The sequence below is a fragment of the Sylvia atricapilla genome, chromosome 28, assembly GCF_009819655.1.
Source record: "Sylvia atricapilla isolate bSylAtr1 chromosome 28, bSylAtr1.pri, whole genome shotgun sequence".
Classification (NCBI taxonomy): Eukaryota; Metazoa; Chordata; class Aves; order Passeriformes; family Sylviidae; genus Sylvia; species Sylvia atricapilla.
This window is the reverse complement of record NC_089167.1, coordinates 1,894,544-2,016,439: the sequence shown is the minus strand read 5'-3', so window position 1 is coordinate 2,016,439 and position 121,896 is coordinate 1,894,544. Positions and strand designations below refer to the sequence as shown.

Genomic DNA, 121,896 nt, shown 5'->3' with positions numbered 1-121,896 from the left:
GGCTTTAGAGCCTATTTTGAACACAGTGGGAACACTGATCACCAAGAAAATCCTTGTTTGAGACCTTTGGAAAAGGCTGTTCCTTCTGTGTATGGTTATAGTGTTATCCAATATTATAATATATGTATACTGCATTATAATCAATTGCTGCAATGATAATGTAAAGCATATATGAAGCTTTAGCTCTCTTTGTTCCACTTGCAAGTGTTTCACTGCTTGGAAATCTGTTTTGGGTGGTTATTTCCCATTTTTTCCAGTTGGAAATGGTACCAGCTTAGCCACAGCCGTTGCATTTCCAGTGTAGCAGCTCCCTGTTACTGTCTCAGGTTGGCATTTTTATTGCAGAATAAAGCAGGACACTCTGTTTATCAATGGATTCAAGACATTTTTCCCTCTCCTTCCCCTGGGGTCACCAGGTCAGGGGCTGTGTGCCTGTAAACCACCCAGGGCAGGTTTGCAGAGCCTACCTGTGCAGAGAGGTGCCCTGTGTTCAAAACAGGCTCTAAAACCATCCCCCAAACCACGAGCTGAAGCTGCTTAATGCAGCTTAAATGGTTAAGATGCTTCTGTGCTATGAACTGGGGGAGATTGCAGCCAGTGAAGGTGATGGACAGAGCCACCAGCAGGAGCAGCACCTTGTGAGCTCACCTGGGTTTCATCCAGCAAACCTTCCTCCTCTGCTGGAGCCTCTCCCTCCTTCCTTTCAACTCGTGGAGCTCAGACACCCACAGTGAATTTCTGCCCAGGGAGAGGGGAAAAGGGTTTCTGAGCAATGAATATTCCCAGTTCTGATCCAAAGGTGGGTTCTGGGTGCTCAGGGCTGGCTGCAGTGCCCAAAAGCCTTCCCTGAGGCCACCACCCTGAATGTCACTGTCACAGGGGTGTCCCAGCAGTTCAGTCTGTTATACTGAACTGTTTTCATTGCAGTAAAAGGAGGGGCAGTTTCACTGAGTGGGAAATGCTGGAAGAATTCCCAGGGAAGAGCAGAGAGCAATTCTGGAGGGGCTGAAAGGAAAGGTGAAGCCAGGCTTCAGCCCTGATGCTGTTGCAAAAAAAAAAAAAAAAAAAATTGTTTTTCATGAGCCTGGGCTCCTGAAGTGTGAGTTACAACTTGCCAGTTAAAGAAATGAGACAAAACAGAGACTTCTAACTCTTACCAAGGCTAATTAAGAGATAATTACCCAATGCCAAAGTGACACCTGTATTATTGATGGGTTTGACCCAATAATGACCATTGGAGAGCCACAATGCAGACAATCCTTCCCGCAATTAGAGAAACCACCCAGATCTGTGAAGAAAAGAACTCAGACAACGCCCTGAATCCTCCACCTTGGCCCACACACATCATTATTCACCAAAATCCCAAACCTGAGTTTTCACCCTGGGAGATGACACAATTCTCTTCAAACTACACACCCACAGCCCCCGTGCCATCACAAAATTCCAGGAGCCCCTTCCAAGGCCTCAAGTCAACCGTGGTGCCTGCCCAAGGGTCAGCATCCCCCAGCTCAAAAAACCTGGAATTTCCATCCTCCAGTGTTCCAACACTGATGTTGAATTTTACAGTTCATTTTTTTTATTTTCTGCTTTCTATTTTTGTGCCCTGTCTCAGAGGAGCGCAGGGAGCTGCAGCACACCAAGTCAAGCTGGTGAACCCCTCACAGGCCGAGCTTTGTGACCCTTGCTATTAATTTTGGACATCATTATTTATTAGCAGAGCACTCGGAAGGTGTGTGAAGTGAGGTGGGTCACGGCTCTGGCACGTCTGCAGTGGGGAAATCTTATGTGGGGAGCAGTCAGGACAGCCCAGTGACAGCACACACACTGATATTCTCTCATCCCTCTTTGCTTTTTTGAGAGCTCCCTGCTTTGGAAGAGCAGATTTTAAACTGATATTCTCTCATCCCTCTTTGCTTTTTGACAGCTCCCTGCTTTGGAAGAGCAGATTTCAAGCCCTATATTCCAATAGTAAAGGTTTTCTGCTGCATTCTGGGTCCTTTTGAGACAAGGCTGGCAAAACTTTGGATGATTTCCAATCCCCAGATCAATGGCTGTTTCCTGCCCAGCTCCACATGAATGTCCGTGGTGGTGAGCCAGGAGCTGTCACGTCCAGAGAGAGGAGTTTGGAGGAGATGTTAATATTTAATGCTGCCTTTTCGTGGTTAGCTGGGTGAGTTCTCTTAATGACACCGTCTGGAAGAAGAATTTCTCAGTCAGCAGCTGTAATTCAGCTGTGCTGGGGCTTCCAAATGTCACGGGACAGTTACGGATCTCAAAGGAATCAACGATTTTGGAAATTCTGGCTTAAATACTGAACACTTTGGAGAGATTCCTGTTGATTCTGTCCATGATCATCTGGGAATAGCTGAGGAAAATCTGATTTTAGGGCAGGCTGGTGCCTTTCATGGGCTGGATTGGTGAGGAGAGATGTTGATAGCAATGAGGGTCTCCACTCCCCCTGGAAGTCACTGGGAATTGTGGCCTTTGGAAAATCCTCTGATAATTGACTCAATATTTGTATTATTGGCTGTGGGCAGGATGTTTGCACGGACTAAAACCCACTGGCAACAAAATCTCCGTGGCAGAAATTTTCTAGGGCTGCTTTATGTCAGCTGAGGGAAAAAAACCAAAGAGGAAAAGTGAGGCATAGGATAAACAGAAATAAAAAGGACCAGAGAGGGGGGGAAAAAATGATCTTTGTCTCAGCATTTGAATGGACTGTATTCATTTATCAAAAGACTTTCTGCTGGTCTTTAATGTTCCTGAAATAATGTGTCTGGTCGTTGAGTGCTCACCGCCAAGAAAATCTGTCAGCCACTCCAGCAATTATCATATCCCAGAGGGAAGCTGGTTAATGATTTCTCTGTGGACAACTTGCTCTTTCAGTTTTTGTGCCCTGCCAGAACGGTTTCCAACCCAATGAAGCATTTTAGGATTCGGTTGGGTTCTAAAGACTCAAGGAACATTCTGGAGATGGCAGTTCTTCAGTGCCACCTCTTGATCCTGAGCTTTGGAAAATTCAAATGCCAGGGTGGGATGTGGGGAGCAGCAATGGGTGAGGCAACACCCAGAAAGGGGAAAGTGCCTTTCCCAGCTTTTAACCAGGCAGGAAAATAAAGATTATTTTAAGTTTTTAAGGGCTGAAAAATCCTGTGAGCAGTGCTGGTTGCAGAGTTCAGCACAGCCCAAGCAGATCCTTGCTCTGAGCACCTCTAAAATGTTGTTTTATGTTCAAGCTTTGTTCAGCTTCTCTTTGAGAGTCAGAGTGGTTTGGGTTGGGATGGATCATCCCTTGCAGAGATCCAGGTTGGAACTCTCCAAACCATCCCTTAAATTGGCACCTTGTGCCAGGCTTTTCTTTGCTCATTTTCGCTGGAGAATTGACTCAGTGGAGTTCTGCTTCTGCAAATACCCGAATTTCACCGGGGTTCTGCCTTGCAGGATGAATCTTGCACCCACCAGAAATATTAATTATTAATTATTTGCAATAGGAAGGAGCCCCAGATTTGGAAGTAGTTGCTGTCGTTTAGTTTAATAATGGCAATTTAATGGTGGAATACACTGATGTAATTTCTGTCTGGATTTTTAATTGTTAAATAATGAAGACAATTCTGGATTTGCAGCAATTGTCTCACCTAAGGATGGAAGGCAAATAAAGCCACAAAGAGCTTCTATTGCCTTGTTTCTAATTCAAAATCAAGTTGGATTGTTCAGCCTTGGAAGGAACTGTCAGAATGAAGTGGAATAAAGCACCTTTAGACATTTAATTCATTAACAGTGGAATCAGAGAATCCCAGAAGAGTTTGGGTGGGAAAGGGCCTTAAATCCCATCCAATCCCACCCCCTGCCATGGGCAGGGACACCTTTCCCTGTCTCAGGCTGCTCCAACCTGACTTTGGACACTTCCAGGGATCCAGGGGCAGGCGCAGCTCCTCTGGAATTCCCTCCACTCCCTCCCCACCCTCAAAGAAAGGAATTCTTTTCCTGACATCCAATCTAAAACTGATCTCAGTCAGTTTTAATCCATTCCACCTCGTCCTGTCTCTGCAGGCTCTTGCAGAAGCTGGGATTTCTTGGCCAGATGGAACAGGAAATCAGAAATCACCATTGCTGTGACACGAGGATCAATCCTGAGTTTTTCCAGCCAGGTTCCAGCGCTCTGTGCACCAGGGGAGTCTCAGTTTGACAGTAAAGAGACCAAATTTTCCCTTTCTTTGACGAGGAGCCAGCCCACTCTTTGTGCTCACATTTCCTTTCTATCAGTGTCAAGTTATTTTTTCCAAGAGAAAACGGTGCACTCCCGGCTCTCCATTCCATCCTCCTCCTTTTCTCTGCCAAGGCCAATCCCCAGACAGGGATTTTCCTCTCTCATGAGGCACCGAGTGCTGAAGGCAGGGAGTTCTTACGGCACTCAGCACTTTTGTGCAGGAGCACAAAAAGGATCTTAAATGAGGCCAATTCTGCCACTCTCCTCCGCAGTTTCTCCATTAATCACTTTTCTGGGGTTTTATTCCTGCTGCAAGTCACTCGCTCGGAGGCGTCCAGAGTTTTGGGATGTTCAGAAAATCTGAAGATGTTTTTCTACTTAGTTTCCCCCTTTTGTTCCTTTTATCAATTAACATTATCCACATGCCGTATTATAAATTTAACCCCTTTTCATGTTGCTAAATGGTTTATCTGCAAATAAGAATTCAGCTTCTGCTCTGCACACCCCTATAACTGATAGAGCAAGAACTAATTAATGCTCGTTACTGGGGCAGAATTTAAAGCTGCTGCATGGAGACTGAAGCTGCCAGTGTGATTCCAACTGCCCTGATTAATTTCTGAGGTTGTGTTCAGGTTTCTCCGGAGTTTCCCCACCTTTGTAGGGCCAAGTACGAGCAGTTTTCTGAGGGATTTTCATATTGATGCCGGGTTTATGAAATTCAGGTGAGGGCCAGTGTCACTCTCAAAGTAATTTCTGTGGTTCTCAGTGAAAATAGAGACCCTATGGGATTAACAAGTACAGAGATTATCATCTTCCAGGGATTTTGCAGTAAAGTTTTGTTATTTCCATGCTTAGAGCATGGGCATATCCAGTTGCTGGTTTAATTATACTGTGTTATGTAGCTGTGAACTCAAACTGAAATAGAAATTCCATCATCTCATATTCTCTTTATGATAACAAAGTCCATGGAAATCTCAAATACCTTGACTGGGAATTCTGGGATTTTAAACAAGGTTTGTGTGTCAGGCATTAGAGAGGTTTAATGGGACAAATTTCTGTGTCTGGTCCCAAACTCAGAGTGATTTTGGGATTCTGAGTTCTCACTGCATTGGTTGGTGTGTCTTTACTCCTGCTAAGACTCTTCCTGGAGGAAGAAATGTTTGAGGCATAAAGCTGTGGGATCATGTGGGCACATTTAATTGTTTCAGTTCAAGTGTAACAGAATAAATAGGATTTGCTACAGTGGAGAGTTTTGCAAGATTTGATACTTGGGTTTCATAGGTGGAAGTAAAAAATTTTTAAAATTGCCTCCTTATTTTTTATTTTCAGGGTCCATAAAACCAGAATTAATAGACAGACACTGTGAAATGCCCCCAAAAAGCAGAATGCAGCCAAAGGAGGATGTCTTTTAAGCAGTTCAGCCGTTTTTTGGAATTTCCTCTGGGTGATGGAAATCACCTTTGGTTTGATACAAGAGACCAGCCAGAGTCTCAGCAGACACAGGTGATGTCTTGGACAGACTTGCCATGAGCCCAGCTGGAAATACAAACCCCAAAATAACTGAAATATTGCTGAGTGTGTCCTCGAGTGCCCGTGGAAAGGGGAAGCACTTGGGGACGGATGTTCAGTGTGAGGCTGTTTGTATTTGGTGAGGTCATTGCTAAAGATCCGTGCAGCAGGAAAACTCAGCCTTTGGGAGTGACCTTTATCAGCCCTGAGACGTTTGGAGGTTTAATCCTGCAGGACTTTGGAGTTTAGTCTTGTCTGCAGGATTTCATTCCTGTCTGGATTCCATTTCCTGGCAGATCCTTCCCAGCCCTCCACGGAGTCGTCTGTGGCCATCTGAGCATTTCCAGAGCTGTGCCAAGGGCTGAATGAGCTGGATTCCAGGCTCAAATCCACTGCCTTCAGCTCAGCAAACTGCAGAACGTGTCAACACAACCACTCCAAGGCTTTTTTCCCCTTCCTGCGCTCGCCGCAGCTCCGGTGCTGCCCGATCAGCAGCGCTGTGGCAATTAATATTTATAATCCCTGAATAAAACAGCACTTGTGTGTACCTGAGAGACCATCTGGGGCTCCAGGCCCCGGCCACGCACCTGAGATCAGCACGGCTGTGGCCCTGCTGGGGGTGAGCCCAGGAGGGGAAGGAGCTGGGGCTGTTTCCCTGGAGAGCCCCTGGCTCTGGATCCCTCCTTCCTTCATTAGTTACCAGAGCACATCATCCTCATCCTTCAGGGCCAAGCTGCAGGCTTATTATGGTTTTTTTTCCTTTTAGTCTGGAGTCTTTTATCACTGCTCTGTGCATTTATTACCAGGCTTTTCTTGGTTGTGACCTTGGCTTTGATGGTTTTCCACCTTTTGGATACAAATGTCTTAATTTGGGCGTGGTTTGCAGGGAGAGATGGCTCTAGGATTATTATTCTTTAAATGCACCTTGATTTATTTCTTTCAGTGGGTTTTTTTTTTGGTTATTCTTTTTTTATTTTTTTTTTCTTAATCCTGCAAAGGTGCTCAGTAGCCATTTGGACACAGATGCCTCCCAATTAACAATTAATGTATGCATGTGCAAAGATGCCTGTCAATGAATAATGCATGGCCGTAAGTAGCCTGGCCATTGGGTTTGGCCAGCAAAAAAAATATTACATATGGATCATCCCGAGGGCCCCAAACCACACATAAAAAACGTATTATCAGGTGGAGACAGCCCCGTCCGAGCTATTGTGTGCTGCTCTTACCTTTGTGACAGGCTGGCTCCGTCCCCAGGGTGTCCCCAGGATCGGGTGGGCCCTGCCCGAAGCAGCCCCTCGGGAATGACCCCAGCCCTTGGAGCGGCTCGTTGAGCTCCAAAGCCCGGGGAATAAGTCGCAGAGATGCGGGACAGGCGGAGCAGGAGGTGGGATGGAGGCCAGCAGCGAGGGACAGCGGGGCCGGGCCGAGCCGGGCGCGGTGGTGCTGAAGGGACAGCGCCGGGCCCCGCGTCCGCCTGACCCCTGCCCGCTCCCGTGTGCCCACCGTCCTTCCTCTTCATCTTCCTCTCTTCCCCATCTTCCCCATCTCCTCTGTGCCGCACCTCTCCTCGCCCTCTATCCCCGCTCTGCTCCCCAGCCTCGCTCTGCGCCCATCTGTTCTCCATCCCCCATTCCCCCTTAGCCCCCATCTCCTCTCTGCCCCCACCTCTGCTCGCCCCATCTCCCCTTTGACCATCTCCCCTTTGACCATCTCCCCCTCAGCCCCCATCTTCTCTCTACCCCATCTCTCCTTTCCTCCCCATCGCCCCTCTGCTCCCATCTGACCCTGTGCTCGGTGTCCCCTCTGCCCAGTGTCCCCTGTGCCCGGTGTCCCCTCTGCCCGGTGTCCCCTCTGCTCCCATCTGACCCTCTGCCCAGTGTCTCCTCTGCCCAGTGTCCCCTGTGCCCGGTGTCCCCTGTACCCCGTGTCCCCTCTGCCTGGTGTCCCCTCTGCCCGGTGTCCCCTGTGCCCCGTGTCCCCTCTGCCCAGTGTCCCCTGTGCCCGGTGTCCCCTGTGCCCGGTGTCCCCTGTGCCCGGTGTGCCCTGTGCCCGGTGTCCCCTCTGCCCCGTGTCCCCTCTGCTCCCATCTGACCCTTTGCCCCGTGTCCCCTGTGCCCGGTGTCCCCTCTGCCCCGTGTCCCCTGTGCCCGGTGTGCCCCGTGTCCCCTGTGCCCGGTGTCCCCTCTGCCCCGTGTCCCCTGTGCCCGGTGTCCCCTGTGCCCCGTGTCCCCTGTGCCCGGTGTGCCCAGTGTCCCCTGTGCCCGGTGTCCCCTGTGCCCGGTGTCCTCTGTGCCCGGTGTCCCCTGTGCCCGGTGTCCCCTGTGCCGGGTGTCCCCTGTGCCCGGTGTCCCCTGTGCCCGGTGTCCCCTCTGCCCGGTGTCCCCTGTGCCCGGTGTCCCCTGTGCCCCGTGTCCCCTGTGCTCGGTGTCCCCTGTGCCCCGTGTCCCCTGTGCCCAGTGTCCCCTGTGCCCGGTGTCCCTTGTGCCCCGTGTCCCCTGTGCCCGGTGTCCCCTCTGCCCCGTGTCCCCTCTGCCCGGTGTCCCCTCTGCCCGGTGTCCCCTGTGCCCGGTGTCCCCTGTGCCCGGTGTGCCCGGTGTCCTCTGTGCCCGGTGTCCCCTGTGCCCTGTGTCCCCTCTGCCCCGTGTCCTCTGTGCCCGGTGTCCCCTGTGCCCGGTGTCCCCTGTGCCCGGTGTGCCCGGTGTCCTCTGTGCCCGGTGTCCCCTGTGCCCTGTGTCCCCTCTGCCCCGTGTCCTCTGTGCCCGGTGTCCCCTGTGCCCGGTGTCCCCTGTGCCCGGTGTGCCCGGTGTCCCCTGTGCCCGGTGTCCCCTGTGCCCCGTGTCCCCTGTGCCCGGTGTCCTCTGTGCCCGGTGTCCCCTGTGCCCTGTGTCCCCTCTGCCCGGTGTCCCCTGTGCCCGGTGTCCCCTGTGCCCGGTGTCCCCTGTGCCCTGTGTCCCCTCTGCCCCGTGTCCTCTGTGCCCGGTGTCCCCTGTGCCCGGTGTCCCCTGTGCCCGGTGTCCCCTGTGCCCGGTGTGCCCGGTGTCCCCTGTGCCCGGTGTCCCCCAGCCCCTCTCGGCGCCGTGGCAGGCTCGCTGTCGCTGTCACCAGGGGCAGGAGCTCACGGGGCCGCTGTGTCTCTCCTGTTCAGAGCTGCCCTGGCCGCAGATCTCCCGCAGCAGGGCCCGGGGTCTCCTGCCACTGCCGAGGCTTCAGTCCCTCGCAAGGTCACTCATTTCGGCTCCCGGAGGTAAGTGCCGCTCGCCAGCTCGTTTTCCTCTGTCCCCCCGTTCCCACCCCGTGTCCCATCTGTCTGTGTGTCCCCTCCTGTCCCCGGTGCCATCCATCCATCAGCCCCTTTGTGCCCCTGAGGAGGGGCTGCAGCAGGCACAGCCGAGCCCCGGGAGTGACCCGCGGCCGCTCCCGCCCTGCGGAGAGAGGAACAATGGTCCTCCCGGGGCTCTCCGGCATCGCCGGGCTGCGGGAACCGGCTGCGGGAGAGGCAGGGAGCCTGTGTGCCCCGGCCGAGGGGACAGCGGCCCGGGAGGAGGTGAGCGGTGCCCGGGCTGCTGGAACAGCGAGATGTACGGCGGGGGAAGGGGAGGAGGAGAGGGTGGGTGTGATGGGGGCTGCTGCTCCAACCTGCTCCAGTCCATTTGCCAGTTCATCACTCGCATCACTTCCGGAGCACTCCTCAGTTTCTGCTGCAGAGTGAGCTTTTTTTTTTTTTTTTTTTTTTTTTTTTTCCTCATCTCTCCTTCTCTCCCTCCCTTCCCCATCTGGATGCCGGGAACTTGAAGCCTCCTCCCTTTTTTCGCAGCGGGATCTGCCCCATCCTTTGCCTCAACTTTGCGCTGCATCAGAGAGGCAGCGAGCCACAGGCTCGTGGTGCCGATGGGGGCAGGGGACCTGCCGGCCACAGCCCTTTGCAGCTGATGTTGCCGTGTCTTTAGGACCCAGATCCGTCCCTTTCCTATCGCTTCCCCCTTTTTTTTTCCCTCTCCTGTCGGTGTGTGTGAGTGTGTGTGCGCTGCGTGTGCAGCATCCTCCCGCTCACCGCTGTTGTTCTCCCCCCGGAGCAGGGAGCCCACCCCAGCCCCAGCCATGGCCGAGAAGAAGCAGAACGGCAGACAAGGCGAGGAGGAAGAAGTGCCAGCCTTCTTTAAAAACCTAGGCTCGGGCAGTCCCAAGCCCCGGCAGAAATTCTGTGGCATGTTCTGCCCTGTGGAAGGCTCCCTGGAGAACAAGACCATCGACTTCGACTCGCTGTCGGTGGGCCGCGGGTGTAACAAAGTGGTGGCCAAGCAGAAGGACGTTGCCCACCTGGGTCCCGATGCTCCGTCCGTCTATCCCAAGCAGAGCGGACAGGGAAGGGAACCATCTGTTGAATTCGGCAGAAAGGTGGAGATCAGGAGTGCCACGGGGAAGGAGGCGCTGCAGAACCTCAATGACAAGGTGGGTGCATATAGAGAGAGAGAGATCTATGGATAGATCTATTTATATAGAGTGCGGGTGAACAGGAGCACGCTGCAGAGAGGATGGATGCTCTCTCTCCACCTGCAGCCGCCGGTTTTTATGTCCCTGCATGCGTGTGGCATCCCCGGGCAGCAGCATCTCTCTGTCACGCTGTCCCTGTGCTCCCTGCACGGCTGAGAGAGGGGGGTACAAGAAAAAAAGAAGACCCCTTTCAGCCTGCACCCACAAACGCCCCGCCCTGCCCTCCTGTCTGGGGAGAAACAGCGACTTTTTAATTTTTTTTTTTAAATTTTTTTTTTTTTCATGTTGTTGTTTGTTCAGCGATTCCCCCAGCAGGGAGGTAGGGAAATGCCCCACCCAGGCAGGGAATGCAGCTCACGGAACACAAACGCGATTGTGAGCGAAAGGAGCATCAATTGAGCCTCCACCTACCGGGCTCAAATCCCTGCGGGCTTCTCCCGGGGGACACTCGTGGTCCTGCTCCGGGGGAGGACAGGAGTGACCCCGGGAGCTGCATCTCAGTGTCCGTGTTCAGCCAGAGCTGCTGGCTGCAGTGGGGATTTGATTTTTTTTTTTTGACTCGGGAAGATCTGGGACTTTCACAGCAATGTGGCATGCTCGTAGCAACCCAGAACTCCTCCCGGGATTTTTAAAGACTGCCGCAGAATCCTTCTCGTTTTCTGGATTTGTCAGGGTGTGATTAAAGCGCATCCTCTTCCAGAGGCAACCCCCAGTGAACCCATAGATCTGCCCGTGCCCAGCTGCTCTCCTCCACAGACGGATTTAAAGCAGCTTTACTCAGCCGTGAGGCAGGAAATTCTCAGTGCACACCTCTGACAATGCTGGCAGAGGCTGGAAGAGCAGGAATGAATGAAGGAATGAATGAATGAAGCACCCAGCAGCAGCCTGCTGAACTCCTGGTGTGGTGCAGGAGTTTGAGCAGTGGGTGTAGAGCAGCTCTTTTCTTCTGGAAGCTGTTCCTAGGAGGTGCCTTCTGCTTTTTAATCCTGAGATGGGCTGTGTGTGCTGGGCAGAAATCCTCCTGGAATTCAGAATTAGGCTCGTTCACCACTTCCTCCTGATTCCAGAAAGGTGAAATAGAACTGGAGGTAATATAGGAATACAAAAGAATAAAATGTATTAGTTATAAAATATAAACTCGAGGCTCACCCTGCTCAGGCCAGCCCCTGCTGCAGTGACCTGAGGGCTCTATCCATCCCTCATTCCACATGTGAACCACTTCTTTTGCAAAGAGCTCACAGAATTTCAGGTTTCCCACACGCCAGCCCCACTGAGCAGGAGGAGGATGTGCTGCTCCACGTTGCTCCAAACCTGGTTTCTCAAACCCAAACAAAAAAAAATTGGCCCCTACAGATGCCTGAGGTTTGCTCTGATCAGGCTGGTGTGTCTACTAATGGAGTAACTTCCCATGATTAATTAGTCTTGTTGGATGATTCAAGGTGCATTTCAAGAATAAAGGGTTTTTTCATCTTGGGGAGTCAAAGGTTCTCCAAGTCATGACATTTCAAGAGCTAATTTTGGACAACTTGATGTCCTGTGGGACATAAGTATAGGCAGGGTATACATTAACTCTGAAAAGATCAATTCTTTTCTGATTAAATGGTACCAGCATAATAAAAATGTAAGTGCAACATTGTGCAAAATCAGAATCCGCTGAGAACAGTAACAATATTTTTTAAAGTGTGTTTTTTGGGGTTCTATTTTAATGATTGTTGCCTAAATGTTAAGGGAGGGGATGGAATAAGGGGTACAAAACATTGGAGTTGTTTCTCATTAGCCTTCCCTGACGCTGATGCCAGTGGATGGTGTTGTGAGGGGTGGTGAGCATTGGGATAAGTGAAGTCTCTTGGGATAAATGTCATGCTATGGATTGGGAATTTATTGCAGGAATGTCTGAGCTTTGGTTTTCCAGCTGGCTGCACCCACGGCTCGAATCAATGGTTAAACCCTCAGCAAGTAAAATTGGCTTTATGGGTTTAAAACTCAGTCATCCTTTCTCTCACTTACAGAAAGATCTTGTCTTAATCCCCTCTGAAATAGTTAACAAAGCAACGTGGACAAGCCATTTTTTAATATTTTTTTTTTCTCTGAGGTCTCAACTGTCAAGAGGATAAAAAAGGGGATGTGATTAGTCCACTTTAAATTGCGATATATTGTTCTGTGGGGCAAGAGAAGGGCAATCAAACCTCTCTGTGTCTGTCCTGCCTGGGACATTCTGACATCTATCACGGGTCACCCCTGGGCTCTGCTGCATCATAATTCAGAGTTAACATCAGCTCTGGAGACACCAGGAGGGCTCAGCCTCAGCTCCAGCAGTGTTTTCGTGGCTCTGTCTCTGGTGGCCAATTCAACAGGTCTGCAGCTCAAGCTCTGCTGCTTCCAGCTGCCAGGCCCTGGAGAAGTGACTGTGCTGCTGTTTCCCAGCTGGACTTTCTCCTCTGCCCTCTTTGGGCTGTTCCTGGAGCTGCTGGTGGCCCGAGGCTCGACCCCAACGTTGGGATGTGCCAAGAGCTTCATCCTGAGCTCTGGGATTCCTTCAATGAGGCCCCAGGGCCTTGGGCTGGCTCTCAGGAGCTGCTGGGCACCTGCAAGATCCTTTTCTGCAGTGGGAACGATTTACCCACGGGATAATCCAGGTTGGAAAAGCTCTGCAAGACCATCAGGTCTGAGCTGTGCCCGGTCCCCACCTTGTCACAAGTGTCACATCCAGGAGTCCCTTGGACACCTCTAGGATGGGGATCCAAACCTCCCTGGGCAGTTCCCATTCCTGAGCACCTTTTCCATGGGGAAATTCCTGCTGCTGTCCCCCCTGAGGCTCCCCTGGCCCAGCCTGAGGCCGTTCCCTCTGCCCCTGTCCCTGTGCCCTGGGAGCAGATCCCAAATCCCGCGGCTGTCCCCTCCTGGCAGGGACTTGTGCAGAGCCACAGGGTCCCCCCTGAGCTCCTTTTCTCCAGCTGAGCCCCTTCCCAGCTCCCTCAGCCCCTCCTGGGGCTCCAGACCCTTCCCCAGCTCCGTTGCCCACCAGCTCTGCTTTGTAGTCAGTGCAGATGGTTCCTGGTCCCAGATCAGGAACTGCTGGAAGGGTATTCCAGGCAATATTCCCCTTTTCCAGGCAATATTTCCCTTTTCCAGGCAATATTTCCCTTTTCCAGGCAATATTTCCCTTTTCCAGGCAATATTCCCCTTTCCCTTTCATGACCAGCCTTGAAAGAGGGATATTCATCTGAGGTTTGAAAAACTTTGGCCATCGCTTTCTTGAGCTGGGTCGTTTCTCCTCGAGTATTTCTCGGATTTCCCACCTCTGTCATTGCTGTTCCTTCTGTCTTTGTCACCTGATGACATTTTTGGGACAGTGACAGTGTTTTAGGGGACATCTATAGAGAAAAGGAAGGTTGAATTGCAGGAGAGATCACAAGGATTTTGATCTGGTTTGCAGACAGCCTGAGGAGCTGCTCAGACCCTTCAACACCAGCACAAAACCTGGAATCCTGGATCTCTCCTTCATTTGCCATCTCGTTTTTACTCCAGTGCTTCGGGTGTTTCCCCTGTGCACCTTTACTTTATTCCTTTAGGCTTTATTCCTTTTTTTTTTGCCTCCCTTAAAGCAGCTCCTGGCCTTTGGGAAGCCCAGAGCAGTAAACTGCTGGCCTAACCCAACAAAGCCAATCATAAAAAATAACAGCAGGGAATAAACAGACAGTAGGGAAAACGCTTTTCTTTTAGAATTGATAGGAGGGGACTCTCGTGCCAAACACTGTCATGAGGCTTGTGACATGACTGGACTTCTTCCTAAAACCTCAAAGCTCTCAGGATCGTGGTTGTTCATTCCTGGAGAGAAATAATGAATAACAGGATGTTGTTGAGAGCTCAAATAATCACAGACTCTGGAACATTAATGGAACTGTTGTCTAAAAACAAAGGAGCTGTTCCAGACAGCTGGAAATGCAGTCTTGAGTTTAATTTGTTACAATGCCTGTAATTTTTCCAGCCTTGTTTCTACAATCATTTGCTTGCAAAATAATCGTAAGGGAGGATGGTTTGCACGTTCTTCCAGTGGGTCAGGATGGTTTGGGGGAAAAAAAAACAACAAACCCAACTAACTGTGAGGAGAAAAAATGCCAAAGTCTTCTTAACTTCTTCTCAAAGCCATCCTCCTGCACAGCTGCTGCTCCACACTCCCAGTGGGTGTCTCGTGGAGCGGTTTTACATGCAGAATTTACTCACGCCACACTTCCATGCAGGAATGAGCCAGGGATTTTGATTCAGGGCCAACGTATTCTTTGGGTTAAAGATTGGATGGGGAAAATCGAAATGCTTGGAGCCAGATGCTCACTTTGGAGCTGAGGGAGGTTTTATCTCCAGGGGTAAATGCAATTATTGGCACATGGAGGTGGCGGTTTGGTCATTTAACAGCCCCCAGCTGGTTTTAGCAGGTGCTGAGGGGTCATTTAGGGTTTGTCTGAGGTTTTTTACCTGCAGGGCTGTGTCTGACTCCCTCCATCACCCACCTGTCCTGGGTTGTTGTTGTAAAGTTGGGAAATGACGTTGTCCACAAAATTCAGGTGGAGTTGGGGCCACGTGTCCTCTCAGCTTATAAACACCAAGCATTTGGGAGCAGAAAACCACCAAAAGCCAAACCTCTTGGCACTTGTGTGTGCTTATCAATGGCCTGCTCTGTGATCTCCTCCCAGGGAGCAGGAATGACTCTCAGGCTGGGAGAACAGAGGTCAAAATTCTGGTTTTTGATGTTTTTTTTTTTTTTCCCTGAGTCATGATCATCCTGCACCTCTGAGGAAGGCAAAGCCAGCTGGCACCGGCAGGGACAGGAGAGCCTGATGCTGTGCCCTGTAGGTTTGTGGGGAAGGAGAAGATTTTATAATGATAAAAAGCTGTACAATCATTGAAAACAGCCATTTGTAACCCCTACCCACAGTTTCCACGAGGCTGGAGGTGCCAGGGGATGAAAGGGAGGGACAGTGACAGCGAGCCCTGAATGCCCCATGCCTCTGTTCCAGAAATTCTGCATTTAGCTGGAGTGCAGGGCAGGGCAGGATGTGACTGTGAGTGCTTTGGAGAGAATAGCACCTTTTTTTTTTTTTTTTTTGTGAATTATCCAACCCCTGACAGAGCAAGGTTCTGTCTAGAACCCTGAAGAGAGCCTGGTTCATTCATGATGGGGAATTAACTCTGCTGGGATTGTGTAAGGACAATTCACATCACGGTGCTCAGGACATTTCCTCTAAGAAACAATAACAGCCGTCTTAAAATGCTATTTTTGAGCCTGCTGAAAGGTCCTCTGGATATAAAAAAAAGGAAAATCGATGAGAAGGTTAATTTTAATTTGCAGATCGAATGCACATTTTGATTGACCTGTTTGTGTGGGTAGAAAGTGAATCTTTCCCTCATAAAACCCGATAGTCTGTATGCAAAAAAACCAAAAAACCAAACCAAACCCCACCTAATCAAGTTGTTTCTCTGGGAAGTTGTATGATTTTTACCTTCTCATAGTAACATATTTGACCCTCCCCCATGGTCATTTCTACACCATGACTCCTAATTTTAATTTTCTTGCCGTTGTCAGCTCCCCTCAGTAATTTAATTTACAGCGATTTAAAAAGGACTGTTCTCCCAAAATGTTTTGGGAAGGACAGATGTGACTCCTCCCTACACTTCCCAGGGTGCAGGAGGTCCCTGGATAATGGAAAACTCCTTCCAAGCCACTGAGAGTCAGAGCTGATGCAACAATTGGCATTGGCAGGATGGTGACAGAAAATTAGAGCCTCATGGGTGAACTGCTGAAAGCTCTTTTGGCCCAGTTTAAGCCAAATCCATCTCTGATCCCTCTTCTCATTCGGTTTTAAAATGGATATTTCCATTTGCAGGTTTTTTAATTTCAATGGCAAAACGCCATCGTGGACACACCTTTAAGTGTTCAGTAGGAGTAGAGGCAATTTGGGTGTTGCAGAAATTCCGTGGGTTTTGTTGCCATTACACTAAAATTCCACAAAGGAAGAAACTCCTTTTAATTATTTCTTTTCCCAATCATCCAGTAACTCCACAGTGGGAATAATTTTTTTTTTTTCCAACTGCTTTCTGGTCGCTCACAGAATCCCTGAGTTAAGATTCAGAGCTGCTGTAAATTGATTGCCACGGATGCCTGTGCTGGTTTATTTCAGCATAGATTTATTTTGATTATTTTAGCATAGATTATCACTGCACAGAGATTCTCGTATTCCTGTGCCATTTTCCCTCTAGACCTTTGCAGGATATAAATTTAGGCATAGATATATTCCTTTAATGTGAATATATATGAATATCCTGGCCAAAATTCCCCCAAATACCCGAAGCCTGAGGATGGGTCAGGGACACTCTTGTCCTGCCCTTTATTAGCATTGATTAGGCAGTGCTCATTAATGTGATACCTGTAATTTCAGCCCGTTCAGCCCTCTGTGTGCATTAATGGAGCTGTGGAAGATAAAGTGCATCAGCATTATCCAGAAACCCCATCACTTCCCACAAGATCCTGGCACTGCTGCAGTGCCTGGATCCAGAATTTAAAGAGGAAGTTCAATTTTCTCCTTGTAACAAAGGACCCAACTCCTGCCCCTGATGTTTCATAAAGAGTTACTTTTCTTCATTAACTTGTTTTTAACTTGTGGGGGAATTTGTGCAGAAGCTAGAGATGTACCAGAGGAATTACTCAGAGAATCATGGAATGGTTTGGTTTGGAAAGAACCTTAAAACTCCTCCAGTTCCAACCCCCTGCCATGGGCAGAGACACCTTCCATGGGACCAGATTGCTCTGTCAGAACCAACCCAGAAATGCACCTCAATAATTTCAGGTTGTTCCTCAGTTGTTCTCATGCCAACACTGTCCATGAGCTCTTCTCCTCCTCCCTGATCATCTCCCCTCCTGTGAGATTATCCAAGAGGCAGTTTCCATTCCTCACTGCAAGGTGAAATAAGCCAGTTTGCAACTACAGTCATTTTAAAATTACATTCATTTGAAAATTACGTATTTTTTGATAAAAAATTATTATTGCTATTATTTTAGCAATCGTCTTATTGCTAAAAGCAAAGACTGTTGGGTGTGGTGTAATGGAGCTAAGGGACACACTCGGGAGCTCCATTCTGGTCCTAAATCATGGAAGTTTTACAAATTTGGTGCTGAGTAGATGTTGCATCTTCAACAACTGTGGTTTTGCAGCCCTTTAATCTCTGCATTTATTTCATTCTGTACTACTCAGGTTCTTGCAGCAAGGTGCTGAGAAAGACAAGCCCAGAGTGACCTGAAGGTTGGTTATTGGTTATTTCTGAGCCTAGGCACTGCTGGATCCAAGTTATGGAATATTTGATTAGGAGATACTCAGCATTCAAGAACTGCTGCTCTGGATTATGTGCAGTAGGAAACCTTTTTAAAATAAGAATTTAAAATGAAATGGTTGTGTTTGGACGGCTGAGATGGGCTCTGGGTGTGTTGCTGACCCACTGCCCAAGGCCTGGGTGCCAGCTCCCAACCTTGGGCAGTGTGGGATTCCTCCCTGGTACTTTCCTACCAGCCAAAAAAAAGGCATGGAACCACTCAGATATCAAACAGAGGAGGAAAACGAGCATCAAAGAGAAAAAAAAGGAAAAGGAACAGTAGCACTTTCTAAATTTAGAGACCTGATGTAGATTCTCGCTGCCGTGTTCTGAGCAAAAATATGCTTAGGTTTCAAAACTTCTTCACACACACATCAGAGGCTCAGGATAACTCACTCAGGGTTGTCTACTCTAATCATTAAATCCAAATAAACCCTACAGGCTGGCAAATTAATCGTTTTGCCACTGTCACAACGAGCCTCATTTTCATCTGTTGCTAATTGGATATTAACTGATTGACATGTCAGCTCAAGTGTTGTGTGATCCTCTACCAGTTTTTCTACCAGGAAAAACTCCTTCACTATTTTCCTTAGAGCTTCCTGTGAAGAAATGGACATAAAGGGTCCTGATAGGAGTCTGTTTGAACAGATGTTGTCTTTATAATGATTTATTGCTCTCCTAGACCAAAGGTTTCATCTCTTACTGGTTGTGCACGGTGAGTTTGGGTACGCAGAGATGACAATTTGGGGTGTGTGTGTGTGAGATGTCAAATTCATCACAAGGGAGGGAAGAAGGTAAGTCTTAAATCGTTAATTATCAGTAATAACCTTGAAGCAGAAGTGAGGTTTTGGCATTGAGTTCTCCAAAAAAAAAAGTGTGTTGTACCTTACCCCAGCGCAGCTGATGTCAGAGGAACCTGCCTGGATCCCTTCCCTGCACTGCCAACAACCAGGAGATATTTATGTCATTTAACACATTTCTTTCCTCGAAGTACCATCTTTAAGGAGTTCAGGGAACTGGGAAATTTGACTCCAAGGGTGACTGAGACATGGAGCACGGAGCATGGAGTAGTCAGGACTGGCCCCGAGAGGAGCCCCACGCCCGGGTGTGGAGCTCTGAGCCCACATTTCCCTGGCACTAAAGCTTCAGGTCAGTGACCACAGGTGGGGCTTGGATCCGGGCTGGATTTTCTGGAAAAAGACTAGGAAAAACAAAGGAGAGGGAGAGGTTTCAAATAGTCATTTCTCTCCCCCCTCAATTTGTTAATTGGGAGAGGCAAGGAAGGATGGGGTAGGACAAAGAAGATGGAAAGCAGCGAGTTCCTCACTGGGCATCCTCTGCTCTTCTCATGAGAGGGGAATGGGGGATCGGGAATGGGGATCGGGAATGGGGTATTGGGAATGGGGTAATGGGAATGGGGTACCGGGAATGGGGGATCGGGAATGGGGTAATGGGAATGGGGTATTGGGAATGGGGTAATGGGAATGGGGTACCAGGAATGGGGGATCGGGAATGGGGTACAGGGAATGGGGTAATGGGAATGGGGTATTGGGAATGGGGTATTGGGAATGGGGTAATGGGAATAGGGTAATGGGAATGGGGTACAGGGAATGGGGGTTCGGGAATGGGGTACCGAGAATAGGGTACCGGGAATGGGGTACCAGGAATGGGGTACCGGGAATGGGGGATCGGGAATGGGGGATCGGGAATGGGGTATTGGGAATGGAGGATCGGGAATGGGGGATCGGGAATGGGGTACAGGGAACGGGGGATTGGCAATGGGGTGTCCACAGCCCCGGGAATTGTGGGGTCGCTCCTTCTCCTACACGGGGGAATCCGCCCCGCCGGGGGATGCATGGGGATGTCCGCACACCCAGGGATGGAGGGATCATCACCGCTCCTCCCGGGGGATCTCACAGCCCCGGCGGGGATTAAAACGGGCTCATTTCGCAGAGCCCCGCGGCTGCCCCGCCCAGCGCCGCAGCTTCGCTAACCCGGAGCCCCCGGGAAGCGTGGCGGTGGGAGCAGGGGTGGGGCCAGGCGATGCCTGGCGTATCCCAACGCGTTCCGCTCCGTGTATCCCGACATAACCCGAGATATCCCGATAGATCCCGCCGCACCCCGACACCTCCCGCTCCGCGTCCCCGCTCCCGCGCGCGCCGCCGCCGGGACCGCGCCGCCCCTCCCACCGCTCATTTGCATACCGCCGCGTCCCCCGCTCTCCCATTGGGCGCAGCCCAGCGTTGATTTACATATCCGCGAGCGCTTAGCCAATGGCGCGGCACGCTGGGTGGGCGGGGCCTGGCGGCGGCTGGGGGGCGCATGCGCAGCTCTCGCCCCGTCGCCGTTCGAGGCTGGGCCGGGCTTGGCCGGGGCTGGGCCGGGGCTGGGCCGGGCTTTACCGGGGCTGGGCCGGGCTTGGCCGGGGCTGGGCCGGGCTTGGCCGGGGCTGGGCCGGGCTTTACCGGGGCTGGGCCGGGCTCCGGGCACAGGGAAGAAAGGGAGACGCTCGGGGCTGCCTGCTTCTCCCGTTGCTGCCATTGCGGAGAGCCCGGATCGCCTCCCGCGCCGCGCCGCGCCCCCCCCCGCTCCCCTTCCCTGGCATCGCAGTGATTTGGCCTCGGGAGATTTTTTTTTTTTTTTTTTTTGGTCTTTTTTTTTTTTTTTTTTTTTTTTTTTTTTTGCCTTCCCCATCTACGTCCTGGTGAAGGGGAGGTCGCGGAGCGGTTGCTGCGCGGGAGACAATAGCGGTGCAGCAGCCGCCGCGCTACTCTTTTTAAAAACAGGAAAAAAATATATCTATATCTAACATTACTGAATAAATCCATCGGGGGTTGAGATCTCCCAAGATGTCTTATCAAGGGAAGAAAAACATTCCGCGGATCACGGTGAGTGGAGCGGCGGGGAAGGGGGAGGGGATGGAGCCCTTTGTGTGCCGGAGCGATGCGGGGCTGGGGCAGGATAATGGGATCAGGGATAATGCGGCGCTTCCTGTGCTGCAGCGCCCGGGGGGGGTCTGCTGAGCCGGGCTGGGCTGTGCCGAGCCGGGCTGGGCTGTGCTGTGCCGGGCTGGGCTGTGCTGTGCCGGGCTGGGCTGTGCTGTGCCGGGCTGGGCTGTGCTGAGCCGGGCTGGGCTGTGCTGAGCCGGGCTGGGCTGTGCCGAGCCGGGCTGGGCTGTGCCGAGCCGGGCTGGGCTGTGCCGAGCCGGGCTGGGCTGTGCTGGGCTGTGCTGAGCCGGGCTGGGCTGTGCCGAGCCGGGCTGGGCTGTGCCGAGCCGGGCTGGGCTGTGCCGAGCCGGGCTGGGCTGTGCCGAGCCGGGCTGGGCTGTGCCGAGCCGGGCTGGGCTGTGCCGTGCCGGGCTGGGCTGTGCCGAGCCGGGCTGGGCTGTGCCGAGCCGGGCTGGGCTGTGCCGAGCCGGGCTGGGCTGTGCCGAGCCGGGCTGGGCTGGGCTGTGCCGGGCTGGGCTGGGCTGTGCTGAGCCCCCGGCCCGGGGGACGATTCGGCGGCATCGCCCCGGCGGAGCACCGCGACCCCCGAGCGGGGGCTGTGCCCGGGGAAGGGTCCCTGCCTTGGGGCTGTGCCCAGGGAGCGGTCCCTACCCTCGGTGCATCCCCGGAGGGGCTCTCTCAGCCCCGGTTCTGTGCCCGGTGAACGGTCCCAGCCCCGGTTCTGTGCCCAGGGAGCGGTCCCAGCCCCGGTTCTGTGCCCGGGAGAGGCTCGGTCCGTGTCCCGGTTCTGTGCCCAGGGAGCGGTCCCAGCCCGGTTCTGTGCCCGGGAGGGGCTCGGTCCCAGCCCGGTTCTGTGCCCGGTGAACGGTCCCAGCCCCGGTTCTGTGCCCAGGGAGCGGTCCGTGTCCCGGTTCTGTGCCCGGGAGAGGCTCTCCCAGCCCCGGGGCTCCATCCCCGCCCGCCCCAACCCCTCCGAAGGGCGGCTCCGGGAAAAGGAGCGGGGGGATCAACTCGAGCCCCCCAATCCCGGCTTGGGCAGACGCTGGGGATTTTCCAGGATCGGCCTTTTTTTTCGCCGGGAAGCTCCTGGCCAGGCGCAGGTTCGGGTGCGATCCCGGCGGCGCGGGGAAGGAGCTGTTATATAAACGCCTCCCTCGGTCTCCGTGCTGTGGCCGCCGATTTAGGGCAGGTATTGCACATCCAAGGGTACCAACTTTGGGTTACGTAACGTACCCTCGGCTAACGGGCTGCTGGAGGCGCTGGTTTTTTATTTTATTCGTGTTTTTTTGGACGCAGGAGTTGTTCATCCTTGGCTGCGGTTCCTCACCTTCCCCGCGGACACACCCTTCCTCATCCTCGGGGGCAGGAAAAGGAGCTCTGGGGCTTTGGCGTGTCAGGTTTGGGCAGGATCGCTGCCTTGGACAATTAGCAGGGCTTAAGGGAAGGCAGGGGATGTGTAAAAATGGTTCCTGATAAACAGAGCATCTTTTTTTATTATTTATTTTTTTATTTTTTATTTTTAATAATTATTTTTTTTTTCTCTCTGCAAAAAGGCAGTCAGTTTCCCTTTTTGAGAGAGCTCGGTGGTAAGGAGTTTAAAAAGCTGCCCGTGTTTTAAAGGGCGATGGAGGTTCCTGCTGAATCCCTGTCACAGGCCAGGAGCAGCATGACGCATTTTTCTCCTGCCTGAACGCTCTGATTTCTGTTCTGTGCACCCAATCCTCCTGCAAAGGGGTAGGGAAAAAAAGAAAAAAAAATCAGATTCTGCTCCTGTTTGCTGCTGTGCAAACCTGGGATTACCAGGCGAGGCTGAGGCTGGGAAAAGGAGGATAATGGATGTGTGGCTGCCCTGGTTTTGCTGCTGAATAGACACAGATTTGGTGGCAGGCCCTCGCAGGGATGCGAGCTGCGTGTGCTTTTGTCTCCAGGGCGGCTGAGATGAGTGGGAGGATTGGTCCTGAGCTCAGAGCCCTCTCCAGAGCCCCAGCAGCAGCCCTGCTTACTGCCAGAAGCATCATTAAAATGCTCCAGGCTGCGGTTTTGTGGCCACTTTACATAGATTTTTTTTTTTCTTTTCTCCTGCTTTAATTGATGTGTGTGAGGACTTGGGTTATTGGTGATATCCATGGCCAGGTTTTTCCATTTTTAATGGCATGAGGAGGCTGCACTGGAGGTGGGCATCAGCACTGCAGTCTTTCTGCAAATGGTGAAGATGCAGGACAGTTTGCTGGAGAGGCTGAAAGACAAGTGGGTTTTTCACACCCCACTCATTAATTCACTCAGGTTTATCGGCGTTTGCAGCAGCTCCTACATTGAAATTTTGGGGGTTTCTTTGTATTTGGAAATCCGTGGCGTTATCCAGGGGAAGTCTCCACTGCAGCAGGAGGAGGAAGGAGAAAAGGAAGGGAGATGGACTTAACCATCTCCTAGTTATTAAAGGTATAAATCAGGATGTAAGGGGATAAATCACTCTCTGGTGCAATCCATGGAGCCCTTTTGGTGTTAAAAGAGGCGTGTCAATTGAGAATTGGGTGCTCCAACTCCTCAGTTTTATTATGAGGGATTTGGGAAAATGTCTGATTGTTCCTTCTGTGTGACCTCAAAATCAGGGCTGTGACCATCGCTGTCGCTGTTTTATAGGTATTTTTCTATAAGTTCTTATATAGATTTTTCTATAAGTCCACGGCACCTCTGGGATAAAAATCCAGCTTTTGATTTCCCCAGCCTTTGGCTGTGCTGGGGTCACTTTCTTCTCTTCCAAAGGTGTTTTTTGTGAGGAGGAAAAAAAAAGACTCAGAGTAAGTACAAGCACAGATCTGAACGCCAAAGGTGTGGTTTAAAGCAGAGACTCACAACACGTATGTGCTTCGCTTTAAATATTCATCTGCTCTAAAAATGCATCTGTGATGTGGGGAATGGAGGAACCAGGGGGATGTAGCAGCCACTTTTAACCCTCCTCCCCATCAGGAGCTCTGCAGTGGGTTTCACTCTTGTTTATGACTACTGCAACAACAACAAAAAAAACCCAACCCCAAACCCACCATTTGTTTTTGATCTATAATCTTGCAGAAGCAAGCTGTAACCTGGGCTGGGAGAAAATCACAGTGCCTGATAGCTGCCTTTTTATAATTACCTTCCTGTTCCTGCCAAACTGTCTTCTAATTTGAGGAGATTTTAATAACCGCTCTGTGCATCCTTCCCTTAACCTTAATTTGCTGGATGCAGATTTTCCATCTGGTTCTGCAGCGGTGCTCTGGATCCACTGCATTGAAACATCCCCTGAACTGGACCAAAGGAGGTTGTTTGTGTTGTGTAACCCCTGGCAACAGACTTTTGGGCCATTTCCCTGACAGCAGTTGACTCAACGTCGAGCCAAGCAGTGACTCCACTGTGTGGGTGCACAGAGGAAATTTTTGCGTACGACCAAGGCAGGAAAAAAAAAAAAAAAATTAAAAATAAAGAGCTGTGGTTCCAACACACATCCCTGCAAGTGTTATTCAGCGCTGCTGCTGCAGGTGGTGGTGGCTTCAGGCTTCCAGAGCAGATAAGACCATTGGAACTCACCTCTTTTCTTCCTCATTTTGATTTTTTTTTTAATTTAATTTATTTTTTTTTTCTGCTCGTCAGCGATGAAAGGCCTTGCGGATGAAAAATAAAGCGTTTTTATCTTTCCAGTTGAAAGCGCAGCAGTTGACTGGTGTTTTGATGTGGCGCTGGTGAATAATGCAGAGGTTGTTGCCTTCCCTCCTCTTTCATCTGTGGAGTGACACTGCAGCCTGTCAGGTCTCTCCCTCTGAATAATTGTGTCTTCTGTTGTGCTTCTTTTGTTGTAGAGCGACCGTCTTTTGATCAAAGGTGGTAAAATAGTTAATGACGACCAGTCCTTCTATGCAGACATTTACATGGAGGATGGGTTGATAAAGTAAGTGAAGCCTCGTGTGTGGGGTTGGGGATGTACAGAAATGCTCTGCAGCTTGGTTGGAACGGCTTAATCTCGGAGAGCTCTATGAAATCACAGTGAAAAAATTAATATTTCCACGTCTGTCCCCGGTGTTTAACGAAGGGGCTTTAAAAAACCAGGGTGTTGAATGAATAAACGAGTGGGTCCAAACCCTGCTGGCTCCAAGGAGGTACTTATCTGTGCTTAATTTTAGCCATGTGAGCAGCCCCATGCTGAGATGACACATGTGTTTGAAGTTATCTGTGCTGTAAAGTTTCACTGAGTTATGACTTCAGATATTTTGAATCCGGAGTTCAGCCTCTTAACGCAGTTAATTCTCAATTTTTAGGCTTGGAGGCTGGACTTAGGTGACCTCTGGAAGTCTCTTGCAGTGCTGGCTTCTCTGGGGTTGTGATGCAAGGATCACTCCAACCCCCTCTCAAGTCAAAAAATAAAAAAAAAAAAGGCCCCATAGAGGGAGAAATTCAGGCGTTTTTCTGTGTTTTCAGGCCTCAGACATGTGTTCCTGGCACGTTAAATGTGTTACAGATTTCTTAGGAAAATGACTCTTAGGAAAAAATGGACAAGCCAGAGGTTACAAACAAGGAATTTTCCTGTTCTGGCTAAACAGCCAGCACATGTGCTTTTTTAATCAAGGTTAAAAGTTAAAGGAGCCAGCCAGAGACAGCTAATTAATTGCATCCACTGCTGCACTGCTAAAAATAGGTCTGTGAAGGGCTGGACTGGAGAGACCTCTGAGGGTCTCACCAGGAATTTGGTAACCAATTTCTGCTTGAATTTATGTTTGTGTAAAGGACTCTGTAACACTTAACACATGACAGGAAGGTGGAAAATATAGAAACCAAAATTCTTCCAGTGCTCCCAGACCGATGGTAACGTCCAAACTGCTGTTAAAGAGCTGGAATTGAGCGTTGAGCTGCTGCTTAAAAAAAAAAGCAGCCCCAGTATGTGGAGGGCACATCCCTTTCCAGAGGGATTCCTGCTTTTCCTCCCTTTTAATGTTACCCCAAAGTGCTGCAGGAATTGCACAGGTCACTCAGCATCGTGCCACTGCCTCCACAAGAGGAATAAACCCCCCTGAGCCCTGCGTGTGCTGATCTCCATGGAAAAAAAAAAAAAAAATAAAAAAAAAGGCAGCTGGGTTAAGTAGCACAGAGGTGTTTGCTTACAACCTGCTCACCTGGCTGGGCCTGACCTGCTCCTCCAAACCTCTTTTTTTTTCCCCCCTCCCAGGCAAATAGGGGAGAACCTGATTGTGCCAGGGGGAGTGAAGACCATCGAGGCCCACGGCAGGATGGTGATTCCTGGAGGCATCGACGTGCACACCCGCTTCCAGATGCCAGAGCAAGGCATGACATCTGCTGATGATTTCTTCCAAGGGACCAAGGCTGCGCTGGCTGGGGGCACCACCATGATCAGTAAGTGCTTGGTTTTGCCTCTTTCCAGCCAAGCTGGGTTTTTCTCTTTCCCAGAAAAGAGCAGGAGTCACCTGCTGGAGTCACCTGGTTTCTGTTCTGGGAAAAGCTTGTGGGAATTGGGGTGGAAAAGGAGGACTCCAGGATTTCTCCATCTCGCAGTTGTCACTCATTTAATTCGTCTTCTCTTGCTGGTGGTGTGGCTTCAGCAGGTTTTTGGGTCTGCTCCTGCTGGAACAGTGTCCCTGTGACCTCTGGCTCCAGAGGGAGGAGCAGATCCCCCACATTCCTTGGTCCCTTTTGTTTGTGGAGAGAAATCTGCTGTATTTCTCCCACCCAAAGGTGCCAGAGTTTGGTGTGTCTTTGAAAACTGGGCCACTTCCTTCAGGATCTGCTTTAATCTGCCACCAGGATTTTTGTTCAAGTAGCTCAGTTTGTGCTCATCTCCTCCTTTGGAGAAAGAAAGAGAGGGATTGTGAAGTGAAAATAGCTCAAAATAAAAAAGACAGACAGACAGACTGTTGTGCTGGCATCAGGATTAGACACTTTTGGTGCTGCCTTCTGCCTCTGAAATGCCTCAGGAGTGACTTCCAGGCTCTCTGTCCCTGCTTATGTTGGCCACAGGATCTTAAAACTCCACAGGCAAATCATAACCTTAGTAACCTTGTTTGAGCCAGGGCAAAAAAAAACCCCAAAAAACCAAACCCCTCTGTTGCAGAGCAGCTGATCAGGTGTAAAAATGTACCACAGTGTGCCAGGCTCTTGTGCTGCTTGTGGGAGTGAGGGATAAAGGTGTGAAGTGATCCAAAACCTGAGCAGCTCACAGGTTTTTATGTCCTCTCAGGTGCTGCCCTTCCACAGGAGGGGAGTTCAGGCACACAGGAACAAAAGCAGCTGCTTCAGAACAGGTTTTAGTGACTATTGTCCAGTCCAGGGGTATAAAGAGATCTGAGGCACAGCCAGGAACCAGCTGAAGTCTGCTCAGTTCAAACCAAGCTCTGCCAGGGCTGGAGCATCCTCATCTCCCACAGCTCTTGGTAGAAATAATCCTAAAATAACCCAGGAAATTATTTTTTATGAGGTGATCAGAGTGTGAGGTTTGTGTCTGAGGATAACCTCACCCACTCGGGGCGTGTGGCTGCTCCCTTTGTGCTCACTAACACCACCAAATTCTCCTTCAAATCTTTGCTGTCAATTCAAATCAGCAGCACCAAAATGCTTTTTTTTATTTTATTTATTTTATTTTCAGCCTCAGTTCATTGGCTTGTTGTCATTGGTTGTTCCTTTGTTAGGAGTACACCTGGTTCACACTCGAATTATCCTTTTGTTCTTCCTTGTTAAGTTGAATTAGATCAGAATAACATTCTCTGTCATCTGCATGTGACCTCTCAGCAGCACTGTTTCTGAAAGTAGAAATTGGTTTGGCAAATTTTTTTTTTTTTTTTGTTGTAGCCCTTTACTTTGGTTCCCTAATTTTAGAGGTAAAATTAGGGAAGCAAATTTTTTACTCCAAAAAAAAAAAAAAAAAAAAGGCAATAAATATTTACACACATAAAGGAATTCTGAAGCAGGAGAAATTCCTGAATACCTCATTAACAGTGAGAGAACACTTTCCTGAGCTAGGGAGGTGGGAGGAGAATACCCCATGTTACAATTTCTCAAAAAAAAACCAGCATAATTTGGATCATGACCTTGGGCAAAGCATTTAGAGGAGGCTGGTGATTAAACCTGAGTATCTCAGATAAAGACACCAAACCACAAAATCATCTCTGAACAACAATAACAACAACAACAACAACAAAAAAAACCCCAATTTCCTAAGACTGCAGCAAGGACTAAACAGAATAATGGAGAGACATTCCTGATGGGTGGGAATAATCAGCAACTGGAGCAGGAGGAATGATGCAGAGGAGACTTCAAAGCCTCTGCCCTGTGTCAGCTCAGCTGTTTTCTCTGAGCAAAAATACAACATTTGCAGAAGATTTTTTTTTCCACAGTGCAGCCCTGGTGAGCACTGTCTTGGTGGGTGGCCCTTGGGTTTTCCCAGAGCAGGTGGGAGTTGTGCTGGATGGCAACATTTTTATTTTTTTTTTTGCCCTCTTGTGATAAAAGGGGCAATATTTAGTGAGCTGGATTCACGCTATCACAAACTGCAGCCTGAAAATGACACTCTTTATCTCGGTGTGTGTTTTAAATGCTGGGCTTTTGCAAAGGGAATCTGCTCCTCCCTTGGGCTTGTATCCAGCTGTGCCTCTTCTAAAGTCTTTTTTTAGGAAAAAAAAAACCACCTCTTTTTTGGATGTGAGATTTGTGGGGGGAAAAAAACCCACCTATTTTCCTCATTAGTGCTTTAAGCAAACTTTGGATGATTTATTTACAAATACCTTTTACTCCATCTGTTTCTCTGCTTTATGCACAACCCTCACTGTGGGCACAGCACCAGTTCCATGCTTCAATTTGTTTCACATTTTTTGTGCAGGAGGGCACTTCAAGGCTGTTTACTTTACACTCATTTTTAGGGAAATATTTATTTTCCGTGCAGTTTTCAGCGACATTAAACCAAGAGCCTTGGAGAGGTTTCCACTGATGGTTGGTTTACAAAAATTACGGGTGAAATTCTGACTTTTTGCTGAGCTTTGGCATCGATCTGCAACGGCAGGAATTCACCTGGAGGATGTGCTTGGGTCAACCTCATTTTGAGCTCAGATCAAATTCACTGCTGCTCCTTGAATTCTCCTGGCAGAACACATCCAAGGGAAGCCCAGGAGTGTAACCTGTTGTTTCCAAGACTTGTCCTCATTGCTTATTCTCCTCTAAATTCATCCCTGGGAATCAGGGAAGGGGAATCAGATGGGTGCTGGTATCAGATTGGATAATTATAGTTTTTTTGTGGCACCAGGAGGGATTTATCCTGGTGGGAAGCAGATCTAACTCTAATCCAGGGCTTTAAGGGAAGCTCAGGAGTGTAACCTGTTGTTTCCAAGCCCTGTTCTCATTGCTTTTTCCTGTCTAAATTCATCCCTGGGAATCAGGGAGGGAGAATCTGATGGGTGCTGGTGTCAGATTAAATAATTGTAGGTTTTTTTGTGACACCAGAGGAGATTTATCGTGATGGGAAGCAGATCTAACTTAATCCAGGGCTTTAAGGGAAGCTCAGGAGTGTAACCTGTTGTTTCCAAGACTTGTCCTCATTGCTTATTCCCCTCCAAATTCATCCCTGGGATTCAAGGAGGGGGACTCTGATGGGTGCTGGTGTCAGATTGGATAATTATAGTTTTTTTGTGGCACCAGGAGAGATTTATCCTGTGGGGAGCAGATCTAACTTAATGCAGGGCTTTAAGGGAAGCCCAGGAGTGTAACCTGTTGTTTCCAAGCCCTGTCCTCATTGCTTATTCCCCTCTAAATTCATCCCTGGGAATCAGGGAAGGGGAATCTGATGGGTGCTGGTGTCAGATTGGATAATTCTGGTTTTTTTGTGGCACCAGGAGAGATTTATCCTGTGGGGAGCAGATCTAACTTAATGCAGGGCTTTAAGGGAAGCCCAGGAGTGTAACCTGTTGTTTCCAAGACTTGTCCTCATTGCTTATTCCTGTCTAAATTCATCCCTGGGATTCAAGGAGGGGGACTCTGATGGGTGCTGGTGTCAGATTGGATAATTATAGTTTTTTTGTGGCACCAGGAGAGATTTATCCTGATGGGAAGCAGATCTAACTCTAACCCAGGGCTTCCCAACCCATCAGGGACCAGGGGCTGGGGGTGAGGATCCAAATCTGCTCTTTTGTCTCTCAATCCTTGGCTCTCCTGAGGCTGCTGCACTCAGGAGTTAGGGCTGATTTCTTTTTCTGCTGGCTGCCCTGAGGCCATCTGAGCAGGAATTCCAGCTATGATCCTTCTGTCTCTGCAGTGCCAAAGGCAGGGCTCCAGCTGACTCTGCTAACGGAGGAACAAACAGAGTTGGTTTGGCCTGAAATGACGTATTGTGATATCTTTGTTTTTTTTCTGCAGTGACAATTTGCACAAAGTCCTTTTTTTCTCAGTCCCTCACCTTAAAACAATATTGGTGTGGGGATGTCAGCTGAACAGCCCTCCCTGTGGGCTTTTAGGATAACATTGCTCCGGGGAAGAAAAAAAAAAAACAAAACTCGCTTGGATTCTTGCCCTTTTGAAATGTCAGAATGCAGTGTTTGGGCATTGAGTTGAAAGGAGAATTCCAGAATGCTCCACAGGGGATTTTGAAGGAGAGAGGAGTGTTCAGATAGTCTCCAACCTGTTCTGGTTGCTTCCATAAACTCCCCTGTATTCCATGGAAAGAGAACAATCCTCCCAGAGGTTTGGAAAAAGGACTCTGTCTGAGGTTGCCCTTTACAAGAGGCTAAAAATGACATTTTTCACAGGCTCCCAAACCATCCTGAGCTGGAAGCATCCTCCAAACCCAACACCTGGCACTGCACAAGACACACCTATTTCTGAGCCCCTTTTTGGGGTTTAACACCCCAGGACATAACCCTGGAGCTGGCAGAGCAGGAAAAACCCCTGCTAGGGAATTCTTTTTCAGGCTGGCCTCTCAGAGCCTGCAGATGGCTGCTGATTCCCTGTGATGGGTGAAATCCCCATCAAAATCAGGGGGAAAAACTCCCCGTGGTTTGAGCAGGGGCAGCATTGGCTCTCTCTGCTCCCATCCCAGAAAGGATGAAGAAGTTCAGCTCTGTGTATTTTCTGAGCTCCCTGAGCCTGTTTAATGTCCCAGTGAGAGCTGCATCCACCCAGAGCAGCTCCCACACACATTTGGAGCCTCTCCTCTGCTATCTGCTGGCCTTGGGTGAAATCTCTTGCTGACATTGCCTCTCTCTTGACTCAGTCAACCCCTGTTATAATCACAGGGAGAAATTACAGTGAGAGAAATTACAGCTTTTTCTGGCCTGGTGGCTTGGAAGGCAGCAGCCTTTTGAACTCGAGCTGCAGTTATGCTGATGGCACTGGGGAGGGAAGGCTCTTGGGAAGTTCAGGAGATGAAGGGGAGCCTCAGATGGGCTCCCTAATTCCTAATCCTGCAATTAAAGAGCTCCCTGGGCAGCCTGGCAGGGGTTTGAGCTGCCCAGCAGCGCTCAGGGAGGTGACAGCAGCTCTCCCAGGTCAGCCTGAAGATCAGCACCTTGCTGGAAGGAGATGCTCCCAGTCAGGAATGACTCCTCACCTCTTGGGTTTTGATCTGAGTGGGACAAAGCGGGGTTTAGACAGGGGGAGGGTGTGGAGTGGTATTTAAACCCACCAGGTTAGAGCCTATTCTGCCTGACTGGGTGCATTTCTTTTCTGTTATCAGGGTTAGCCCTGTGCTGCTGAGAGGAGGAGGAGGAGGGAAGCAGGGACAGAAGGAGCTGACAGCAGTGGTCAGGCAGGGACTTGTGGCTGAGCTGGAATTACAAAACCAAAGTGTTCTGCCATCCAAGAGCAGCGACCACAGAGCTGCAGTGTCTGCCCAGGTCCTGGCTGTGTGTACACAGCCCTGCATTGTTCTCACTTTTGTTTCTCTTTGCACCCCGAGATGAAAGAGGAACTGTGCACTGGGGCCAGCCCTGCACACTGCCCTGCAGCTCCTTTCTCTTCCTGGCAGCACTTCTTCTGCCCCAAAGAGATGGTTGGTTCTCTAGAAACGCAGGGAAAAGGCCCACACGTTATTGGGGGATTTCTGGGAGTGGGAATCTTTGCTGTCTGTGACTGGAGTAATGGCACTGCCACACAGTGGTGCAGAGCCCCTCCTGCCCTGACCCTCCTCCCTGCAGCTCCCTTTGTTCTTTTTCCACTCCCAAACTCAACCTTGGTCCTTTTTCCACTCCCCAACCCACCCTTGGTCCCTTTTCCACCCCCCTAAACCCACCCTTGGTCCTTTTTCCACTCCCCAAACCCACCCTTGGTCCTTTTTCCACCCCCAAACCCACCCTTGGTCCTTTTTCTATCCCCTAAACCCACTCTTGGTCCTTTTTCCACTCCCCAAACCCACCCTTGGTCCTTTTTCCACCCCCAAACCCACCCTTGGTCCTTTTTCTACCCCCCAAACCCACCCTTGGTCCTTTTTAGACCCCCCCAAACCCACCCTTGGTCCTTTTTCCACCCCCCTAAACCCACCCTTGGTCCTTTTTCCACCCTCCAAACCCACCCTTGGTCCTTTTTCCACCCTCCAAACCCACCCTTGGTCCCTTTTAGACCCTCCAAACCCACTCTTGGTCCTTTTTCCACCCCTAAACCCAACTTTGGTCCTTTTTCCACCCCCAAACCCACCCTTGGTCCTTTTCCACCCCCCAAAACCCACCCTTGGTCCTTTTTCCAAACCCATCCTTGGTCCTTTTTCCACTCCCCAAACCCACCCTTGGTCCTTTTTCCACCCCCAAACCCACCCTTGGTCCTTTTTCCACTCCCAAACCCACCCTTGGTCCTTTTTCCACCCCCAAACCCACCCTTGGTCCTTTTTCTATCCCCTAAACCCACTCTTGGTCCTTTTTCCACTCCCCAAACCCACCCTTGGTCCTTTTTCCACCCCCAAACCCACCCTTGGTCCTTTTTCTACCCCCCAAACCCACCCTTGGTCCTTTTTAGACCCCCCCAAACCCACCCTTGGTCCTTTTTCCACCCCCCTAAACCCACCCTTGGTCCTTTTTCCACCCTCCAAACCCACCCTTGGTCCTTTTTCCACCCTCCAAACCCACCCTTGGTCCCTTTTAGACCCTCCAAACCCACTCTTGGTCCTTTTTCCACCCCTAAACCCAACTTTGGTCCTTTTTCCACCCCCAAACCCACCATTGGTCCCTTTTCCACCCCCCAAACCCACCCTTGGTCCTTTTTAGACCCTCCAAACCCACCCTTGGTCCTTTTTAGACCCTCCAAACCCACCCTTGGTCCTTTTTCCACCCCCAAACCCACCCTTGGTCCTTTTTCCACTCCCCAAACCCACCCTTGGTCCTGATTCCCCCTAAATCCCTTCGCTTCACCAGCTCCTGCTGCCGTGTTTGTTCCCTTTCCTTCAGGGCAGGTTTTAAACCCTTGCTGAGAGAGTGGGAGCTCTGGGAGCAGAGCTGCCCCTTCCCTGGGGTGAGCTCCTCTTCCCGAGCTTTTAAACCCCTCTAAGTCCATTAGGCTGAGCCTGCAGGGGGTTGTGCAGCCTCCCAGCATCCCGATTCTGCTGGATGGTGTCCCTCACTGTCCTGGGGACATCTGCCAAGTCCTGGATGTCCCCTGTGAGGGAGCAGAGGAGGAACCAGCTGTGCAGACCTCAGAGGGGTTTCTCTGTGTGTTCAGAGGGGTTTTTTTTCACCCTTTGGGTGGAGTTATTGTTTGTGCAGGGAGAACAGGCTGCTGTGAGGGGCACACAGGGGCTCAGGAGCTGGGTGGCTGTGCCCTGGGGTGATGCAGGAGGGGTTGGAGGTGGTGTGGTGAGGTGTTTGGTGCTGCCTCTCACATAGTCAGCCTTCGGTGCTGCAAGGTGAAATCACTGCCCTGGTGTTGGGCTGGAGTCCTGTGAAACCTCTGCAGTCCAGCCTGGCTTGGGTTTGAGTCAATCCATCAGGAGATTTTTTTTTTTTTTCCCTTTCCCTTCTTTTCCTTCCCCAGAACTGCTGGGGATCCTGCCCCTTGCTTCTGAGCCATCCTTCAGCCATCCCTGTGCCTCCTGAGCCATCCCTGTGCCTCTTCTGCCTCCTGTGCCATCCCTGTGCCTCTTCTGCCATCCCTGTGCCTCCTGAACCATTCCTGAGCCATATCCCTGTGCCATCCCTGTGCCATCCCTGTGCCATCCCTGTGCCATCCCTGTGCCATCCCTGTGCCATCCCTGTGCCTCCTGAACCATTCCTGTGCCTCTTCTGCCTCTTGTGCCATCCCTCTGCATCCTGATCCATCCCTCTGCCTCCTGAACCATTCCTGAGCCATCCCTGAGCCATCCCTGTGCCTCCTGAACCATTCCTGAGCCATCCCTGTGCCATCCCTGTGCCTCCTGAGCCATTCCTGTGCCATCCCTGTGCCTCCTGAGCCATCCCTGTGCCATCCCTGTGCCTCCTGAGCCATTCCTGTGCCATCCCTCTGCCTCCTGTGCCATCCCTCTGCCTCCTAAACCATTTCTGTGCCTTTTCTGCCATTCCTGTGCCTCCTCAGCCTCCTGAGCCATCCCTGTGCCTCCTGAGCCATCCCTGTGCCTCCTGAACCATTCCTGAGCCATCCCTGTGCCTCCTGAACCATTCCTGAGCCATCCCTGTGCCTCTTCTGCCATCCCTCTGCCTCCTGAACCATTTCTGTGCCTTTTCTGCCATTCCTGTGCCTCCTCAGCCTCCTGAGCCATCCCTGTGCCTCCTGAGCCATCCCTGTGCCTCCTGAACCATTCCTGAGCCATCCCTGTGCCTCTTCTGCCTCCTGAACCATTCCTGAGCCATCCCTGTGCCTCCTCTGCCATCCTCTCGTCTCCTCTCCCATCCCTCTGCCTCTCTCCCATCCTCTTGGCACCAGTGATTATTTTAAGGAGCAGTTGAGGTGTCCCTTTTCTCTCCCTTGTCCCGTTGTGCTGCAGCCTGTCCCTGTGCAGGAGGAGGGAACAATCCCACCCGTGCCTGAGCTCTGCTCAGAGCTGAGCCCCCGCTGGCAGCAGCTGGGACACTGCAGATGTCACTGCCCTGGGTTTTTTCCCTCCAAAGAGGGATTTCTTTGGGGAGAAACGATCCCCTGTTGTCTTGTGATGAAATCGCTCTCGATGCCTCTTGTTCCGTGTGGTGCTGGGGATCAGCAGTGCTGCTTTCCCACTGGCTGGGGAGGAGTTCTTGGCTTGGAAGAGCTGCTTTAAAGTGATTTTCTTTTTGGGTTGGGAGGAACTTTAAAGATCAGCTTGTTCCTCCTCCTGTCATGGGCAGGACACTTCCTACTGTCCCATGTTGTTCCACATCCTTAAACACTTCCAGGGATGGGGAAGCTGAGCCAGGGTCTCACCACCTTTATTATAAAAATTTCTTCATAATTCCTCGTTTAAACCTGTTCTCCTTCAGCCTAAGGCCACCCCCTTTGTCCTAGGACTACATGTCCTTGTGAAAAGTGCCCCAGAATCCCCAAATTCTGGCTTTCTGTGTCCAGTGCTCTCATCCCCAAATTCCAGGCCTTAGTGATGACACAGAAGGGAAGAGCCAGAGGATCTCTGATGTTCTGAGTCTCACCCAGCCTCTTACATCAATACAGAATGTCCACGAGGTTTTCCTGGGTGGAAAAGTTGGTTTCTCCAGCTCTGTGTTAGATGGAAAAAAAAAAATCCCTTAAAAACGAAAATGGAATTATTCACCTTGCTTCATGTAACATCAGCTGCCTGTGATGGCTTTTCAGGGTTTGGGTGTTAAACCTGGCTAGATAAAAATCTTAAAAACAAAATGAAATATTCACCTGGCTTCATATAAAAACCAAAATGAAATTATTTATCTGGCTTCATGTAACAACATTAGCTGCCTGTGGTGGCTTTTCAGGGCACGTGTGTTAAACCTGGCTAGATATAAAGATAAAAATCCTAAAAACTAAAATAAAATTGTTTATCTGGCTTCATGTAACATTAGCTGCCTGTGATGGCTTTTCAGGGTTTGTGTGTTAAACCTGGCTACATAAAGATAAAAATCTTAAAAACTAAAATGGAATTATTCACTTTGCTTCATATAACAACATTAGCTGCCAGTGATGGCTTTTCAGGGTTTGTGTGTTAAACCTGGCTAGATATGAAGATAAAAATCCTAAAAACTAAAATAAAATTATTTACCTTGCTTCAAATAACATCTTTAGCTGCTTGTGATGGCTTTTCAGAGTTTGTGTGTTAAACCTGGCTAGATAAAGATAAAAATCTTAAAAACTAAAATAAAATTATTTACCTTGCTTCATGTAACATCTTTAGCTGCCTGTGATGGCTTTTCAGGGTTTCTGTGTTAAACCTGGCTAGATATAAAGATAAAAATCTTAAAAACCAAAATAAAATTATTTACCTTGCTTCAAATAACATCTTTAGCTGCCTGTGATAGCTTTTCAGGGCACATGTGTTAAACCTGGCTAGATATAAAGATAAAAATCCTAAAAACCAAAATAAAATTATTTACCTGGTTTCATGTAACATCTTTAGCTGCCTGTGATGGCTTTTCAGGGTTTGTGTGTTAAACCTGGCTAGATATAAAGATAAAAATCTTAAAAACTAAAATGGAATTATTCACTTTGCTTCATATAACATCTTTAGCTGCCTGTGCTGGCTTTTCAGGTGTGTTAAACCTGGTCAGATAAAGTGCCTTAATCACCCTCAAGTCTTGACAAAGTTTTCCAAGAAGCAGCAGGAAGTGGTGCCTCTTTTCTTGGCCTCTTTTTCTGAGATTTTTTTTTTGTCTCCCCACCAGTGTCCAACCCTTTGGCTGCTTTTGCTTCCCTGTGAGCTTGTCTCAGCCCCAAGTGCCCTGCTCAGGCAGCACCTTTCAGCTCTGCAGGTTGGGAATCTGCTCCCTGTGCCGTGGCAGGGGGAGAAGAGGAGCCTCAAGAGACCAAAGCTGGAACCAGCTGCAGGATTCCCCACTGAGGATGAGTTTGGAGTGGGATTTGCTGCCTTTTTTTTTTTTCTCCTTTTTTCCTTCAGCCCCTCTGCCTTCAGAGTTCATAGATCCCATCTGTTTCTTAGAAACCAGGATTTATTTTTCTTTTTTTTTTTTTTTTTTTTTTTTTTTTTTTTTTAATCTTTCTGGTGAGAGGGAGAGATGTTTGAGGAATACAAATGAGCTCCTCCTGTCTGGCACACTTTTTAATCCCACTCAGGAGCTGCCAGTTGTGAGCAGTTTGGGGCTGTGCCTGCAGCTTTTCACAGCCCTCACTGCCATGGAAGCCCTGTGGGTTTGTTAGGAATGCAGGGATGGACATTTGGGAGTTTTATGGCTTTGGGAGGACTCTTTTCTTCCCTTTCAGTTGATGTTAGAACCCCCTGAGTGACAATGTCATTCCATTTCTCCATGCTGGGTGCTGTAATGGGAAGTGGCTTTGTTGCTGAGTTGGTTTTAATTGGTTTTAATTCCAATTAATGAAGCTCATCTAGAGCCTGGTATCATCAGTAAAAAAAGGATTATTTTTATGAATTGTTTTTTTTATGAGAGATTATTTTTTTATGAGAGATTATTTTTTTATGAGAGATTATTTTTTATGAGAGATTATTTTTTATGAGAGATTATTTTTTAATGAGGGATTATTTTTTACCTGAGAAGCTGATGTGGGCAGCACTGGAAACAAAGCAGATAATCCCTGTCCCTCCCACTTTGGCATCTGCAAATCCAGAGGAAAGTGCTTTTGGCTTCCTGTTTTAAGTAAAAAAAAAAGAACTTGAGAGATCTCACATACAAATATGAAGTGGGAAATGCTTTGGTGGGTTTTTAGAGCTCACCCAAAAGGGCTCTGAAGCTTTTGGAAGTTTCCCTTCCAGCCACTTGTCTGGGTGTGTTCCCAGCAGCAGCTCCATGTGTGCAGGGTGGGTATTTTTGGAATCTGGGGGACTCACAGTGGTGTTTGACATATGAATGAAATTCCCTGGCAGCAGGAGCTGGGGAAGTTGTTCCTGGAGAAGTCTCCCAAATTACTGCACAGCTCTGAGCTGGTGCAGGGAAAAGGGGGAAAAGCTCCCAAACTACAAACACTCAGTGGTTTGTGCCTCCAAATTGGGGTTTTTCATGGGCCTGGCAAAATTACAAACTCCCTGAACATCCAGGCAAGGCTGTGTCACAGGATTCTCTGTTCAAATAATCCAATATTGCCTCCAAAAATCTCATTTCAGAGCGGGTGATGAGCAGTTAATGATCCTTCCCAGCTTTTCTTTATTTCAGATGAGATTTCTCAGGAAATCAGCAGCAGTGTCCCAAGAGAAGAGTTTGGCTACTGATGGCAGAGAGGCTTTTTTTCCCCCTGGGAATGGAATAAGCTTTGGGAAGTCTTTGTAGCACAGCTGAGAAAAAAAAAAAAAAAAAAAAAAAAGTAGATGTGCTGTGTGTTTTTAGAAATAGGATTAGGCCACAGGAGCAGAGATCAGGACTCTGAAGCTGTCAGACCTTCTGCAATGCAAACATTCTGTGATAAAGGGGGAGCTGCATGGAACAGCCCCCTGAGCCATCCTGCCCAGCTCCAGGGGCAATGCTGGAATTCTGGAATTAGAAGGAGCCTTAAATCCCATCCAGCTCATGGGTGGGGACAACTCCCAGTGTCCCAGATTGCTCCAAACCCTGCCCAGCCCCAGGGCCTCCCCACCCTTATAAAAACACTATTTCCTTCTAACACCATGGTTCAGACAGGAAATCAAACTGAGGTGTAGAAGGTGTAGAATTTCCCCTAACAACTTATTCATGGAAAAAAAAAAAAAAAAAAAAACCCCAAAATTTCGATTTTGTGTGTAGGAGTTTCCCAAAGCAGTTTGCCCCAAGCTGGGGGGTTTCTCTTTGGGGTGGACAGCTCAGGAGGTGCCCAGCACTGCTGCTCTGTGCCCCAAACTTTGGATTTTTTTTCCCAGCAACAGTTTCCCCTAACGACTTATTAATGGAAAAAAAAAAACAAAAATTCGATTTTATGTGTAGGAGTTTCCCAAAGCAGTTTGCCCCAGGCTGGGGGGTCTCTCTTTGGGTGGACAGTTCAGGTGGTGCTCAGCACTGCTGCTTTGTGCCCCAAACTTTGGATTTTTTTTCCCAGCAACAGTTTCCCCTAATGACTTATTCATGGAAAATACCCCCCAAAATTTTGATTTTATGTGTAGGAGTTTCCCAAAGCAGTTTGCCCCAGGCTGAAGTCTCTGTTTGCCTACAGGAGTCTCTGTTTAACCTGGGGATAATCTAGTTAGGACCTCCTACAGGTTAATGACTTCATCAAGCACAAGAGCTAATTGGCAGCATCAGGGCACAGAGTGGAGAGGAGAGCAGCACATGGGCAGGTGTGGTCAGGAAATGACCCTGAGGGGTGGGTTTGCTGCTTGATCCTCGTCCTTTGGTGGCAGACAGGTTCTGCTGCCCCATCCCAGTGGGTTTTCTCCATGGATATTTGGGTCTGGTGCAGCCCTCGCTGCTCTGCCTGCGGTTTGTGAGAGCTGGCAGGGGTTTGAGTGGGAGCAGCAGCAGGATTCCTGGTGCTGGTTTGGTGGTGATGGGTGACAACTTCCTCCTCAGAACGTGATGTCACCTCGTCACAGCCACAGGAGAGGAAGTGTCTGGTCCTCATCCAGATGTTTCTTTGACAGATACAGGGTTTTTCTCTTCCCCATTTCTCTCACGAGCTGTATGGATAAAAAGTGCTTGTGTAGAATCAAAGTTTATTTTTTTTTTTTTTTTTGGAGGAGGAAAAACCCCAACTTTTCTAATCCCAAACACACAAAAGGCCTCTCAGAAGCACCAGAGATTTCCCCTGTGAAAACTGGCATCCTGCACTCTGCTCCTCTTTATCTCCAACACCCCTGAGACAACCCCGGGCCGTGGATTGAAAGTGAGAATCCCAAACTCGGTGATAAGGATGCAAATCCAGAGCTGTCCCAGCTTCCCTGGCAGTGGAAAAAGCCCGAGGGGCAGGACACATCTGCAGTGACCTGAGAGGGACAGAGCTCAGGACACGTGCTCCTTCATCCTCCTCTCTCTGACCAGCTCCTGCCCCTTGGGTGGGGTAATTCTTGTGTTTTCTCTTGGCTTGAGAGCCACAAATGGAAGTTTTGCTCCATCTCAGTCCCTCCAGGGTCACAGAGCAGTTCGTGTGCAAGCCTTTTGAAGTCCTGTGTGCTCTTTTCACGGCCTTCAAGTGTGGAGTAATGCCTGAAAGAAAGAATAAATCTTGGAACCACTTAAATCTCTCTTTTGAACTTGGTGCCTTTCCCTCTCTGCCGTGGTGACCTCCTGAGATACAAGAAGTGCACAATAAACCTGCACTGGGAAGAGATGGAGCCTTTTTTTGTTTTGCTCTGACCTTAACAGGCTGCCATCCCAGCTGCTGGGGAGAGTTATTAATCTTAATTATTGTTTGAATTCTTTATGTCTGTGCCCAGCCAGCCTCAAATAGTTCAGTGTATTTTGGATGTAATCAGCCAACCTGGACTGGGAAGAGATGGAACCTTTTTTTTTTTGATCTGACCTTAATATGTTGCCATTCCAGCTGCTGGGGAGGGTTATTAATTTTAATTATTGCTTGAATTCTTTATGTCTGTGTCCAGCCAGCCTCCAGCAGTTCAGTGCATTTTGGATGTAATCAGCCCAAAGGGCGAGTGCAAATCCCTCTATGACATCAGTGAGGGAATAAGGGAACGTTGCAGTCTGAAAATGTCATCAGTGGATGTGTCTGATTCTTCTGAGCCTGGGCCAGCTTTTCTGATTTCTGTGCCTCAGGCCTTGCAAAGTGCCTGTGCAGTGACACAAAGCAGCCTGTGGTGTCATTTGGGCTGCCTTTGCCATGGGTTTGTGCAGGAGAACAGCCCTTGGGTTGGGTTAGCACCATCGCTGCTGTCCTCTAACTCTGGAGAATAATCTCTTTATTCCTCTGTCTTTTCTTGTGGAGGGGGATGAGGGAACAAGAATGAAATTCTGTGGGGATAAATCCCCACAAACACACAGAGCTGAAATCTGCCTGCTGCAGGCAGGATGTGAAGAAAAGCCTTCCTTTGATTTCTCATCAGCTGAGGTGCTGCAGGAGCAGTTCCCTCCAAAGGTTTTGTCACTGTCCTTCCTTTTCCCAAATCAAACCCAGGGCCCTGAGTGGGGTTTAGGGGAAGAACTGGGATAGAATCAGGAAAAAAAATGAGGTGTGAGGCTCTTCTGGATCGCTTGATTTGGGATTTTTGAGCTCAGAGGAGGGCTGAGGTCTCTGGATGGGCTGAGAATCGAGGTTTTAATACTTAAATCAGAATTTTTGCTGCTGAAAACAGCTTTGTTACTGGATGAGGCAGCTCTTGGTAGCTCAATTCCTTGACACATAAAAGGCTCATGATGCATAAAGGTAGAAGGGCTTGTGATATTTCACCAGCTGAGAATCTGAAGCCTCTGGATGAAAAAAAGGTCTGTGATTATGGGATAATCTTCTGTGGGTCAGTCCAGGACCTGACTTTTATTCCTCTTGCTTTGACAGAATTATTCCCATTTCACACCAGTGCCAGGAGAATATTTCCTGCTGACAACTCCAGACTTGTAACAGGGACCTGTGCAATTAGCAGGGCTGAATTTAATTACAGCCTCTCCATAAAATGGCTTGTGCCAGAATGCACAGCTCCATAAATCCCCCAGATTTCAGCACACACAGTTGCTGTGGGGATTAAGTGGTATTAACAGATGTGTTTTTAGTGATCAAGCTGCTCTTCAGAGGTTTGTGTAGGGGAGATCTGCCTGCTGACAGTTCACTGAAATGTTCAGGATTTTCACCTTATAAACTCCTCTTCAACAATGGGCACGTTTAATGCTGGCAGGAGCAGGAAATAATGTGTAAAACTGCAATCTTTAATAGCAACTGGAGCCCTGAAGCCATGGGTTTTATTGCATATACAATTTGGGTAACATCTGACCCTGATTCGTGTTTATAGTGTCCTTTTCAAAGAGTTTTTCTCCTTCCTCTAGTGGCATTGACGAGCTGAAGCTCCAGAAAAATCTCATGCATGCTTTGGATGACACTTAATTAAAGCAGTTAAAAAAAAAAAATCAAAAAAATCCTTTCCAGGGGCAAGCTGGAAGCAAAGGCTATTAATAGAAGCTGCAGGAAGGGGGTGTTTGCAAGCCAAGGCCTGCTCAGCTGAGGCAGGATGCAAAAAAAGAAAAAATAAAAAATACGTGCCACAATGCCAGGAAGCCATAAAGCCATTAATCCCCACCCCTGAGCACATCCAGCCCCAAAGCAGAGGTTTGTTTTCAAGGCAAAGCATGCAGCTCTTCCTTCTGAAGCAAGAATTGCTCTGCAGCTTAGCAAGGGGTCAAAAATATAAAGGCATGACTCTTCATCTGCATGGTTTTTTTTAATTTTTTTTTTTTTAAAAAATTTGAGTGAGGTTCCAAGTGCCAGGAAGAGATCATGTGGGATATTTCTGGTCTCAGAGCATCCTGCAGGGTGATTCCTCATCAACCTCAGGATCCCTCAACCCCAGGAAAGCTCCTGAGGAGCAGAAAAACCCCCAAGTTTGGAAAAAAATAGCCAAAATGTGATGCAACATTTCCTAAAGCCACCATTTAAAGGCGAGTTTGGCACCGTTTTCAGTGGTTTTAAAGTCTGGGAGCAGCTGGATGAAGACAAGGAGATGTTTTAGCCCATTTCTGGAATCAGTTGTTGGACTTGATCTGGGGTTGGGTTGGATTTGTGTGAGTCCCTCCCAGCTCAGGGTGTCCTCTGAATTGTGTAAAAAAAAGCTGTAGGAATGATCTGAACTTCAAAAATCACTTGTGTGTGTGTGTGGGATTGTGCTGGGATCCTATTTTAGTACAGGTCTGATGTTAATATATGAGAAGAATGTGTTAATTATTGGTGATGCCACTGCTCTAGAAAAAATGCTGCTAGCACTTCTCACCTCTGGAGGTTTTTTCCATGCTCCAGAGTTAAAACAACTCTGCTTTATTTTCCCCATCCTTGGAGCATTCCATCCATTTCCCTGAATTTTTGCCTTCCCCTTTAATTTGACACCCAAATATCTCCCCACCAGCATCCCACCGTTTTGGCCTATGGAATACAGAATGTTCCAATATTTGGCCTGTGAAATACAGAATATTCCAGCATTTGGCCTATGAGATGCAGAATATTCCAGCAATTGGGCCTGTAAAATACAGAATATTCCAGCAATTGGGCCATGAAATACAGAATATTCCAGTGTTTAACCCATGAAATACAGAATATTCCAGCATTTAACCCATGAAATACAGACTATTCCAGAGTTTAACCCGTGAAATACAGAATATTCCAACACTGGGCCTGTGAAATAGAGAATATTCTAGCATTTGGCCCATCAGATACAGAATATTCCAGCATTTAGCCATAAAATACGGAATATTCCAGCGTTTAACCCATCAAATAGAGACTATTCCAGCATTTGGCCCATGAAATACAGAATATTCCAGCATTTAACCCATGAAATAGAGAATATTCCAGCGTTTAACCCATGAGATACAGAATATTCCAGCATTTAAACCATCAAATACAGAATATTCCAGCATTTAGCCAATGAGATACAGAATATTCCAGCGTTTAACCCATGATATACAGTATATTCCAGCATTTTGCCATCAAATACAGAATATTCCAGCATTTGGCCCATGAAATACAGAATATTCCAGCGTTTAACCCATGAGATACAGAATATTCCAGCATTTTACCATCAAATACAGAATATTCCAGCATTTAGCCAATGAGATACAGAATATTCCAGCGTTTAGCCCATGAGATACAGAATATTCCAGCATTTAGCCAATGAAATACAGAATATTCCAGCATTTTGCCATCAAATACAGAACATTCCAGCATTTGGCCCATAAAATACAGAATATTCCAGCACTTAACCCATGGAATACAGACTATTCCATCCTTTAGCCAGTGAAATAGAGAACATTCCACCCTTTAAGCCATGAAATAAAGGCCACTGCAGGCTGCTGGGTGCCTGCCCTGGGGCAGGAGAAGCAGATGCACCTTGTTGTAAACTGGGTGTAATGACAGCAGAGCCAAAGCAGGTAATTAGGAGGTGGGGTTAATTAGGGCTTGGAGCATGTGCTCAAATCCCATTGTCCTCAGAGGGAAGGGAGAGCTTGGGCTGTCTGGGTGGTTTGGAATCCTGTCAGTGCTTAGCAAGGACAAAAAAAATCAGATTTTTTTTTTTTGGTATTATATAAAGTAGTTTTTCTCTCTTTTTCGTATTTATTATTATTTTTTTTTAATAAGTTCCTTTGCTGATGTAACAGCCTTGTCCTCAGCCCTTGGGCTGCTGCATTTTGAGTGCTGCAGCTCAAAAAAGGTTAAAAAACAATCTGCAGAATGTTTCCTGCTCGTAGCAGATAAACCAGGGTAACCCTGAGCTTGTTTTGCCCCGTGCCTTTGCTGAGAGTGAGTTAAATAAAGACAAACTTTAGGCTCAGACCTGAATTTCACTCAGATTCAGGGAGCCACTACAAAGCCCACAAAGCAATTTAATCCCTCCTTTGAAGATTTCAGCAGCACCAAGCGATTCTTAAATTAACTTTTCCTTTCCTTTTTTATTTCCTCTCTCTGTTTGGTGTCTGTTTTTCGGAACAAACTCTTGAGTTTAAAGATGAGCTGGCAACTTCCTTCTCAGACCTCGAGCCAGCTGAAGGCATTTGCACAGCCCCCAAAAAAAGAAAAAAAAAGAAGAAAAAAAAAAAAGAAGAAGAAGAAGAAGAAAAAAATCAAAGACAGGAAGAAAAAAAACCATCAGGGCTGGAGGAGCACAGCAGATCAAGGGGATAAAGGGGTGACAACAGCAGCTTGTCCTCAGTGTGTCCTGCAGGTGTGGGGACACCCCAAGGTGACCCCAGGGACACCCCAAGGACACCCCAGGGTGACCCCAGGGACACTCCTGCCCCAGAGGTGCTGAAGGGGACATGGGGCAGTGGAATCTCAGGCACAAGGATTCTCTGTGAGCTCCTTTTCCCATGGGAAAGCTGCTGGGAATTCTCCTGGACCAGCTCATCCCTGGGCTGTGGGAACTCGCTGGGATGGAGCCTCCATCAGCTGCTTGTGCTGCTCTGGAGAGAGAAAAAGCTGTTTTTGTTTGACTCTGAGCTCCTGAGCAATGCCTAAGGGCTGGAAGAAGCTTCTCTGAGTTTCCTGACCGTCTCAAGAGGCACAAGCAGTTGGCAGAGCTCAGTCCTCCCAAGAGCAGGTGAAGAGTCAACCTTGGCTCCTCTCCCTGCCTGGGTCTGGACCCAGTTTTTACATTTTTTGGCCTCCCCAAAACCTCACCCTCACGTGGAGGGCTTCAGGCCACAGTCTTGCCATGTGTCTGTCCCCTCCCAGGGCACAGAGGATGGAAAAATCAGGAGGCTGCCACTCGTAGAGCTGCCCCAGAGGAGGAGCTGGGGTCACATCCACCTGCTTCATGGCCTTGGTGCAGCACCCAGTGCTCCTGCTGCCTCTGCCCTGGCAGAGCTGCCTCCATCCCAGGGGTTCCAAACCATCCCAGGGGTTCCAGAACCATCCCAGGGGTTCCAAACCATCCCAGGGGTTCCAAACCATCCCAGGGGTTCCAGAGCCATTCCAGGGGCTCTAGAGCCATTCCAAGGATTCCAGAACCATTCCAGGGGTTCCAAACCATCCCAGGGGTTCCAGAGCCATTCCAAGGATTCCAGAACCATTCCAGGGGTTCCAAACCATCCCAGGGGTTCCAGAGCCATTCCAGGGGTTCCAAACCATCCCAGGAGTTCCAGAGCCATTCCAGAGGTTCCAAAACCATCCCAGGGGCTCCAGAACCATTCCAGAGCCATTCACAGGAACTCCAGAGCCATTCCCAGGGGCTCCAGAACCATTCCTAGACACCAGAACCATTCCCAGGAGCTTCAGAAGCATTCCCAGGGGCCCAAGAGCCTTTCCCAGGAACTCCAGAGCCATTCCAGGGGTTACAAACCATTCCAGGGGTTCCAAACTATTCCAGGGGTTCCAGAGCCATTCCAGGGGTTCCAAACCATTCCCAGGAACTCCAGAGCCATTCTCAGGAACTGCAGAGCCATTCCCAGGAACTGCAGAGCCATTCCAGGGTCTCAGTGCTGGGCTCAGTGCTGGGTTCTGAGGACTCTGAGGTGGATTTATTCATGTGATGTGTTAGAAATTAAATGGGCTTTTTTGGGGGCTATTTAATGAGACATTTGTATAAACCTATGCTTTCTCCACGTCCCATTGGAAAAGCAAAGGGAATGTTCTTTTCCTCCTCATTGCTCATTCCACTTCAGCTAAAGATGAACTTTGGCAGAGCTCAGGAGCTCTGCTGGCCGAGGAACAATTCAGGCTGCAAGTTAGGGGAAGGTTTCTGGCCACTGGGGAGGAGCAGATCACAGAACAGAAATGGGATGAATTTTTTTTTTTTTTTTTTTAAAAAAAACCAGGTCATTTTCTATTGCCTGGTTATATTTGGGCTGCTTTTCCCAGCGGTGGTGAGCAGCACATCCTTGATGTGGTGCCAGACAGGAGGAGGCACGTTTCCAAGTTGTCATTCACAGCGCTGTGATGGGGAGGGAGGGAGCAGAGACACCACCAGCCACTGCTGGAGCAGAGCTGATCAAAGCTGCTGAGGCACTCAGGATGTGCTTCCCTTGGTGAGATGCTTCCAGAAGGAAAAAAAAAGCCTTTTGGGAAAGCACAAATATTCTAATCTGTTTCCCTTTGCAAAGGGGAGAGGCTGGGCAGAGTTTTGTTTCCAAGGGGAAAATCTTTTGGAAAAGCACAAATATTCTGAGCTGTTTCCCTTTGCAAAGGGGTTTTGCTTCCAGGGGAAAAAAAAACCTTTTAGGAAAGCACAAATATTCTTATATTCTAATCTTTGCAAAGGTGAGAGGCTCAGCAGAGTTTTGCTTCCAGGGAAAAAGAAAAAAAAGCCTTTTGGGAAAGCACAAATATTCTAATCTGTTTCCCTTTGCAAAGGGGTTTTGTTTCCAGGGTAAAAACTTTTTGGGAAAGCACAAATACTCTAATATTCTAATCTTTGCAAAGAGGAGAGGCTGGGCAGAGTTTTGCTTCCAGGAAAAAAAAAAAAAAGCCTTTTGGGAAAGCACAAATATTCTAATGTCTCCCTTTGCAAAGGGGTTTTGCTTCCAGGGTAAAAACCCTTTGGGAAAGCACAAATATTCTAATATTCTGATCTTTGCAAAGAGGAGAGGCTGGGCAGAGTTTTGTTTCCAGGGGAAAAAAAAACCTTTTGGGAAAGCACAGACATCCTGAGCTGTCTCCCTTTGCAGGGTGGTGGTTTGGGGTGAGCTCTTGGCTTTGTGCACTGTGTGCCCAGCTCAGGGATGTCTGAGATGTCTGGGCTGGCTCAGGAGAGCTGGGCTGCTTTCCCCAGTGTGAATTTGGTTCTTTAGGCAGTGTAAAAGCACCAAATCTTGGCTGCTGTGTCAGTGTGGGGGTGAAGCAGAGCTCTGTTCTGCCCTGAGGGTGAGGAGAACCCATGAGCTCTGTCTCTCATCCCTGATCCTCACCATAAAATTAAAAATAAACTCCTGAGATTTCTCTGCTGATTATTGAAGCCACTTTTTTTTTATTATTATTTTTTTTCTGTGTGTTTTAATGTAGAATCAAGCCAGGCTTTTTTCTCCTGCCCACTTTGTGACCCCACAGAAATCCCACAGGCTTTTCCTTCTCTCTCAGCTCAGTGCTGGAGATGCTGACTTGCTGCTTTTATTTCACTTTTTGAAAAGACCTCGGAGATTTTTGAAGATCTCAGAGGCTCCATGCGCTCAAAGAAGAACCAGGAGCACTGAACCTTCAGATGCAGGTCCCTTGTGTCACCCTTTGAGGTTCTCCTGCAGCTGCCTGTGACTTCAGCTGCTGCTGGATTTGGTGTGAGGATCAAACTGAGGATCAGAGGCAGCAGAACCTTCTCAGGGCCACAGAGAGCCACAAATAGTTGATCCTGCTTCCTCCACTCCTCTGCAGGGTGCTCCTGGTTGGGATGAGCTGCAGTGAGCAGGTTGTAGTAACAACTCATTTTCCTTCAGCTGCTGCTCCGTGACCAAATTCCTCTTTGCCTTTAGGTTATTTGCAAGTTGAAGATTTCCTCGGCGGTTTCTAAAAACCCAAATTTTAAGAAACCGCTGAGAAATCTTTAAACTTAGAAATTTTGCAGCAGCCTCTGCCCAGCTGTTCCTGCTGTCCCAGGAAAGCTTTTCCCAGCCTTTTACCAGTGCTTTGCTTGTCATTCCCAGTTGACCACGTGGTTCCTGAGCCTGGCACCAGTTTGCTGACAGCATTTGACCAGTGGCGAGAGTGGGCAGACAGCAAATCCTGCTGTGACTACTCCCTGCACGTGGACATCACTGAGTGGCACAAAGGTGTGCAGGAGGAGATGGAAGCTCTGGTTAAAGACCATGGTAAGCTCAGGGGGGTTTTGGGATCACATTTAGGGCTGTCTCTCACGCTGTGTTTTGATTTTTTTATCCCAGTAAAGCTGTTCTGGGGTCTTCGAGGAGGGTTTGGGCAGTTGGGATCACAGAGGAGTCAGGGTTTTGGGTTGCTGGTGTTGCAGCACTGATTTTCCAGAGGTGAATGTCCCATTTTCCCAGCTCCTGTGTCCAGTGAACCCTTCAGGTTCATCTGCAGCCACTAAAGTGCTGTGAACAAGGGAAAGAGGAGACCCAGCTCATCTCTGGCTGCTAAAAGAATAAAATGACCCCAGAGGTTTTTCCCCTTTTTAATTCCTTGGTGTTTCATCCTCAGGCTGGAGGAATTTTCCAGTTTGTAGGGTCAAACCCCAGCATTTTATGCCCTGGTGGGAGTTTCCTCTGTGAGGAAAGTTTCCTATGTGCTGGGTGAGAGTTTTTACTGGTTCCAGAGGCTGGAGGGGGAAAGGCAGCTCAGGGTCGGTTTGGGCACATCACAGACCCGGATTTCTCACTGTTCTCCCCGGAGGATCAGGGGGATGAGCCCAGCAATCCCTGCCTTTGTGTGAGATGCATTTTTCCTTTTACTGAGTTGCTCAGCCTCCTGCAGTGCTGAATCCATTGGGAATGATTGCTGGGGGCTGCTTTTTGGGGTTTTATCCCATGGCTTGAGCTGCAGTGTGCTCTCTTTTCCCCCAGGTGTGAATTCCTTCTTGGTGTACATGGCTTTCAAAGATCGCTTCCAGCTCAGTGATTCTCAGGTAGGAAAGAAAGCTTTGTGCTCACTTGGTCACAAATAAGGGATTAAATTCAATATCCTGGGATCTGACTGAACTCTCTCCTGGTTCCAATCTTTGTGTGTGTAACCTAAGATTACCCACAGCTCTGGGTCGAAGATTGTATTTTTAATTAAAAATAAAACCGAACCAACAGCAAACCCTGAGAGGCTTGGCTGAGGGCAGCAGTGGGAAAACTCTCATCTTGAGAGCTCAGAGGTTTTATTCCAGCTCCTTTGGGGTAGAAGCAGTGACAGTTCTATGAATTGCTGCTTTTTTTGCCTCTGCACAGGGCAGGGAGATCTCTGGGCTAATTTTAATTATTCTGTTCAGAAGCTAAAACTGATGGTGGTCCAGAGGTGGTAAAATCTCTGGGACTTTAGGAAGGAGTTAATTGCCCTGCTGATTGCTGCTGTGGTGGGCACATTTGGGCACCTTCAGCTGCTCAGAGGGGCAGTGGAGGTTTGTGGAGGTGTGGGAGGAGAGGAATGCCTGGGAGTGTTGGGGGTGTGTGTGTGAGTTATCTCTGAGAGCTCTGGAAACATTTTGATGACATTGATGGCGCCAGTTGGGGGGTTCCTGGAGCTGAGCCCTCGCAGACTGATGGCTGGAGTGGGAAATCACACTGCTTCTGCCTCCAGATGCTGGATTTCCATGGAGAACCTGCCCCCAGCACTCACATTTTGGGGATGTTTCTCATGCCAGGCACCACTAAATGAGACATCAAACAGGCACAACTCTGCAAGCCCTTTAAAATCATCCAGCTGGGAGGCTTGAGTTGCTGTTTTTTCCTTCCCATACTCCAAACCTGCTGCTGGACAATCCTTGGCCACACCAGCAGCATCCAGCTGTAGAATTGGGGAAAATTCAACGCCGATTCACGGAAACGGTTTTCATCCCTCCAACAAACCACATCTTGCACTGCTTAATGCTTCCCTTCCTCTTTTCCTTGTTGCAAAAGTGTTTTCTGAGGGGGTGTGGGCTGTGGCCTTGCCAGCAGGTGTGTCCTGAGCTGAAGGGTGTTGTGTGTCCCCCAGATTTACGAGGTGCTGAGCGTGATCCGGGACATCGGCGCCACGGCCCAAGTGCACGCCGAGAACGGTGACATCATTGCTGAGGTATGGTGTTTGTCCTCCGAGTTATTGCCTTCAGATGCTGGGAGGGGTTTGAATTCTGCCTCCTGAAGCCACCCAGGCTTTGGGGCAGAGCTGTGTGGAGGCTGTGAGCAGGGCAGTGGATTGATCCGCTCTGGTGCTGATAAAACACGTTTTGGTGGCAGCTTTTCCACCCATTTTGGGGTGGATCTGGGGCATCTCTGCCTCTCTCCCCAAAAGTGAAAAGCTGGGGGTGATTGTTCACTGTGTGCCACAAAAATGTTCTGCAGGAAATCAGGAGAGGGGGAGTGGGAAGGGCTGGAGGAGCTCCATGCAGTACGTGGGGTGCTGATGTCTGGGGTCTGTTCATCCTTCAAACAGCAGCAAGGGAGAAATGTTAATAATGTGTCCAATTTCATCTTATCTCCAGCCCGTTTTGGACACTCTGTCTCAGGCACTCAGAGGATTTCTGTGTTCTCTGGCTGGGCAAGAGCCCACCCCAGTCCTTGAGCCCAGTTGCAGGATAATATTTTTTTTTTTTTAATGAGTTATCATTTTGCCACATCTTCGAAATTATTTTATAGACACTAATGAGTGCTGAAAGTCAAGGGGCTACGAACCCAGTGTGAGACAAATCCAAATAAAAGGTTTCCTCGACCTCCTGTGAACAAATCAGCAAGGTTTTGTGAGCTCTGGTTATTCTCAGCAGGGGGAATTGGACAGAAATCTCTCACAGGCTCCTTCTGCAAAGCCCCGTGTGATTTTTTAGCCAGCCCAGATGCTCAGAATCTCACTCGTGCTCTTTTCCAACAGTTCTGTGTGCTGCAAGAAAACATTCCTTATTGCTTTAAATCTCATCCCCTTTTCCTCTGTGCCTTAGGAGCAGCAAAGGATCCTGGAGCTGGGCATCACTGGCCCTGAAGGACACGTGCTGAGCAGACCTGAAGAGGTGAGAACTCCCCTGCCTTGGCATTTGCCCCCTTCCCCAGTTTATAACATCTCTGCATGGCCATCAAATACTTCATGTTGGGGTGGATGTGGCTGCAAACAGGATTTTTCTGCATTTGGGTGGAATTGTGCTGCTGTCCTTTCTAGAGCCAGCGTCTTGGGCTTCTCTTTTGGTCATTATTTTAGCAGAGTTCCAGTGAATGAGCAGAATTTTTTAATATATGCCCAAATCCTGACACTGTTTTAGGTGTACTTCCAGAGTTCCCATTACTGTGACATTTGATATTTTGATGGAATTTTACCCATGGGCTGGGGGGTTTTGGGAACAATGGATTCAGCACTTTGCTGAGGGCACAGAAAATCTGTACCAGAGAGGGGAGGTCATGCTCAGGCCTTAGCCCAGCACTTTAATCCAGTTACCCTTCACATTTCCTCATGGAATTCTGCAGGGTGAGCACCCCAATCCCTCTAAACCTTTGAAATAATTCAAGAAGAATGACAGAGCCTGAAAACTTTGCCTTTGAGGTTGATTCCTGTTGAATTCTTCACTCAGCCTTTTCCTGTGTCTGAGCTGAACACCTCACCCCACAAAACTCCAGGTTTGTGGGGTTCATGTGTTCTGCACAAGCAGCTCCTTTTTTTTTGTTCCTCCAGGATCTTGGGGCTTTGCTGCCTGCCAGATGTGGCAGCTGGGAGATCATCCATCCTCATGCTCCCTGTGCATTTCCTCCCCTTGGTTCAGACCAGCTCCATCCAGGGGCATTGCAGCAGGAACACAAATCACTCTGGTGCTGGGGGGAAATCCCAAAAATGCTCCATTCCTCTCAGAATCTGTGTGTGGCTCCCAGAGCTGAGGATCCTTGACTTCCAGAAATTATCATCAAACATTTACACTGAGCTTTCCAGTCCAAAGTCACCCATCTGTGACTTTTAAAAGAACCCACCGTGTTCTTTGAACGTATTATTTTGGCCTGCATCAGGAGAGTGGGAACAGATGCTGCTGTGACACTTGTAGGGAGTTTAATCTGTGTTGTTTCCTGCTCTGACTTTAAAAGATCTGGACATCAAACCAGCCAAGTTGTGTGAGGCTGTTTAGGAGCTCATCCTTCATGGAGCAGGAGCTTTAAGGTGGGAGTTGCCAGGTGTGGATGGGCTGTAAATCCCTGCAGGGAGGAAAAAGCAGCCTGAGGACACGTGGCTGAGCAGATGAGGCTCAGTTCAGCCTCTCCCTGGTGTAGCTCCGTGCGGCTGAGCTCAGCTCTGCTCTGCCCAGCCTTGGGGAGTGTCTGCTCCAACATTCCCCTGCTGGAAAGTCACAGGAAGCAGAGCAGGAAACGATGTCATCATCATCATCATCATCATCATCATCATCTGGTGCCCTCCCTGTCTGTCTGCAGCAGGAGTGACTCTGGGCTTTGAAAACTGCCTCTGAGAGAGGCTAACGTGCCCGGGGTGGCAGCAGATCCCTAATTCCTGTTGTTTCCAGCAGCAGTGGCTGTTTGCTGGGTCCCCCTGGGGTGCTGTTGACACCAGAACTGGCTTTTCCTGCTGTCCTTTAGGGAGTGCAAAGCCCAGCCTAAGGACTGGAGAGCTCCTTCCTTCAGACCTCCATCTGCAGCAAACCAGCAGGAGCTGCTGAGCAAGCCTAAAACATTTATTAACTAAAAACTCCCACTCGTTTCAGGGAGAATTACATCAGAGGGGAGCATTCAGGGGCTGGCCACGTGCTCTTGGAGTGCACACATCTGAATTTCCAGGCTCAGATGGAGGCTGAAGTTTCACTGCTGCCTCAGGGGGTTGGCTGTGCTCACCTCTGTCACCTGGGCTGAGCCAAGGTGACAGTGTGCAGCACCTTATTCCAGCCAGAAATCAGGCCCTGAGTTTAAACAGCACCATCCCAAGTCGGCCTCACCCATCACTTTCTGGAAAACTCTCCCCCTCACAGCTCACTTCATCCTCTGATGACTTTTCAGAGGGTTCCATCATCCTTTATTTTTATTTCAGCCACAAAAACGCTGGAAGCACAAGCAGTCCAAGTGCTCCAGGAAATGTCTGTCTTTTTTTTTTTTCTTTTGTTTTGTTTTGTTTCATTATTTTTTTTTCCAAGAGAACTGCTGTGCTAGGGCTTCTAGTGCATCCTGGTAATTGCAAACATTCCCCTTTGGGCTACTTGTTGGGTTGTTGTTATGTGCCTGTCACCATAGCATCTGGGCACAAGGCAGGAATTCAGCAGCCTCGTTCAGAAAATATTCTCCTGCTGCTTCTCAGTTGCTCGAACTCCTTCTGCCCAAGAAACCTGGGTGTGTGTCTGTGTGTGTGTGTGTTGTTTTATCCCTGCTCAGCCTGCAGGGAAACTGAGGCACGGGGTGCTGCAGAGGCAGAGCCAAGCACAGACCTGCTCTGCTGGGGTTTGCAGCTCTGGGCTGTCTGAGTCCTGTCCTTGTCTCTCAGAAGGGACAACTGAGGTTTTCCTGGCTCTTCTCTCAGCTCTAGTGAGTGCTGCTGGCTGGGACACTCTGGGTCCAACATCCTGGAGCAAAACCTCTCTCACAACCTTCCCCATTTACCTGGGGCAAAAAATACCCTCTGTGAGCATCCCCTGGGGGATGTCACCCTTTGGGCCCCAGAGACCTCCCTGCTGCCTCTGGTGTGCTGTCAGAACTCCTGGCTCTTGTTTTCTGGAGCATTCTGGCTGCAGACAGGGTTTGGGTGCCCGTGGCTGGTGTGGGCAGAGCTGGTGGACATCAGCCTGAGCTGCTGGGTCTTGATCTCCAAGCAGAGCTGAGAGCCAGAATCTCAGAGTGATTTGGGTTGAAGGGATCTCAAAGCCCCCTCAGTCCCAGCCCTGCCATGGCCAGGGACACCTTCCATCATTCCAGGATGCTCCAAACCCCATCCAGCCTGGCCCTGGCCACTTCTGGGGATGTGACACAACCTGTGGGGGCAGTTTGTGTGTTGTGGGACAGGCAGGGATGATTTGTGGCACTTGGGCTGTGACCAGCCAGTGCAGAGCAGATTTCCACAGGTGCTGGGTGTGTGCCAGCCCCAGCAGAGTCATGGGAGAGGTTCTGGGAGCACTGGAGGATCTGCTGGGGGATCACTCTGGGTTTGTTTCCTGTGTTGTTTGCATGGAAAATATCTGTGCAGGCACCGTGAGCATCACGCAGTGTTCAGTCTGTCTGCATCCTGTGATCCCTAAGATCAGAGTGATGCCCATCACCCTGCAGTCACAGCACCACCTCAGTCTGGCTGGGGTTCATCCTCTGCACACAGGCAAAGGAGGAGCAGCTGATTTATGGGCTGGTTGACACTCTCTCAGATCCCAAGCCAGAGATTGCAGCAGAGGGTACAATTTAAGAGGCTTGTTTGCCAACGTGGCTTACCAGAGTTTGTGGTGCAGCATCTCCCTTCTTGCGTGGGCTGCAGCAGCAGCAGTTCTGTTGAGTCAACATTTAGTTGCTTCTTTTTTGTCTAGGGTAAAGAAGGGGTTCAGTCATGGTGACCCTGAGCACCTGGAGTGTGGCTTTAGCTCAGGCAGACAGGTTCTGGAGCAGCCTGGGAGGAGAGGTGCTAATGAGAGGGGACTGCAGCTTGATGGCATTTAATTGCTGTGATGAGGCTGTGCCTTTTCAGGCTCAGAGCAGGGAAATGCCTCATCACTCCCTGTTTTCTGGGTTTGTAGCTTCTGGGGGTGTCTGGGGTGTGCTGTTGGTGTCCCTGACCTGCTGCCACCTCTGTTCCTCAGGTGGAGGCAGAGGCTGTGAACCGGGCAATCACCATTGCCAACCAGACCAACTGCCCCCTCTACATCACCAAGGTGATGAGCAAAAGTGCTGCTGATGTCATTGCTCAAGCCAGGAAAAAGGGTAAGTTATTTCCTCCTTAGCTCATGCTCTTCAGCTCCTGCCAACATCAGCTCCATCCCCACAGGAAAGGTTTCTTTTTCCAGTGTTATTGTCCAGGCTCTTTTTATAAAAATCCCCAAGCAGCTCCTTCTGGCCCATCTCCCACAGACAGAGATTCAGTGGTTGTGTCAGAGGCAGGAGCTGCTTGTTCTGCTCAGTCCTGACCTTATCTGGTGACACTCATCCTCCCTCACAGTGCCTTCATCTGTGAGCTCCCAGAGTCATCCTCTGTGCTCTGTCCCTGCAGTGAATCCCCTGGAGGCTGCAGCTGGGCCCTTCCAGCTGCTGTGGTTGTCCCTGGGTGCTTTCTGCTGAGCTTCCTGTGCTCACCAGGGATTCCTGACACTTCTCCAGCCCTGCTGTGTTCAGCTGGAGCAGCCAGAGGCTCACCAGGTCCAGCTGCTGCTGTGCTGCTTGCTGGTGGGATTGGTGCCCTGCCCGTGCTGTGACCCAGGCTGACATCCCTGTGGGGCTGGAATCAGCAGGCTGGGTCAGCTCTGGGAGTTGTGGCTGCCTCTGATAACTGCTGGGGGATGCTGCAAGAAGCAGGACTCAGACCTGCTGTGGCTGCTGCTGCCTGTGGCTCTGTTCCCTGACTGAGGCTTGTGAGGCAGCTGAACTGCTCTGAGAGGTGCAGGAGCTTTCCCCCAAACCCTTTTCCTGCTGCCTGGTCCTGCAAGGAGTCAGGATTGCCCACAGAGTGAGAGCTGTCTGCTGCTTTATCCTGTGACTAAACCCTTCACTTCTATTTCAAGCTGCTCAGGTTGGGTGAGTAACCAGGAGGGATGATTTTACCCTCTTCTTTTCCTCCCAAGGCTTGGATCGAATTTTCTGCAGCCTAATTAAGGCTGGATGGGTGTACAAATGACATCACTTCCCATCTGGGTGTTTGATGTGAGGAGATTTCCAGCACACAGACTGGTGTTTGTGCATCAGCTCAGGAGTATTTTGGTCCCATGATTGCTGCTGAAGGAGTTGGTGAGGGGGACTGATTTTCAAGGCTGAAGCTGTTTGGAAGACAGTCTTTTCTCTCCCAGCTCCATCACAGAGGATCATCCTGAAGGAAAATCTGTGAATTTTTCCTGTGAGGATGCATTGGCCTAACAATGTGTCTGCACATTGCATGCCCCCCAAAAAATAACTTCTTGTGGTGCAGCTGGATGCTGAGAGCCAGGGAAGCCTCTCTTCCCTTTTCCAGCTAAAATACTGCAGGCATGTGCCCCATGAAGGTGAAGCATCAACAGAAACACCTTCAGTGTCCTGAGGGCACCAGCTGCCAGTGGAGTGGGGCACTGGGGTGAGGGAACACCCACTTGGGTCACACAAAGCCATAAAACACAACCTGCCTTGGGTGGATGTTCCCCTGCCTGAAAAAGGTGCTGGGGTTGTCCCAGATGAGTGATGCACAGGGCTCCCCTCTCTCAGCCTCCTGAGCCAGCCCAGAACTGCAGTTTTCATTCAAAATGTCTTTTCTCCTTATAAGGAGACTTTGGGGTATAAATGGTGCCCTGTCCTGTGTTCCTTTATTACATAAATTAAATGCTGTGCAGGAACCCAGGAGGGCCACACACACTGGGCTTGTCCTGCCAGACAACAGAGGAAACAGAACCCAAGACTATCCAAGGCCAAAAAACCAACCCAGGATTGATCTGCTAAATGGGAAAGAATGGAGGTTATTTAAAGCCAGATGTTGCCAGTGGCTTTTGCAGGGAGGAGATTCCCTGCAGACTGTGTCTCTGGCAGATGTGGGAGCCGAGAACATCGCTGCCTGCAGAACAATGCCCCCAATGTGCTGGGCCACAGGAGGCCTCCCGTTAACAGCCAGCGTGTGTTTGGCCTTGTGCTCCTTTCAGAAGCCTGGTTGTGGCCAGTGATGTCAGGGAGCCTCTTCCTCTGCTGCTGGAAACCCTCTGGCAGAGGCTGTTCCTGCCCCTGGTGTGTCAGCAGGCTCCTGGGAGCAGCATGGAGCTTCATCATCCTCCTGGCTCAGCCAGTGGGCTCTTTGCCAGCTGTCTGCAGACCCCAGAGAGACAACAGTAGCTCTGGCAGCACAGTGAGAGAATTATTCTGTGTGTTCCCTCTGATATTCATGGGGAGGTGTGAGAGTGCTGACCAGCTCTGCCCATCTCTCCTGGAGTTTTTAGCAGGCATCTAAACATCTAGACATCTTTGGCAGGCAGATCCCAACCCATGAAGTCCCTGAGCTGGGAAGGTGGGTGGGCACAGAGCAGATTTTGGGGGGATTGCATTTGGTGAGCAGATCCCTGGGTCTGCCAGCTGCTGCTGCTTTTGAAGTTGCAGCTTCTGCTTGGTGTGCAGATGGTGCTGGTGCATTCCAGGCTGCAGAGTATCCTGGCCTTGAGGGTCTGCTCTTCCTTCATGTGGTTCCAGAAATGTTCATGAGGAGGAAGCATGCACTGGAGAGTCAGGAGATGCAGTTTCCATGTCCCAGTCCTGCCACAGATCTGCTGTGTGCCCTGGGGGGATCACAGAGTTCCCTGAGCTGCATTGGTGACCTCTGATATTTCCCCTGGGATGGGGCTTTCTTTGTGTGCAGAAAAACTTCCCTGAAAGGGGTTTTCTCCCACCTGGTCTGTGCACAGACCCTGCTCCAAGAAACCTGAACTTGTTAGAAGGCTTTTAGCTCATACTAATTTATAAAAACTCTTTTTTTTTATTCTTTTTCTTGCACATCTCTTCTAGATCAGACTGGATCTCCTCGTGCCCTTACAGTTGCCCTTAGTCTCCTCCACAAAGTTCTTGGCCCAGGATAAATAAATTAAAAAAAAAAATGTATATGAACAATAAAATAAATCTTTACAGTAAGCATTTTAGGGCCAATTAATGTCAACCTCTGCAGTTGTGCAAAGGATTGTGCTGCTCCCAGCTCTGGTCAGTCACAATATCTTTATTTAATGCTTCAGAGGAGGTCCCAGGCAGCTCTGCAGTGTGTGTCCCTTCCCAGGAGGGTTGGGAATGTCCCTTCCTTGTGCTCACAGAGGGTCTGTGGTTGTGTGTCCCTGTCCCACAGGCACCGTGGTCTATGGAGAGCCCATCACAGCCAGTCTGGGCACTGATGGATCCCATTACTGGAGCAAGAACTGGGCAAAGGCAGCAGCTTTTGTGACCTCCCCACCACTGAGCCCTGACCCCACCACTCCTGATTTTCTCAACTCGCTACTGTCCTGGTGAGTGGAGCTCTCTGTGTTCAACCAAAATGTAATTAATTCATCGTGAGAAAATGGCTGAAAAAAATAAGGGATGTTGCTGCCAGCAGGCAAAAAGCTGATTTATCTTTAGGAGCATATCTGTGACAACAAAATACCTTAAACACCTTTTGGTTTTTTTTTTTTTTCTTCCAGTGGAGATCTCCAAGTGACTGGCAGTGCCCACTGCACCTTCAACACTGCTCAGAAAGCTGTTGGGAAGGACAACTTCACTCTGATCCCTGAAGGAACCAATGGCACTGAGGAGAGGATGTCCATCATCTGGGATAAGGCTGTGGTAGGTCACACCTCTCACGGCTTTGGCCGTTCAGAGCTGCAGGAATGTTTTATTTTCTCATCGTGATCCTTCCACTTGGTTTTTTTTTTTTTTTTACTTTATGGAGATCCTTGGGAATCTGCTGTGCTTCCAGCTCTTTGCTTGCCTCGTGCAGTGACTCCTGTGCTGTCCCCTCAGGTGACTGGCAAGATGGATGAGAACCAGTTTGTGGCTGTGACCAGCACAAATGCTGCCAAAATCTTCAACCTGTACCCGCGGAAGGGGCGCATCGCCGTGGGCTCCGACGCCGACCTGGTCATCTGGGACCCCGACAGTGTCAAGACAATCTCTGCCAAGACTCACAACATAGTAAGGGTGGTGTTCCCTGCCATTCCCTGCTTCTTTTCCCCCTCTTTTTCTCAAGGACAGGCCGTGCTGCCAGCAGCAGGAGGTTGTGACAGCTCAGGGCGTGTTTTCTCCCTCTCTGGTGTCGCTCTGTGTGAGCAGGAGGAGTCCAGCTGAAATTCTGGATTCTCCCCAGAGCAGAGTGTGTCTGCTCTGCCTGAGTGTTGGATCTGAGCACTCAGAAAGCTCTTTAAATCCTCTAAAATATCCAAAAGCCTCGTAGGACAACGTGGTGTTTATGCCATCCAGGCTTGCCAGTGGTGGGAATGGGAGCTGCTCCTTTTTGCTGAAGTGTTATCAGCTCGTGGAGACTTTTTCTGGAAATCTGGCCCACATCCAAGGTCTGAGTGGATTTACACCACCTACTGATCTGGAGTCAGGATTTTCCTGACATCCCCACATTAGTTGGCAAAGGGCAGCACCCAAACCAACCAGAGCTTCCTCTTGGCTCTTCTGCAGCTCTGTGGTGGCACTTTTAGGGATCTCTGTGCTGGGCTCAAGGCCTTTCACCTGGCCCCTGCAGTGACCAGGCTGCTCCAGCCTGTGGGAATGTGCAGGATGGTCCCAGTGCAGGGGCTGGTTGGAGTCTCCCTGTGACATTTGAGCCCTGTCCCAGAGAAAGCAGCCACTGTTTGCATTTGTTGACAACTTGTTTTGCTGCTGGCCATGAACCTATGGAATCTCTCCCTGGAAAAAAACTGCTTGTTCTTTTTTTTTCCCCTGAATGCTTTCATTCACTGAGGAGCTGAAGGAGCAAAATTTTCTTCCACACTTGGATCTCTGGGCACATTCACAAAGAAACTTCCTTTTTTTTAAAAAAAAAAAAAAAAAAGGTTGGGTTCACTTCTCTGTGACTTAACTCTTTGTCAGAATTGGTCACAGATGGCCTGGCTTCATCCTGCCTCTGCTTAGGCTTCTGCCAGAGGAATTCCAGGAGTCTGGTGACTTCAGTCACCTTGGAGGTGCTTCCAGACTCCTTCCAGTCTGGAGAGGAATGACTTAAGAAGAGGGAGCCCAGGGACTCACTGCTTTAGGTGCCAGATTTCATGGTCTGAAGGTGTCTGGGTGGAGTGCTTGGGAGTCATTGCCATTTAGTGGCTGTTGTCTTTGGGAAATGAACTGGCCTCTCTCTGCTTCCTGCCACACAACTCACAGAGTTTCTCTCCTGTGGATATGCCCCAGTGTTGGCTCTGGGATCTGGATCTGGGCGAGGCAAAGGAGAAGCTGCTGCATTCAGGAGTGTTTTTGTCTGCTGAGAGCTGCAGATCCCCTGAAACCCTGACACCTGGTGTGACCAGTGTCAAAACCTGAAGCTACATCAGGAGGAATTTCCCCATGGAAAGGGTGACTAGACATTGGAAGGGGCTGCCCAGGGAGGTTTGGAGTCCCCATCCCTGGAGGTGTCCAGGGAAGGAGGTCTGGACCAGGTGGGGGTCAGGCACAGCTCGGACTCAGTGACCTTGGAGCTCTTTTCCAGCCTTAATGATTCTGAAATGCTGTTTTGTTTTGGGTCTCACCCTGCACAACGTCTGGAGTTAGAGGAGAAACTGATACAAGTGATGCCTTTGCAGTCCAGGCTTCCTGGTTTTGGCCAAGCAGAAAACAAAAGGCCCCTTGACAGTCGGGCACAGGGACACCCTCTGATTATGTGGCCTTGGATGATTGTTACTTTTTGAAATGTTCGAGCAACTTACAGATATTTTCCAAGAATTCACACTGCTCTTGCCACTCTCTGGCAAGGAAACCTCAGGGGCTGGAGAGGGAGATGGTGTTGTTCTTGGAAGCAGCCTCATCCATAAGCTCCTGACCCAGCCTCCTCCTTTGCCACCACAGGTTTTTTTCCAGGCTGGACCCGGTTCAGACTGGGTTTAACCACTGGTCTGGCTAATTGCAAAGCTGCACTCAGGCCTGCCCATACTTATAACACACTTCAAGGGCAAACTCCATCATTAACTCAGGAAAAAAGAGCTGCATTTGACTCAGATGGTCACTGGAGTAACAGTCCCCAAATGACATGGTTGCAGTTCTCATTCCAGCACGTTTCACATTTGCAGTGATTTCTTTCAAACTTGCCCTTTTTTTTTTCTTTTTTTTTTTTTTTTTTTTCTTCCACGGGGTGATGTTTCCAATCCTGTTAATTGAGGATGAGCAATCCCATTAGAATAAAATAAGATTGTCCTGACCCGTCGACCCAAACACTGGTTTGAAACAGAGATTTTTCAGAATTGTTATTTTTAAGTAGGAAATTCACATGAAGCTTTCTGTGGCTCCTAAATCTGCCCCCAGCTCAGCAGAGATTGGTGCCTAAATGTATTTAAACAGAGAAGCTCTGAGAAATTCTCATTTAAAACTGTTCTTTTTCTTGCTCAGAGAATCTGTGGCTGCTCCATCCCTGGGAGTGTCCAAGGCCAGGCTGGACAGGGCTTGGAGCACCCTGGGACAGTGGAAGGTGTCCCAACCCATGGCAGGGGGTGAATGGGATCAATTTGAAGGTCTCTCACAGCCCAAACCATTCTGGGATTCATCATGAACCTTATTCCAATGAAATTTTGCATGAATAAACCCCTAAAGTTAGACTGATAATTAAGAGAAGCCTTTATTGTCTCACAGCAAATACAGCTCAAAACAAACAAATACAAAACTGCTCAAAACATAGCAGAAACAGGTAAACACTGTTGAGTTTGCTTCCATCTGTCCTTAAAATTTTGGCCAATGAGCATGGCTGGTGATTGCTAATTAAAGCCCAGCAGGCTGTGCTGGGTGAACGTTTGCCTTATTGTCAGATTATCCCTTCTCTGACCCAGAGATGGGGCAAGTGAGAGGCATTTTAAAGACTTTTATTCCATTTTCAGTCTCATGGGTGGAGAGTGAGACAACACAGACATCACAATTCACACCATCACCATGAGAACCCCAACTCTTTCCTCATTCCAACCCACCACAAGCCTTTCTTGGCCCGTCATCTTTCTCCACGCAACGCCGAAAATGCTGTTTTTTGTTTTATTTTTTGCTCCTTGCAGTCTCTGGAGTACAACATCTTCGAGGGCATGGAGTGCCGTGGCTCTCCCCTGGTGGTGATCAGCCAGGGCAAGATCGTGCTGGAGGATGGGAACCTGCATGTGACAGAGGGCTCGGGGAGGTACATCCCCAGGAAACCCTTCCCTGACTTCGTTTACAAGCGCATCAAAGCCAGGAGCAGGGTGAGTGTGTCTGTTATCTCCCTCTGACAAGCTCGAGTTGAAGTGGCTGGAAAAGCAGCTGCTGTCCCCTGGTTCAGGCCACGCTGCTGCTGCCACGTTTTTGGCTCGTTGCTGTTTTTTGCTGCTCGCTGGAGTTGTTACAGGAACGTGCTTTTGGGGTGAGCTCGGGTGTTCTGCGCGTTTTGTTTTTTTGGGTCTTTAGTTTTGCTCTGTCTGAGGACAGCTGATACAGGTTTGTGTCACAACAGGACAGGAAATAAAGGTGTTTGACTGCATCAGGAGGCAGCAGAAACCAGAAGGTTTATTCACAATTCATTCAGCCCTTTTATAACACTGTTAAAAAGCACGTTATTGGTCCATGGGGCTGACACCTCTCCCCTTGGCTCAGGGACAGAAACAGCAAACAGCTCCTGGTGTCCTGGGAAAGGAATATTGTTTACACAGGGTCGTTTTGGGAAAAACAAGAACTATTGAAAAGTTTTCATTGAGAAGACCTCAGCAATTCTCAGGCTGAGAAAATATCTGGTCCACAGGTTAGCACATGGTCAGTGTGTAATAAATCAGGTGTAAATGTATCAGTCTCTGAGGGTCCAGCCTGTGCAGAGAAGTGGCTGAAATGAATTGGAGCCAGACTCCTCTTCAAAAGTGTTTTGTAAAGCAAAAGGTTTAATAAGGAAAAATAACAAAATAACAACCATTACAGAAAACAAAAGTCCTGCAGCAGGTGTCTGAGAAAACCTCTGACACCCTGCTAAAGACACTCCAAAAAGCCTCTGACTTCCTTAATGCTCCTTGCTAAATACTGAATGTTTTAGGATGGACTCTTTGGCTTGCAGCCAATAGAGAGATACAGGGTTTGAAGAAAGGTGACAAAGTCCAGCAGCTGCTTCTCTCTTGGCCCTGAGCCAGTCACTGCCAGGAGGGGCTGGAAAAACCCAGGTAAACCTCCTAAAATCCCTAAAGTTACACTGAAACTCCTTCCTTAGTTGGAAGCACCTGCTGGAGGTGTGGAGGGAATGCCAACACACAGCCAGACAGCAAATGTGTCCAGGAACCCTCCAGCTTGGCCAGGAGTCAAACTCCCCAGAGCCCACCGAGTTTCTCCTGTCACAGAGGCCCCAGGAGAAGTTGATCACGAGCATTTTCTAGATCAAAGCTCTCAGCAGCGATTTAGAATTGTAATTTATTGTTATAGATAGGTTATGCTGCTTTCCCTGCTGCCAGATGGGATCAGATGCTCCTGTCTGGTGACTGGTGAGTCACAGGCACGGCCTCCAGGCTGCTTAAAAGGGACAATGTTCTATTTTTAAGAGGCTCAAATAAGTTGGAAAGTGATTCTGTAAAAATGCACCCGTTCAAAACTGAACCTGTCTTTTGATGTGCCTGAATTTGCCTGACAGGAGGGATGACACTGAACTCAGTTGCTGAGAATTGAAGAAGTTTTTTTATAGATGAAATAATTTCTGAGGAGAAATTATTTTGCTGTTTGAAGTGTTGCCCTCTCCTGGACAACTCCTGAGCTGTGTTGGTTCTGCTGCTCACATCCTCCCACTCCTTGCAAATCATCTTTCTTTGATTATTCTTTTGAAGAAATTGCAACTTCTCAAAATTACAACCTGGCATAATTTAGCCCCGTGAAGAACAGATGCCTGGTTTCTGCTGTGTCCTCCCACAGAAACACACATCTGACCTATAAATCCAATTGGGCAGCATCTCGACTGGAATAATTGCATTTATCCCAATCTGCAGCTCCAGGGCTGGCAGCTGAAGCCAGCCTGGCTCCTCTGGGCTGCCCTGCCCCTCTCAGCCCCGCTTGGCTTTTTTGGGGGATGAGTAATAAATTGCATTTGGGGCCTGTCAGGAGCCTTTAATCCGCTGGCAGGTAGGTTGGGATCATCAAAGGCCAGCACCTGTGGGGCAGGGGACAGACTGGCTGGAGCCACAGCACATTCCATGTCACACAGTCATCAGCAGGCATCTTACCCTGCACAAAAACCCAAAGGGGAACGTGCCTTTTTCCAGCTCAGTGCCCCAAGGATGGTGCAGCCGTGGGGATTTTGGGAGGGCAGAGCAGCCTTGGGGCACCCACGGGCTCAGAGCCCCCCAGCTCTGCTGGAACTGGTTTGGACTGGTGGGAAAAGAGTGCCAGTTTACCTGGTTTGCTGCAGAACTGCTTGGCTGGGACAGAGACACTGAGTGTTTTGTGTAGATGTGGATATGGAATAGAAATAGATGTAGATGGAGGTATAAACATATGGATGTAATATAGATATAAAATAGATATAATATAGATACAGAACTAGGTATTAAATAGAGGTAGACATGGGATAGATAGAGGTATAATACAGATATAAATATGTTACAGATATAAAGATATGGATATGGATGTAATATAAATGTAAACAGATATAGGTATAATACAGATATAAATATGTTATAAAGATATAGATATAGATATGGATGTAATATAAATGTAAACAGATATAAGTATAATACAGATATAATTATGTTTTATTGACACATATCTATATTATATGGATATAAATGTTATATAAGTATAAACAGATATAGTATAATACAGACATAAATATGTTTTATTTATGCATATTTGAATTATATCCATATCTATATTATATCTCTATCTATATATCTGTAACATATTTCTATCTGTATTACACCTACAGGTATAGGTATAACACAAATGTAAATATGTAACAGATATAGATATAGAGATATGGATATAGATATAAAGATATAGATACAGATATAGATATTGATATAGATATAGATATAGATATAGATATAGATATAGATATAGATAGGTAGATATAGATAGATATAAAATAGATCCAGGTAAAATCTAGATACTGTTACAAAATAGAGAGCAGCTCCCCAGGGATGAGCACAGAGGAGATGCTGAGCACTTTCAAATCTTCTTACCAACAACCAATCCCGAAATGTATGTCACTGGCTGAGCCACATCTGGGCAGCTGTTGGGCTGTGCTGTGGCTGTTTCCAGGCTGTATTTTGGCTGTTTCCAGGCTCTGTTTCAGCTGTTTCCAGGCTCTGTTTTCAGGCACTGGTGTGGCTGTTTCCAGGCTGTATTTTGGCTGCTCCCAGGCTGTATTTTGGCTGTTTTCAGGCTGTATTTTGGCTGTTTTCAGGCAGTGTTTTGGCTGTTCCCAGGCTGTGTTTTGGCTGTTCCCAGGCTGTATTTTGGCTGTTCCCAGGCTGTATTTTGGCTGTTTTCAGGCTGTATTTTGGCTGTTTCCAGGCTGTATTTTGGCTGCTCCCAGGCTGTATTTTGGCTGCTCCCAGGCTGTATTTTGGCTGTTCCCAGGCTGTATTTTGGCTGCTCCCAGGCTCTGTTTTCAGGCAGTGCTGTGGCTGTTTCCAGGCAGTGTTTTGGCTGCTCCCAGGCTGTATTTTGGCTGCTCCCAGGCTGTATTTTGGCTGTCCCAGGCTCTGTTTCCAGGCTGTATTTTGGCTGTTCCCAGGCTGTATTTTGGCTGTTTTCAGGCTGTATTTTGGCTGCTCCCAGGCTGTATTTTGGCTGCTCCCAGGCTGTATTTTGGCTGCTCCCAGGCTCTGTTTTCAGGCAGTGTTGCCCTCTCTCCCTGCAGCTGGCTGAGCTCCGGGGTGTGCCCCGGGGTCTCTACGACGGCCCCGTCTGCGAGGTGTCGGTGACCCCCAAAACTGTCACACCAGCATCCTCAGCCAAGACCTCTCCTGCCAAACAGCAGGCACCCCCCGTGAGGAACCTGCACCAGTCTGGCTTCAGCTTGTCTGGTAAGTGATTTTGGGCTGGTTGGTTTATTGCTGGGTGATTTATTCACTGGAATTGGGGCTGGTGTGAGCTCCCCGTGCTCTGAGCTCCTTCTGTTGGGATTGGGATGGGGTGGGAGAGGCTGAGGAGGGGTTTTTCCCTAAAGGGAGGAAGAAAAGTAGTCCAGGAGCTGTCCTAAATTCCTGCCTCTTCTCACATGAATGCTGAGCACTCCAGTGTGTCCTGGGCTCAGTCCTCAGCTGCTGTCTGCAGAGGGCACATCAGGGAATCCTGGAATGGTTTGGGTGGGAAGAGACCCTAAAGCCCATCCAGTGTCACCCCCTGCCATGGGCAGGGACACCTCCCACTGTCCCAGGGTGCTCCAAACTGAGTCCTTGGGCACTTCCAGGGATGGAGCAGCCACAGCTCCTCTGGGAATTCCAGCCCAGCCCCTCCCCACCCTCACAGGGAAGAATTCCCCCCAATATCTCATCTAACCCTGCCCCCCTTCAGCTGAATACCATTCCAAATGTGTTTAGAAGTGGGAATTTTCTGCTTTTAAGAGGCTATAGCAAAAAAAACCTCTTCTTTTTTTAAAGATGGTACAAATTTAAGATGGTGCAAAGATGGATCTGGGATGTGGAAGACTTGATTTCTCAGCTGGTGTTCAGACTATAGAGAGGGATAGGAAGGCTCCAGCTCGTACCTGTGCAGGGCTGGGTGCTCCAGCTGCTCAGGGCAGAGATATTATTACTAATAGAATATTATGAACATCATGCATCATTAATGCAGGACAGGTTTCAGCACAGTTCAGGCAGTGGGGGCCACTGGAGGCTTTTCTTCCAAATACAAAACCACAGGATGGTTTAAGCTGGGAAAACCCTTCTTAAGAGCAAACCCAACCATCAAGGCACCAAAGTGGCCCAGCCAGGTGGATTTGAAGCCCTGGCAGATTTGGTGACTGTCACTAGAGGATGTGAAATGGAGGACTGAGCTGTCAGAGCAAAAGACAGGCAGTTTATTTCTCTCTGAGCTTTATATAGACCCTAGACAATAACTAGAAATTCGAAGATGAGGTTGACACCTCTTTGACCCCACTGGTCAAACTAGAAATCCGCCAATTGTCCTTCCTCCAGAGAAAAAACACAAAAACCATCCACTTCGCTTATGTTACCACCCCCTAGAAACCCCAGTAGAAAAAAAAACGAGCATGGAAAGGCTGCAAACCATCAGAGCCAGCCCGAGGTGACCCCTTGGTGTGTGTCTCTCCTCCTGCAGGGGCACAGATTGATGACAACATCCCCCGCCGCACCACGCAGCGCATCGTGGCCCCGCCGGGCGGCCGTGCCAACATCACCAGCTTGGGCTAAAGGAAGGAGCCCCTCCCGTGCCCCCAGGGGGACTGGGGCACCTGGAGACCCTTCTGTGATTCTTTTAGAGCCTGTGACAGTTACTGCGGGCACCCAGTGTGGCTGGGGGCTGAAGTAAAAGCGCCTCTTTCAGTCCCCAAAGGTTCCCTCCTCATCCTCACCGACCCCTCGCACTTCCCCCCTTCCCTTCCCCTCCCAGCCCTTTACACATTTAAAGAAATAAACCCTGGTTTTTGACACCTCTGACATGAAAGAGTCAATGTAAAGAGGGTGTTTGAGATATGTGGTCTCTGTCCTATTCAGCATCTTTCTTTTAATAAAGGAAGGATAAAGTGAATTTCCCGGGAGCTGCCTTTAAGACACACACACACGCAAAAAAAGAAAGAAATAAAAAGAAACGTATGAGAAAAGCTTTTTTTTTTTTTTTAATGTCAAGCAGAAGAGTAGTTCAAGGGTTTCAAAGTGGATATTCTGTAGGGTTCTGTGTGCCAGTAGGATTAGCCAGGCAAGCACAGAGGGACAGGAATCCCTCTGTCTGTGGCCATTCCCCACCACCAGCTCTGAGGTCAGTCGATGCTGCCAGGAGAGAGAAGCAGGACCCAGCCCCAGGAATGACAGAGATCATCACCCCAGGCACTGGGTGAGCCACACTCCTTGGGCACTTCATCCTGTCAAACTCGCTTTGACGTTGGTTTCTTTTATTTCTGCTGGATTTTGCTGCAAATTAGGTCCTGGAGGGAAACTTTTTTTTTGTTTTTTTTCTTTTCTTCTTTTAAACGTTTGTGTGTGTGTTTTTAATACGTTTGTATCGTTGTGTTTACGAAGCCTTATCTGAGAACTGGGAACCTCCCTGTTCTTCCTGAACCTCATCCACGTCACACACCCCACCCAGTGTCACTGCCACTGCCACCCTGGCACTTCAGGTGTCCCTTGAGTTGCGTTTTCCAGCCATTTCTTGTCATGTAGCTGCAGTGAAGGGCATGGAGCAGGTCCATGAGATCTTCAGGTTTTGAGCTGGTGCAAACAGAGGAGCTGGACACCACCTGAGCTGCTGGGATGGAGGATCTGGAGGAGTTTGTAGCACTTAGTTGTTCTTCTGTCCCCGAAGGTGGGTATGGATGGGCAGAGAGCTGTGGGCAAAGAGCAGAACCCCCTCCCTGACCATCAAAGAGAGGTTATTTAAAGCTTTGAGGGCTTATCTTTAGCTCCCAAAGGGGCAGTGTGTGCTGAGCACCTGTGACAATTCCAGCCCCAGCTGCTGGAGATCCGGGAGCTGGTTGTGTCCCCAGCAGCTGAGAATCTCTTGGACAGCAGCCTCACGTGCCTGGCATTTGAGACACCATCAGTGGTCCTTCAGGGATGGAGGAGCTGCAGCTTTGGGGCAGCCAGAGGGGTCTGGGTGTTCACCCACCCCCTGGGATTGAGGCTCTGGGAGCTCTGGGACTGGACTTTTGTTGTTTTTGGGGACATGAAGGATAAACCTGCACCATCAGACCCCTCTTTAGGTGTAGCTGGAGGGTTTGTCTCAGCACTGAGAGTTTGTCACCACGGCGTTCCTGCCCTGGCACTTGGCTGCTCCTTCTGCTCCCTCTTCTCTTTGTGCTTTGCCACCTCCATCAGCCGCCTTTTTCCACAGCTTTATTTTCTTCAGTGCTGTTTACAGGTTCTTTTAGGAAAAAAAAAAAAACCCTAAATATATATATATATATGAAGGCTTTCAAGAAATGAGTACCAGATTTGTTGTTATGAAGTATCAATGCTGGGATTTGCAAAGTGTCTGGAAGTTTCTTAGTTAGTCCAAACCCTCCCAGCTGCTGCACCTAAATCCTAAATTCTTCACACAAAAGTTAAGAAAGACTTTGCCATATTCCTCCACGCATTTTGCATTTAGGTTCGACTCCTGGGTCTTTTTAGTTTTGCATAAAGAGTTTGCACTTTGTTTGTTAAGTAATCCGTGATCTTAATATATATTGCAGCTATTTTCATTTTTTTGTTTTGTTTTGTTCTGGTTTTTTTTTTTTTTTCTTTGTCACCTGTATGTTAAAATCAATTTGAACGAGTTGGGGAGAAAAAAAGAAAAAAAAAGAATTGTGGATCTGTTTCAATTCTACGAAACACTTGCGGCTCTTCAGTATTCACTTAAGTCTTCCTTTTTTTTTTTTTTTTTTCCTTCACTGACTCATGATACCTTGTTGAGTTTTAATTTGTTCTTGGAAAAGGAAAGCGAAAAAAAAAAACAAAGAAAAAAACCCACAAAAAAAAGAATTTTTGCAGGCTGTGTAAGCATGTTTTTTCTGTGAGAGCTCGTCTGCTTTGTGTCTGTTTAATGAATGTCATATGTAAATGCTTAAAAAAAGAAAAACAGCAAAAAAAAAAAAAAGGACAATGACTTAATTAATTAATTAACCGCAGTGACTTGAAGCTCTAAAAAATAATAATAATAAAAAAAAAAAAAAAAAGAAAAAAAGTAGGATTTTAATACTAGCTGGATTTAACCCTTGGATTTGTGATTGTGAACCATGAGTGGAGGAGCTGTAAGTGCTAAAGCTGATCATGTGTGTAGACAAAGAGGAGTACTGATATTTGACTATTGTCTCAATGGCAAAAAAAACACAAAACCAACCGCCTCCCCCTCCATTCCCACCCCCGAGTCGTGTGTTTTATTCCTTAAGAACTCTGTGTTATATGACCATGGGAACTCCTAATAAAGACAAACTGTTGTTGTTTCAGTCGGTGCATCTGTGTCTCGAGGCGCTGCGTGTTGTGTGTGTGTGTCACTGTTCTGGGCTGTCACCTTCAGCCAAAAAAAAAAAAAACAAAACCACTTTTAAGGACAAACAGCCCTAAAAGCAGGCTGATGTGGAGATTTGAAGGGGCAAGGCTGCAGAGGAAACTTCCTGTGGTGATGCTGAAGAGGAATTGATGGGCCACAAAGTAATTTCCTCTGGAGAAAAGTGAGCTGTGACCGAGGGGCACTTTGTGTGAAACAGCATTTGGCAAAGCAAAGAGAGAGTTGCCTGGAAAATCCCGGCTCTGCTCTGCCCAAATCACTGGGGGAATGTGAGCAAAAGCCCCAAAAAGTGTTGGTACAGCTCTCAGCCCCCCAACGTGGTTCTGTTGGACCCTCTGCCAGCCGAGGAATAGGGAAGGAAGTGCAGTCATAAATAAATAGGAGCCACGAGCAACTGAGTGGGGAGAGTTGGAGCTGGATGGAGCAACTCCAGTGGAGCTTGGGGTGGTGGTGCTGAGGATTTACAGGAGAAACACCAGTGGAACTTCAGGTGGTGGTGGTTGGGATTTACAGGAGAAACACCAGTGGAACTTGGGATGGTGGTTTTTGGCTTTTATAGGAAAAACACCTGGAACTTCAGGTGGTCATGGCTGGGATTTACAGGAAAAACACCAAGTTGAGCTTCCTGTGGTTGGGTTTTGCAGGAAAAACACCTGGAGCTTCAGATGGTCGTGGTTGGGTTTTACAGGAGAAACACCAGTGGAATTTGGGTGGTGGTGTTTGGGATTTACAGGAAAAACTCCAGTGGAACTTGGGGTGGTGGTACTTGGTTTTACAGGTAAAACATCAGTGGAGTTTTCTGTGGTGGTGTTTGGGTTTTGCAGGAAAAACACCAGTGGAACTTCAGGTGGAGATGTTTGGATTCTACAGGAAAAAACTCCAGTGGAACTTGGGATAGTGGTTTTTGGGTTTTATAGGAAAAACACCTGGAACTTCAGATGGTCATGGCTGGGATTTACAGGAAAAAACTCCAGTGGAACTTGGGATGGTGATGATTGGGATTTACAGGTAAAACATCAGTGGAGTTTTTTGTGGTGGGTGTTTGGGTTTTACAGGAAAAACACCAGTGGAACTTCAGGTGGAGATGTTTGGATTCTACAGGAAAAACACCAGTGGAACTTGGGTGGTGGTGTTTGGGATTTACAGGAAAAACTCCCGTGGAAATAGGGGTGGTGGTGTTTGGTTTTACAGGTAAAACACCTGGAACTTCAGGTGGTGATGTTTGGATTCTACAGGAAAAAACTCCAGTGGAACTTGGGATAGTGGTTTTTGGGTTTTATAGGAAAAACACCTGGAACTTCAGATGGTCATGGCTGGGATTTACAGGAAAAAACCCCAGTGGAACTTGGGATGGTGATGATTGGGATTTACAGGTAAAACATCAGTGGAGTTTTCTGTGGTGGGTGGGTGAGTTTTACAGGAAAAACACCAGTGGAACTTCAGGTGGAGATGTTTGGATTCTACAGGAAAAAAATATCCAGTGGAACTTGTGATAGTGGTTTTATAGGGAAAACACCTGGAACTTCAGGTGCTTATGGTTGGGTTTTCCTGTAAAAACTCCAGTGGAACTTGGGATAGTGGCTTTTGGGTTTTATAGGAAAAACACCTGGAACTTCAGGTGCTTATGGTTGGGATTTACAGGAAAAAACTCCAGTGGAAGTTGGGGTGGTGACGTTTAGGTTTCACTGCCACAGGAACGAACAGCCCTGTGAGCTGCTCAGCGTTGGATGCTGCATCCCCACACCCACAGCTCAGCCCTGGGCGGGATCTTCCCCCAAATCTGAGGTTTGGGACTGACTTTGGGGGGAGTTGGAGCTCTTGTTCCTTGTCTGAACAAAGCCAAACGTTGGAGCTCTGCGAAATGCCTCGAGCATCATCCACACAGCTTTAAACCTGGCACTGCACAGAGTGGGAAGTTTGAAGAGTTGATAAGCTTAATAAGTTTTTTCCTAATTATCTACTGAGAGGAGATCAGTTGTGACCCCCTGGTAAAGAGATCTCTGGTTAACACGAGGATCCTGGCTCTGGCACCAGGGACATGCAGTTATTTGGCTACTGGCAGCTTCAATTAAATCTCAATTCAATTAAATCTCAGCCTCTGTGCAATCAGATCTCGTGGAGCAGGGTTGATGGGTAGCTGCAGATAAGATTAAGTAGTTAATCCCAGCAATCATATCCCAGTGATCCCAGTGAAAGATGCATTCAGCCTGGAGCTCTGGTGCTCACTGAACACACAGCTGCAGAGCCTCCACTTGGGTTTTATTTTAGCCTTAATTTTGAAATTAATGATAATTAATCCAGCGCCTGAATCGGAACGAAAGGAACTTTTTTTTTTTTTTTTTTTTTTTTTTTTTTTTTTTTTTTTTTTCCTGAGGAAATAAACGTCAGGGGCTGAGGGAAGCTGTTGGAGCTGGCAGAGCAGGGAAGGAAGGTTTTGAGGTCAGGAAGAATTGCCAAGAGGCAGATCAGAACCCAGCATGTGCTGAGGGCCAGGGAGAAAGCTCAGGAGGAGATTGGGGTCAGTGGGACAGCTCTGCTTTGGTGCAGCCCAGGAGAACAGGGATGGTTGTCTTTGGTCAACCCTTTAATCCAGGTAATTCCTGATCTGGCAGCCCACAGCTCCTTTAATTGGTGCTGATTTGGTTCTCTGCCATTGTGTAAAGCCAAAATTAGATTTAATCTGGCTTGAACATGAGTGGAGCATCGTGTGGCTGCAAAAAGAAATAAAGTGGGTGATGAAGGTGGCTGTGACCTGAGGAGTTATCAGAGATGGGGTCGGTGCAGCCTGATCTATCCCTCGGGGGCAGAGCAGTCACTGTCACTGTGCTGTGCAAGTTTTAGAATCCCTTTTCAGCCCCAAATTTGCCAGTTTTCCTCCGTGCCATCAGGTGGCAGCAGGACACTGGGAAATGTCAGAGAAAAAAAAAAAAAAAGGGGAAAAAAAAAAATAAAAGCTCAGCTCCCCCGGGGATCATCTCGGGAAGGATTTAGGATGTCATCAATGTGGGACACGCACAGAGTTTATGGTCACTGTGACGTGACACACACAAACGTCCCGTCGGGTTTATTCATGTGTTGGAGGGTATTTCAGTGTTAAACAGAAATGAAAACCTGAGTTTCTCTTCTGGTCAAGGCTCTGGTCTCAAATCAGATCCAGAACAAGTTATGAACTTTACCCATCAATTTATTACACCAAAGAGCCCCCAGACTTTCCAGAGAGCTGGAGAAGGATTTCTGCCAAGGGTTTGGAGCGCCAGGACAAGGGGAATGGCTTCAACCTGCCAGGGGACGAGGGATGGGTGGGATATTGGGGAGAAATTCCCCAGGTTCCAGTAGATCCCAGAGAACAGCCCAGGGGGATCCTTTTTATTGTGGGGACAGAGAACAGGAGGGTGATGGGGAGAGGGGCAGGGCCAGGGAGTTCAGGGCAGAAGGGAGGAAAATGAACCATGGAGAGGATGAATCTGTGGAATAAATTATTACCGAGGGATTTCCAACCATTTGAGGCTTCTCAAGTGAACATTGGGAGGCACTCGCCAGGTTTTAGTGGTTATTGGTAAAAAGAAAAAACCAAAACCAAACCAAATAAAAACCAAACAAAAAACCCCCCAAAAACCCCACAAAACAAAACAAAACAAAACAAAAAAAACCCAACCCAAAACCAAACCCAAAAACACAAAAAAAAAAAAAACAAAAAACAACCCCCAAAACCAAAACAAAACACCACAACAAAAAAAAAAAAAAAAAAAAAAAAACAAAAAACCAAAGAAACAAAGAAACAAACAAAAACAACCACCAAAAAACAAACGAAAAAATCCCACACACACACACAAAAAAAAAAAAAAAACCAAAAAAAAAACCAAAACCACAACCAACCAAAAACCAAAAACCAAAAACAAACCCCAGAACAAAAAAACCCCAACAACAACAACAACAAGAAGTTTGTCGAAAGAACAACACATTGAAGCACTGAGTGGTAAATCCAGAGCTGGAAGTCGATTAGCAGAGGAATTAGCAAAGGGACCGCCTGTGGCCTGGGATATAGAACAGAAAAAAATATTTCTCTTTAATAACGGAATTTTATCCCACTCCTGCCCTTATCCCAGGCTGCTCCAGCCTGGCCTTGGGCACCTCCAGGGATCCAGGGGCAGCCACAGCTCCTCTGGGAATTCCATCCCAGCCTCTCCCCACCCTCCCAGGCAGGAATTCCTTCCCAAAATCCCATTGAAATCTCCCCTTTCCCAGTGGGAAGCCATTCCCTGTGTCCTGTCCCTCCATCCCCATCCCTCTCCATCCCTCCTGGAGCCCCTTTACACCCTGCCAGGGGCTCTGAGCTCTCCCTGGACCTTTCCCTGCTCCAGATGAACATTCCCGGTTCTCCCAGCTCAGCTCCGGGCTCAGCTCATCAAATCCTCCCGGGATTTGCTCCTCTCCTTCCCGCAGGAGGGCACCAGACACCGATGTTTAAATAGAGATTTTATCCCTTTCCTGAGGCTCCCGTTCTCCCTCCTGTTCACATCCCCAGAGCATCCCGGCCTCGGCATCTTTGTGTGATGGTTTTCAGCATCTCACATCCCCCTGCGCATCTGGAATGATCCCTTTTGCCCTCCTCTGTCCCCGCCGGATCTGGCTGTAGGTACAACAGGGATTTGAAATCTGCGTTTTTACATTACATTTTGAAATCTGCGTTTTACATTTACAACAGGGATTTGAATTCTGCAGCAAGTTTTACAAGTGATTGTCCCACCAGAGTCCAGCCGAAAGGGTTTTATACAGATTTTTGTGAGATTTTTTTGTTACAAAACACTCCAAGAGAGGTGAAAGCAGCTGAACCCTCTTCTTTGATGACATCCAGCGAGCAGGAAAACATCCTGGTTTATTTATTATAAATATTATAACTAGTATAAATATTATAACTATTGTAACTATTGTAACTATTATAACCATTATAACTATTATAAATAACTATTGTAACTATTGTAACTATTTAACTATTATAACTATCATAAATATAACTATTGTAACTATTGTAACTATTATAACTATTATAACTATTATAAATAACTATTGTAACTATTGTAACTATTTAACTATTATAACTATCATAAATATTATAACTATCATAACTATTATAAATATTATAAATATAACGATTGTAACTATTTAACTATTATAACTATCATAAATATTATAACTATTATAAATATTATAAATATTATAACTATTGGAACTATTTAACTATTATAACTATCAGAAATATTATTACTATCATAACTATTATAACTATTATAAATATTATAACTATTGGAACTATTTAACTATTATAGCTATCAGAAATATTATAACTATTATAACTATTATAAATATTATAACTATTATAGATATTATAAATATTCCCGTGGTTTTTCCCCCTGCAGGACAAAGACAAAGACAGACAGATGCCGGGCTGTGAAGGGTCCTCCATCTCCAGCCCATTTCACATTTATCCTCGGGAAATGTGGGGAATGATCCCGGGGCACGGCTGACACCCCAATTTATCCATGGGCTGCCCAAAGTTCTCCAGAATCCCTGAGCTTTGCTCTCCTCAGATTCCCTGCCCAAAGCCTGGCTGCTGCTGCATCCAGCTTTCCCAGGCTCTGGGCCAGTGGAAGCATGAAACAAAATCCCACACGTGCTTAAATACGGTTTATTTTGTGCTTAAATACGGTTTATTTCGTGTCTAAATGCGGGTTTATTTTGTGCTTAAATGCGGGTTTATTTTGTGCTTAAATGCGGGTTTATTTTGTGTTTAAATACGGTTTATTTTGTGTCTAAATGCGGGTTTATTTTGTGTCTAAATGCGGGTTTATTTTGTGTCTAAATGCAGTTTTATTTTGTGTTTAAATGCAGTTTTATTTTGTGGTTAAATGCAGTTTTATTTTGTGGTTAAATGCAGTTTTATTTTGTGTTTCAGCTGCTGGGAGCAGCCTCACTGCTGAGGTGCAGGGGATGGTGACCAAGAGCTTTGCAGCCAATTGAAAATCTCCTGAGATTTTATAGTGGAAGAAACAGAGTGAAAAAAAAAGAACAAACCCTGGGATAAATCAGGCAGGGGCATGAGCCCTTACAGCAGGGAGCATTAATATTCAACCTTCCCTCCTCTAATTATAAATTATTGGATGATTCCACCATCCCAAGCTGCTCCAAATCCCACCCAGGTCCTTGCAATTCCACCTCCTCACCCTGCAGGTGACACCTTTCCTCCTGCCCTGTGCCAGGGAGGGATCTCTCTGTTTGTGTGCAGCGGATTATTTTATTTTATGGCACCCGAATTCATCAATCTCTCCCCAAAAATCACGCTGGAGTGAATAAAAACAGACTTTGCTCACTGGTGTTCTCCTGGCAAAAATCCTCCACCAATGCCAGCAGCAAAGTTTTTCTGGATGGGGGAGGGAAGGGACCTCTTTTGAGTTTTACTCAAAGCCTTTTTCCCTTGAGCCATGAGTTTTTGGAGGAGAGCAGGAGCAGGCTTTCTGAGGACTGGCTGACATAATTTTGGGGATTATTACTCAAAAATGAGGGGTCTTCATAAAATAAAATAAAATAAAATAAAATAAAATAAAATAAAATGAAATGAAATAAAATAAAATCCTGCCCTTTTTGCTCCGTGGGAGCTCCTCCAGTGCTCCCAGTCACACCCTCTGTCACTCCAGCCTCACCTTCCCACCACACCGAGTTCCCTGATGGATTTTTTTTCCCCTAATCCAGCTCTAAAGCAGTTTTTTATTTCCTGATATTCGATTTCACAACAGCCACCAGAGGGCAAGAGCCCTTCATCCCTGTGCCTCCATCCCGGGCTGAAAGCTGCCTCAATCAATGAGAGGATTCCCATCCATTCCAGCACTCCTTGGATTGTGTCCTGGAGCTCTTTAAAAACCATAAAGCAAAGCCAGCGAGATGTTTTATATAAACTTCGAAACAAGGTTTTATAAACTGCAAAAAGCCCCTGGCGTTTATACTCTTTTGGGGTTTGCTGTAACCTGTCACTCGGCTGTTAATTGGGCCTTTTTATTTATCAGAAATTTATTTTCTGAATACCCCTGTTATGAACCAACCACGGCAACAGAGGGGACAGAATCCAAACTCTTTAAACTTTGGGTTTTAAATTATTTTTGAAGAGCTGTGTCAGCCTGTGATGGGGCTGGCAAAGCTCATTAATGCTCCCATCCAAAGGCAAGACACTTTTAGGGAGAATTCACTGGAATGCGCTGGCTCCTGCTGGGTTTTGGGCATGGAAACAGCTCCGTGCCAAAGGATGGAGCCTGAGGGTTGAAATCCCAGAGGGAAAAAACCATCCAAGGGAAGGGCAACAGCTTTTTTCTTTGGTCACTTTAAAAGATTATTCCTGGGGGTCTCGAGTTGATTTTTTTCAACCACCCGAATCTTGAAAAATCGAGTTGATTTTTCGAGATTCAGGTGTTAGAGAGTGTTTTGCTTTCTGAAAAGCCCTGAGCCAGATGCAAGAATGAAACAGAGTCTCCAAGTGCTTGTTTCTCAAGGTTTCTTGTGTTATTTTTATTGTTTTTACCTTACATTTTTCCCTGTGCCTGGCTGAGGCCCTTCAGCAGCGGGCGACTCCTCCCTGGTGGGATGTCACTGCCCTTTACACCAATTGTCACATGGTTCATGTTCACAATCACACACCTGTGCTGTCACCTGCACTGACAGGGTCACCTCTGCCCTGACCCAACCCCCTGAGCTGCTTTGTGCAGGAGATGGAGAAGAAGAAGAAGAAGAGGAGCTCCAGGCACCACCCAAAATTCTCCATTTTGCTCCCATTCTCCTCTATTCTAAAAACCCCAAACTGCACAATTTTCCTCCCTGTGATGAGCTAAACCACTGTCTGTCACACCTTTGTGACTTGCAATTCCTCTCTCAGTGTTGGAATTTCTTTTCCCATGGGCTGAGATCAAATCCAGTGTCCTCCTGGGCTCTGTGCCAGGGTTTCCAACCCCCTGGACACAGCCCAGACCCCTGTGCAGGACTCAAACCCTCTTGTCCAGGTCCCAGACATCTCTGCCGAGGTCTGTGACCCTCCAGGGTGACCAAAGAGATGCTCTGGACTCCGACACTGGCTTTTTATAATTTTTTTTTTCCTTTTTCCTGTGGTTTGATTTCTTTGTCTTTGCATAAACCAGAACCATGGAGTGGTTTGTGTTGGGAAGGACCTGAAAGTTCCTCCTTGCCATGGACATGCTCCACCAGGCCAGGGTCTAAATCCAGCCAGCCTGACCTTGGACACTTCCATTATTTGAAGCTTTTTCTTCTAATGAGGAGCAGCATTTTATATTTCTTTTTCTCCTCAAACCCACAGCTTATTGCAGAGAGAAGTGACCAGCCACAGGAGTGGAAGTGGCCTGACAACTCAACTGCTGCCTGGGGAGTTAAATCCCTTCGGAGAAGGAAAACAAAACTTCTCCCTGGAATAAACCGTGGTTTATGGATAAAGAGAAAAAGAAACACAAAATGCTGCTTCTTGTTAGAAGAAAAAAACCTCAAACGATGAAATATCTGCCTGAAAAAAATAATCTGTGCTTTGTGGAGTATGAAAGGAGGAAAATATTTCCAGTTTTGTAGCTGTTGAAGACGTTTGGATTATTAAATGGTAAGCCTATTTTTACAATAATTTGTGGTTCTTTGGTTAATTCCCTGATTTGAAGAGACCAAATATTTTGAGCCTGAGCTATCCTATTCTTTAGACACTCTTTGGGTTTTATTAAAAGTCTTTTAGAGATGGTGTTGATTTGGCCCAGCCTGGTTTTTAACTGTGGGAGAGGGCAACAGCTTTTTTTCTTTGGTCACTTTAAAGATTATTTCTGGGGTTTTTTTTTAATTTTTTTTTTCCTGTGGCTTGATTTCTTTGTCTTTGCATAATTCCAGCCTTGCCATTTACCCAGGAGTTCTCTCTTCTAAATTTAGACCAGGCTGTTATTCCCTTTCATAAGAAGTGCTAATATCCCTTTTGGTTGAGAATAATTAGATGCTAATTTTCAAAGCCTGAAAGGAAATTATACCTTAATTCATAATTTAGAGCTAAATAGCTGGTTTAAATGACACGTGTAGCACATTAAACAAAGGTCTAGCCAGTTTTTTGATTTTTTTTTTTCCCAAACAAAAATTAACCTCAACACAAATTAAGATTATACAACTCCACTTAGATTAACGACACTAATTAAGTGAACACTTTTCAAAAGCTCCTGGGGTTCGTGGGAGGAGGAGGAAGAGCAGGAAAACAACCCAAGATTCTTTTTGCTTTCCTGCTTTCCACACATTCCCATTTCCCCTTTACAGCAATTGAGCCTGGACCCCACTGAAAAATCTCTCCAAAGCAAATTTTCCTCCCCAAAAAATAAATTTTATCTGTTGGAATAAACCAAATAAATCCCCAAAGCATCGCAGGACCTTGGTTGTATAAAACAGAGAGAAGATTCACTGCAGCAATCAGAGTTTTGTGGGGAGGGCTCATTTTCTGTGCCAGTCTCAGCATTTCCTTGGTCCCCTCAGTTAATTTGGAGTGGGTTTTTGCTGATGTTTGGGAGGCTGAAGTTTTCCAGACCTCCCTCTCTGCTCTGGCACCTCTGGAGCTGCTGTGAGCTCTCTGCAGAGCCAACACTCCTCGTTCCAGTTTGGGATGAGCCCCTGGATTCCTGCACATCCCTGGAGCTGCAGAGAGGGAGATTTTTCCTCCCTGGGTGTTGCCAGTGGGATCAGAGAGAAAATCCTCCAGGTTCACCACCTGAAAATTGGTCCAATTCCAATTCCAATTGTAAACTGGAATGGGTGGAACACAGGAGGATGGACTGGGGAGGGAAATTCCCTCCCTTCCCTGACTTTTCCCCCATTTTCCTGAGCTCCTGCAGCTCTTTTTCCACCCAGATCCTCCTGCCCCAGCTTTGCTTCCAGAGCTCCAGGAGATGGAAAACTGCCCAGGGCATTGAGGGGACACAGCAGAGGTGAGATAGTCCATCTGCTGTTTGCCACTGCCTCCACAGACCCCAAATTGTATTTTTACACCTGGTTTTCAGCAAAATAAATATCCCCAGGGGGATGAAGAGGGATTCTGCATCCTCTGGCAGCACTAGGGGCATAGAGTTCTCAGAAGCATCCTCAGATCCATATGGAAATACAGCTTGGGATGAGATTTATATCCAGATATTTTTCTGGGGAGACCTTGCAGACGTGTCCAAAATAGAACAAGAACCCAACCAAGCCTTGTGATTTAATTTAGCTGCCTCTCCTCGGGGTGTGTGCCCTGCATTCAGAACCAGGCAGCTGAATTCCCAACCAAACATCCCCTGGATGGAACAACAACAGAGTGTAAGGCACAGAAAGGCCTGAAAATAGCTTACAAACAACCCCAGGAACCCGTGCTTTTGGCAAAAGGAGGAGGCAATTTATGGGTCTGGGCTCAGAGCTCATAAATAAGCCCGTGCTCCTTTTCCTCTGCTCTGGCAGGGGTTTGGTGGTTCAGGTTCTCTACAATTCCTCATCCACGCCATAAATCCTCATTCCGCTCCTCGGGCACTCCATGGGAACACACAGAGTTTTTTTGGGGATGGGAATTTCTCCTGTTTGAACTGGCACCAGTTCTCTGTGTGTGTACCTTGGGAGGAAATTCTCCTGCACTGAGGGTTCCAAATCCTCATCTGCTTCACCACCCCGAGCCTGGACGAGCTGTTTGTTTTCCTCAACCTGCCTGAAATATTGTTTTCCTTAAAGGAAACAGAAGTTTGAGCTCCTCTCCTTCATATTTTGGGATATCTGGTAGCAGCACAAGGCCTTTTTTGAAGGAGATAAACAGAAATAGATTAATTGAAGTAGATAAAGAGTGTGGAGTGGAGAAAAAAAAATAGGAAAAACAGCAGCAACATTTTGAGTTTGGTGGTTAAATTCTACTGCAGCAGCGCAGCTGTGCCTGAACTAAGTACTAAAAAAAAAAAAAAAAACCAGACTGAAAAGATCTTTTTTTCTCTGTGATTATTCTGGATTGGGGCTCTGGCACAGTAACACTGGAGGCAGAAAAGAGTCAGTTTTCCAGGAGTGGAGAGAGATGTCAGGCCAAGGGAAAAGGAAGAAGAATAATAACAGTAATAAAGATAATAATCACAGAGTGGTTCATGTTGGGAGGGGTCAGTGGTGGTGTCATAACAGTAATAATAATAGTAATAATACTAATGATAATTTCCAAATCGACCCCATCCATCTCTGAAATGAATCTCCTTCAGGAGTTTTGAGCAAATCATGTTTCTTGCAGGTCAGCTGATAATAAAACATGTAAGGAAAAGACAGGTTTTTATAAAAAATCTACCGTATGTTAAAAAAAAACCAAAACCAAAAACACCTTCAAAATTTGAATGCAAACCAAATCTTGGGGTTTTGAGGGTTTTGGAGACAGGCTGCTGCTTGCAGGGCTCTGTTCTCCCTGCACACCAGGACAGCTCTGTCAGAAATATCTGTTTTCCAAAGTCCCCCTGAGATCCCTTTTACACGATCCCACTGGAGTTCAGGGATGGGATACTGCTGAACTGGGCATCCTCAAATTGGTAAAAACCCTGTGCAAGAAGTTTTCTTTTCCAAAATAACCGATTTTCTCTAATTTTTAGAATTAAAAAGAAATTTAAAAAAATATATATTAGCAAGGGTTTGGTGTCTTTTGTTTTTGGGGGGTTAATTAGCGATGCCTGGCTTTAACAATAATGAAGTTTGTCCTCCATTTCCCGAGTGCTGCAGGAAAGAAATGCTTCAGGAAAGAAATGCTTCCAAAGCCTTGGCAGTGCTCCTCCCTCGTGCCCCCTCCTGCACCACAGCTCTGGATATAGCACCATCAGTTTGAGATTTTTATGGCTCTCAAGGGAACCTCAGAACATTCCTGAAGCTGAAGTAGCATTTTGGAGTCCCCTGAGCTGGAGTTCAGCCTCTTCCAAGGATAAATCCCAGCAGAGGCTGATAAATGCCCAGAACTGTTCCTGGAGTCACTAAAAAATACTGAATATTTCACCTCTGAGCAGCTCTGAGTGATTTCCAGCAGGGAGCTGATGGTAAAGGAGCATCACAACGGGAGGGAGTGGAGTGGAGGCAAAGAATTCACTGGTCAGTGGCAGGAAAATGAATCCCCAAACACAGAGGTTTGTGTCCAAAAAGGATTCAGAGGAGTCCTGTGACTTTATCCCAATAAAGGGAGAGGCCATGGGGCATTTCTCCCGGGGTCTCTTCACTTTTGGAGGATTCAGCCCCCTATTTATCCCAATTTCCCAGGCCCATTTCCCTCTCTCTTTCCCCACTGGCTGAGGCACTTGGGAGTCACAGACTTCCCAGAGTGCCCAATACCTGAAATTCCCCTTTAATGTATAATTTTTAATTCCTATGGAATTTATGGTTGGATTTTGTTGGGGTTGGATTTTTTTGTTTATTTGTTGGTTGATTTTGATTTTTGTGAGCGTTTTTTTGTTTGTTTGTTTGATTTTTTTGTGTGGTTTTGGTTGGGTTTTTTTTTCTTGGTTTTGGGGTTTTTTTCTTTGGGGTTTCTTTGGTTTTTTTTTTTTTTTTTTTTTGTTTTGTTTTGTTTTTTTTTTTTGTGTGTGTGTGTGTTTTGTTTTGGGTGGTTTGTTTGTTCATTTGGGTGGTGTTTGGTTTTTTTTGGGTTTTTTGTTTTTTTTTTAAATTTTTTTAAAATTTTCTCCAGCATTCCCCTGGATGAAATTTCCCAGGATTTCACTAGAGGCAGCCACATCCACGGCCTCACAGGTTCCTGGTGCATCAGCTGGTTTTGAAATCTGTCTTTTCCTTCCCCGGGTCTCAACTCTCCCTTTCTAAATCAGGAAACAATAACTCAGCACTTGTCTTTCCCATTTACATTCTTGGGTGGATGAGGATCGTTCTCCTGGTGTTTATTTATAAGGAATACAGCAAAAAATGGGCTGGATTTCAGCTGGGAGCTGATGTTTTACTGGAAGCAAACTCAGAGTAAGGACCTGGGGCTCAAATGAAATCGTTCAATGTGTTTTTAAAGAACTTCAAATTTAGAGTGGAAATAGAAATTTCATTCCTTTATTCACTCTGCATTTTGTTCCTACTAAACCCCACCAAGCCCAGAAATATTGAGAATAATCTCCACCTGATCCTGTGCCTGAAATGTTTGTTGGAAGGGGGAAAAAAATATGAAAAATTTGGAGAAAAAGACAACAACCAACCAGACTTGCAGCTCACATATCCCAAAGTGCACATTCTCCCCCCAATAATTTATTTGTTAGCAAGATTTCATGTACATTCAGTATTTTGTCCAGGGAAATGACCAGCATGGACTGTTCAGACATGATAAAACTGGAAAATTCACACACATAGAAAACTCAATGACACAGGAATGCCACATTCAGAAAAATGCAGTGCCCACATCAGGAGAAATCTTTTTAAAAAACAGCCAAAACTTGCACAACATGCAGGCAAAAAGCTGCTGCAGGCAGAATTTAAAAAATAAAAAAGCAACAAAAACAAAACCTTTTTTTATTTTTTTTGGAACCAAAAGACTGGCAAAGCAAAAAACAAACAAAAAAAGAGCCCCAAACCAGCTCGTGTACAGCTCCCACTGTCAGGAAGAATTGAGTATTCAGTGAAATTCAGGGAGGTTTTCTATCACTGGCTGAGCGACTTTGCTTTGGAAGTGGAAATCTGCTGAAACACTGGGCAGGTTTGTGTTCTCCTGCTCCAGAAAATGGTTCACAAGGGCTGACTTTTGGCAGCTGATCACAGAAATTCGGATTAATGCAAGAAAGTTTCATCCTTGGATATGAGCCTCTGAGCACTATGAAATCATATTTATTTTCACTATTAACACCCGGAGGTTTTTTGACTCTGAGAAGGATTTTGGTGTCACTGTGATGAAGAGGAGAGGCTGTCACCAATCCTGGGGTTGAGCTCAGGGTTGGACTGAGACGGAAATGAACCTGAGCCATTGTGGGCCAGAGGGATGTTGTCATTTCTCGTGTGATTTTTGCCATCCAGAGCTCTCCTCCTCAGCAATTCATTTCCCCTTAGCTCACATCTTGCTATTTTCTCCTCCTCTGTCAGCATGAGAAATACGCAGCGTGCTCTGTGAGGAAGGAATGACATTTCACTCCAGTCCTTGAGATTCCATCTCCTCCCAGGAAATCGGAGATTCAATTACACCTCTCAAGCTGGGAGGACAAAAAATCTGTATTTTAATGTACCACGAGCTACCTCTGTAATGGTTTCTGTGACACCATCACACACAAAATACCTTCACAGATATTTGAGTGTGTGGGCAGAGAGCAGATGCTGCTGTGACAGCAGCTCTCTCAGGACCTCTTGGAATATTTTTTTTTTTTTCCCTCTTGGCAAAGGATAACACTGCTGCAGGTCCCAAAGTGTAAAACTTTGAAGACCAACTGGCTTTTCATCCAGGAATAACTGGTGTCAGCAGCCTGTCCCCTCCAGCTCCTGCTGATCCAAACCATATTAGGACAAGGAAGAGGGTCAAGGTATCTGTGGGTAGGATGTGGGGTTGGTTACCCAGCGTGGATCCAGCTGGGTGAATTCCTCTGTGCCTCAGTGGCTTTGTTTTAAAATTAAGCTCCCAATAAAACCCCACTGAGACACCAACAGCAGCAGCTCCAGGGTGTCCTGGGTTGTAGTTTAGGATGTATTCTATCACCATCTTCAGTTAATGGCCCATCAATGCCTTCTGCATGACTCAGAGATAACTCCCTCCGGGCGTTATCTCTCTCTTTAATGGGCCATCAAGGCCTTCTTCCATGACTCATCATCCCATTGTGAGATGCTCCGCCCATGGGGAAGAGCCAAGCATTCTCACCTGGATATAAGCTGGGATTTGGGACAGTAGAAGCAGCCCTCACCCACTGGATTCCCAGAGGACCGGAGCTACCAGACCTTTCTACAAGATTTCTGTTTCAAGAAGACCACCTCGTCTGGACTGTTTCCATCACCCTGATCAGGTTGTATTCTGACTCTGTCAGTGTTTTTTCTTTTTGTATTTATTTTATTTTATTTTATTCTATTTTCCTTTTCTTCTCATTAAATTTTATTTCTGACTTAGAGCCTCTCACTTGGTTTGTTTTCAAAACCACAACACAGGGCAAGAGGCACACCTAGAACTGGGCACTTCCATCCTGCAGAGCAAGGAAACCTTTTCTAGCTGAATCCCACCAGGAGAAGGGGCTGCAGCCTGTCAGTGCTGCCTTACCAAAAATTGAACAAGTCGGGCAGGGAAATTTTGTGAAGAAGCTTTATGAAATCCATTTTCTTGCTTCAAGTAGAGAAGCAAGAAATATTCCTGGCTTAACGTGTCTTCTTTTCAGTGCTATGGGTTTTCAGGACATTCAGGAGATCCTGGCAGAGGAGAAGATGTTTTTACACCAATGCACAATTTATCCTTGGAGCTGGCTGAGCGAAATAAAGAACATAAAACCGGGAAGATATTTATTTGGATAGCGGGCAGAACTTAAATATTTGGGATTTGCACAATCTTGCAAAGTACACGAAGCCTCAAAAGCATCAGGCAGTCGATCTGAACTGAGTGTGGAATCTGGACTACTGAACTTTCCCTGCCCTGGGGTGAGGAGGGGTTGGGGATCTGCTTCAATTCGAATTAAGAATCATCTCTGTGATGCTCCAGCTCTCTGCAGCAGAGACTGTGCTCCACATGGAAATCACTCCAGACAGAAATCCCCGGCCCGAGGGATGGATGGTGGATGTCAGAGAAACCCTGGGAGGTTCCAGGCGGGACACATCCTCTGCCAGCTCACTGTGGGTCACTGCAAGGGGCTTTGGGGGCAGCTCCTGGCACTGCGCTGCTCTCACGTCCCATCTGACCACCCTGAGCTCTGCTCTGAGCTCCTGCCAGGTTTCACAGGACAGAATCCTGGTGCTGGGGAGCTTTTACAAGCCGTGATGGATGTCCTCAGCCCCTGGGAAAAGCCCCTGGCCTGTTTGTGCTTGCAGACAGACAGACACATCCAGCCTCTGTGGCTGCAGCTCTTTCACCAGTGCCAAGTCCACTTTAAATAACGGGAAAAAAAATCCCAGGCTGCTTAAAAAATCTGCACTTTTTTTTTTTTTTTTTTTCTTCCCTGTTTCCTAGAGCTCCTTCTATGGTTTTTGAGACTTTTCAGTCCAAATATCCACCGAGATGACAAGTGCCAATGACCCTTCTTGCAGCAAGGGAACGGGGCAGAGTTTTCCTGCAGAAATTCCTTCAGGGAGCCAAACAAATGACAGATTTGTTTTTGCTGCCAAACCTGGCAGCAGCAGAGGTATGGCTGGGACAAGGCTCACCTGAGCCTGAGGTCACTGGACACAAAAAGGCCCTTTAGCATCTGTTTGGTGACCAAAAAAAAAAAAAAAGTAAAAAAAAGGATGAAGATGAGACCAAGACTTCATTATTCCGACCTCTGTCTCTGAGTTATTTATCTCCATCTTACAGGGTCAGGTTGTATTGCTGCATGGGGATGGCTCTGGAGTTAAATTAATCCAGTTGTGGCAGCCTCCATGCGCAGCTCCACAACAACTCCTTGCCTGACACCATGAAACCTCAATAAATCTGCAGTTACTGCGGCTGCCCTGTGTAAATCTCCCAGCTCCAAAGCAAAAAGGACATTACTGGTTATAAAACAAGTGCTGGTCGTAGGAGAAGACAGGGTTGGGCACCAAGGGTGTGCAGTGAAGACTTTAAATCTTGCCAGTTTTGCTCAATTTTAAGGGTTGTTGGGGTTTTTTTGTTTGTTTTGGTTTGGTTTGGTTTTTGTTTTTTTTTTTTCCCCTCCAAAATGTTGCAAAGTTCAGGTTTTGTCCAAATGCACGTCCCACGTATCTGAGCCCTGTGAGACTGGAACCTTCTGCCACGAGCCTCACGTGACTCTCTTATGAGATTTCCAGCTTTTCTCCTTCTGCTCTTGGCTTGAAGCATCATGAGAATCTTTTCTTTCGTGGCATTTCCACACTTTCAGCTTCAAAATTCTGGGCCTGGAGAACCCGGGGAGTGAGGTGGATTTCTTATTCCAGCTGAAACTGGGATCACGCGACAGATTTGTGTCCTGTGAGTGCATAAATAAAAGAAACAGGAGACAAATCCTCTGGACATTGGGAGCTTAATGCTGAGTGAGAGAGAAATAAATAAGATAAATAAATCAGGATTTCTCATCAATACCACCACGGTGTTGTTTCAAGGCCCTGTGCTGTGATGAGGACCCTTATCTCGAGCCCTTTCCCTTTCCAAGGCAGTGGATCTTCAGCACAGGAGCTGACATGGATAAAAGTAGGAGCTTGGGTTGTTTCAAGGAGCTGAATCCTTCCTTGGCAGGCTCAAGGAGGAGTTATGTCAAGAGCTGCTTATTTCTAATATTGTACAGAGAATTCCTCCCACTGTTTCTTCCAGATGCTGGCCGTCTCATTTATTTATTTATTCGGATTAGCTGTATTAAAATATAACATGCTTCCAACTGCTTCAACTCCCAAATTCCCGAGGGACGGCCCTTTCTCGTGGGGATGGACGTCCTTAAGCCTTTTAACATGCTTAACTCCCCCTGCTCAGAACAAGGGGAAAGTTCCTGACTCCAGAGTACCCAGGACCTCACAGAAGCACTTGGTATCGAAGGAGTCGGGGAAAAAAATAAAGGAATGCAGCAAAACACTGGGCAGGGAGACAAGAAAAATCTGCAGCTTTTCCAGTGACTGTGGCACTGATCCGGCTATGAGCACCTGAGCGAGGAATCCCTGAGCCTCTCAGCAGGTTCCTGACGGGCTCAGAGGATGAAAAACCAAAGGGTGGATGCAAGGGAGCTCTTGGAGCTTTGTTTGAGGAGGATTTATGGAGTTCTAAGTTTTGTTGGACCCGCATCGAGGGGCAGGGATCACCTGAACAAACCAGGGGCACATGCAAGTTTTCATTTGGTTTGGGGTGGAGATTAGGGGTTGCACAAAAAGGCAAAGTTCTCCTTGGTCTCGGAAGCCTGGTGGAGTGCAGTCACTTGGGTCAAGTTTTCCTTGGTGATGGAGTTGACTGAAATCCACAGCTGAGGTTTGGCTTTGTGGGGAGGGGTGGAATCACAAAATGGCTCTGGAGGTGGAGCTGTCTGAGGGTGTGGGGGCTGAAATCAGCACGGGCCCTTTGTGGTTCTCTCCTTCTCCTCCACTGCCCTCAGTGAGAGCAGCAGGAACTTGGAAAGAGGAGAACAGAGGGAGAAAGCCTTTAAATGCCAAGAAAACACCTGGCGGGCGCTGGACCCTCAGAATACCAACCACTGGAGCCATGCGCCGTCTGTGAGGGGCTCCATTCAGACCCCCACCACTCACAGACACCCTCCCTGGAAAGATTTGGCCCCATTTCACCTGTTTGCACCTGGCTCCTTCCAGCCACCACCACACCTACTCCACTCTCCCCGAAAAACGCAGCGACATCCCGCCAGCCCCCCGAGGGGCTGGTCACACCTCCTCCCCGCTCTCCCCCAGGGAGATGGAGTGGATTTTGATGGTGGGCACCTTGCAGTTGTCGTGGGCCAGGCTGCCCGAGGCGCCTGCACAGCAGCATTCCTGCAGGAACCCTTTGCTCTTGGCCTTGGCGGCCGTGCAGTCTTTGGGGACGGCGGTTTTGGCCGAGAAGATCTTCCACTCGCAGACGCCGTCCGACTTGGAGATCTTGTAGAAGGTTTCCCCCGACCCCACGGGGATCCTGACCACCCCTCTGCCCTTCTCCACGCTCTGGCAAGCATCTGGATGGTTGAGGTTGAAGCTGGGGGTTTGCTTCTTGGTCGGCTGCTTCCTCAGGAGGCACTGAGCTTTCAGGACGTTCTGGAACGCCTTCTTGAACTCTTGACTTGAGCATGGATAGATGATGGGGTTGATGCAGCTGTTTAAATATCCCAGCCAAAATGTTATTTTAAAAAGCGTGTCCGGGGGTTTGATTGCAGGAAAGAAAGAACCTAAAATGGAAAATACGCAAAGAGTGTTAGGGCAGAGGCGGTGAGGAATTGCAGGTAACCAAAGAAACTAAAACACTGGGAAAAAAAATAAATAGGATTCTGTTCCGTCTCGAAAAAATTATAGCTGGAAGCGCAATTCCTGCAGGAACAAGTGTTTCAGGATCCGTGGTGTCATACAATTACATGGATGTTCCATCAGAAATCAATTCAAGAGAGCTGTTTTATAATTGCAAGCATTATATTCCCATTTACAGCCAGAGGGACGGAGAAGAATTCCTTCCTCAGGGACTCCTAATTCCAGATTCATTACCCAAATGACACCAGCATCTCGGAGGTCATCAGAGGGGCTTCGGATGGCAAGAAAATCACACCATTTCAGAGGGGTTAGAGGAAAGAGGGGTTAGAGCTGACTGTGCTACAGTTAAAAGTGTTTGAAATGATGAAGTGTTGGGTGCTGATATTCCCTGACACCTTTGGAAAACGTAATTATCCACATTCTGCCCTGTGGAATGCAGCTGAAATTGAGAGAATTAAAGGAAAGGTTCCTTCTCATATCAAGGAACACTGGGAGGGTCTCCTAGGCAGCCATGAGATATATATATATATATATTTTTTAAATATATATATATTTTTATATATATATGTAAAGATGTATAGATGTACATACCTACATATGTATATATGTGTGTATATATAGTTATATCTTTTTATTTATAGTTATATATTTATACCTATATTTACCTCTATATTTATATCTATATTTTAATCTCTATTTATCTCTATACACACAAATTCTGATATATATTTGCAATGTTACCTTCCAAAGATGATTCAAAGAGCAAGAACTTGGATGGCTCCTTAGTAAAGAGAGCACTTTGGCATTTCTTTTCTTATAGAATTATGAGTCATCTGCTGATTGAAAACCTTGGAAATGTTTTTCCTGACGCCAAACCTTTGGGTTTATTAAAAAAGAAAAAAAAATATCCCAGAAACAAAATTAATACGTTTTGGAATTTATAGTCGAATTTATAATAAACAGGACTTTTGTCTTCCTGCTTCCCCTGGAAAAACTGCAAGCACGTGGAAAGAAATACTGTGGAAGGTTTAGGCACAAATGCATCCATCATCCTCTGCAGTTTCACCCTGTCTGGGAGCAGCTCCTGAGCTTCCCAGGGACTGATCTGTCCTCTGGACCTCTCCTGGCTGAGGAAAAGCTGAAAATTCTCTCCGAGGGTGCTGTGACTGCAATCTGAGAGCTGCTCAGCTGCTCCAGCCTTTTCCCTTAGCCGTTGTCAAACAGTGCTGCAGCACGTGCAGCAAACCTCTCCAGTGGCCAAAGCAGTTCTTGGGGTGGGTTTGGCTGTGTGGGAATGCCCCAAAATCCTGCCTGGCCCAGAGAGAGTGTGTAAACGAAGATATTAACACCAGTGAATAGCACAGGGAATTCATTTCGAGGGTGAACACTGAATTTCTCAGCTGCTCTTCACCTTCCAGCTCTGCTGGAGGACACCTGGATGCCACCTGGGAGTCCACCTGCTCTGGGAAAATCTACTCTGAGAATGAGGTGCAATAATTGTGTTTTCTCATCCCTCCCTGATGGTGCCTAAGTGTCCAGACTTGAACTGGCAGCCACCAAATGGTGGAGGATTGAATGGAAATGCTGATCCCAGCTCTACCTACAGATGTGAGAAGCCATTCCCTGTGTCCTGTCTCTCCATCCCTAGTCCCCAGTCCCTCTCCAGCTGTTTTGGAGCCTCTTTAGGGGCTCTCAGCCCTTCCCAAAGCTCTCTCCTCCCCAGGCAGTGCAGGACATGCCACAGGAGCTCTGTGCTCTGTGCACAACCTCAGATTCCAACCTTGGACATGACCTGGGCACCAAACAGGGGCTCGTTGCCTCCCTGGGAACTTCTGGTTGTCCCAGGATGGCCCAGGCAGAGCAGTTCCGTCATTAATATCAATATCAATCAGATTTTAACGCCAAAAAGGTTTTGCTAAAAGAGAACAAACATCGTTTTGTACCGAAGCGCAAGCAAGCACACGTATCCACAACTTAAAATTCTTCCTCAGCAAATTAATGCTTCTCTCCTTTAGTGAAAACCAACCAAATAACATTCCCAAAGAACTTTCTGGCTGAAGTCATTGGCAGATGAAAAATAACCAAAGGCTTCGAAATGCCCAAATCACACTGGGTTTTTTGGGTTTGTTTCCTCGTTTCGATGCAGTGGATCTGCTGCTGCATTTCCCATTTTGTGGTTGAAAAAAAATTTAAAAAAAAAAGAGAAAAATAAAAAAGAAAAAAGGTGAACTAACTCCCAGGTTTAGGGGAATCAGCTGTGTGAGGCCAAGTGTAAAAATGGGTAAACAATAACAATTCCTGTTTGCCGCAGCTCCTCGCTCCCTCCAGATGGAATGTAAGAGCTGTGCCAAAGGCTGATAAAAATAGAAAACAGCCAGTGTCAGAGTCTGTCCCTTGCTCTTTTTTGGGGGTGGGATCTGCATGTTAATTTATTAATGTAGCCTTTTTTGGTTCATCAGGGCAGAGACTCGGTGTGGCCTTGGAGTAACACACAGTGGGAGAAAATGAAGGAGCTTTAAGAGCACTGAGGATTTGCTTATTACAGACCTCACCACACCCTGAGGATTCCAGAGGATCATGGAATGGTTTGGGTTGGAAGAGAAAGGAAAAATCATCAAATTCCAGTTCTCTGCACTTCCCACTGTCCCAGATTGCTCCAACCTGGCTTGGGACACTTCCAGGGATGGAGCAGCCACAGCTCCTCTGGGAATTCCATCCCTGCCCCTCCCAGGGAGGAATTTCTCCCCAAAATCTAACCGAAGTGTACTCTCCTTCAGCTCAGAGCCATTCCCCCTGTGCCATCAGTGGTAAAAACTCCCTCTCCAGCCTCCCTGTGGGGTGTGTTTGACACTCAGGGACCACAGGAATCTTTGTCCTTCTCTTGCAGCCACACAGTCACCTCTGTAGCTCAGAAATATTCCCTGATCTTTCCTGTTGGCTACTTGAGTATCCAGGGAAAAGGGGAAAATATTTTATTTTCCAAATCCTTGAGGAATGGTTTCCCCCCCTACAGAATCCTAAGTCCCTTTCTTCCAATTTCTTTTTCTATAGAGTTATGAGTTACCTGCTGATTTAAAATCTTGGGAATGTTTTTTTTCCTGATGCCAAACTTTTGGTTTCATTAAAAAAAAAAAAAAAAAAAAAAAAAAGTTAATAAGCCTTTAATATTGGGTGATGTTGTTGTGATGAATCTCAGTGGCTGATGGGTTTGGTAATGAGCACGAGGCATTTTTATACCTGGTGGCAAAGTGCTGAGCCCTCAGCTCAGGTCACAGGAACTCAAAGGAGAAATAAAACAAAGATTTTATATTGTTTTTTTTAAAACAATGACCATAATTAATCATGAGATTAAACAGGAGTGGTGAATTATCTCTTTTTTAGGGTGTATGTGATTGCAGAGGGAGCAGGTGTAGAGCTGGGATCAGCATTTCCATTCAATCCTCCACCATTTGGTGGCTGCCAGTTCAAGTCTGGACACTTGGGCACCATCAGGGAGGGATGAGAAAACACAATTATTGCACCTCATTCCCAGAGTAGATTTTCCCAGAGCAGGTGGACTCCCAGGTGGCATCCAGGTGTCCTCCAGCAGAGCTGGAAGGTGAAGAGCAGCTGAGAAATTCAGTGTTCACTCTCGAAATGAATTCCCTGTGCTATTCACTGGTGTTAATATCTTCCTTTACACGCTGTCTGCCAGGAATTAAATAGTAAATAGTGGCAAACCTGATTAAAGTTTAAAGGCTTCACCTGCCGCTGTCTCCCTGCCATCTGCGCTGGAGGAACAGCAAAGAAAGCTTCAAGAGGTTCTTTTAAATGCATTTTGAATCATGGATTGAGTAAATGATGCTGGAATTCCTGCTTTGTTTTCAAAAAGGTTGAGGCCACTCCAGTGTCGGCAGCACAATGGAATTGCTTCTCGTAAAATTAAATAAAATAAAATGTACCGTGGGCCTGCCGAGATCTTTTGCCATTAAGTGTTTCATCACTCATCCCTGGAAATGTCAGGGTTGCATTTTCTTCCCCTCATCGTTTATTTTCCTGTTTGTCAGCTGGAAGTTTTCTTCAGCTCTGAGAGATAAGTTTGCCACGTCCCTCCTGGTGAGTAAGTGCCAATTCACTCTCAAAGATGTAATTTGACTTTGTCATTTGTCACAGGAGCTGCCTGATTATGGGTTGTTTAAAAACCAGCCCTGAATGCTGTGAGTGTTCTCCCTGACGGACAGCAGAGAGGATTTTGGAACCTGCCAGACTGTAAAAACTTGTGTTGTTTACTCTGCATCATCGCTGCCAGCACCACGGGAATCAGATCCCCTTTGTTCTGTCACCCAGGAACCATTTGTGGTGTTAAAAACCATCTCAGCTCAAACCCATCTCTGCTCAAACCCATCTCAGCTCAAAATCTCTGCTCAAACCCATCTCTGCTACAAATCCACCTCAGCTATAAATCCATGTCAGCCATAAATCCATCTCTGCTACTGAATCTTGCAGCTCTGTTTGGGTTTGATGCTTTTTCCACCTTCTTTCTCTTTTGTCTGGCTGAAATTTGGGGGCTGAGGCAGAGCCCAGGGGTCAGGTGAAGGTGATGCTGCTCCTGGGGGAGATCAGGGCTGTGTCCATAGAGAATCCCAGACTGGTCTGGGTTGGAAAGGACCTTAAATCCCATCCAGTGGGATTTAAGTGGGCAGGGACACCTCCCAGGGTGCTCCAAGCCCTGTCAAACTTGGCCATGGGCACTTCCAAGGATCCAGGGGCAGCCACAGCTCCTCTGGGAATTCCAGCCCAGCCCCTCCCAGCCAGGAATTCATTCCCAGTATCCCATCTAATCCTTCCCTCTGGCACTAGGAAGCCATTTCCCGTTTGTTCTGTAATTCCCTTGTCCCAAATTCCTCTCCAGCTCTTGGAGCCCCTTCAGTCTGGAAACAGGAAAATGCTCTGGGTTCCAGGGAAGCAAAGCTCAGAACTCAAGTCCTGGGATGTGCCATCAATCCAGAGGGCAGCAGCTCTTCCAGAGCCATAAAAACCCAGAGGACGGAGAACAGAGCAGCCCTGATATCCCAAAGGGAATTAACCGTGTACCAGGGCCTCCTTAAATCCCTCTTCATGGCTCTACAAACATTGATAAACGTGCTGCATTTTATGTTCCCAAGCCCAGGGTTAGCTCTAAACTTTATTCCCTGGGACAAGTGTTCCATACTGCATCTCAGGTCGTGACACAACCCACCCTCTGCAAAGTGCATTTATAAATATAAGGGTATATAAATATATATATAAAATATATATATATTGCTGCAGACATTCAGCAGCTGTGCACAAAAGACCTCTCCCAACACGTCCCATCTGCTCTCACTGCTCCCTTCTGGGAAGCAATTTTTATGGAATAAAAAAAAAAAAAAAAAAAAAAATGGTGTCAAGGAACCCTTGGACAGTAGGAAATGATCCTGGGCTCTGCACAATCCAATTAACATGACCAAGGCAGGAAAAGCAGTGATGTGAGGAAGTCTTGCACTTTCCAGATGTGACTCCTCAGGACCTGGAATATTGTGGCTGTTCCAGAGGGAAAATGAGAAGGATTTTGTGCTTGGCTATCCCTGATCCATAAAAAACAGCCCCAGGAGGAGGAGAGAGTTTGTTTTCCCTCCCAAATCCCTGAATTCAGCTCTCTGAGGCACCAGGAGGGTGTCTGGGCACAGGTGAGAGGTGAAAAGGTCAGGCAGCAGGAATGGGTCAGCCTGGGAACGCTGCTCTGACGATTTGGATTATTTCAGACCTAATTTATGCTCTGTTTCATATTGTACCCACTTAGGATGGATGATATTTCTGGCAAATGTCTCAGCAAGCAACTATTTCCAGATTCGCTGCGGGCAGCTGCAGATTTAGAAAGTTGATAAAAAAAACCATGGGAAGGTAAACTGAGGTTTTGCAAACCCCAATAATCACATTGTTTTACAAATCACTGGAATTGTCACTCCAATTCCAGTGCCCAAGCTGCTGCTGCAGTGGATCTGGATCCCATTGCTGACATTTTGGAGATATTTGATGTTTGCCCTGAAGGCCTCATTCTTGGAGTCATTCACTCACAATAAAACAATAAGTTTCCTTTAAAATTTAAACCAAAAACTCCCAAAAAACAACAAAAAAACCCTGTCAACCAATCAAAAAAACCCACAAAAAACCCCAAAAAAAGCCATCCAAAAACCAAAACAAATCGCCCCCCAAAAAAACTCCCAAAACCACTAAAAAAACCACCAAAAAAATCCCCAAAAAACCCAAACAACCAGAGAATAGTTTGAGGAGCTGGGTCTGTCTCAGGCTGTCTCATGGTTTGTTGTCTGTCAGGATTTTGGAATCCTTGGAGCTGGAAACCAGGAATTATCTCCGTCAGCCAGAGCCAAGCGTTATCCGAGCCGCGGAACTGACACATCCTGACATTTGGGCTGGGAGAACAACTCACCACGGCCTTTCCATCACTCCCCTGAACTAAACTGTGGCATTTGAGGCAGTGAAAAGTGACCCTGCTGCTCCCTGAGGGTGGTGGCTGCAGGACAAGGGACACTCTGAGCCGAGGACAGGCTCCTGTGACAGGTGACAGGACACCATGGGAACGGCTCCCAAAGCACAGCACAGCTCATCCACCTTCCCTCCCTCATTTTTTTAGGATAAATGGTTTTAAAGATTGATTCCTCCCCTCCCTTGCTGTGTTTTGAGTCGCTGGGACACGTTTTCAGGGTTTGGGAATGGAGGAGAAATGGTTGGCTCGGGGATGTCCACGGGATTTTTGTCATTAGGTGAGTTATCAGCCCAGAACAGCAGTGACTTTCTGTCATTATGAAAAATGCCCCTTGTGACCAGCAAAAAAGTTTGAAAAAAAACTTTAAAAGCCTAAATAATAATAATAATAATAATAATAATAATAATAATAATAATAATCCCAAAAGTTCTCCCCATTCAATGGTTTATCTCACACACTCTCGTACTCTGAGACTCAAGGAGTGCAAACATCCTTTTTCTCCCCATGCAGGGAGAAAGAGCTGGGACTTTATTTTGAGGTTTTTCCCCCTACTTTTTCATCTTTTTTCCCCCTCTATTTCTAACTGAGAAACCCTGAAATATCAATGTGGGGAATCTATTGTTACTCTGAGCCAAGTGACCTCCCTGAGAGGTCACGTTGTGTCAACAGCAGAGATGGAAAAATCCACTTTATTTTTCTGGTTTATGTCTAATGGAAGTTAGAGTGGTTCTCTTTGACTCCAGTTAAAAAAAAAAAAAAACCAACAACCACCACGAAATAGTAAACAGAAAGCAGCTGCAGACAGGATTAGAGGAGTCCCTTGACAGTCTTTGTGTCAGTTCACAACACTAATTTACTCCTCCACCACAAACACAAACAGCCTCCAGCAGATCCTCTTTTTTGCTTTCCTAATCACAAGAATGACTGACAAATGCTGAAACTCTTCCTCTCCCTTGCCCAGACTAGGATTTTTTTTTCCCCTGTGGCCTCCTAGCTCAGAGTTTCCTTTTCTATTTCTTCCAGCTTTGGAAAGCAACACCTACACCCAGAGCTGAGCCATAGAAAATAGACCACAAGCAAAGCTCTGGGAACTCGTTCTCTTCTGAGTATTTGTTAAGATAAATCATCAATCCCAGGCTAGAACCATTTGTGCAACACCCTCAACATTTTTTTCAATCAGTTCTGTGCCTATTTCACCTCAAAACAACCTCCAAACACTGTCTTTTATATTGCTGGAAAGAAACCTTTTGAAGAATTCCCAGAACAACACGTCAACATCTTCCAGTTACAGGACAAGGTCTGTTCTGTCACTTGTAACAGGAAAATTTTCCTCACTGGGGCTTCCACTGATTCCTAGGCTCTGCTTGGTTCTGCTCACAGGGATGAAAACCTGACTTCTTCCAGGGGAAACCAAAGTTCTGACAATTTAGTGTGTTACAGAAGTTTTGTGAGCAGTAGGCTCACGCTCCAGCACGCAGAGGAAAACCAAGTATCAGCCTCACTCATTTTCCTGCAACAGGATTATCATTTCCTGGTGGTTTTTTTTTCCCCCCACAAACATCAAGGCAAGTGAGAAGGAGGTGTGTTGGATTATTGGGCTGAAGGATTTTGAGCCCAACAGAGCCTTTGGAATGGAAATTAATCCAAGATAGTAATTAAAAAAACAAAACAAAACAAAACAAAAACCCCAAAAAACCCCCCAGAAACATAAACAAAACCAAAACAAAACAACACAAAAACCAAAAAAGAACACCAAACCAAACCAAACCAAACCAAAACAAAACAAAAAAAAACAAAAAAACCCCCCAAAACAACCAAAAAAACCCAAAACACATTCTTTACACAGACTGAAACTGGTGCCTTTAACACCCCCGTTTCAACCCAGATAATTTTTTTATGGCAGGGACACTCCAGTTGTTTCCCCAGTTATTTTCAGCAGGATCAGCCAACATGGATATTGAGCCTTTCTTGAGATCCTTCTCTCCCTCTTGCCCTTCCCATACCTACACCTCAAAGGTTTCTACCCCGCTTCATTAGATCTTTCAGTAATTAATTACTTGGATGCAGTTCCTGGCTGGAGGAGTGGAGGTTTTAATGGATGTGGAAATCCTGAAGGTGCTGTAGATCACAGGGAAACGAATCCAGCTTTGGGGGAGTTGTGCTGCACGGAATGATGAGCACAGACATCTAAAGAGCTTTGTGCAGCACTTCAAGAGTGTCTTGTCTCGTGGGAAATCTGCACTGGGAGCAGGCTGGCTGATGAAATCGTGGAATTAAGGACATTTGGGCTGGGAAAAAAGATCTCTTGGATCATTCTGTCCAACCATCCAAGTCCACCGACAAGTGATGTGTGTTGGCACACACCCCACACCCCCAGGCAGGTGTTTCCTCACGGGGCAAGAGTTTCAGTTTACCTTGAGGTATTTTAGGAGGTTTAACTAGAAAGTTCTGTGCCTTTCTCATTGTGACTGGCTCAGTGCCAGCACAGGAGCATGGATTGGGCGTGGAGAGCGTAACTCAAAGCCTGTTGTCAAAAAACTCACTTGAGTATTAAGAACTACAGAGAAAGAACTAAGGTGCTCCATGCTTTTAGAGGTGGTGTGGCAAGTAGAAGACTTGTCTCCATACTGTGCTCGGCTTGGCCTTTGTTTTTGTATTATTTTTTTTTTATTAAAACCTTTTTGCTTTTTTCAATACACACTCAATTGTGCCGTCTCACTAATTGATTTTTGCCACTTCTCTGCAAGGGCTGGACCCTCAGAGGCAGTGAGAAAACCCAGAGATGTCCCTGTGTGGCACCTCCACATCTGCCAAATCCCTCCAGAACTGGTTGGTGGGGCCACGGTTTGGACATATCTGGTCTGATGTTTTGGTCTGTCTTGGCCACATCTGGTCTGATGTTTTGTCTGTCCCATGGCCACATCTGGTCTGTCCCATGGCCACATCTGGTGTGATGTTTTGGTCTCTCTTGGCCACATCTGGTGTGATGTTTTGGTCTGTCCCCTGGCCACAAAGCTGCAGAGCTGCTCAAGGTTCTGGCTGCCCAGCCAGGCGTGCTGTGAGCTCCACCAGGGTTACAACAGGGAGGAGTTTTTACATCTGGGAAGTCAAATCCCTGCTCCAAGATCCTGTCAGGAGCTCTTCCCTTCCCTATCCCAGCTGGACCTGGCTGCAGGACAGACCTGAGAGTGGTTGTTGTCTTTTGGAAAGTGCTCTGCATCAACATGTGAGTCCTTGGCTTTTTTGACGACTTTTTTTAGTGTCACTTGTCTGTTTAATCAGGTTTGGAGTTTTTTTGTCTTTAAACAAAAGAAGCAAATAGGTTTTGAAAGCCCTATAATATATGCTTTAAAAATAACCCAGTAACCCCCAAAAACACAGGAAAAAACCTCCGGTTTCCTTACAAGGGATCAAAGGAAGATGCAAAACCATTCTGGAGCCCAGAAGATTTCTTAAATCCAAAGCAAATTTATTAACAGCAGCTCTGTGTGGGCACCCACATTTGCAGATGAAAAAGTGGGCTTAATTCCTTCTCCTGAACCCTTTTTTGAGTGTGTTTCAGTCACCCTGGCAAGCAGCATTCCAACATCCTGGCCAGCACCAGTCAGGCCCTCGGGGGCTCCTCCTCAGGAAACAGCTCCAACCCAGCACTTCCCAGGATTGACCAAGAGGAAAAAAAAAAATCTGAAATTTTTTTTTTTTTTGTATTTTTTCACATTAGCAACAGGTTTTTTGTGTGTCTTGATAAATCTCAGTAAAACCAGTAGAGGTTCATTGAAAAAGCACAGCTATTTAGAAGTTTGAAAAAAGAAAATTTAGAAAAAGAAGGGAAAACAAAACCCCCATATCTTTGTTTTCACGTTTAGGTAAAGTTGCTTTACCTTTTCCTCATTGTCCATATTGTTGTCTTACTAATTAGATCTTCCATAAAATCTGACTTTATTTCTCCTGCACAGCACAAACCCTTTCTGTAAGTAAAACCCTGAAATTGAGCAAGTCACAGATTTTCATTTCCATGTTTGAAAAAACCCAACGTTTATTGGCAGAGCCCAACTCAGTGTGATGAGCCACGTCCCTCAGCTATAGGTATGAAATTAGTATTCTGCTTTTTACATCCTGCAACTGCATCAAAGGTAACCGAGCAAGGTTTTAATTAAAATTCTAATTACTTCTTTATATTCCAGCAAAGCAGAACAAATCCCCAGCTTTGCTCCTCTTTGGAATGACAACTGGAGAATAAATATTCATCGCCAGCATGGTGTTTGGCCAGTGGGTCCAACGAGTTCCCAGAAAAGATGTAAACCAGAGCAGTATAAAATTAGTTGGAAGGACCCTCAGTGCTTTCTCCTGACTGGTCATGTCAAAAATTGGATTAAAAAGATTAATCTTTGTTTGGAGTTATGGTATCTCACAGGATGAGCTTCCTGATAGGAAGATGATAATTTTTTTCCTTTCCTTAGAGGGGGAATCATCAGTGCAGAGTGCTCCAGAGGATCTGTGAGCAGCTTCCTCAACCCTGAATGGATTTATATCCTGACCTTTTATAGGTTTAACTCATCTGGCTGCAAACATAAACACACAAACCCCTGAAGATCCTGTTCCTACCGCAGGGATGGTCACAAGCACCTGCTCTAGCTCACAAAGAGGATTTTTCTATGTGGAAAAAGTACAAGATTGTTCCCTCTGCTTTTCAGAATTTTGTTTCTCATCGCCAGAGCTGTTTGGTCTCATTTGAGACTCAAGCTTCTTTCACGCTCCCTGCTTTGTGCTGGTGATCATTCTGGTTTTTTGACAGCTCTGCAGGATGAAATTGTTCCCTCAGAGCTTTTCTGATCCGCCTCCCCACACCCAGCCACCAGCACAGCCCTCCCTGCCCGGAACGGCTCCGGAAGACAAACAGCGGTTTGACTCTACTTACCAAGAGGCATGACTACAAAAAACGGGAGCCAGCAGAGAACGAAGCATCCTACGACTATCCCCAGGGTCTTGGCAGCTTTCTTTTCCCTGGAGAACTTGAGCAGGCGCACGGAGAAGTGGTGCTTGCTCTTGGGGTTGGGCGCGGAGCCGCCGGGCGCGTTCTTGCGGTGGATGCGGAGCGTCACCTCCTCGGAGTGGGATCTCTCTGTCTTCAGCCCCGAGCTCAGCCCTTTGTTCTCCCTTTTGGCCACCACGTAGACCCGGCAGTACATCACCAGGATGATGATGAGGGGCAGGTAGAAGGAGCCCAGCGCAGAGAACAGCACGTAGCCGGGCTCCTCGGTGATCTGGCAGATGGTCTCATCCTCGGGAGCCGGCTCCTTCCAGCCAAAAAGCGGCCCGATGGAGATGACCAGGGACAGTGCCCAGACACACAGCAGGGCCAGCAGCCCCCTCCTCTCTGTCACGATGCTGGGGTACCTCAGAGGGTAGCTCACCCCGATGTAGCGGTCGATGGAGATGATGCACAGGCTCATGATGGAAGCGGTGCAGCAAAGCACGTCCACGGCTGCCCAGATGTTGCAGAAGATCCTCCCAAAGGCCCAGTAGCCCAAAATCTCCATGGTGGCTGAGAAGGGCAGGACGGTAGAAGTCAGGAGGAGGTCAGCTACAGCCAGGTTGATGATGTAATAGTGGGTGACGCTCTGGAGGTGTCTGTGGCAGGCCACGGACAGGATGACCAGGATATTACCCAAAACCCCAAAAACAATCAGCCCCCCTAGGATAACACCCAGTAAGATGGCCTTGGAAATGTTCACGGGCTCCACGGAGTGGGTGCAGTTGGAGCACTCGGAGGAGTTTCCAGGGAGGAAAGCCATGGCTGGGAATGTCCATGTGAGGCTGCTGAACTTCAGCCCCTTTCCAGGCAGGAACAGTGACAGGATCAGTCTTTGGAAGGTCCTATAGGCAACATTTGCCTGGCCTTGCTGGGGAAAAGAGTTTTGGAGAATGTCTTAGAGCTGCAGCACCAGCAGCAATGAGAAAGATCCGGAAACATGTTAGAAAACCTACCTTTGCTCCTAAGCTTTCACCAGAACTGCATGGTTGATACTCACCAAGTCAAATTTAATTCCATCTGCATTTTCCTTGGGGTGCCCAAGTGGGGCTACACAAACCTGAGGCTGTTTCTCCCACTTTCCAGGGGCACGTGATGAGAGATACTGGAGCAGCAGGTTAAAATCATCATCCTGTCCTCTGGGGAAGGTTCTGCATTTAAGGAAAATAAATATTCCAAAGGGTCTCTGATTTAGCTTCTCCTGAGAGGAAATCACTGACGTTTTTAATTGCCTGGTGTTAGTCCTGACTCTGCCTTAAAACTGGCTCAGGAACCCGACTGGGTGCAGGTTGCTGCTGTGTCTGCTGAGCACTTTTTGTTTGAGAAACCCATCACTGCCCATCCTCAGGGTCCAGGCTGTTGCTTGGAGCTTTCCACCACTCATCAGTCGTGGTCCTGGGCTGCCAATTAAAGCTCATTAAAGCTCTGAGGAGAAGAGTGCAGTTCGCAGTGGTGCTCTCTGCAGATCCTCACCCCCCTGGAGAAGAGAAAAAGATGAACAATGCCATTCCCAGAAGCCACCCTGGCTGTGAGGGTTCCCATATAAGAATAGAGCAGGAGGCTATTTTAGGCTATTTTAGAGAGCTTTCCTCAGGCTGCCTCCAGCCACTGGAACCAACCTTTTCCAGCCCAGCGTTGTTAAACAGCAACTGAGAGACCCAAGTGGGTTTTCCAGCCTGAATTTCCCCTTCTTTATGGGGACAGGCATCAATCCCAATTATCAGCTCATCTGCAGAGACCAGTTCTAGCAGAGACACGAGCCTGCAGGACATAATTCAGGATTATACAAACTGTGCAGCAGATTTAAGCCCAGAATTTAATCTCAGGTTTCTTTATGAGGTGAGACCTTTCCCCACTGAATTATTAGCCCAGCTGAGCTGCCCAGTTTGAAAATCTAGAGGGAAAAGCGACTCCAAAGCCAAGCAGAAGACGGTGCAAGGAGCGAGCAACACAGTGAGTGACACAACATTTCAGAGTATCTGGAAGCCAAGCTCAGCCTTTGCTGACTAAATATGGAGAAAAGGTACCTCAGATGGAAAAGTGAGGATTAGCCTGGGAACAGGGACCTGGGGGGCACGGAGAGGAGAGCTGCAAAACCTTTCCCAACATTTCCATGTGGATATAGAATTCCCACCCCAAATATTTAATCACAGCTGAAAAACCACCACTCAGGCTGTGGCTGTAAAACCCCAGCTGAGGAAGGACTCTCTGAGTGTCCTTTTGGGATGAGTCCCTCAGAGCAGCAGCAACAACTGTCCCATTTCCAGACCTCCACCCCGAACTTCCCTGCGGCATTTCGAACTCTGAAGCCCCGAAATTCCCAGTTCACAGGCAGGGAGGAGGGGGGAAGGGGGAGATGGGTAGGTACCACACTGGGGGAGTTTTACTTCACCGCATTCAGATGAAATAGGATCTTTTATTTCCTTTCCCGCCACATGGAACGAGCTGAGGAATAATCCCAAGGAAGAAAAGGACAGATTATCTAAACACATCTGTGAAAAAGTGAGTGCTGCATCGAGCATCTCTGAGCAATATGATTGTGGTCACACAGGCTACAAAACGAGGTCATTATCGGACCGAGAGAAAATTAAGAAATTGCAGGTTTGATTTTTTTTTAAGCACGTGAAGAAAAACTTCCCAGCAAGTCAAGGGGATTCAGCAGAAAGAACTGACAGAGGTTTGCATGCTAAAAACCAGATAAAGCCCAGCCTGTGCGAGAGCAGCCCCTGAATCCTGTGCCTGCCCCACACTCACCTCTCCGGGCTCTAGAAGGCAGCACAAGCTCCTCGGAGCATCTGGGAAGGGTTCAGCTCACAGCAGGCTCCTGGTGCACGCAGGGATGGGACTGTGCCTGCAGAACTGTGCCTGCAAACCCTCCTCTTTCCCCTCTCCATCTCCTCAGTGCTGTTTCAGCAGCTGGCTGATGCCGGACGGGGATGCAGGATGCTGATCCCCATCCCCGGGGGGATCCTGCCCCGTTCCTGCTCAGCTCCAGCCCGGGAAGGAGCAGCAGGAGCAGCGCTGCTCTGCTGATGTAGCAGAGCTCTGGTCTTACCATTACCGTAATTCTCTGCCACTCCCATATTGCCCAGAAAGAACGAGCACTCACAAGTGGTTTTCCTGTTTTTGTTTTTGTGTTTTTGTGTTTTTGTGGTTTTTTTTGTTTTTTTTTTTTTTTTTTTTTTTTTTTAATTTTTTTAAATTTTTTTGTTTTTTAGTTTTTTTTTTTTTTTTTTTTTTTTTTTAATTTTTTGTATTGTTTTTGTTTTTAGTTTTTTTCTGGTTTTTTTTTTTGTTTGTTTGTTTTGGTGGGTTTTTTTTGGGTTTTATGTTTGTTTGGCTTTGGGGTTTTGTGGGGTTATTTTTTGTTCGTTTGCTTTTTTGGTTTTTGGGGGGTTTTTTGGGGTTTTGGGGTTTTTTGGTTTTTTTTTTGTGTGTGTGTGTGGTTTTTTTCTCTACTCAAACTCTCAGTTCCTGCAGAAACCGGACAGTGGAAGGCAGATAACAAGCTCCTGTTTATGAGATAATTTTTTGGGGCCATCTAAAAAGAGAATTTCCTGCGGGACAAAAGGAACAAGGAGGTGAAAGCAGGACACACTGCCCCAGGATTCTTCAGGGTGGGACAAAAGCCCAGCTGACAGGAGATGGGGGCTCAGGGAGGAATTCTCTCCTGCAGAATGTGATGTTGAAGGGACGCTGATTTTCTACTTAATTGCGGTTAAAAATTAAAGTGCACGAAGTCCCTGATGAAGAACAGGGACAAAGGTGGTGATGTCCTGAAGGGGACACAGAGAGGGATTCCACAGCCAAAGGCCAGCAAACCCCGGAGCCACAAGGAAGCAGATGATCCCTGTTCTTGCATGAGAGACTCTCCACCTCCTCCTCCTGGGCAGAGACTTTGAGAAGGAAAATTTGGGGTTTTTGGGTTCAGAAAACCCCCTTTTGTTTCACAGATAGAAGCAAATTCGAGTGATGCTCAGACTCCCCCAGGAGAGCACTGAAAGCAGATCTGGGCTGGGCAGCAGCTCTGATCACTGGTCAATAAATTCAGAGTGTCTGCTTGCTCCTGGGATAGCCACGGGAGGAAAAATGATCAAAGCAGCTCCCAGGAATGTGCAGTTTGGGCAAAAAGTTTGGGACAGTGTAGTGACCCTCGTGGCAGATCCATCATTTGCTGCCTGAGAGTAAAAACCCCCAGGAGAAGAAATGGCAAAGTGAGGGGGCCAAAGAAAAAAAAAAAAAATTCAAACTAATTTCGAGGGAGTGGCAAACTGTAAAAACGGGGTGATTTTTAAATGCTCAGCTGCTGTGTCCCCACAGTTTTCTTGGCACATGCAATCCCTGTCCTGTGGTACATCCACAGGAGGTGTTACACTGAATTTTGGAGGCTCCCTGGAGGTCTTGTCCTTCCCCGGGTGACAAAGGTGCTGGGAGAGAGCAAACCCTAAAGGGATGAGGAGAAATCTGAGTTCGTGAGGACCCTGAAAGGCCGTGATTCAGCAGGGATTTTTTAGATCCTTATCTTCAGATGAGGCAACTCTGTTTCCATCGATCCATGGGGAAATGAGTCTAAAGGACTGTGGGGAGGAAAAGCAGCTGAACCCACCCTGGGGTTTGTTTCTCCTGGTGCAAAGACCACTCCTGGCCACACTGGTGGCTTGTTCCAGGCTCTTGAATTCACCTTGAATTCAATTTATTATTGAAATAAACACCTTTATATCCATGGCTTTAGTCATTAATACAATCAATATATCAGCTCAGGGTGAGTTATACCCTTGTTAGGGGACATCTCTGCAGAGCAGAGGAGAGCAGAAAGAAGTGACATCAGGTTTTGTCCTAAAACCCTCAGAGAAAAAATGAATTTATGGCAGTGAAGAGCTTGTACACCTGGAGACCACCAAGAGGTGATCAGGAGGGTCACTAAACACAGTGCAGAGGATGGACAGTGTCACATCAGCCCTGGGGCAGAGATCTTCGTGCTTGGCTCTGGCAGGACCTGCTGGAATTGTGTGTCGAGGTCCAAAGCTTTGGATTAATCAAAGTTGAGGAGCAGTGAGAGGGATGCAAGTCTGGGAAACAAAAGGAGAAACTGTTTAATCTCAACCTTTGCACCTCTAAAGCCTGTCCATGGGGGTTCTGAGTATCCAAAGTGGAATTTTGTCAGAACACATCAGGCAAGGGTCCCTCACAGGGTTTTTTACCCTGCTTTCATCCTCTGTTGAGAAAGGATGAACAGTCCCCTGGTGTTCACAGTGTCACTGGATGGTTCGGGTTGGAAGGGACATTTAAAATCATCTGACAACATTGAAAATCATCTCATTACAACCCAAGGTTTTGTCCCACCCAAAATGATTTTCTAGACAGAGGCAGGTCTCTGAGTCACATAAGTAAGGAACAAAGTGCTGGATGAGCTCCATGTTCCATCTTTGATCTCTGGCAGGTCCATCTCTGGGTGTATCATTATCTGTGACACGAGGAAATAATGCCGCTGTCTCTTTTCATTTGGATTTTAATCCTTCTGAGTAAGGTTCGTACCTGACTCTGCCCAGGTGGCAGCCACAAACCAGCCCCTGTGCTTCTTGTGTTGTTAATTACACTCATTAGCACCAGAGGGGCACTAGGGAGAGCTCCAGGCAATCCACAGCTGTTCCTGAGCTTAAAATAAAAATAAAAATGTTAAAATCAGAGCCTTGAATCTTGACTTCTGGGCAGCGCTTGTGTTTTCATTACAAATATCTCATCAAAAGGCCCGAGTCCAATTGTTTGTGTGTCTGATGGCATTTGATGAAGTGCCATTGGTATTGTGCTCAGCTCAGAGCCAGACCACGCAGGCAGCTGGGCCAGGAGTGCAGGAACTTCCCTGAGGTGCTCCAGGCCTTGAAATTATTATTATTTACTTGCCCAGAAAGACGTGAAAAGGTTTTTGTTTTTGTCTTTTTGATGAATCACCCCTCACATTTTAGCGAGGGTTCGACTTCTCCTTGGATAAGGAAGAAGACCCACCCAAAGGCAAGAGATGTTAAATGTTGTCTATTAAACTCAAAGTTGGACTCATTCCACTGTGTTTTAGGACTAGGACAGCCTGGAGCTTTTAGCACGGCTGAGTTGAAGATGAAGTGGAAAATTCTGAGTGTTTAGAAAGGAAAAAAACTCAATTCAGTATAGAGGGACTCAGAGCGAGCATTGAAAATGTGGATTTAAAAAAAAAAAAAAAGTGTTGGGCATAAAGAAAAGGCTGACATTTTCAAAGAGGGTAGATATGTCTGTGATCTCACACTTCATTACAAGATGTCCAAGGATGAGAGGTTTCTCCATCTGGGGATTTGTGGGACTTTTTCATCATGTTCCTAAATCACCTAAGCACAGGCTGGTTAAACAACATCCATGCTTTTGCATAAATCAAGGCAGCCTCATTAAAACTCGGGAACCTTCTTAATTCCCCACAGATAAGAATTTGGACCACTGGATTTTGGGTACAGCTGCAGGTCTGAAAGCTGCCCAGTTACTGAGAGGAGCTGTTAAATGTTTATTTCTATAAAACTCAAGACGAGTTTCCTGGTTGGATTTCTTACCTGGATGATCTGGTAAGTTCTGACCACACGTGGAGGGATCTTCTGTAGCCTGAGAAAGACTGATTTTACCTAGTGGTGAAATAAATACACCCAGAGATGAGTTTTCATCCCTCCTGTGTCCTTTCCCATCCTGGCACTGCTGCTTCCCTCTGGGGAGAGCTCACACCATTCTTCCGAGCTTCAGCTCGACATTCAGCTTTAATATGTAAAATAGCTGGGGAAAATTGAAGATGTGTCTAAATCCTGCATTTCTTGGACTCATTTAAATCCTCCCTTCACTCTTTAATCTGCTGCCTGCCCACCTGTGAGAAGCCACAGGATCCAGTGCCCTGGAACACCTCCTTCATCACCAAAGCTTCTCTCTCCATGTCCCTTTCCCACTCCAATTTTTGGCAAGGCAGAGCCCCCACTTTGGCCCAGAGCTCTGACTGTGTGTCCTGTGCACATCCTGCTCTTTGTGCAGTGGAGTTCACAATCCACACAACAGAAATAAACCCGGAGTTCTGCTTTATCTCTCCCACATCTCAGCTGGATTTTGGTCTGGTCCTGTGCCTCACCACGGATTGTAAGATTTCTTTGCCATGCAGGGCGCACAGTGCAGTAAATCTCTGAGGGAAACACGGCTCTGAAAAAATCCCAGGGGAAGAAGTTCTGCCTTTATTCTGATTCCAGAGGGGCTGGAAGCTGCTGTGAGTGTGTTGTCCCCTGTTTTGGCTGATTGTCCAGGCTCAGAATTCTCTTGCCCCGTGACTCTGTGTATAACTCTGTCATCTCTGCCAAACATCCACCTCCCTCCTGTGCTCCAACTGCAGCTTGTGTTAAATAATCCTCCAAGCAGCTCAGCCCATGGTGATGCTACATTTCACAGATGGAGCCTCTTATCTCCAAGGGGACTTGGGGACTGTAAATGCAAAGCTGGTGTCACCCACTGCCATCCCTGGGATGTTTAGAGGAATTGTTTAGGGAAAGGACGGGAAAGAACGTGCTTTTGGTGATGTATCAGTCTTTCCATAGCCACGTATTTACCCATTGTTTGCTTATCACCACATCTTGTCTGAGATCCCCTTGGAAGGAAAGGAGCCCGAGCTGATGACAGCAGGAGTCAGCAGCTTGGAAAGGAACGTGGCCGCAGAGTCCTCTTGGCTCTGTGTCCCAGGGAGCAGAGCTGGCACGGCCAGGGAGGGGACCCAAAGCCCCCCAAAGTCAGAGTCAGCAGCTGGAGCTCCAGAAACGTGTCTGCTGAGCTCACCGAGCCCCTCATGGGCAGACACTGCCATGCCAGGACAGAGCAGGCTGATTTAGGAGCCTGTCACACGGCGGGCAGCACAGCGTGTTCCAGACCACGAGCCAATTTGTAGAAAAAGCCCACAAATCTACAGGAGATTGGACAATCAACATCATACCTGTGCAAGAGCTCTGGAGCTGCTGTTTTACCCTCTCCCAGGCCAAGCTGCTGCCCTGGCAGGTCCCTGCTCAGCTGAGGGGTTTGTCCAGGCAGAGGATGACCCTGGTCATTCCTGTCTCCTTCTGCTCTGTTGTGTCTTAGACACAACCCCCTCAGCCCAGCCCCGGACAGAACAGAGCACTCTTTGTTCCTAATTAAGATATTAATTAAGATATTAAGGTGTTGCCATCACACCAACAAAAAAAGCTGGGCTTCATCCTTTCTCTCCTGGTGGGTCTTTCCCCCAAGAACCTGAGATCACTAACAGCTTCCACGCACCTTGTGCTGCAACAACAAAACATTTTCCATTTCTTCTTTAATTTGCACTAATTGCCCTGAATGAAGGCTGTCTGTAGAAATGCACACAGTTTGTGTATTTGATGGGATGCCAGCAGACATAGGTGCTTGAGAGACACCAGACAGATTTTTATTCCCTTAAAGGAACAAGCTGGAGCTTTCTTCCGAAGGACGTGAGCATTTTAATGATATGTTTTCTTCTGTCTCTTTTTCATTTTTTTTTTTTTTCCTTTCCTGGCTCTCTGATGGTTATTACTAAAATACACACACCAATAATTCCCTTCCTCTGAGCCAGGCTCTCATGGCTGCAGAATGCAATTATCACAAATTAAACGTCTCACGAAAAAAACAAAGAGACAACAAAAAGCTCGAAAGAACCCAAACAAACCCTCCCAACTGCTTGGCATTTAAAACTCTACTTAAAACACCGAATGAGCAAGGGTGATAATGAGGTTTGCAAAGCGAAATGGATTTACATGAGAAGGATTTTAATTGAACACCACCAGGGGAGGGGATTCTCCTGCTCTGCCCTGCTCAGGTGAGGTCTCACCTGCAGAGCTGGGTCCAGCATCAGGAGGACGTGGACAGAGTCCAGAGGAGACCATGGAGATGCTCCAAAGGCTGGAGCCAGAGCTGGGAATGTTCACCTGGAGAAGGGGAGGATCCAGGGAGAGCTTCCAGCACATTCCAGAGCCTAAAGGGGCTCCAGGAGGGCTGGAGAGGGACTGGGATGGAGGGACAGGACACAGGGAATGGTTTCCTGTGGGCCTGATATTTCTGAGTCTGAGACATTTTATCCTGCTGGCAGCTGCTGACTTTATCCCAAGGAAAAACTTCCCAAGGAAGCTCCTTCTCAAAACAATCCTGGCCACCAACTCTCCTTCCTCAGCACAATCTTTCTCCAGGTGGTGTTTTGCTGTTTCTCTGGTTTAACCCATGGCATTAGAGAGGTGTCGTTCCTATTCCCCAGCCATGGTCAGTCTGTGTGGGAACACCTGATAAAAGGCACTGAGAATTGGACAATAAAAGCCTTTTTTCTGTGCTCTTTGCCTTCTGAAAAATTTAGAGCCTCTCATCTTTCTTTTGTGTCCTGGAGTGACAACTTCCCACTGCCAGAGGGCTGGGCTGGATGGGATTTTGGGAAGGAATTCTCAGTGAGGGTGGTTATAAACACTGAATAAAGATGGGGAAGGCATCAGAGACCATTCCATGAGAATGCATGGCTCCTGTCAGGGGGAACAGAGCGTGTGTGGCTGGCTCTGGTTCAGCAGCATTCAGGTGCTGATTTTTGGCAATGCAGAATCAGCCTCAGCAATTTTCTCCTGGGTTCTGTTCCCAGTTCCCCAGCTGACATTTATGTCGCCCGTGTTTTAAGATAGTCAAAATTTATTGTTAATGAAAACATTGTTTCTTAGCGTAGCATGGTTGTTATTGTTCATTAACTGCCTCCTTATTTCAGAGCTGTAAGATGTCATTTTTTACCCTCTCCCCATGGTCTGTGCTAGTTTTCACAGTCCTTATTTGTGTATATATTTATTTTTTTTTTTAATTTTTATTATTGTTATTTTTTAATAAAGTGGTCTCTGAGTTTCAGTGCAGCGAGGAACTGGTTTGGGCACGTGGCAAAGTGATTTGTAGAGATTTTCCGTGGTCCTTTGTGAGCTGACACGTGGTTGTTGATGTTCACACAAGACTGGGCCTTTGATTTAGGTGCTTTTGATCACTCTTGGAAAGATGACCAAAATACCAGGAGTCTTTATAGCTGTTGGGTTGGAGCCTTTTCCCTGGTTTATTCTGGTCACTAGAGAGGGACACTTCAAAGGAAGATGAGTCCTAATCGTGACCCCTGCCAGAAAATCCTCCTCCCCTGGAGCTTCAGAACCCACACGTGTGGAAATATGGATTTCTCAGGGTGTAGGGATTTCTCAGGAAATACGGATTTCTCTACTTTGAAACTGGTCCCCACCAGTGCTCCCAATCTGGCTGGAGTCAGTGCCAGTGTTTTGTGCTTTCTATACCAAAGAATGGACCCAAACCAAAGATAATTCCCTCCAAAAATCACTCAGACCAGCAATACACAGAATTCCTGTCACTCACCTTGAGACAAGCTCATCCCAAGGGCTGGGTTTTGCAATTAAACCCTGTCCTAAAATCAGCGTGGCACAGGGATGGGAAGGAAACGGTGATATCTTTTCACTGCCTGGTTCCAGGCACAGTACTAAGTATCTGGAGGAAAGGATTAAATGCTGACTCATTTAAGTTCCTGTCCCATAACCAGAAAGTCCCAAGGATGCTGATCCAGCAGAGGTTTGAGTTAACAAAGGGTCCGTGGGGATTTTCTGAGCCTGTCTGGGGAGTGTTGCTCCTTTTGCTGCTTTTTTGACTGTTGGTTTGTCAGGATGAGGAGATGAAAAATGTCCCTCTTGCCTAATATTTGAGCCTGGTTTGCTTATTATTATTACTACCACTGCTACTACTACTACAAGTGCTACTACTACTAGTAGTAGTAGTACTGGTGCTACTTACTACTGCAATAGAACTCCCAGTATCTATCACATTTTCTAAAACTTATCTCATTTTCTAAACCTTTCTAAACCTTGTCTCCAAAAACCTGGGCCTCAAACACTGACCTATTTTAGCAAAGAGATACAGGAGAGAAAAGAGAAGCAGTTAAATGAATAAATCAATGAACTAATTAATAAGCCTGTTTATTAATTCACTTAATCAGGTAAAGGACCAGTGATATATCACTATGTGCTTTTCTGCATCTGCATCTGCAACTTCTCCTACAAAACCAGCAATATTTTGGATAATTATTATTATCCAAATAATAATAATTATCCAAATTATTATTGGTTAATAAAATAAGCATAACAATGTTATTATTATTAGAATAATAAAAAAGGCCAGGCTGATTTCCCAGTGGGAGCACAGACCCAGTAGTATTGCCTTGGGCAACATAAAAACTCATGTTAAATAATTTGATTTCCAAGGAAAAGAGCTGCATAACTGCATTTTCCTCCTTGTGTTCAGCGTGATGAGGGAGGCTGTCTCAGCAAAGTGAGTTTTAAATGTTTTGGTGATGGGGAACCAGAAATGAATTGTTGTTCTGTGCATTTTCCTTCCCGCTGAGCATGCCAGGACAGAAAATCACAAGTCATCAAAGCTGGCCAGAAGTGCAGCAATCCTCTCAGAAATTGGGTGTCTGAGGTGATGCATGGTCTGCAAGAAAAATTAAAGAGAAGAAAAAATCAAAAAATGGAACATCGGGCAGCAAATAGAAATTTTTTTTTGCCATTCCAAACCTGCACAAAGGGTGATGTGAGACACTTCAGAGACAAGGAGGAGGAGCAGGAAGCCCTGAGGAAAGGAATCACTCATTGAAGAGGAAAGATGGGCAGCATCCTCGTGTTCCATCCAGGGAAATTCAGTGAGGACAGGCTCTTGTGGAGTGAGTTCACACCTCAGTGGGTAAAAAGCACAGAATCCTCCCTGTTCCCATGAGGGCAGTGACATCTCTCACAGGAGGGGAGCTCCTCACTGTTTTACACCACAATGACACAAAGATTCCAACTTCAGGAGGCTGAAAATGGCTCCTTTATTTCTGGGATGTGTCTCCCTTTTATACAATTTCACACAGACCAATGGGATTGGTGACACAAAGGCAAAACCTCTTCACTGCCATTGGTCAGAGCAGAGGGACATCAAGGAGAAGTCCCTCCTGGGGAAAGGAATGAATAACAAAGTTACAGCTACAAAAACATTTCTCCTGTTTCCAGAAAATTCCCTGGGAAAGGAATTTCAGAAAACCAAAACACCTCAGGCACAGAACCAGGGCTACACCCCACCTGTGCTGCCTTCCAGAAGCTTCTTTTGTCCTAAAGGAATGTTCTGGATCGTTGAAGGCTTCGTGTTGGCACCTGGCCATTGCTAAGGAGTAGGAAGAGATGCAGGAATTCTCTCCTTAGAGACCTCAAATCGACCTATCTGCTCTTCCTGACCTCTAAAATAATAAATATTTTTTAAAATATAAATATACAAGTAGAAAGTATATAAATACATCAATATAAATTATATTAAAATATATAAATATTAATAAACAGAATAAAAATATTCTTATCAAAATCACGGAGTCATTGAGGGTTGAAAAGACCTCTGGGAGCATTGAGCCCAACTTTGTCCCCACCCCAGAGCTCTGGGTGCCATGTCCAGGCTTTCCTGGGACACCTCCAGGGATGAGGAGTTCAAACCCCCCTGGACAGCCCCTTCCAAGAGCCCTTTGTTCCAACCACTGAACTTCTGGATTTCATCTTCACCCCACATCAGAAGGAAAACCCTTCTCCAAGAGAGAACAAACCAATGGTCCAACTTTGGGATTGCACCAGTGTTCCCATGCAGGCCCAGTCCTGCTCCTCTCCTTCACTCCTGGCCCAGAAAAACAACCCCAAAAAGCTTCTGGACAAAAGCTTTGGACAAAAGCTTCTGCTTGACAAAAAAAACCCTGTTCAGACAAGCACATCACCGCATAGGAATCCACTGTCTGAATTTCATTGAGCTGAAAACGCTCTGAGAGCTGTAATTCACTCCCTCCTTCCATCCCCCTTTGGAGCATCACTGCCACACAGTGCCCTGCATGAACTCAGGACTAATTCTGAGCACATGGACCTGATTTCAGTTGCTGGGGTTTTTTTTTTAAATTTATTTTATTTTTTGCCAGCTCCTCCATTTCAGTGCCAGCAAGAAATCCAGCCACACTGGGAAACATGCTCCTTTCACTTCTATACAAGGCAAACCAAAGCATTTCTGCTGGGGCATTTCTTTTTTGGCCCCTGTGAACCAAATGGATGCTTTCAACCAGCAGCCTGGCCTTCACTTCAGGTCAGTGTTTAACTGGTTCCCAAGCTTTTCTGCTGTTTCTCATTGAGCAGAAAGTGGAATTCCTATTTCCATGCTGCAAAAAAAGGGTTCCTGGCACTCGTTGCTTTCTGTAGGATTGAGCTCTTAAGGGCAGACAGCTCTGGGAAGTTCCTACTCCACTGAGCTGAGAGGTCAAAGCACAGGGAACAGCGTGGATGCAGACATTTGTGTTGGAAAGGAGGTTTTCTAGGGAAATTGCCAGGTTGGGCACCTTGAAAGAACAAAAATAATGACAGCAAAATCAATCAGATGCAGTTTCAGAGTGGAGAAGAACACGGTTGTTTCAAAGTGCTTGGGCTGCAGAGAAGTTAAAACAGCTGAAATAAAAATGAAACTTTTTGGTACAATGAAAGGAAATGTTTCAGTTTATGCTGCTTGTTTTCTTCTATGACAGATTCCAAAAAACTCTTCAAATTTGGGGTTTTTTTTTTTTGGCCACCTAGCTCTGGGGTTTGTGATGTGCAAATTGCACACGTGGAAGGAGAACAAACATCTGCTGCCCCCAAAGCATTGCATCCTCAGTGCCACACCTTTTCTTTTCCCTCCTGGAGGTGTCTGTGCTGAGGACACTTCTGCTGTGTCATGGATGGAGTTACTTCAATTTTCTGAGTGTGGCACAAGCACAGAAAGCAGCTCCTTTAGCCCAGAAAATGTGTCCTGCTCTTTGGGCTGGAATTTTCCATTTGTGCCCCAGCACCAGGATAGGAGTGAACATCATCCCAAAGCTGCTGGGCTTTCACTGCTCACTTGTTTATACTCAAATTCTCTTCATTAATCGTTGTTCTTTGCAGAAATTACAGACTTTCTGCAATAAAATCTTGGAAGCCTCTGGTTTATGAGCAGAAGTCCAATTTTGGGGGCCAAAGATCCAGGGAACTGATGCTGAAATGCAGAGTTGCCTTAATTTTAGCTTACATTTCAAAACTGTCCAAATCACACCCATCACCCATCTCTCCTGTGCCTTGCAGGAAAAGAACCAATGTCACAAAACTCTGGAGGCAGCTCCAGCTTTGGAGTTTCCCAGACTCCTCAAAATGAAGCTAAACAGCCCCTATGAAATAAAATCTGTCTGGGGAGTGAGAATAACCTGAGACACAGAGATAAAACAATGCCTTTGACGAGCCCAGAATTGACCCCAGACACCCCAAATGACCTCCTGCTCTGTCCTCTTGGCTTTTTCCTTCTTGCTGGTGCCACGTGTCTGAGCCAGCTGAAAAACCTTGTGCTGCTTTGGGTTCTCATCAAGACTCAGAGCTGGTCTGTGCAGAGTAATGGCCCTGTCACAGCCCAACGTGGTGCCTTTAAATCCAGGGCTGGCGACCCCTGGCAAGGTCCAAGGGACACTTGCTGCTGGAATTACTCCTTGGAGACGTTCCTGTAGTTATTCCTCCCCATATGCTGCTGCACATTTCACAGATATGACATTTATTGGAAATGGAGGTAACAAGCAGAGCAGGAGCAATGGGAAGAAAAGGATGAATCATCAGATGAATCACGGAGTGATTTGAGTTGGGAACGACCTAGAGGATGATCCATTCCTACTCCCCTGCCATGGGCAGGGACACCTCTCCTGGCCCAGGGGCATCCAGCCTGGCCTTGGGCACTGCCAGGGGTCCAGGGGCAGCCACAGCAAATCTGGGAATTCCATCCCAGCCCCTCCCCACCCTCCCAGCCAGGAATTCCTTCCCCAGATCCCATCCAACCCTAATTTCTGGCAGTGGGAAGCCATTCCCTGTGTCCTGTCACCTCATCCCTTGCCCCTCTCCAGCTCTCTCTTTAGGCCAGGGGCAGTTTCTGTGAGTGTTTGCTCTCTCAGGCTGAGGATTTGCTGACTTATTCCCTGCAATGTGGTATATTGGGGATGTCTTTGTTTTTAACAACGTTGCTGCCTCGCATCTAGCTCCATTCCGAGTCTTTAAAAACCAGCTGCTCATTTGTGGTCAGCTTAAATTTCACTGTAACTCCATTAGGGAAAAAAAAAAAAAAAAAAAAAAGCACAGAATGAGAAATAATTAAAACCCTTCTAATGTGTTAAAGGAGGGTGTTTTTGGGGGGGAGCAGAACATCAGTGCCAGCTCTTCCAGATTTCGGCTTAACTTTATTATTTGCTGCAAATGAGGAGCCTGTCATTAACAAATTCATTAGAGGTCCTGGTGATCCCTGAGTTCGCTGGTGCTGGTGTGGTTTCAGTGCCTGGCTGTGGGAAACAAGGAGCTCTGACCCTCAGGTGCTCCCCACTGCCTGCAAACCATCTCAAAGGCACAGAAAGCAGCAGCAGATTGAGAAAATAGGGAAAAAATGCTTTTTTTTGTGTCCAAAGAGCAATCCTGATGGCTTCACCATCAGAAAACAGGACAGCTGCTGTTTTGTTCATAAAACCCCCAGATGGAGAACATCTCCCAGCTCTGCTTGCAGCATTATTCCCTTTGGTTTAATCTTGATTTGCTGATGTTTGTGAAGAGTTACAAGAGGCAAGAGTTCAACAACTCTCATCTGAAACAGGGCGTTTCTCTTTATTCCCAGCTAGGAATATTCCCAACATCCTGGCAATGCACATCTCAGGAAGGCTGCCTCCTTTCCTGGCGCTCCAGAAGATTGCATTTCATCTGCAGGAGTCCTGGGATATCACAGCATTTGGATATTACAGTAAATATCTCCGTGGGTGGCAAACAATCCGAGCAAAAATCCCTCCCTCTCTGCAATCAGAGCAAGGCCTGGATCCATCCATTTCCCTCGGATTGTTCAGGGTTTGTGCTGCAGGAAACCGTAAGATGATATCCACGAGGCACACAGGAGAGGAAAATAATGTTCCCATTTCCACCTCCATGGGTTTGTTGCTAGTTAAAGATGCTCTCAGGGCAGTGGTGTGGTGGGGAATCGGGGTTTTTCTGGTCAGCAGCCAGGCACAGCAGTGAACTCGGGTCAGCTGGCTCAGCAGGGAGGCAGGAGTTCACCATTATCCCAATTTTTCCTTCTGCATTCAGAGATATTTCCCATAGACACCGAGTCATCAGACTGGGAAGATGCCCAGGCCTCCAGACATCAGGGTCAGGAAAGATGGAGATGTTTGTCAGGACCTCCTGCCTGAGCTGGATCTGGCCAGGAACCCCCTAAACAAAGCAGTAAGAGCTCATGGAACCAGGAAAATTCTCCCAACTGGGGCCTGTCTCACGCCTTGTGGTCAAAGTGGGTCCTGAGGATTGGCAAAGGGCAAAGCAAAATGTGGTCACTTGTTTGTTTTCTTATCTTCTTTTCTTTGTGTTAGAGCTGGGATTAACACACAGGAGTCAGAGCTTTGTGTTTGGACTAAGTATTTATTATTTCTTATCTATATTACAGCCTCACGAGCCATGAGCTCTAACAGCAAGTCAGAAAATGAAGGTAAAATGGATGCCTCTAACTCTTCCCGAGGTTATTTAATCACCCAATAACGAGGTGACACCTGTATTATTTATATTTTTGACCCAATAATGACCACCCCAGGCCTGCAATGCAGACCTTTTTCCACCTTTTCACCCTTTTTCAGGTGGAAAAAACCCATTCAAACCCATGAAGAAGAAGGAAGAAGAAGGTGAAGAAGAAGGACGTAGACAATGCCCCAAATCTTCTGTCTTGCCCCATATATATTATTGTACACCAAAATCTTAAATCTAAGTTTTTTATCCTGTGAGTTCACACCACTCAACCTCCACACCCACAGCCCCAGTGCAATCACCCAATTTTGGAAGTCTGGCCTCAAGTCAAAGTGCAGTGCTCTCCTGAGAGCCAATGCCCTTCAGCACAGAAAGCCCCAAAATTTTTGTTTCCAGAATCCCAACAGCCACAGCAGTTTCCCTCAGGTCTGAGGGAAAAAAGCTGATTCCAAAGTTAACAGAGAGATCCATCCCTGGCCTGACTTTTTTTCACCCCCAGGACTCTTCCCGTGGATGGAGCAGGGAATGGCTCAGCTTTTATCAAAGTGCAGCAGCAGGAAGGGGTAACAGGGCTCAGGGGGTAGCAGGGATTGTTGAGCTGGCAGCTTGAGGAGTTTGGAAAAGCCTGTGGTTTAACCCCGGATGAATTCACATTTTCTGGGTGATCTCCAGGAGCCAAGCCCGTTACCATGCCGCAGCAATTCTCCCAAATCCCTGAACTCCACAAGTCCAAGTGACAGCTCTGCCTCCAGGCTGCACCAAGGCCAGGAGCAGAGCCTTGTTTGGGGAGAAAATCTGGAATTCCAGCCTTGAAAACCCTGGGGGGGAGAGGATCAAGGCTCCTCTGCAAAGAAAGGAGCAATTTGCCGAAAATAACTGCATTTCTACAGCGACACTGCAGATCCCTCGCGTCCAAATCCATGGGTTTAGGAGCTGCTGTGAAGGGAAAGGGAGCTGTGAAAACCTAAAGCTTTTTTGCCTGCAGCAAATTTATCCAGAGAATACATTACACCCAGGGTTTCTTGGGTATAATTTATTAATATATCAAAATTTCCACGATTTGTTGGCAGACCAAATGCGGCTTCAGCAGCGTTGGACTTTTGTTCTCAGGAAAATAACTTGGCTGGTGGCTCAGCCTTTGACTGTAAGTGCTCCTGTCATCCCACAAAACAGCCTTTTGAAGTAAAAGGATTCTGGATTGTGATTTTAGAGCTGGGTCCAAGAATCAGCTCCAAACCTGAGCAGGATCTGAGCTCTCAAGGGAAAGTCTGGCTCAGGAACAGCTCAGATCTTTAAATCTTTCTGGGGCTGACTTCTGGGTTTGTTTCTGGGTTTTTCCCTGGTTGCCCCACGTGCTGGTGCCAGCCAGGGAATTGCGTTTTGAATTTGAAATTTGAATATTTCTCTGAGTGCTTTTGGTTATAAACCCCAGTCCAGGGGAGGTTTTTACTGCAACAAAACCTTTTCCCACTGTCGGTTTTCCCAGGGAAAAGAAAATCTCCTGGAGCTCCAGATGAGGGAAATGAGCAGTCAGCAACATGGGCAAAGCCTGAAAAAGGTGAAGCCACACTGTGATGACATGAATTGACAGTATTTTTAAGAGGAGGATGGGAAAAAATTATCATTTTTGATGAAGAAATGATAAAAAAACCTGGAAAAAGAGAGAATGTGTTTAATTGTATTTGTAATAGATGCCAATGTGCACGAGAAATCAGGTGAAGGAGAAATTGCACATTCTTGAAACTCTTGGGAATCCTGCTCTTGGAACTTCCCTGATCCACCCAAGACCAGACTGGGCTGGGAGGGGCACAGGAGAGACCAACAACACCCTCTGAAGTTCTGTGTCACTGGTTTCTGACAGGCTCTGAAATTATCAATGGCTCCACCACACCCTGATTCAGAAAAAAGGCTGGAACTGAGAACAACTGAAAACTAAACTCAGTCATTCTGTATTTTGCTTAACAATGGGAATTTTGGGACGGGGACCCTTGAGAGGGGCAGGATTAGGAACCTGCTCCCTTGTAATTAAGCTGTAAAACATCCATTTTGTTAGGACTGAAGGGATGTTCCTTCCAAATTAAGGATGTTTTTTTCCAAATCCTGCACTCAGATCCTCTCCAGCCCATCCCTCCCCGTTGGGATCTGATCCCAGATCCCCATTTGCTGCTGGGGCAGATCTTTACATCCTAATTCTCATGCTGTCCATCAATTACATTAATTAGTGCTCCTCATCCTCCTGCCCTGTGTGCCTGGCAGATTTCCACCCATCCTTTCAGCCCATTGTGTGGTGGAGTAAAAAATGCAGCTCTGGGGCAGAGAACAGCCCTGCAGTGCACAGATTGCATTTGCTGTAGGGTTTTTTTTCTTTCCCAAACCATCAGATATCCACAAACTCTTCATATTCAGCTTTTAATGAATAGTGCAGCTCAGCTTTTGAGGTGGCTGTGTGATAATTTCAACCAACCCATTTAAGGTGGGATCCCCCTTAAAAACTAGCCAAAGTTTCTAGTAATTTCTAAGAGCAACTCCCTTTCTGTAAGCAAAGAGAATGATTTTTTCTTCCAAACTCTTTCCATCAGTAGATATTGATCACTTAACCAAGCCAACCTTTCAGCTGTGAAAGGCCTCTGATTAAAATTTCCCTTGGCAGTGCCTTGGGTTAGATATTTCATCATCATCATGAATACTAAACCCCCATAATGTAAAAAAAAAAAGGGAAATGAAATGAGGAGCAGCAACCTGATGGAAGAAGTGGAAAATTGTGTATTAAATGCCAGACACACTCATAGATACTCCTGGCCCACTTTACATATTGTACAGTCACTTAAAAGAAAATCTCAGGGCTAAGAAAATTCTATTAAATGTGAGCGTTCTGAGTAGCACCTGTAAATATTTCTGGGTTTGTTGAGAGGCTGCAGATTTTCTGCTCTGTCCTTGTGGTAATTGGAATTCTCTCCCTGCCTCAAACAAAACTGGGAGTGTTTGAATAGCAAACAACCTGTCCACCACAAAATCTGCTCTGATACAGCTCAGGGCTCAGCTTTCTCCTCGTTTTTTACCAGAAAACTCCCCACAAAATGGGCAGAGGGCTGATATTTCCAATAAATGCCACTGCAGATGACTCAGCTGCAGAGGAGGGGAGCACTGCTCAAGCAGCTTTCTGTAGAAAGCAAGAAAAAGAAAAAACAAATCTCTTTCAGGATTCCACAAGAAGGCAGAAGGCAGCACTTTATTTAGCAGCAGTGATGATCAGAGCTGATATTTGGTGGTGAGGCAGAGGTGATGATCAAACGTGACAAATGACAATGGGGGGTTTTGTGTCACAACCAGGAAAAACATTGTATTATTGCAACAATATCAGGAATAAGATTCCTTCTGGGCTGATAAAGTCCATCAGTGGCTGGTTCAACCCTTTCTCACGATGTCCTTTTTATCTGTTTCAGCAAGGAACTCTTTGGAGTACAATCCCACTCTTCCACTGCGGGTTTGATTGTGTGTTTCTCCAGAACAACACCCATTTTTAAATTAATGATGCAGAGCCGCAGCCACAGTCATTCAGAGAAAAGGTGAAGAGGAAGAGCAGCAGTGCTGAGACCAGGTGGTTTCAAACCCATGGGATTTATTGCTGCTTTATATATAAATATATATATATATATTTATATAAAATTTATTTATGTCTCCCTGGGCAGCAATAAGAAGCCAACAGCTGACTCAGTTTCTTGCTAAGCAGGATTTGAGCACCTCATTCTCATACCTGTGGATAAAACTTGGTTGTAAAAGAAGAGGTCAAGGGATGCTCAAGCCAAAAATTCCTATTTAATTCCCCTGTAAGGTGAGCTTTGATTGGAATTGTGTCTGCAGGATGGCTGTGGCTGAGGGCAGGGCGTTTCTCAATCCCACTCTTGGAAAAATTACTCTCCGTGGGTTTTCTAGGCAAGTGGATGGAGAGTTGTGCTGGCAGAATTACACCCCTGAAAGGTCAAACTTGTCAGAGTGCAACCTGAAACACAGAACATCAACTCTGCCATTTATTGAGGGAAATATTTATTGGCCCCTGCTACAGCAGCCTGCCCAAGGGGCTCCCAAATTCCTGCAGGAGATCTGGAAGCAGCAACCACTGCAGGAGCAGAAGCTGCCCAGGCTTTCATTGGTTCCTCTGCCCATTTCAGCTCCCAGCTCACATCCTGATGATGGCCCAGCCACAAACAAGCTGCCTGCTCATCCAGCGTGAAATGATTTTTTTGTGAAGTTGGATCCATTGTCTGAGGCAGGGAAAAAAAAAAACACTCTCCCTGTTTACCAAGGCTTGGAAGGGTCTGGTTTTGGTTTTTTGCTGACTCCAGGAGCTGCTTTGCAGCTTCTTCAGGATCTTTGTTGGCCTCGTTTTCTTCCAGCTAATTACTTGGGTATCATGGCCTAAAGCATCAGATAAAAGAGTTTAGAATTTGTTAACAACTGGCATTCCACTGAATTGTGATTTTTCCATCAGGAAAAGCAGAGATGCTGCAGGAGAGAGCCAGCGGGGTTTTTCCACCCCTTTCAGACCTCAGGATTCTTTGAGAAGATGCAATTCCTGCAGCAGAAAGGTATTTACTGCACTCTGATGTCTTTTCAGTGTAAAAAGGTTTAAGTGAACATAAATGCACTTTATGATTCTTTAACATTGCTGGTGAAAGAACCAATCCCTCTTTGTTTCACGGTGCCTTAAGGATTTTCATAGAACCCCTGGAAGAGCTGCAGGGAGAGGTTGGATGTGTTCAAACATGGAGAAAAATGAGACCATTTTTTTCCCTACTCCATCAAACAAAGGTCCCTCACCCATTCTGATCCAGTTCCTCATTTTGCTCTTAGACTGAAGCCTGTTCCTCCTCTGGGCTCCAACCCACCTCCAACCCCTTCTAGGGAGGCCTGATTTGGGGATTTTGAGTCTGACCTGAAACGAGCCCAAGTTAAAATCTTCTCTCTTTGACTTGA

At 47.2% G+C, this 121,896-nt stretch overlaps 2 protein-coding genes across 3 annotated transcripts; one reads left to right on the top strand and one right to left on the bottom strand.

Moving 5' to 3' along the window:
• Positions 1–9,799: 9,799 nt before the first annotated feature.
• DPYSL2 (dihydropyrimidinase like 2) lies at positions 9,800–69,248 on the top strand. 2 transcript variants are annotated; one of them, XM_066337246.1, is made up of 14 exons: positions 9,800–10,165; positions 24,351–24,439; positions 25,712–25,896; positions 47,766–47,930; positions 48,639–48,700; positions 49,753–49,833; positions 50,690–50,758; positions 54,503–54,623; positions 57,694–57,850; positions 58,025–58,166; positions 58,344–58,514; positions 61,571–61,750; positions 65,374–65,539; positions 66,795–69,248. In XM_066337246.1, exons 1-14 carry the CDS (start codon positions 9,815–9,817, stop codon positions 66,884–66,886), a joined length of 2,031 nt encoding a protein of 676 aa, XP_066193343.1. In that variant the 5' UTR covers positions 9,800–9,814; the 3' UTR covers positions 66,887–69,248. The 2 variants fall into 2 exon arrangements, with proteins under 2 accessions (XP_066193343.1, XP_066193342.1); XM_066337245.1 differs by lacking the exon at positions 9,800–10,165 and adding an exon at positions 20,045–20,457.
• An 18,921-nt stretch (positions 69,249–88,169) lies between these two features.
• On the bottom strand, positions 88,170–101,084 carry ADRA1A (adrenoceptor alpha 1A). Its single transcript, XM_066337304.1, has 2 exons — positions 100,166–101,084; positions 88,170–88,666 (listed from the first exon to the last, which is right to left on the bottom strand). Exons 1-2 carry the CDS (start codon positions 101,040–101,042, stop codon positions 88,170–88,172), a joined length of 1,374 nt encoding a protein of 457 aa, XP_066193401.1. The 5' UTR covers positions 101,043–101,084.
• Positions 101,085–121,896: the final 20,812 nt, after the last annotated feature.

What these genes read in the sequence shown, in the direction of transcription:
- DPYSL2 (XM_066337246.1), top strand. Translation starts at nt 9,815, where the DNA reads ATGGCCGAGAAGAAGCAGAACGGCAGACAAGGCGAGGAGGAAGAAGTG. An exon ending in ATGGAGGATGGGTTGATAAA is followed by an intron (nt 24,440 to 25,711) that starts GTAAGTGAAGCC and finishes CCCCCCTCCCAG; the next exon opens with GCAAATAGGGGAGAACCTGA. An exon ending in GCATCAAAGCCAGGAGCAGG is followed by an intron (nt 61,751 to 65,373) that starts GTGAGTGTGTCT and finishes CTCTCCCTGCAG; the next exon opens with CTGGCTGAGCTCCGGGGTGT.
- ADRA1A (XM_066337304.1), bottom strand. Translation starts at nt 101,042, where the DNA reads ATGGCTTTCCTCCCTGGAAACTCCTCCGAGTGCTCCAACTGCACCCAC. An exon ending in TTTTGTAGTCATGCCTCTTG is followed by an intron (nt 88,667 to 100,165) that starts GTAAGTAGAGTC and finishes TTTCCATTTTAG; the next exon opens with GTTCTTTCTTTCCTGCAATC.